Below are 144,179 nucleotides of genomic sequence, written 5' to 3'. Positions count from 1 at the left end.
AGCTGAAACTCCACTATGGCCTGCTGCTGCTCGCACAGTCTGTCCAGCATATGCAAGGTGGAGTTCCACCTGGTGGGCACGTCGCATATGAGGCGGTGAGCGGGAAGGCCGAAGTTACGCTGTAGCGCAGACAGGCGAGCAGCGGCAGGGTGTGAACGCCGGAAGCGCGAACAGACGGCCCGCACTTTATGCAGCAGCTCTGACATGTCGGGGTAGTTGCGAATGAACTTCTGCACCACCAAATTCAGCACATGCGACAGGCAAGGGATGTGCGTCAAACCGGCTAGTCCCAGAGCTGCAACGAGATTTCGCCCATTATCGCACACCACCAGGCCGGGCTTGAGGCTCACCGGCAGCAACCACTCGTCGGTCTGTTGTTCTATACCCCGCCACAACTCCTGTGCGGTGTGGGGCCTGTCCCCCAAACATATGAGTTTCAGAATGGCCTGCTGACGTTTACCCCGTGCTGTGCTGAAGTTGGTGGTGAAGGTGTGTGGCTGACTGGATGAGCAGGTGGAAGAAGAGGAGGAGGAAGCTGAGTAGGAGGAGGAGGAGACAGGAGGCAAAGAATGTTGCCCTGCGATCCTTGGCGGCGGAAGGACGTGCGCCAAATAGCTCTCCGCCTGGGGCCCAGCCGCCACTACATTTACCCAGTGTGCAGTTAGGGAGATATAGCGTCCCTGGCCGTGCTTACTGGTCCACGTATCTGTGGTTAGGTGGACCTCGCCACAGATGGCGTTGCGCAGTGCACACTTGATTTTATCGGACACTTGTTTGTACAGGGAAGGCACGGCTCTCTTAGAGAAGTAGTGGCGGCTGGGAACAACATACTGTGGGACAGCAAGTGACATGAGCTGTTTGAAGCTGTGTGTGTCCACCAGCCTAAATGACAGCATTTCATAGGCCAGTAGTTTAGAAATGCTGGCATTCAGGGCCAGGGATCGAGGGTGGCTAGGTGAGAATTTACGCTTTCTCTCAAATGTTTGTGAGATGGAGAGCTGAACGCTGCCGTGTGACATGGTTGAGATGCTTGGTGACGCAGGTGGTGGTGTTGGTGGTACATCCCATGTTTGCTGGGCGGCAGGTGCCAACGTTCCTCCAGAGGTGGAGGAAGAGGCCGAGGCGGCGGCAGCAGCAGCAGAAGAGGCCGAGGCGGCAGCAGCAGAAGATGTAGCAGGGGGAGCCTGAGTGACTTCCTTGTTTTTAAGGTGTTTACTCCACTGCAGTTCATGCTTTGCATGCAGGTGCCTGGTCATGCAGGTTGTGCTAAGGTTCAGAACGTTAATGCCTCGCTTCAGGCTCTGATGGCACAGCGTGCAAACCACTCGGGTCTTGTCGTCAGCACATTGTTTGAAGAAGTGCCATGCCAGGGAACTCCTTGAAGCTGCCTTTGGGGTGCTCGGTCCCAGATGGCGGCGGTCAGTAGCAGGCGGAGTCTCTTGGCGGCGGGTGTTCTGATTTTTCCCACTGCTCCCTCTTTTGCTACGCTGTTGGCTCGGTCTCACCACTGCCTCTTCCTCCGAACTGTGAAAGTCAGTGGCACGACCTTCATTCCATGTGGGGTCTAGGACCTCATCGTCCCCTGCATCGTCTTCCGCCCAGTCTTGATCCCTGACCTCCTGTTCAGTCTGCACACTGCAGAAAGACGCAGCAGTTGGCACCTGTGTTTCGTCATCATCAGAGACGTGCTGAGGTGGTATTCCCATGTCCTCATCATCAGGAAAAATAAGTGGTTGTGCGTTAGTGCATTCTATCTCTTCCACCCCTGGGGACGGGCTAGGTGGATGCCCTTGGGAAACCCTGGCAGCAGAGTCTTCAAACAGCATAAGAGACTGCTGCATAACTTGAGGCTCAGACAGTTTCCCTGATATGCATGGGGGTGATGTGACAGACCGATGGGCTTGGTTTTCATGCGCCATCTGTGCGCTTTCTGCAGAAGACTGGGTGGGAGATAATGTGAACGTGCTGGATCCACTGTCGGCCACCCAATTGACTAATGCCTGTACCTGCTCAGGCCTTACCATCCTTAGAACGGCATTGGGCCCCACCAAATATCGCTGTAAATTCTGCTGGCTACTGGGACCTGAGGTAGTTGGTTCACTAGGACGTGTGGCTGTGGCAGAACGGCCACGTCCTCTCCCAGCACCAGAGGGTCCACTAACACCACCACGACCATGTCCACGTCTGCGTCCCTTATTAGAAAACCACTGAGGAAGGGGTCATTCTTTAAATCCCCGAAACGCGTCTGGTGTTAATCCCCCCCATTGGGAAGAGAGACCCTGCAAGACCGAGGAAGCCTGGAAGATTGCTGTCCAAACCAACGAATTGCCGCAGTGATTTATTCGCTACTATACGATCGGCTCATACCTCGTGTAGCAAACACACTTCACTGGCGCCAAAATTCAAACTTGGACATCAGCTCTTGAGACCGGAGATACGACAGACACGCCGAGTCGAGAGCGCATTATCCAGCACAACCAAATCCTCGGGTAAGATCTTGCATACTTCTTCCAAGCGATCGCTTCTCATAGCAAATACAGCGGGACGCCGCTGTGCGTATGAACAGCCAGTTCACTGCTCAATAAAATATTCAGGCTGATTACGCTTGGGATATTGACTACTGTTAACAATTGTGATTAAGGACTGTCTTCAGGCTGCACACGCTTGGGATACTGACTATTGTTAACAATTGTGATCAAGGACTGTTTGCAGGAGAGGATTATCTGCATTACCGCAACAAAAATTTAAAAAATTTAAAAATTTATGGATTAATATACCAAATACGATCAGTGGATCATCTGCACGATCATTATTATTAACTGGTATGATCATCATTGAACAGTTCAATTTATTACAGATTGTATGAACTTCACAATATATTTATTGGGATCCATAGTTATATTTATTGTCCGATTATATATTTTTATTGTGTATCTATTTATTGTTTTTTTTTTAAACTTACTATCTTAATATTGGTGATAATATTTATCTGCTGCTCTTCTATTCTATAATTATATATGCTGATACCATATCGTATTGTGATAAATAGTGTTATATGTTAATAAAGATCCCTATACTTTTAGAGTGTGCCCCACCTCAATTATTTATACCTTTTACCTCTTTCAGACTGGGTGTTGTCTGTTAGTGGGAGCACCTCTGTTTGGATCTCCACCTTATTTTAGTGCGACATATCCATTCAATACGTCCCTTATTAGATGTTTTCCTCATTGTTCCCGTTCACCACAATTTTGAGAATGGCAAATTTGGGAATGCTTTTTCAACCCAGAACAAAAAGTCTGCTTTGACGGTCACTACAAATAACTTGACCAGCTAAAACTGTGCAGATTTGGTTGAATAGAGATGTGAGACCTGTTTTTTTTTGCGCTGTGTGACAGTTATAGGTTTAATCACAGAATGACACTTCTATCAGCACGCTAGCGTGTGTCTTAGGTTTTTCTGAATGATACTATCAATAACTTCAATGTAAGATTTTCTTTTTGGGATAGATTTCAAGTAGGCCTGAAATACCACAAACTAGTTATTTTCAGAATGGCAAATTTGGGAATGCTTTTTCAACCCAGAACAAAAAGTCTGCTTTGACGGTCACTACAAATAACTTGACCAGCTAAAACTGTGCAGATTTGGTTGAATAGAGATGTGAGACCTGTTTTTTTTTTGCGCTGTGTGACAGTTATAGGTTTAATCACAGAATGACACTTCTATCAGCACGCTAGCGTGTGTCTTAGGTTTTTCTGAATGATACTATCAATAACTTCAATGTAAGATTTTCTTTTTGGGATAGATTTCAAGTAGGCCTGAAATACCACAAACTAGTTATTTTCAGAATGGCAAATTTGGGAATGCTTTTTCAACCCAGAACAAAAAGTCTGCTTTGACGGTCACTACAAATAACTTGACCAGCTAAAACTGTGCAGATTTGGTTGAATAGAGATGTGAGACCTGTTTTTTTTTGCGCTGTGTGACAGTTATAGGTTTAATCACAGAATGACACTTCTATCAGCACGCTAGCGTGTGTCTTAGGTTTTTCTGAATGATACTATCAATAACTTCAATGTAAGATTTTCTTTTTGGGATAGATTTCAAGTAGGCCTGAAATACCACAAACTAGTTATTTTCAGAATGGCAAATTTGGGAATGCTTTTTCAACCCAGAACAAAAAGTCTGCTTTGACGGTCACTACAAATAACTTGACCAGCTAAAACTGTGCAGATTTGGTTGAATAGAGATGTGAGACCTGTTTTTTTTTGCGCTGTGTGACAGTTATAGGTTTAATCTCAGAATGACACTTCTATCAGCACGCTAGCGTGTGTCTTAGGTTTTTCTGAATGATACTATCAATAACTTCAATGTAAGATTTTCTTTTTGGGATAGATTTCAAGTAGGCCTGAAATACCACAAACTAGTTATTTTCAGAATGGCAAATTTGGGAATGCTTTTTCAACCCAGAACAAAAAGTCTGCTTTGACGGTCACTACAAATAACTTGACCAGCTAAAACTGTGCAGATTTGGTTGAATAAAGATGTGAGACCTGTTTTTTTTTGCGCTGTGTGACAGTTATAGGTTTAATCACAGAATGACACTTCTATCAGCACGCTAGCGTGTGTCTTAGGTTTTTCTGAATGATACTATCAATAACTTCAATGTAAGACTTTCTTTTTGGGATAGATTTCAAGTAGGCCTGAAATACCACAAACTAGTTATTTTCAGAATGGCAAATTTGGGAATGCTTTTTCAACCCAGAACAAAAAGTCTGCTTTGACGGTCACTACAAATAACTTGACCAGCTAAAACTGTGCAGATTTGGTTGAATAGAAATGTCAGGTCTATTTTTTAGGCGCTGGGTGACAGGCTCAACTTGCCCCTGATGTAATATATGGCCAAAAAATAACCAGACTGTTGATGGTTAAATGCACTTCGGTGACACAGGCTCAGCCTGCAGCTGATGTAGTATATGGCCAAAAAATAATCAGACTGTTGATGGTTAAATGCACTTGGGTGAAACAGGCTCAGCCTGCAGCTGATGTAGTATATGGCCAAAAAATAACCAGACTGTTGATGGTTAAATGCACTTCGGTGACACAGGCTCAGCCTGCAGCTGATGTAGGATATAGCACAAAATAACCGCACTATCGATGGTCAAATACACTTGGTGATAGCTCGTGCTGGCGCACCACAAGTCACAAAATGGCCGCCGATCACCCCAGAAAAAAAGTGATCTAAAAACGCTCTGGGCAGCCTCAAAAAAGTGAGCAAGTCAATAATAGCACTTCAATGATCCACAGCTGCAGATCGATCACAGAATGAAGTCTTTTGGAGGAGTTAATCTGCCTAATTTTGCCCTAACGTCGCAGCTGCAACCTCTCCCTATACTGATCATAGCAAAGTGACGTGCGGCGCTACGTGACTCCAGCTTAAATAGAGGCTGGGTCACATGGTGCACTGGCCAATCACAGCCATGCCAATAGTAGGCATGGCTGTGATGGCCTTTTGGGCCAAGTAGTATGATGCTTGTTGATTGGCTGCTTTGCAGCCTTTCAAAAAGCGCCAAGAATACGCCGAACACCGAACTCGAACCCGGACTTTTACGAAAATGTTCGGGTCCGTGTCACGGACACCCCAAAATTCGGTACGAACCCGAACTATACAGTTCGGGTTCGCTCATCCCTAATTATAGGTGCATAAGGGACTGTGAAATTTAGGCCACAAATACGGCTTTTGCTTACTGGGGTTAAAAAAAAACTCTGATATACTGCACATCTGGGATTAGAGGTGCATAAATTACTGTGAAATTTAGGCCCCAAATACGGCTTTTGCTTACTGGGGGTTAAAAAAAACTCTGATACACTGCACATCTGGGATTAGAGGTGCATAAGTTACTGTGAAATTTGGGCCACAAATACCGCTGTAATATAGAGTATACATTTTTTTTTTTGTGCAATACCCTACATCAGGGTTTTTATTGGCGGATAATTATTTTTAACAGACTCAACCACTTTTTACTTTGCTTGGTGAACGCTAACTATGAGGCAAACATCTAAGAAGGGACGGGGTCATGGTCATGGTGGTGGTGTTGGTGGAGCCTCTGGTGCAGGGAGAGGATGTGGCCGTTCTGCCACAGCTACACGTTCTATTGAACCTACTACCTCAGGTCCCAGTAGCCGCCAGAATCTACAGCGATATTTGGTCGGGCCTAATGCCGTTCTAAGGATGGTAAGGCTTGAGCAAGTACAGGCGCTAGTCGATTGGGTGGCTGACAGTGGATCCAGCAGGTTCACATTATCTCCCACCCAGTCTTCTGCAGAAAGCGCACAGGTGGCGCCTGAAACCCATGCCCATCAGTCTGTCACATCACCCCCGTGCATATCGGGGAACCTGTCTAATCCTCAAGTCATGCAGCAGTCTCTTATGCTGTTTGAAGACTCTGCTGGCAGGGTTTCCCAGAGGCATCCACCTAGCCCTTCCCCAGGGGTGGAAGACATAGAATGCACTGACGCACAACCACTTATGTTTCCTGATGAGGACATGGGAATACCACCTCAGCATGTCTCTGATGATGACGAAACACAGGTGCCAACTGCTGCGTCTTTCTGCAGTGTGCAGACCGAAAAGGATGTCAGGGAGGAAGACTGGGTGGAAGACGATGCAGGGGACGATGTAGTCCTAGACCCCACATGGAATGAAGGTCGTGCCACTGACTCTCAGAGTTCGGAGGAAGAGGCAGTGGTAAGACCGAGCCAACAGCGTAGCAAAAGCGGGAGCAGGGTGCAAAAGCAGAGCAGCCGTCGCCAAAACAGCTCTCCTGCTACTGGCCACTAGAGATGTCCCGAACTATTCGCCGGCGAACAGTTCCCGGTGAACATCGGTTGTTCGCGTTCACCGCGGCGGGCGAACATATGCGATGTTCGGTCCGCCCCCTATACGTCATCATTGAGCAAACTTTGACCCTGTACCTCACAGTCAACAGACACATTCCAGCCAATCAGCATACCCTCCCTCCCAGACCCTCCCACCTCCTATCAAAAAGCAAGGACAGCATCCATCTTAGATTCATTCTGAAGCTGCAGTGTTAGTTAGAGCAGGGAGAGTGCTGCTGCTGCTGAATTAATAGGGAAATTGTTAGCTAGGCCAGTGTTCTGTGTCCACTCCAGTCCTCAAAGACTCATCTGCTGTAAGGACAGCGTCCTGACAGCACCCCAAAAAGCCCTTTTTAGGGCTGGTACATCAGTCTGCTTTTATTTTTATATATACAGTGGGATGCGAAAGTTTGGGCAACATTGTTAATCGTCATGATTTTCCTGTGTAAATCGTTGGTTGTTACAATACAAAATGTCAGTTAAATATATCATATAGGAGACACACACAGTGATATTTGAGAAGTGAAATGAAGTTTATTGGATTTACAGAAAGTGTGCTATAATTGTTTAAACAAAATTAGGCAGGTGCATAAATTTGGGCACTGTTGTCATTTTATTGATTCCAAAACCTTTAGAACTAATTATTGGAACTCAAATTGGCTTGGTAAGCTCAGTGACCCCTGACCTACATACACAGGTGAATCCAATTATGAGAAAGAGTATTTAAGGGGGTCAATTGTAAGTTTCCCTCCTCTTTTAATTTTCTCTGAAGAGTAGCAACATGGGGGTCTCAAAACAACTCTCAAATGACCTGAAGGCAAAGATTGTTCCCATCATGGTTTAGGGGAAGGATACAGAAAGCTGTCTCAGAGATTTCAGCTGTTTGTTTCCACAGTTAGGAACATATTGAGGAAATGGAAGACCACAGGCTCAGTTCAAGTTAAGGCTCGAAGTGGCAGACCAAGAAAAATCTTGCATAGACAGAAGCGTTGAATGGTGAGAACAGTCAGAGTCAACCCACAGACCAGCACCAAAGACCTACAACATCATCTTGCTGCAGATGGAGTCACTGTGCATCGTTCAACCATTCAGCGCACTTTACACAAGGAGATGCTGTATGCGAGAGTGATGCAGAGGAAGCCTTTTCTCCGCCCACAGCACAAAAAGTGCCGCTTGAGGTGGGCTAAAGCACATTTGGACAAGCCAGCTTCATTTTGGAATAAGGTGCTGTGGACTGATGAAACTAAAATTGAGTTATTTGGCCATAACAAGGGGCATTATGCATGGAGGAAAAAGAACACAGCATTCCAAGAAAAGCACCTGCTACCTACAGTAAAATATGGTGGTGGTTCGATCATGCTGTGGGGCTGTGTAACCAGTGCAGGGACTGGGAATCTTGTCAAAGTTGAGGGACGCATGGATTCCACTCAGTATCAGAAGATTCTGGAGACCAATGTCCAGGAATCAGTGACAAAGCTGAAGCTGCGCTGGTGCTGGATCTTTCAACAAGACAACGACCCTAAACACTTCTCAAAATCCACTAAGGCATTTATGCAGAGGAACAAGTACAACGTTCTGGAATGGCCATCTCAGTCCCCAGACCTGAATATAATTAAAAATCTGTGGTGTGACTTAAAGAGAGATGTCCATGCTCAGAAGCCATCAAACCTGAATGAACTAAAGATGTTTTGTAAAGAGGAATGGTCCAAAATACCTTCAACCAGAATCCAGACTCTCATTGGAACCTACAGGAAGCGTTTAGAGGCTGTAATTTCTGAAAAAGGAGGATCTACTAAATATTGATTTCATTTATTTTTTGTGGTGCCCAAATTTATGCACCTGCCTATTTTTGTTTAAACAATTATAGCACACTTTCTGTAAATCCAATAAACTTAATTTCACTTCTCAAATATCTCTGTGTGTGTCTCCTATATGATATATTTAACTGACATTTTTTTATCGTAACAAACCAACGATTTATACAGGAAAATCATGACGATTAACAAGGTTGCCCAAACTTTCGCATCCCACTGTATATATATATACACTCACTAATATGGTGTTGGACCCCCTTTTGCCTTCAGAACTGCCTTAATTCTGGCATTGATTCAACAAGGTGCTGATAGCATTCTTTAGAAATGTTGGCCCATATTGATAGGATAGCATCTTGCAGTTGATGGAGATTTGAGGTATGCACATCCAGGGCACGAAGCTCCCATTCCACCACATCCCAAAGATGCTCTATTGGGTTGAGATCTGGTGACTGTGGGGGCCATTTTAGAACAGTGAACTCATTGTCATGTTCAAGAAACCAATTTGAAATGATTCGAGCTTTGTGACATGGTGCATTATCCTGCTGGAAGTAGCCATCAGAGGATGGGTACATGGTGGTCATGAAGGGATGGACATGGATAGAAACAATGCTCAGGTAACCCATGGCATTTAAACGATGCCCAATTGGCACTAAGGGGCCTAAAGTGTGCCCAGAAAACATCCCCCACACCATTACACCACCACCACCAGCCTGCACAGTGGTAACGAGGCATGATGGATACATGTTCTCATTCTGTTTACTCCAAATTCGGACTCTACCATTTGAATGTCTCAACAGAAATCGAGACTCATCAGACCAGGCAACATTTTTCCAGTCTTCAACAGTCCAATTTTGGTGAGCTCGTGCAAATTGTAGCCTCTTTTTCCTATTTGTAGTGGAGATGAGTGGTACCCGGTGGGGTCTTCTGCTGTTGTAGCCCATCCGCCTCAAGGTTGTGCGTGTTGGGGCTTCACAAATGCTTTGCTGCATACCTCGGTTGTAACGAGTGGTTATTTCAGTCAACATTGCTCTTCTATCAGCTTGAATCAGTTGGCCCATTCTCCTCTAACCTCTAGCATCAACAAGGCATTTTTGCCCACAGGACTGCCGCATACTGGATGTTTTTCCCTTTTCTCACCATTCTTTGTAAACCCTAGAAATGGTTGTGCGTGAAAATCCCAGTAACTGAGCAGATTGTGAAATACTCAGACCGGCCCGTCTGGCACCAACAACCATGCCACGCTCAAAATTGCTTAAATCACCTTTCTTTCCCATTCTGGCATTCAGTTTGGAGTTTAGGAGATTGTCTTGACCAGGACCACACCCCTAAATGCATTGAAGCAACTGCCATATGATTGGTTGACTACATAATTGCATTAATGAGAAATAGAACAGGTGTTCCTAATAATTCTTTAGGTGAGTGAATATATTGCAGTTGCCTGCCCGTGTGTGAGAGAGGCCACAAGGCCCACAGACTGTACTGTGTGCACACCACTCATATCGGGTGGCACAGTACCTTGCAGATAAAAAAGTCATTAAATTTTTTCTCTGTAATATAATTGCAGTTGCCTGCCAGCGTGTGTCAGGCCCACAGACTGTACTGTGCCCACTGCCAGTGCCCACCAATCATATCGGGTGGCACAGTACCTTGCAGATAAAAAAGTCATTTAATTTTTTCTCTGTAATATAGTTGCAGTTGCCTGCCAGTGTGTGTCCGGCCCACTGGCTGTACTGTGCCCACTGCCAGTGCCCACCACTCATATCGGGTGGCACAGTACCTTGCAGATAAAAAAGTCATAATTTTTTTTCTCTGTAATATAATTGCAGTTGCCTGCCAGTGTGTGTCAGGCCCATAGACTGTACTGTGCCCACTGCCCACCACTCATATAGGGTGGCACAGTACCTTGCATGCATAGTACCACTAATCTTAAAAAAAATGCCAGGCAGAGGCAGGCCACCCCGCAGGGGCCGTCGTGGTCGTGGGGCTGTGATTTCCTTTGGCCATAGAATAATGCCCAGTGTTCAGAGGCCACGTACCCTGAACTCGAAAAATTCTGAGGACATAGTTGACTGGCTTACACAGGACACCCAATCTTCTACAGCTTCCGCTCGGAAGCTTGACACACCATCCTCCTCCAGCTCAGCTTCGGGCACCTCTCAAGTTACCACTCGGCCGCCTGCCGCCACCACCAACACTAGCACCACAGTCGCTTCACTTGATCTGTTAGAGGAGTTATTTACACATCAGTTGGAAGAAATGAGTGATGCGCAACCATTATTGCCAGAGGATGTAGGTAACAGGGATATGTCTCAGTCAGGCAGCATTACACACATGGACGTACGGTGTGATGATGATGATGATGTTGTACCCGCTGCTGCTTCCTTTGCTGAGTTGTCAGATACAAGTGAAGCGGTTGATGATGACGATGTGTCCGTGGATGTCATGTGGGTGCCTGCTTGAAGAGAAGAAGAACAGGGGGAAAGTTCAGATGGGGAGACAGAGAGGAGGCGAGTTGGAAGCAGGGGGAGGTCGTCGCAAGGAGCTAGTGGCACAGTCAGACAGCATGTATCGGCACCCGGGGTCAGCCAGACAGCACGCCAATCAAAGCATGCTGTTGCCACCACCAGAATGCCGTCATTGCAAAGCTCAGCAGTGTGGCATTTTTTGTGTGTGTCTGCCTCTGATAACAGCGATGCCATCTGCAACCTGTGCCAAAAGAAACTGAGTTGGGGGAAGTCCAACACCCACCTAGGTACAACTGCTTTGCAAAGGCACATGATCTCACATCACAAACGCCTATGGGATCAACACATGATGAGTACAAGCAGCACAGAAACTTAAAGCCACCATCCTCCTCCTGGTCCAGCATCTTCAGCCACGTCAACCACTGCTGTCCTCCTTGCCCCCTCTCAACCATCCGCCACTCCGCCTCTCACCTTCAGCAGTTCCTGCTCATCTGCCCACAGTCAGGTGTCTGTCAAGGAAATGTTTGAGCGTAAGAAGCCAATGTCACAGAGTCACCCCCTTGCCTGGCATCTGACAGCTGGCTTGTCGGAACTCTAAGCCCGCCAGCTTTTACCATACAAGCTGGTGGAGTCTGAGGCCTTCAAAAAATTTGTAGCTATTGAGACACCGCAGTGGAAGGTACCCAGCCTAAAAATTTTTTCACAAAAGGCAATCCCCAACCTGTACTCTATTGTGGAAAAGGAAGCCATGGCATGTCTGGCACACAGTGTTGGGGCAAGGGTCCATCTGACCACTGATACCTGGTCTGCAAAGCACGGTCAGGGCAGGTATATCACGTACACTGCGCATTGGGTAAACCTGCTGACTGCTGCCAAGCATGGAATGCGTGGCTCTGCAGAGGAGTTGGTGACACCGCCACGACTTGCAGGCAGGCCTGCTGCCACCTCCTCTACTCCTCCTACTCCATCCTCTTTGCTAACCTCCTCGGCTGAGCCCTCTTCTGCTGCTGCATCTTGCTCCACATCAACTGCACCCCCCCCAGCTCCCCAGGAGCTACTCCACATCCTGGATACGACAGAGTCACGCCGTCTTGGGGTTGACTTGCCTGAAAGCAGAGAGTCACACCGGACCAGCTCTCCTGTCCGCCCTGAACGCACAGGTGGATCAATTGCTGACCCCGCACCAACTGGAGATCAGCAAAGTGGTGTGTGACAACGGAAGCAATTTGTTGGCGGCATTGAATTTGGTCAAGTTGACACATGTGCCGTGCATGGCACATGTGTTGAATCTGATCGCACAATGCTTTGTGCATAAGTACCCAGGCTTAAAGGACGTCCTCAAGCAGGCCAGGAAGGTGTGTGGCCATTTCAGGCGTTCCTACACGGCCATGGCGCACTTTTACGATATTCAGCGGCGAAACAACATGCCAGTGGGGCGCTTGATTTGCGACAGCCCGACACGTTGGAATTCAACACTCTCAATGTTCGACCGCCTGCTCCAACAAGAAAAAGCAGTCAACGAGTATTTGTATGACCGGGGTGCTAGGACAGCCTCTGCAGAGCTGGGTATTTTTTGCCACGTTACTGGACGCTCATGCGCAATGCCTGTAGGCTCATGCGTCCTTTTGAGGAGGTGACAAAGTCAGTCGCACAAAAGGCACCATCATTGACATCATCCCATTTGTTTTCTTCCTGGATTGTGCCCTGCGAAGAGTGCTGGATCAGGCCGTAGATGAGCGTGAAGAGGTAGAGGAAGAGTTGTGGTCACCATCACCACCAGAAACAGCCTTATCATCATTGCTTGCTGGACCTGCGGCAACGCTAGAAGAGGAGTCAGAGGAGGAATGTGGCTTTGAGGAGGAGGAAGACCAACCACAGCAGGCATCCCAGGGTGCTCGTTGTCTCCTATCTGGTACCCGTGGTGTTGTACGTGGCTGGGGGGAAGAACAGACCTTCAATAAGATCAGTGAGGATGAGGAACGGGACATGAGTAGCTCGGCATCCAACCTTGTACAAATGGGGTCTTTCATGCTGTCATGCCTGTTGAGGGACCCTTGTATAAAAAGGCTGAAGGAGAACGACCTGTACTGGGTGGCCACGCTACTAGACCCCCGGTATAAGCAGAAAGTGGCTGAAATGTTATCGAATTACCGGAAGTCGGAAAGGATGCAGCAGTTCCAAAACAAGTTAAAAAGTATGCTTTACACAGAGTATAAGGGAGATGTCACAGCACAATCGGAATCTAACAGGGGAAGAGGTGAAAGTAATCCTCCTCCTACCACGACCACGCCTGCAAGGACAGGACGCTTTACAGACGTGTTGTTGTTGGAGGACATGCAGAGCTTTTTAAGTCCTACGCATCGCCACAGCCCTTCGGGGTCCACCCTCAGAGAACGACTCGACCGACAGGTAGCAGACTACCTTGCCTTAACTGCAGATATCGACACTCTGAGGAGCGATGAACCCCTTGACTACTGGGTGTGTAGGCTTGACCTGTGGCCTGAGCTATCCCAATTTGCGATAGAACTTCTGGCCTGCCCCGCTTCAAGTGTCCTGTCAGAAAGGACCTTCAACGCAGCAGGAGGTATTGTCACTGAGAAGAGAAGTCGCCTAGGTCAAAAAAGTCTAGATTACCTCACCTTTATTAAGATGAATGAGGCATGGATCCCGAAGGGACTGACAGTAGGGGATGCATTAGACTAAAAAAGGTCTGATGAGATGCCTTGGGCTAAAAATAGTCCACACGCTGCTATATTTAATCTCTGCATGCCGGATGACTTGCGTGACTTCTCTGCCACCAACTAGGGTTCAAGCCGCAATGTTTTAGTGCACTTTCTGCCTGGCTGCAACAATACCAAATTTTTCAGGCATGTGTACATGCCTAATTTTTCTGGCCTCTGGTGCTGCACTGTGGCTGCAAAATCCAAAAAAAAAAAAAGGCACATACATGTGTCAGTTCCCCTTCGTGATCGTTACCTTGTTGTGGTGAAGGGGCTTGCGTATCACAATGAAGCGATCACCTCTATGAGTGTGTTGGCAATGTTGGCACACCCCAGATGATAAGGTCGTTGCTTCATTGTGAACAGACCAAAAGCGATCGGCTAGATAATTTTGCATAGAAAAAACATTAATTTTCTTTTTGATCATCTAAGGTGATCATTAAAGCCTACTAGGCCAACAATGGGCCTACACTGCAGAATCATTGTTTTCTGGGTCACTTAACTGTCACTGAACTACCTCAGCATGACCATAGGCTTTGAAAAACCGCCATCGCCTGCAATCTGCCAAACGTGCGCACGAGCACAGTCATCACTACACCAAGATTGACGCATAGAGGAATAAAATTTATGTCATGAGTGTGTCAACTATTGACAACTCTTTGCGGTTGTCTAAACTCTATTCCATACACGTCCCCTGATAGGGGATGTAACTGGGATTAGTACTACTTAACATACCACTCATATTGGGATTGCATAGTACATTGCACGGCGCACGCGCAGTGCCCCAAATTGGAAGTAAGAGGACCAACCAAGCATCTTTTTCCATTTCCCGGTTCCTAAAATCTATTCCATACACGTCCCCTGATAGGGGACGTAACAGGGAATAAACTGATAGGAATAGTAATACTTAACACACCACTCATATCTGGTAGCACAGTAAATTGCACGGCACACGCGCAGTGCCCCAAATTGGAAGTAAGAGGACCGACCAAGCATCTTTTTCCATCTCCCGGTTCCTAAAATCTATTCAATACACGTCCCCTGATAGGGGACGTAACAGGGATTAAACTGATATGAGTGGTATGTTAAGTAGTACTATTCCTATCAGTTTAATCCCTGTTACGTCCCCTATCAGGGGCCGGTGTATGGAATAGATTTTAGGAACCGGGAGATGGAAAAATATGCTTGGTCGGTCCTCTTACTTCTAATTTGGGGCACTGCACGTGCGCCGTGCAATTTACTGTGCTACCAGATATGAGTGGTATGTTAAGTAGTACTATTCCTATCTGGTAGCACAGTAAAGTGCACGGCGCACGCGCAGTGCCCCAAATTGGAAGTAAGAGGACCGACCAAGCATCTTTTTCCATCTCCCGGTTCCTAAAATCTATTCCATACACGTCCCCTGATAGGGTACGTAACAGGGATTAAACTGATAGGAATAGTACTACTTAACATACCACTCATATCTGGTAGCACAGTACATTGCACGGCGCACGCACAGTGCCCCAAATTGGAAGTAAGAGGACCGACCAAGCATCTTTTTCTATCTCCCGGTTCCTAAAATCTATTCCATACACGTCCCCTGATAGGGGACATAACAGGGATTAAACTGATAGGAATAGTACTACTTAACATACCCCTCATATCTGGTAGCACAGTAAATTGCACGGCGCACGCGCAGTGCCCCAAATTGGAAGTAAGAGGAACGACCAAGCATCTTTTTCCATCTCTCGGTTCCTAAAATCTATTCCATACACTGGCCCCTGATAGGGGACGTAACAGGGATTAAACTGATAGGAATAGTACTACTTAACATACCACTCATATTGGGATTGCACAGTACATTGCACGGCGCACGCGCAGTGCCCCAAATTGGAAGTAAGAGGACCGATCAAGCATCTTTTTCCATCTCCCGGTTCCTAAAATCTATTCCATACACCACACCGGCCCCTGATAGGGGACAAAACAGAGATTAAACTGGTAAGAACAGATTTTTTTAATAAAAAAAAAAAAGAGGACAGCCTCTGCGGAGCTGGGTATTTTTTGGCCGCGTTACTGAACACTCATGCACAATGGCTGTAGGCTCATGCATCCTTTTGCGGAGGTGACAAACCTGGTCAGTCAAACCCAAGGCAACATCATCGACCTCATCCCATATGCGTTTTTTCTGGAGCGTGCCCTGTAAAGAGTGCTGGATCAGGCCGTAGATGAGCATGAAGAGGAAGAGTTGTGGTCACCATCACCACCAGAAGCAGCCTTGTCGTCATTGATTGCTGGACCTGCGGCAACGCAGAGAGAGGAGTCTGAAGAAGAGGGGGAAGGTGGCTTTTAGGAGGTGGAAGACCAACCACAGCAGGCATTCCAGGGGGTTTGTCACCTTTCGGGGACCCTTGGTATTGTACGTGGCTGGGTGGACTACGTAATTTTCCATGGGAGTTTTGTCATGGATCCCCCTTCGGCATGCCACGGTCCAGGTGTTAGTCCCCTTGAAACAACTTTTCCATCACTATTGTGGCCAGAAAGAGTCCCTGTGGGTTTTAAAATTCGCCTGCCAATTGAAGTCTATGGCGGTTTGCCCGGTTCGCCCGTTCGCGAACATTTGCGAAAATTCGCGTTTGCGACATCTCTAGTTATCACCACCACATATAGAAAGGAACTAGCAGGTAACTCGATCTTGCATGCCTCTTTGTGTCACCCACCTCACACAATACAAAACATTCCCAAGGGTGAATTAATTTGAGCCCACCGCAACTGTTCAAACACTCATCTGTTCGCACAAGAAGCGAAAAATATTACAGATAGGTTGACTGGCAGGGCCTACTCTTATAAATGTATTGCCTCCTCTGTCACTGAAGTCTCAGCCATGGATAGGGTTTCCCTGTTTTTTCCAGAAGAAAAACCATTGTCCCGGATGGATGCCACATCCAAACGCAAACGCGGTTTCACCTCCTTTGTGACACAATACAGCTTGGAATATGATCGTATATGTAAAATCATCAAGAAATATCTTCCTCTATTATCATGCGATAATCAGTGGATGGATATTGTCAAGGGAGTGAAATGTGTAGCTAGAAGGACCCCAACTGGGTAATTTTTTGAGTCCCAGTTTGTTCTCTGAAAGAATTATGCAGAGATCAACCTGGCTCAATAATAAAGGCAGTTACAAATGTGGCCATACTAAATGTATTTGTTGCGATCACACCAGACCCACTAAGAATTTTAGATCTGCTGTTAACAATAAGGAATTCACTATACAGTCTTATCTAAATTGCAATACAAAGTTCGCAGTTTTTTTGTATAACATGCAAACTTTGTCAATTGCAATATGTGGGGGTGCACCACAAATGAAATTAAAACTCGAATTCGCAAGCATATTTCGTATGTTCCATACTACAAAAACCGTAACGTGTCTGCTGTCAGTACACACTTTGCGATTTTACATAGAGGCAATACTTTCAATCTAGTGGCTCAAGGAATTAAGAGAGTTTTCCTTCCCACTAGAGGGGGGGATCATAGGAGAAAATTACTTAATCTGGAGGCATACTGAATCTTCCAGCTGGGTTCTAGACAACCTCAAGGTCTTAACAAAAGGCATGATTTAATTTTAAGTAGCTCATAAGGTGCAGTTTCATTAGAAGTTCGATATGTCATGAGGAAGGACCGCTATTTATTTATGGTCTGAAACGCGTAACCGAACTATTCCTGTTTGTCGAAGATTTTATGCCGCAATAAAGCTACAATTTTTTCCACCATTTCTGAGCTGGATTTTTCCATTTTTCCTGATCTACTGCTACTCATCCAGGTACGTCATCCGTGCTCGGCTGGTAAAGGGGAAGGTGAGAGCTGCTGTGTGCTTTAATAGGAATAACATGTAACAAGGCTAGTACAATTAGGCTACTTTCACACTAGCGTTCGGAGCGGGTCCGTTCAGAACGGATCCGTCTGCATTATAACTTAGAAAAATTGAAAGTAGCCTGAAAAGTGTGAAAGTAGCCTGAACGGATTCGTCCAGACTTTACATTGAAAGTCAATGGGGGCGGATCCGTTTGAAGATTGAGCCATATAGTGTCATCTTCAAACGGATCCGTCGCCATTGACTTACATTGTAAGTCTGGACAGATCCGCTTGCCTCCGCACGGCCAGGCGGACACCCGAACGCTGCAAGCAGCGTTCAGGTGTCCGCTCGCTGAGTGGAGCGGAGGCTGAACGCTGGCAGACTGATGCATTCTCAGCGGATCCGCCTCCACTGAGAATGCATTAAGGCTGGACGGCTGTGAGCCCCTTCAAACGGAGTTCACGAGCGGACACCTGAACGCAGGTGTGAAAGTAGCCTTATATAGCACTCAAATATGATTATTGAGTGACCTCCTCGAACGTTCGTGGCGAGAGGGATGATTGTGGTGGCAGGAGGACTAGTAATGGCCATTCCTGAACTGACCACAAGCCAGCATCCAATAGAAATGGATATCGCAGTACTGCGAATAAGGCAGAAGCCTAGAACATGCTAAGATGTAACTGAAATTACCTAGATAAGAACCATGGCATTGGCAAGAGGGTGACTTTTGTCACTGGAAGGTGTCCCAGGGATCCACAGCGGTCATGTATTGTGTCTACTAAGAGACACTAGAAAGGGAGAGAGGCTGGTAAAGTCCTAAATAAAAGAAAATAAATAAATAAAAGAGAGCTAGAAGAGAATAGATAAGAGAAAGTCTTCGACGTCAGCATCATCTGTGAGAGTCAGTTCATCCTGCGACTTTCCTGGATCTCGGAGACGGCTTTGCGGACCAGGAATCCCAAGAACACCACTCTGGGCGGAGCCCCGACAGAGACACTGTGGGTGTGGCCTAATTAGGTACCTTTATTAACCCGGCCCCACTGCACCAGCGCAGCGGCTAATTGACTCCCCCCAGCGGGTGAGCGGGCAGTGGATCCCAGATCTGTTTGCACCTTGCACCAACTGAGAAGCACGAGCACTTTATCCAGATTGAACTTCCAGCACCTACCTCAAATATAAGAGACTTCCTCCTGCCAGAGCCTATCTCCCAGGAATCCCAAGAACACCACTCTGGGCGGAGCCCCGACAGAGACACTGTGGGTGTGGCCTAATTACGTACCCTTATTAACCCGGCCCCACTGCGGCGCGCCAAAGGCAAGCCTGTCTGTGCCTGTCCGGGCGCGGACGGGCACGGATGGATTATTAGACTAACTGACATTGCCGGTGCTCCCTTGGCCGTCACCAAGATTCCTCCACTATTGGGAAACGCTCGCCTGGTTTGATTGGAGAACTTGGGTAACACAAATGACATTTTAATCTCTTTGTGTGTTATAATGTACTAATTACTTTGTAATTACTTTTGTAGTTTTAATTTTTATTATGACTTTCACAGTATTTCTATTCCAAAAACAGATTTTAGGGGATGGTTATTGATATGATGATGTACACACGTAATGAGCTAATTGCTCTGGATGGGGCCACATTGTCACTATTGCCCACACAAACAACGAGGAAATTGACCACACATCATTTGTGGAAATCCACCATCTTGCAAAAAACCCATAGGCATTTAAGAAGAAGGAAAAGCTTCCCGAAAAAGATTACACCTTCGGGGCCGATTCCAACTCAGAACCAGCATTTGCTGAAAGGGGCACTTCTAAACTGTCGTTCTGCGGTTAAGAATGCAGCTAACGTTTACGATTAGATTTTATCTAATAACCTAGACTATTTAAGCCAAACTAAAACGTGGTTTTCGGAGGGGGTGGATCCTATGTTGGATGAATTGGTCCCCCCCTTGTACAAAATTCTTCACATAGACAGGGCTACTAGAGGTGGAGGTGTTGCAATGGTCTTTCGTGAACACCTAGCTATCAAATGCCAGAAGAGTCCAGAAGAGGCCTTCTCAATCTATATTGTCTACCACCCCCCAGATTTAAAAACAGGATTTGATGATGAACTGCTGGAATTGGCCACATCGGCCTTCCTAGATAAGCAGAAGAACATCATTGTGGGCGACATAAATTGCTAGGCTGATGATGTGTCCAACATCCAAACCCAGCTTCATGCAGGAAGTGACCTCCCCGACTCACAGGGGCGGCCACATCCTGGACTGGATTCTGACATCCGGGGTGGAGATACAGGTCCAATCCATACATGATCTGGTGTGGACTGATCACAAAAATATATTTTTTACTCAAACTATCCCCCCTTTAAAAAAAGCTCCCCATTTTCCAGGGAGAGATAAGACTCTCACCCAACAAAGAAATTAGAAAATTCTTAATTTGGAGGAATTTGGCAATAGCTTTAAGGAGAATCTGAATATAGATTTATTCCGCTCCATAGAATCCACGGAAGCAAAGCTAAAAGCTTTTAATGATTGTATAGAGGCTACACTAAACACCTTAGCACCTATGAAACATAAACAGCAACCTCGTCCCCCTAATAAAAACCCGCCTTGGTTCACTGCTGAATTAAGAGAAGATAAAAAGACTACCAGAGCCCTTGAAAAGGCCTAGAGAAAAAATCCCATAGAAGACACCAAAATTAAATACAAAATAAGTATGAGAAAGTACAGAGATAATATAAAAAATACTAAAAGAACATACTACTCAAATAAAATAGGCAATGCGGTTAACAACTCCAGAGAACTTTTCAAAGTGGCTAAAGAACTAGCCAACCCTAGATGTAAGATTGCAACGACGGAGCACTCTCAAGCACTGTGCCAGCAAATGGCCGACTACTTTGCTGAAAAAATCCAGAAACTTAGGGACAATATCCCAGCGGTTCATAGGACGGACAAGACACTTTCTTCTTCACTCTCAACCTTACCCTATTCCCTCACAGAATTTCAGCCCATCTCTGAGGAGAGAACGATTGAAATCATTGGAGCTCTCAGATCCTCCTCCTCGCCTCTAGACCCATGCCCAGCGGCCGTGGTGAAGTCCGCCGCGGTTGCAATGGCACCATACATTCAAGACATTATAAATAGTTCCTTTTCCAGCGGTCAGGTGCCGGCTATTCTGAAACAGGCAGTGGTAACACCCCTGCCTAAGAAACCGGCGCTACCTGTGACCGATCTGAATAACCTTAGACCGATTTCGGGACTGCCGTTCGCTGCAAAGATAGGCGAGAGGGGGGTTGTTGCACAATTACAGGGATATCTGGAGTCCAATCAAATTCTTGACGACTTCCAGTTGGGATTACGACCCGGAAGGGGTACTGAGACCGCTCTGGTCAATGTCCAGGACGATCTACTGACGGCATTAGACCAGAACGATTCTATGGTCCTAGTCCTTCTGGACCTATCATCCGCTTTTGACACTATTAACCATCAAGTGTTACTGAACCGGTTGAAAGTGGTAGGCGGACTAGATGGAAAGGCCTTGGCATGGATGGTCTCATTTCTCCAGGACAGGGTACAACGAGTGAAGCTGGGGGTATTTCACTCAGCCGATCTCCCACTGTCCTGTGGAGTACCACAAGGCTCGGCACTATCTCCAGTCTTGTTCAACATCTATCTGAGACCATTGGCCGTCATCATCAGGAGCCACAATCTTCAGTTTCATGTTTATGCGGATGATACACAACTGTACTTTAGGTTTACCAAAGGTACAGTTGATCAAGTCGATCTGGCCGGATGTCTCTTGGAGATCGATCACTGGATAAGTGCCAATTATCTAAAGCTTAATGGCACCAAAACTGAATGTATTACATTCAGTGACCAGAAAATTACACCCTCAGCACCCCAATGGCCATTGTCCTTTGGATCTGTCCCTGAGACAGCCATCCATGTCAGAGACTTGGGAGTGGTCTTGGACTCCAGATTAACCCTGGCTCCTCAGATAAATCAGGTGGTTAGTACATGCCACTACCAGCTGAAACTTCTGAGGAGGATCTTAAAATACATTGAATCCCCTCTCAGGAAAGCCTTGGTCGGAGCAGCGATCAGCAGTCGGTTGGACTATTGTAATGCCTTGTACATGGGACTCCCTAAGAAGAACTTGCATAGACTTCAACTTGTGCAAAATGCCACAGCAAGGCTACTAACGGGTGTTGCCCGCCGAGAGCATATCACTCCCTCTCTTAATGCCTTGCACTGGCTCCCCGTCCAACAACGGGTGATGTTCAAGATTGTATGCTTCATGCATAGGGTATTCCATGGTGTGGGGCCCTTGTACCTGCGACGTAAATTCACCAGGTATGCCCCATTGAGGACATTGAGGTCTAGTAACTCTGCAAATTTTAACATCCTGCAAGTTAATAAGATCAGACGTGGAGGTAGATCCTTTTCGGCTCAAGGGGAAAGATTTTGGAACCATCTACCTCTGGCCCTGAAAATGATTCTCAGTCTTCTCTCATTCAGAAGTGCACTGAAAACCTTACTTTTCAAACAGGCGTTTGATCTTCCTATATAACACTTATTTTTGGTTCATATAATTTTGGGGGTTTTCCTAAATCTTAGTCTACAAATTCACGGTTGGTAATGTCCCTTCTTTTTTAAAGATACTTTTCCTCACATTTATTAATTCATTTATTAATTTTGTTCTCTTCACACTCTCTATATCTCGCCCGAACCCTTTGAACCTTGAGATCCCTCTACCTTCCCTCCCTTTTTCTTGATTCTCTATTTGATAAGTGCTAGGAAATTGGTCTCTGGAATAGGTGCCTTATCCTCTAGGCCTTTGCGGCCCATGGTAAAGTGTCATGCCTTCTTCTTTTTCAGCCAGTTAAGTGCATCGAGGCCCTTAGGGTAAGACTGCGTGTACACAAGACTATACATTATCATCATCGCCACGGCCCATGGAGCTGTCTTCGGCAATTGAGGAAGCCGAGGAAGTTGCAGGGCCTGCGGCAGCCATGATGGAGTATCCATAGGATCAATATTAAGTAGTTGCCAAATAGAAGTTAAATCCTCCGGTGTTTTGATGGTGCATCGTTTGCCCTCTATAGAGAACTGCAATCCAAAAAAAAAGAACCAATGGTACATAATCTTCTGGGATCTCAGGTAGTCGCAGAGAGGCTTCAGTAAGCGCCGTTTCGCTAGCGTGGAAGGGGCGAGATCTTGATTTAATGCTATAGGGTGACCATCATGGTTCAGCTCCCCATGCTCTTTAGCTCCATTCAAAATTGCTGCAGTATCTACATAGCTGAGGAGCCCACAGACAACATCCCTTGGCGGCTCTCCTTCTTTCGGTGAGGTTCTCGGGGACCAGTGTACCCGTTCTATAACAATAAATCTTGCCTAAAATACCTAAAATATTTCCAAACATCTGCGTCATGGCCTCCCTCAGCACCTCATGAGTCAGAGTTTTTGGTAGGCACTTAACACGGACATTCTTGCGGCGGCTCCTATTTTCCTGATCTTCTATCAGCGTAAATGCTGTGGAGATAGCCTCATTCTGTGCGGCAATGTTAGCTGCTATGGTCTCACTATGTGCCACTTGCATGGCTTGATTAGTCTTCAACACTTACACTCTATGGCCAATTTGCTGCACATCAGTCTTAATGTCTGCTAATTCTTTCATGACAGGCGACAGGGCCACAGCCAGGGCTTTTTTGAAATATTTATTGGAGAAGAATAAGGTGCTGGGTGAGTTTACCTCGTCTCCTAGGTCCATGAAGCTCTCAGCGTCTGAGTCTGCATGTGCGTCTGAGTCATGTTGAGGGCCGTCTTGGGCTCGTGCGCCGGAGAAGCTGCAGGCTTCTTTTTCAGGTACTATTCTATTTCAGATTGATTCTTCTTGGACCTGCCGGGTTCCAGGTGGTACCTGATCCGGACTCTGGCGATTATGACCATGGTGGGGTTCTTTAGGCTGCAGGGTTAGGCTGGATGCTGGCTTGTGTGATGGGAGCTAAAGCTCAGGTGGCCGTCTTGCTGCTCAGTCAGGCTCTGCCCCCCAATTATTTGGTACAATTTGTATGTACTGTACATGCTTTGTACCACATTTATCAAGTATTTTAGACACATTTTAGCCTTTTCACCTCAACAAGAGGGCATGGCTTATAAGAAAGGGGTGTGTATTTGTACAACAGGGGCACGGCTTAATTGCTTCTTCATGTGCCAAAATGTGGGACTTTTTTGGGAGTAAAGCTAATCCCATTTATGGGTGGCAAACTAGACATGCTAAAGATGCTACAGATTTATCATCCAGCTTCAGCCACTATGATAAATCTGGCCCAGATTAAGGGCTCATTCAGACAGCCATATTTTTTTTTTTTTTTTAGGTCCACAAAGATGCAGATTTTTTCCAGTCAGTTCAGCATGTCCGACCCATAGACTTCAATGGGGCCATGTGGAACAGAAGAAAAAAGTGGGGCCCCAAAGAAGTGAATGGGTCCGCATCTAATCCACAAAATTGATGAGTATTTTGGGTGTGCAAAAAGCAACACACGGCCGTCTGAATGAGTCCTAAGGCTACTTTTACACTGGCGTTACTCCTTCCGGCAGGCTGTTCCGGTAGGGGAACAGCCTGCTGGATCCATAACTACAGTGTACATCTGTAAGACAATGTCATCTAGATAGTCTTAGGGCTGTTTCACACTGCCGTTACTCGTTCCAGCAGCCTGCCGGATCCGTAACTTCAGTCTACATCTGTGAGCTGGCAGAAGTCCGCCCGGCCCCATTCACTATAATGGGGAGCGACGTATATCCGGCCGCAGCACGGCAAATATGCCAAGAGGCGGCTGGACAAATCCTGCTGCACGCAAATTTGCCTTGCTGCGGCTGGATCGCTGGCGGTGCCCAATATAGTGAATGGGGCCGGGCGGACTTCCGCCTGCTCACGGATGTACACTGTAGTTACAGATCCGGCAGGCTGGCGGAATGAGTAACGGCAGTGTGAAGACTGTCCAGATGAAATTGTCTTACAGTATTAACAATCTGTTTTCCTACTGTCTCCTTAGAGGCAAAAATAAGGCAGTTCTGAAGCTTAGATAAAATTCTTGGTGCATGGATACATTTTTGTCACACGGACACATTTTTGGCACATGGACAGAATTGTGGCATAAATCTGGTGAGGGAGTTCCGATACTCTAAATTTACCCCTGTATTCCTGAATTGCAAATGTGTATAAAATGAAGACTGGGATTCGTATTCTTAAGCAGTGCAAAGTTCAACAGTAATAGTAAATCTTCACTGCTCCAAGCCGCCTATAAGAAGCCTTCTAATTTTGTGCCACCATTAAGTCATTAATATTTTTTATTTTCGTCTTAATTGCATTTGTCTACTAATTGCTTTCTTGAAATCCTGATTCTTTAAAGTGTATATTACTGGGTTCAACATTGGAGTGACAATACTGTATAACACTGAGATCACTTTGTCCTTATCCATTGAATAGGTGGAAACTGGTCTCACATAACTAAAAATTGCACTACCATAATACAATACCACCACTGCTAGATGAGAAATACAAGTTGAGAATGACTTCTGTCTTCCACGAGGGCTCTTGATTTTCAGTATAGTTACAATAATATACATGTATGATACAATAATGCAGAGAAAAGGTGTCCATCCTATGAAAACACCGATGGTGAGTAACAAGGTTTCATTGACAGACGTGTCATCACAAGATAAGACAAGAAGTGGAGGTATATCACAGAAATAATAACTAATTCTATTGGAACAACAAAAGCGTAGACGAAAAGTGAAGACAGTATGAACAACAGAATTAGTAAAGCCACAGAACCATGACAGGACAGCCAAAGCAGTGCAAACCTTCTTACTCATGAAAGTGGAATAACGGAGGGGATGACATACAGCTAGGAAACGGTCATAAGACATCATGCCAAGCAGGACACACTCAGTGCCCACAAAGGCCACAAAGAAATACATTTGGAATGCACAAGCTAAAAACGATAGCGCTTTACGGTCAACTAGGAGCATCTCTAGCATTTTAGGCATGGTTGTTGATGTATAGCAGATATCCAAGACTGCTAAGTTTTCTAAGAAGAAGTACATTGGTTTTTTCAGATTCTGGTCCAGCTGTACAATCAAAATAATGGCTGCATTTCCCATCAGAGTCAGCATATACATATGAAGAAGGGCTATAAACAGGAAAACTTTAAGGTTGGGTTTATCTGTCAATCCCAATATAAGAAAATCCAAAAATAGACTCTGGTTTGTAGGCTTGGCAGCTGAATCAAAAGTTCCTACAAAATAAAATCAATAAAAGATAAAAATTAATATTAAGGCCCCTTACAGACGAGCATTTGTCACGCTGCGAGTCCACAGCGCAGCTCCCATCCTGAACCCCCAGCGCTGATGGGGTCACATAGCATTATATTGATTTATGATGCTATGTAACCCTTACAGTTCTGGAATGTATTGGATAACACTGACATAATGCTGCCAATGTTATCCAATACATTCCAGAACTGTAAGAGTTACATAGCATCATAAATATAATGCTATGTGACCCCATTAGTGCTGGGAGGTCAGACCGGGAGCTGCGCTGCCTGTGGACTCGCAGCGTGACAAACGCTCATCTGCAAGGGGCTTAAGGGTATGTTCACATGTGCCCTAAACATTGTGGATTAGCACTTAGTTCCATAGCGTTGTACAGTTCTAGCAAGGTGGATGAGATTTTGGGAAATGCTGTGCAAAAAATCCACAAACGAAATTGACCTATGGTGGGGTCTGAAGAAAAAGATGTCGGAATGACATCTGAGATACAAGACCCTATAGAAAAAAAAAATAATAATTCCTGTCTGCAGAAGTGGGTAACATCACAAGACTGCAGCAAGAGGACCTGCATATTGACAACACATAGGAACATAAATCTGAAAGGTGCCACATCGATGTCCCACATTCTGTACCCCTTTCTATTCATTGAAGCAGATTAATGAGTCTAATGTACTTTAGGCCTCATTCACACGACTGTATGTATGTTGTGGTTCACAAATTTTTGCATCTGCATTTTTTGTGGACCTTTTGACTTCAATGAGTCCATGGTCTGCATTTTATAGCTAAGTAAAGAACAAAAAGATAGAATATGTCTGCAAAAGGCGGACCGGGGATCCACATTGTTTTTGCATACCCAATGATTTCAATGGATCTCGGGTCCACATTTTGCGGACATATTCTATCTTTTTGCGAGATGGACAATCAGATGTGGAAAGCACAAAAATAATCCATGTGCTTCCCTCATCCTTATGTCAGTCTGCAGGCTGCACAATGTACATGGTCGTATAAAAGGACATACTGTTATAGCAGAATAAATCAATAGTATACCCAACACTCCATCCTTTATGTAATAATGCTTTGTTGCTTAATGTGGGGAGCCACAGAAGCTGATTCTTCGCCTTTTAAAAGTCACGATTTTTGCAGCATGCCATTTTTACATGAAAATTACAGACTTTTTGTGATTTTACAATGCTCATGCCACTTTTAAAAAGTAGTTGGGGATGTGGACATGGTTAGCATAGCAAGTTAGTGTATTCCAGATATATAAAAAGTGACATCAGTTTTGCGCGAGTGTCGTCTCACAGGAGACAGGAGACCGCACGCACGCACGCATGGCATGTGTCTTCTCTTCATACAGCTGATCCTGGGGCTGCCGGGTGTCGGACCCCCGCCGATCTGATATTGATCATATATCCTGAGCATGGGTCATCAATATCAAAATCCTGGAAAAGCCCTTTAAAGGTGTTTTAATCTGAAATCCTGAACTACTTTTTGCTCCACCTCGAAAAGTGCTGAGGCTTACCAAATGTTGCAAAATTTGACCAAATGTCACCAAAAAATGCACTAAATGTCTCTCACAGGCATCACTTGCAACATTTTTATGCTGCAAAACTGGTATAGCAGATTTGATAAATGTCTATCAATGTTTTTGTTTTGAGATGTTACTCTGGTGTGCCCCAAAATCTGTGACCTTTAACAGCAGAAAACCCTCATATGGAGCTTGACAAGATGCCCCAAATTTACCATATATTTTATAAATTAGGCACAAATTACAGCAAAATGACCTGAAGCAAAACTGACTTCCCCTAATAATTTCTATCATTAGACATTGATAAATACCAGTCGCACACCATTTAAGTTCTTAAGCATACATGATCAAAACTGGTGTAAAGGAAAACTAGCTTAGCTGCCCAAAGGAACAAATCAGATTCCACTCGTTTTTTAAAGCTTTGGAAAATGAAAGGTGGAATGGTTGCTATGGGCAACTTACTTTACAGCAATTTTGATAAATATCCCCCACTGTGTGTTATAGGGTTTTGTATGGTTCACTATTAAGGACTAAACATCACAACATATACCCCATAAAGTCCCCATCACTTTATTTTTTGCTTTTTTTCATAGTAAAACAATGAATGGGTACTGGTTGAATCCTAATTTTGGCTAAAAAGTGGGAAGTGACAAGTGCTATGTGAATAAAGATAAATATAAAGCAGTGGATTACCTAAAAATAATTGGATTACATAGAAAGAATATCATACCTTCTATGGAAAACATTGCATCTTCTCTCTATGACACCATTTCCTTACTTACGACTTCAGATAATAATTATTTCATTATTATTTCAGTCTTAAATACACTTACTCTATTTGCATGGGGATTATAGAAATAATTTTTCCTCATAATTGTTACTTGTCTCATGAGAGCTAAGTTTTCTACTTTCAAAACTATCAAATTGCATGTAAATTCTCTGTCTCTCTCTCTCTATCTCTCTCTCTATACATATATATATATATATATATATATATACACTGCTCAAAAAAATAAAGGGAACACAAAAATAACACATCCTAGATCTGAATTAATTAAATATTCTTCTGAAATACTTTGTTCTTTACATAGTTGAATGTGCTGACAACAAAATCACACACAAAAAAAAAAATGGAAATCAAATTTTTTAACCCATGGAGGTCTGGATTTGGAGTCACCCTCAAAATTAAAGTGGAAAAACACACTACAGGCTGATCCAACTTTGATGTAATGTCCTTAAAACAAGTCAAAATGAGGCTCAGTAGTGTGTGTGGCCTCCACGTGCCTGTATCACCTCCCTACAACGCTTGTGCATGCTCCTGATGAGGTGGCGGACGGTCTCCTGAGGGATCTCCTCCCAGACCTTGACTAAAGCATCTGCCAACTCCTGAACAGTCTGTGGTGCAAGTGACGTTGGTGGATAGAGCGAGACGTGATGTCCCAGATGTGCTCAATTGGATTCAGGTCTGGGGAACGGGCGGGCCAGTCCATAGCATCAATGCCTTCGTCTTGCAGGAACTGCTGACACACTCCAGCCACATGAGGTATAGCATTGTCTTGCATTAGGAGGAACCCAGGGCCAACCGCACCAGCATATGGTCTCACAAGGGGTCTGAGGATCTCATCTCGGTACCTAATGGCAGTCAGGCTACCTCTGGCGAGCACATGGAGGGCTGTGCGGCCCTCCAAAGAAATGCCATCCCACACCATTACTGACCTAATGCCAAACCGGTCATGCTGGAGGATGTTGCAGGCAGCAGAACGTTCTCCACGGTGTCTCCAGACTCTGTCACGTCTGTCACGTGTGCTCAGTGTGAACCTGCTTTCATCTGTGAAGAGCACAGGGCGCCAGTGGCGAATTTGCCAATCTTGGTGTTTTCTGGCAAATGCCAAATGTCCTGCACGGTGTTGGGCTGTAAGCACAACCCCTACCTGTGGACGTCGGGCCCTCATATCACCCTCATGGAGTCTGTTTCTAACCGTTTGAGCAGACACATGCACATTTGTGGCCTGCTGGAGGTCATTTTGCAGGGCTCTGGCAGTGCTCCTCCTGTTCCTCCTTGCACAAAGACGGAGGTAGCGGTCCTGCTGCTGGGTTGTTGCCCTCCTACGGCCTCCTCCATGTCTCCTGATGTACTGGCCTGTCTCCTGGTAGCGCCTCCATGCTCTGGACACTACGCTGACAGACACAGCAAACCTTTTTGCCACAGCTCGCATTGATGTGCCATCCTGGATAAGCTGCACTACCTGAGCCACTTGTGTGGGTTGTAGACTCCGTCTCATGCTACCACTAGAGTGAAAGCACCGGCAGCATTCAAAAGTGACCAAAACATCAGCCAGAAAGCATAGAAAATGAGAATGGGTCAGGTCACCACCTGCAGAACCACTCCTTTATTGGGGGTGTCTTGCTAATTGCCTATAATTTCCACCTGTTGTCTATCCCATTTGCACAACAGCATGTGAAATTGATTGTCACTCAGTGTTGCTTCCTAAGTGGACAGTTTGATTTCACAGAAGTGTGATTGACTTGGAGTTACATTGTGTTGTTTAAGTGTTCCCTTTATTTTTTTGAGCAGTGTATATATATATATATTTATCCCAAATTCATGTTTTCTTCACCTTATCATTGCGGGAACATTTTTGGCAGAGTATAGTACTGACATTAAAATGCATTGCACTATAAGAATAGTGCAATGTATTTTAGAAGTGATCAAAAGATCGCCTATTATAGTCCCCTTGTGGCGTTTAAAAAAAAGTAAAAATAAATGTAAAAAATTCCACATGTTTTTTATTTAAAATAAAATAGAAGACAGGAGGACGCGCCTCGTGTGTGTAGCTGTATAACAGTTAAATCGCACTATACAGGGAGTGCAGAATTATTAGGCAAATGAGTATTTTGACCACATCATCCTCTTTATGCATGTTGTCTTACTCCAAGCTGTATAGGCTCGAAAGCCTACTACCAATTAAGCATATTAGGTGATGTGCATCTCTGTAATGAGAAGGGGTGTGGTCTAATGACATCAACACCCTATATCAGGTGTGCATAATTATTAGGCAACTTCCTTTCCTTTGGCAAAATGGGTCAAAAGAAGGACTTGACAGGCTCAGAAAAGTCAAAAATAGTGAGATATCTTGCAGAGGGATGCAGCACTCTTAAAATTGCAAAGCTTCTGAAGTGTGATCATCGAACAATCAAGCGTTTCATTCAAAATAGTCAACAGGGTCGCAAGAAGCGTGTGGAAAAACCAAGGCGCAAAATAACTGCCCATGAACTGAGAAAAGTCAAGCGTGCAGCTGCCAAGATGCCACTTGCCACCAGTTTGGCCATATTTCAGAGCTGCAACATCACTGGAGTGCCCAAAAGCACAAGGTGTGCAATACTCAGAGACATGGCCAAGGTAAGAAAGGCTGAAAGACGACCACCACTGAACAAGACACACAAGCTGAAACGGTTTTATGGACTGATGAAATGAGAGTGAGTCTTGATGGGCCAGATGAATGGGCCCGTGGCTTCATTGGTAAAGGGTAGAGAGCTCCAGTCCGACTCAGACGCCAGCAATGTGGAGGTGGAGTACTGGTTTGGGCTGGTATCATCAAAAATGAGCTTGTGGGGCCTTTTCGGGTTGAGGATGGAGTCAAGCTCAACTCCCAGTCCTACTGCCAGTTTCTGGAAGACACCTTCTTCAAGCAGTGGTACAGGAAGAAGTCTGCATCCTTCAAGAAAAACATGATTTTCATGCAGGACAATGCTCCATCACACGCGTCCAAGTACTCCACAGCGTGGCTGGCAAGAAAGGGTATAAAAGAAGAAAATCTAATGACATGGCCTCCTTGTTCACCTGATCTGAACCCCATTGAGAACCTGTGGTCCATCATCAAATGTGAGATTTACAAGGAGGGAAAACAGTACACCTCTCTGAACAGTGTCTGGGAGGCTGTGGTTGCTGCTGCACGCAATGTTGATGGTGAACAGATGGTGAACAGATCAAAACACTGACAGAATCCATGGATGGCAGGCTTTTGAGTGTCCTTGAAAAGAAAGGTGGCTATATTGGTCACTGATTTGTTTTTGTTTTGTTTTTGAATGTCAGAAATGTATATTTGTGAATGTTGAGATGTTATATTGGTTTCACTGGTAAAAATAAATAATTGAAATGGGTATATATTTGTTTTTTGTTAAGTTACCTAATAATTATGCACAGTAATAGTCACCTGCACACACAGATATCCCCCTAAAATAGCTAAAGCTAAAAACAAACTAAAAACTACTTCCAAAAATATTCAGCTTTGATATTAATGAGTTTTTTGGGTTCATTGAGAACATGGTTGTTGTTCAATAATAAAATTAATCCTCAAAAATACAACTTGCCTAATAATTCTGCACTCCCTGTATATAAGAAGCGCTTACCATTTGTTGTTGTGATGAGTCACAACAACTGTAGATAGCCTTGCTGGTATTTGTCCGTCCAGCGAGTGGGATCCTGTACTGCTGCCAAGGTCCTTTTCTCTGCCGCAGATGTGGCAATAGAAATAAAACTTAAAGCAATAAAAAGGGGGATTTTGGACCTTTTGTAGCGGCGCTGTAAACAGGAGACTACGTGCCAGATAATATTATTAAAAGAAGGATTTTTATTCTATGATCAACGCGTTTCGAGGACATACAGGAAAAATAATAGCGTTTACAGCGCCACAGATTCGATTCCCTGATTCGCCATTTTTCTTTTTTTACATTTGCTTCTATCCGAATTTATTCATGGCGAATCAAGTTAAAAATGGCTATTTCCTGGCTGCAGAGAGCCTTTATAGTGGTGTAGAACACTGTGCCTTGCAGTAACACGCATAGGGAGTCTGCGCTGTAGTAGTGAAATAATACTGTGCATCAGTATGACATGCAGATGACAGGCGTCGATCTTAGAATCAATGCATACTTCACTTATTTGGGCAGGCACAGGGCCAAAACTGACCAAATAACTCAAGTATGAACTCAGCCTTACAGGTCAATGTTAGCGGCAAGAAGAAGCGCACTCCTTTTACACCATCGTCTATTAAACGCTTATACAAGTAGAGCCCCCTGACAGAGAGGAGAGGGTGTCAGCAGTAAGTTTGTGTTGACGTCACTCATTATTTTGCCCTTCTTCTGATCCGTCAGAACAATAACCCGCAAAAAACGGGTCCTGTCTGTTGAGCATCTGCCTTCACTCAGTCAGCATTTGGTACATACATCAGTATTGCTAATGCGAAAAAAAAACCAGGAGTGGATCCAAAACAGAGATGACACGTGAATGGAATATTTGCATGTCTTTTGTGTTTTGTACCTACTCTTGCTTTTGGCTACCAAATCACAAGCCAATTCTAATGGGACCATACAGGCCTTACAGCTGCTACACAGACAGGATTCATTGTGCATCTCATTTTTCCTTCCCTCTGACAGATCCGAAGAAGAGTCAAATAAATGATGATGTCAGCCAGGGCAAAAAGCAAAATAGTGGCCCAGTCATGAAGTTAGGAGGGTGGGAACAGCATGAGGAGTCCACAGAGTGGCCATATGACATAGTGGTGAGGTGGAAGCAGCATGAGGAGGCCACAGAGTGGCAAGGTGACAAAGTTTATCGGTGGCAGAAGCATCAGGAGGACACAGAGTGTCAGGGTGACATAGTGTGGAGGTGGCAGCAGCATCAGGAGGCCACAGAGTGGCAAGGTGACATACTGTGTAGGTGGCAGCAGCATCAGGAGACCACAGAGTGGCAAGGTGACATAGTGGGGAGGTGGCAGCAGCATGAGGAGGCCACAGAGTGGCAAGGTGATATAGTGTCGAGATGGCAGCAGCATCAGGAGGCCACAGAGTGGCAAAGTTACATAGTGTGGAGGTGGGTGGCAATACCAGTACCCACTGAAGATGGTGGGTAAAAAAATAAGGAGCACTTGACATCAGATGTGTAGCATCAGACGGGTGACAGCATCAAAATAGTAGCTGAGGCAGGTAACCAAAAGAAACCGGTCTCTTTTGTCAAAGTGTGGGTGTGACACCAAGGATGATCTAGTCTGATGCATCAGCCGTTGGTGGGTGGAAATCCTGGCTGATCCACGCCTGATTCATCTTGACAAAGGTCAGTCTCTCTATTTTTTAGTTGGACAGGCAAGTTCTTCTTGGGGTAACTATGGCCCCCACTGCACTAAACACCCTCTCTGATGCCACACTACTGGCCGGGCAGGACAGCTTTTTCAGGGCAAACTCGGCCAGTTGCGGCCACATATCCAGTTTGGCTGCCCAGTAGTCCAGCGGATCTTCAAAGACGGCTGGCAGGGTGCACTCCAAGTATGCCACCACCTGCTGGTCCAGGTTCTTCTCTATGTCTAGTTGTTGGTAAGTAGTTTCTTCACTAGGCAGGTAAAGAAAGCTGCTCATCAGTGACTCTAGACTCAAGCTTCTGCTGATGGAGCTGGTACTGCTCTTGCCACTGCACCCCTCCCCAGCAGCCATGGCAGTGGAACATAGGTGCAGAGGGCCCCCCCGGTCAGACTTGCGAGAGGATAGACGATGTCGCAGATAGGCAGCGGCCAACTGACTACATAGGATGTCTCTATAGTAGTTCAGTTTGTCCTCCCTCTCAACGGGTGTAAAAAAGGCCCACATTTTGGACCGGTAGCAAGGGTCCAACAAGGTGAAGAGCCAGAAGTCATCCCTCTGCCTAATGGTGACAATTCGGCTGTCACTACGCAAGCAAGTGAGCATGCATTGGGCCATTTGTGCAAGTGACTAGGAGGGACTCCCTGCCTCCATTTCCACTGCATACTGCCACGGTGTGTCTGAGTCCTCTGCCTTGTTTTCCTCATCACCCTCTGGCTGCTCCTGCTCCTCCTCTCCTGTCACCTGTGTAGAAAAACCACCCATTTCTCTACACATTGCTTGTACTCCAATGTCCTCCTCCTCCTCCAGTTCAGCCCCCACAGGCAGGGGTGTAGCTATAGGGGGTGCAGAGGTAGAAGTCGCTACCGGGCCCAGGAGCCTGAGGGGGCCCAAAGACCATTGGGCCACATAAGAAGACACTGGTATTATAGAAAGTGTATGCAGGTCAAGTTACACCTCTGGCTGGAAGAAAGGGGTTAGGAAAATAATTTGGCATGAGGGTGGAGGGTGTCGTTAGGCAGCATAAAGGCTGAAGGGAAGGGGGTCCCAATCTGAACTCTTGCACCCGGGCCAATGAGCCCTTAGCTACGCCCTTGCCCACAGGGCTCATGTGGCCGAGAGATCTAGGTGCCACGTCTCCAGTCCCCTGACCAGCCAGTTTACCAGCATCTGTTCCAGGACATGAAGCAGTGGAATGACATTGTTCATCCCTTAGTCCTGGCGACTGACAAATAACGGCAGGTGTCAGACATGAGCTGCCACTGGCTGACATCGAAGTAACACAGGGGAGTACTCCTGTATGCTTGGATCATTAAGAAATCGTTTATGGCCTTTCTCTGTTTGTACAGTCGTTCCAACATATGGAGGGTGAACAGGGCCGGTGCAAGGATTTTTGCCGCCCTAGGCAAAGATCCATTTTGCCGCCCCCTCATGTCACTCACTCACAGACACACATACACTCACTGACAGACAGACAGACACACACTCAGACACTCACTGAATGACGTACACAGAAACTTACTGACAGACATACCCACTGACAGACACACATACACTCACTGACAAACAGACACACACTTACTCACTGACAGACACTCACTGACAGACACCCAGAAGCACACACACACACAGAAACTCACTGACAGAACATTCACTCACTGGCAGACAAACACACACATATACTCACTGACAAACACACAGACACTTACTGACCGACAGACATCCACACTCACTGACATACACACAGACACTCAATGACAGACAGACATACATACACTTACTCACTGACATAAAAACACAGGCAGAGGCTGGAGAGTCACCAGTTCTCCCCCACACAACCACCCCAAACTGCAGCAGCTGTGACTCAAGGCGCACTATGTGGAAGCTGACAAACTCAGGGGGAGACCTCTTGGGGCAGTGGGCAAATACCGGGTGAGAAGGAAATTCCCTTTGCCAAGAACCATATGGGGACGGTGAAGAAACAAGTTACTGCTTCAAGGAGAAGTCTAGAGGGGTACTGAGGGAATGGTATGCTCAAAACCCCTACCCCTATCCCAGGGAGAAGAGGGAGCTTTCAGAGGCCACTGGACTCACCACTACCCAGGTCAGCAACTGGTTCAAAAACAGGAGGCAAAGGGACAGAGCTGCTGAAGCCAAGGAAAGGTAAGGGGACATGTCAGACGCAGACTTCACGTTTCCTAGTAATGGTGTGCTAGCAGCAGATCGTGTGTGTGCAGCCTGAGCTCTGAAATACCAAACCCCCGCATCTGTCTGCTAAAAGTCCCAGACAAAGAATCCCTATCCTCTCCTGCTGGCCACACGTGGTTTGGAATAGAGTGCTGACCACTAGTCCATCAAGCACCCAAGGGGTTAAAGATGTGTTGTATGTGCAGGGTCATCCCTTAATAAAGCGTTACCCCCCCCCCCCCTCCTAGTAATGATTGCACAGCACCCCTGCTGCATGTAGTAGGGCACCCATAGACAGCGACCTAAATAAATAGAGCGGTGACTGTGGAGTCTGGTGTCCCCCGAGCTGACACATACTCTGTGACATGAAACTAGTATTATTACTCCACCTTATCTGTGGATGGGAACTCACTCACTGGCAGACAAACACACACATACTCACTGACAAACACACAGACACTTACTGACCAACAGACATCCACACTCACTGACATATACACAGACACTCAATGACAGACACACATACATTTACTGACAGAAAGACGGACATACACTCACTCACTCACTCACTGACATAAATACACAGGCAGACACTCACCTCCCTGGGGTCCAGTGTGGTGCAGCTCCTCAGACCTCCAGCGCGCAGTTTAGTATGCCGGGGCCGGAATGACATCATATTCCAGCTCCGGCATCACAGAGGGCGCACGAGGGAGGAGTGGGGAGCTGCTAGAACAGCCTCCCTTGCCGCCTGCCTCCTCTCCTCCGGTAATTTACTGGCAGAGCAGGCACCTGCCATCAGGGTAAAGCAGATGCCTGCTCTGCCATATCTAAGAAGGACCTCCACCTCCTGGCCCCCCTGTAACAGCGCTGGGGGTGGCTCAAGAGCCGCTCGCCCAGGGCTGCAGCCCCAGTGAGCTCCAGCAGGCCGGCACCCTAGGCGAACGCCTAGTTCGCCTATATGGTTGCGCCGGCCCTGAGGGTGAAATTCCAACAGGTGGAAACGTCGCATATCAGCCTATGTTGGGGGATGCTGTTCTGCCGCTGCAGCTCAAGGAGGGTGTGCTTCACGGTGTACGAGTGGCTGAAATGCATGCAAAGTTTCCTAGCCATTTTTATGATATCTTGCAGATGGGTGGAAGACTTCAGGAAACACTTGACAAACAGATTGAACACGTATGCCATGCAGGGTGCATGGCTCAGCCCTCCTTTACACAGCACCATCACAATGTTGTCGGTCACCATGGTTCCGATTTTGAGTTGTCACGAAGAAAGCCAAGATTCAATTTCTTGATGAAGGATATGGAGCAGTTCCTCCCCTGTGTGACTCAGTTCACCAAGGCACACAAGGTCAAAAACAGCGTGACACTGCCGTGCCCTGCACATGTGGTATGCTGGAGGTGCACTGTGAATTGTCCCTGCAGTGGAGGTTGAGGACACTGTGGCGGATGAGGAGACAGAGGCGGACATTGTCGCAGGACCAATGGTGTGACATGGTGGAGGCGGAAGCGGCGTCACCTGGCCAAGTTGCTGGTGTGGCTGTGCAGGAACCACATTCACCCAGTGGGCCGTAAAGGACAAGTATTGTCCCTGACTGTAGTTACAGCTCCACATGTCGGTGCTGTCGTGCACTTTCACAGACACAGACAGGCTCAAGGACTGACCCACCTTCCATTCTACATGTGTGTGCAGGGCTGGTACTTCCTTTTTGGCAAATAAATGTTGTCTTGGGACTCTCCACCTCGGCTCAGCACAAGCCATCAGTTTTCTGAAAGGTGCAGAGTCCATCACATTGAAAGGGAGGGACTGCAGCACCAGCAACTTGGACAGGAGCACGTTCAGCTTCTGCGCCGTTGGATGAGTGCACACATACTGTTGTCTCTTGCAATCACTTCGGTAATCAATTGCTGACGGAATGATTAATGAGGAGTAGGAAGAGCAGGAGCATCAGGACTGGTAGATGATGGGAAGGACAGACAGCTCCTTTCGGCTGAGGTGGTGTAGCCTTGACTGCCTGAAATCGGGTGAGTGCCACTGGGTGATGCAGCTGTTGCTGCGGCAGGCTGGACCACCACATCGGATCCACGGTTCTCCCTGGCCACTTTATGGCGACGCTTTATATGTTGATGCAGGGTCATAGTGCCAACATTGGCACCCTGGCCACGCTTCACCTTCTGCCCACAGATTCTACATATAGCCATGTTCACCTCCTCCGGCAGCCTAACAAAAAACGGCCACACCGTCGAGTAGGTAATTTTATCCCCAACATTACGCACTGACTGACTGCTACAGCCGCTGCCTCCGTGAACCCATGCACCGCTACCTCCCAGACCGGTAGGCTCCTATGAAGTGGGTGGTCTACCCCAGGCACGTTTGGCTCCCAACCTCCCACTGCTGCCACCCTGCTGACTCCCGGCCACGCTAGCGACTTGCTGGCTCCGCTGCTGCCTCACGGGCAAGCTGCTGACCTCTTCTTCCCATGATGATGAAGCCCTTTTGTCACCCGGCTTCCAAGTGCGATCAGCTAGATCATCATCATCCACTAACTGTCTGCACGTCACTTATGTCTTCCTCAACCGTCTCTGGGTCAGGAGCCTGACTGCTCGCAACACCAGCTCCCACGCCACTCACCTTATCACTACTTGCCCACATACCGGAGGAAGCGGCGGGTGTCTCCTCCACATCTTGGCTTGCCATTAGCTGCTGACCGTCTTCTAGTAGCTCGTCCTCACTGAAAAGTGGAGCTGAGCCTACGACATATAATACTTCTCACTGTGAGGGAACTGAAAATGACAGAGGAAGGTTCAGGACAGGTGGGGGCACAGGGCCTGCTCCCGGGCCATGCCAACTAAGCGTTGTCTCAGGGGAACCAACCGACTCTTGGATGGGGGTGTCTGATGTCAATTGGGGCGAAGTGGATGACCAAGTCAACCATTCAAGAACCGTTGGGTTGCTGGTCAAGACACGACCGCTAGATGACACCGGGAGCTCAGGCCTCTCACTGCGACCCCTGCTGCCATGCCCCCTTACTCTGCTGCGACCTCTGCCTGCGCCAGAAACATTTAGGCCTCTGCCACTCCCCTGTACAGGGCCTGGCACATCTCTGTCTGACATACTGTTAGATCAAATAAATAAATAAAAAGAAAATTAAAACACCCCAAAAAAACTCTGTAATTTTCTCACTTCACCACACATGGGCTAATAAGTCCTTTTTTTTTTCCACTAATACATGACAAAAAGGGCTGTCATTTTCTCAATTCACCACACAACGTCAAATAATATTTTTGTGCCACTAATACACGACAAAAAGGGCTTTAGAACAGATTACTACACCTTTTTTCTTTTTCCACTAATACACACCACAAAAGGATTAAGAACAGATAACTGCACCACGAAACAGCAAATATATATATTTTTTGCCTCTAATACACGCTACAAAAGGCTTTAGAACAGATAACTGCACCGCTGAACGGCAAATATATTTTTTATTTTTCCACTAATACACGCCACAAAAGGCTTTAAAACATACAGTATTACTGGACTACTGACCGGCAAATATATTTTTTCTTTTTCCACTAATACACGCCATAAAAGGCTTTAAAACTTATAACTGCATCGCTGACCGGCAAATATATTTTTTCTTTTTCCACTATTACACACCACAAAAGGCCTTTAAACTAGAGGTGGGACGAATCCAAATTTTTTCGAATCCAAATCCGAATCCGAATCCAAAAAGGTTCTCGAATATATCGAATCTTTCGAATCTCGAATCCTACGAATCCTGTACATAATTGTGTGAACGCACGGTGTAAGAAACAAAGTCAGACGGCGTCAGTTTGTCTGAACCTCCTCCTCCCAGTCACGGTCGCACCCTATATGACCGCGATGACCCCTGCTCCTATCACTACAAAACATACAGGGTAATACAGCCACATACCTCTTACATCCAGTGACGTCTCTTGTAGATGTTCTCTTTCCTCATCTTCTCCTTTCAGACCAGACACCAGTTTTCAGCCATTTTTCATCTCTGCAGCTTGACAAAAAAAATTAAATCTTAGTTTACTACTTTTCCATCATCCTCCCATCTTCTGGACAAATCATCCTAACACCCCCAATACTGTGCCGCTGTGCTCCCGAATACTATACTGCAGAAACTACCCCTGATAATACTAGTACCACACAGAGCCCCCCATATAAAATACCCCTTCTTTGTGGCCTCAGTAGATGCCCCCACAGTGCCACCCAATAATGTGCCAGTAAGTGTCCCCATAGATGCCCCCCTAATCATGTGCCAGTATCAAGTGCGGAGTGCCTCTCTCATCCCCCCATGTGCCGGTATGATAGTGCCATCTCCCCCCCAATGTGCCCGTATCATAGTGCCATCTCCCCCTATAATGTGCCCGTATCATAGTGCCACCTCCCCCCATAATGTGCCCGTATCATAGTGCCATCTCCCCCCATAATGTGCCCGTATCATAGTGCCATCTCCCCCCATAATGTGCCCGTATCATAGTGCCTCCCCCCAATGTGCCAGTAGTATTATAGTGCCTCTCACCTCTCCCCCTGGCATTCACAGACCCCCCCCCACCCCATAACGGTGCCATCCACAGACCCCCCCCCACCCCATAACAGTGCCATCCACAGACCCCCCCCCCCCCACCCCATAACAGTGCCATCCACAGACCCCCCCCACCCCATAACAGTGCCATCCACAGACCCCACACCCCATAACAGTGCCATCCACAGACCCCCCATCCTATAACAGTGCCATCCACACCCCATAACAGTGCCATCCACAGACCCCCCCACCCCATAAAAGTGCCATCCACAGACCCCCCCACCCCATAACAGTGCCATACACAGACCCCCCCCCCACCCCATAACAGTGCCATCCACAGACCCACCACCCACCCCTTAACAGTGTCATCCACAGACACCCCCCCATTGCCGCTCCAGTAGTTATATAATGTATAATTGTGATTAATAATCATGCTGCCCCCTCTGTGTGTAGTATTACATTGAATAAATCTTACTTACAGCCGGCTACTGCTATCATAACAGGCCGGCCGGGCAGACGAGCGGCAGCGTCACTGACTGACGTCACCTGCCTGAGCCGCCTGCTTTATGAATGAAGCGGCGCAAGCAGGTGACGTCAGTCAGTGACGCTGCCGCTCGTCTGCCCGGCCGGCCTCTTACGATAGCAGTAGCCGGCTGTAAGTAAGATTTATTCAATGTAATACTACACACAGAGGGGGCATTATTATTAATCACAATTATACATTATATAACTACTGGAGCGGAGGGGCCGGAGCACAGTGAACGCACCGGCCCCCAGCTCCGCCTCCCAGTCCCTCCCACCAGAGATTCGTCGGATTCGTTTCAGGCAAATTACGTCTGGATTCGAGTCCACGAATCCCACGAATCCAGCAAGATTCGAGGGATTCGTGGATTCGACGAATCCCCCGTCCCATCTCTACTTTAAACATATAACTGCACCACTGATTGGCAAATATATTTGCATTTAGCCACTAATACACGCAACAAAAGGCTTTTACTACAGATAACTGCACCACTGACCGGCAAATATATTTTTTCTTTTTCTTCTAATACACGCCACAAAAGGCTTTAGAACAGATAACTGCACCACTGACCGGCAAATATATTTTTTCCTTTTCCTCTAATACATGCCACAAAAATGCTTTAGAACAGATAACTGCACTGCTGAATGACAGATATAGCTTTTCTTTTTCCACTAATACATGCCACAAAAGGCTTTAGAAGAGATAACTGCACTGCTGAATGGAAAATATATATATTTTTTGCCATTAATACACGCTACAAAAGGCTTTAGAACAGATAACTACACCGCTGAACAGCAAATATATTTTTCCTTTTTCCGCTTATACACTCCACAAAAGGCTTTAAAAGAGATAACTGCACAGCTGAACGTCAAATATTTTTTTCTTTTTCCACTAATACACTCTACAAAAGGCTTTTTTTTTTTTTACTATTTGCTTCAGTTTTTATTTTAGCTGCATTGAAACAATACAGAAACAATAGCACACATGTACATAGCCTTTAAAGCTTTACATAACAGGCCTACAGCAGACAAATACTTTGCATAAATGTATTCTCTAATCAATAAATCTGTACTAATTTTCCAGTGAAATATGTTGCAGTTCTCCGGAAGCTGAAATGATGTTACCCAGAATTTAATATTAACCAAAATTCCTTTGATGCATCTGTTTTCTGTTACTTTGATTTAGGGAGAAGACAATGTACTGTTTGTTTGCTCCTGTCTCCATGTCATTTTGGTTTAAAGTTTATGGAATTCTTGACATATTTTATATTGTAAACAACATTTTAATAAAGTCTGTTGAATATGCAAAATTATCCCTGACTTAGTCATCATTTTCAAAAAAGGTATCTATCGTAAACTATCACAACTAGCCAGCGGGTGCTAGCATCTTGAACAGATTAAAACATGCCTCTGCAGACAAAAACAACTTCTGTTCTCTACAGCACTTCTAGCCATTACATACAGAAAATAAAACAATATAGCCAAATCTTTATGTATAATGTTTTTTTTTTTTGTTGTAATGATCCTGTCACGAGGGTGTCGAGGACCACGCCTGACTCTGTTATACCCGGGGTCAGGAAGTCGCAGCGGTTGGCTGCACGCTCTATTTAAGATAGGGCTGTTTTCCTTATGGTAGCTTTCTGGGTTTGCTTAGCAAACCCTTTTGGCTCACTCAGGGATCCGTAGCTCCTTCTCCTCAGCTGTTCCTTGTCCAGCACTCCCAGACCTCCTTATATTCCTCTCTCACACTTCTCTGGTTGCCAGAGATAGAGCTTCCTGCCTGGACATCTATTCTGACCTTCTGGAGCTGTGTTGCTGCGTTCGCTGGTAGTTGGTCCAGAACGCTACCCTCCGGATCCCTGTTGGACCTTTTTGGTTTATTGTGGTCGCCCACCTGGGTGTATGTGTTTGTATGTTTTGTCTGTCCTCTCCCTGGTGTTTCCCTCTTAGTGATAGTGGTGTGGACTAGCGATCCCACCGGCCTGTTCACTATCCAGGGCTCATATTAGGGAAAGCCAGGGTTTAGGCACGTGATCGCCGCACGGGTGAGGAACCCGTCTAGGGACGTCAGGGCAGTCAGGTGCCAGCCGCAAGGTGAGTTAGGGGTCACCACCTTTCCCTCTCCCTTGGGCAGGGCTTTCCCTGTTTTCCTCCCTGTGCGTGACGTCGGTCATTACATTATTTCTGGCCCTTATTTTGTGTAGGTAAAAAAAAAAAAAAAAAAATTTTTTACCTACTCAGAATCCAGTATGGATCAAATTGCTGCTCTGTCCAAACAATTTCATGGCCTGTCTTTGGAGGTGGTAGGATTGAAGGCGTCGGTCCTCCAGCAACAGCAGCAATTACAACTGACTGCAAGCCCAGCGGTTGCTACTGGTAACCAGGTTGTTGCGGAACCCAAGGTCCCTCTCCCTGACAGATTTTCTGGGGGAAGGGACAAGTTTTTGACATTCTGTGAGGCCTGTAAGTTATATTTTAAACTGCGCCCTTACTCCTCTGGTAATGAAGATCAGCGGGTGGGGGTTGTTATTTCCCTGCTGCAGGGGGTTCCGCAGTCCTGGGCGTTCTCTTTACCCACTGATTCCCAGGCTCTTCGGTCAGTGGATGAGTTTTTCGGGGCCTTGGGTCTCATATATGATGACCCTGACCGAGTCGCCCTGGCTGAATCAAGATTACGGAGACTCTTACAAGGAGAGCGGCCGGTAGAGGAGTATTGCTCTGAATTCCGTAGGTGGGCTACGGATACCCAATGGAACGACCCGGCTCTCAGGAGTCAGTTCTGCTCTGGGGTATCCGAAAGGGTTAAGGATGCGCTTGCATTATATGAGACCCCCTTTTCCCTTGATGCGGTTATGTCCCTTTCTATCCGAATAGATAGACGCCTTAGGGACAGGTTGAAAAAACCGGAGCAATTGGTAACCCCTCCCAAGCAGCAGTTAATCTGTACGGACTTAGACGAGCCTATGCAGCTAGGAGGAACTACTCGTCAGGTCCGTCCTCCTGAGGCTCGCCGTAGGCGTGGGGTTTGTTTTTTTTGTGGGGAGAGGGGTCATTTCATTAATGTCTGTCCTTCTTTCCTCAGAAACAAAAGACCGTCGGAAAAACTACTAACCCCAGGCTGTGTGGAGGATGTCAGCCGGGGGGTATACGTTTCCTCCATACGTACATCGCAATTTGTGTTGCCAGCGGTTATTATTTTTGGTGATAAGACGGAGACTATTTCTTTCTTTCTAGACAGTGGAGCAGGGGTAAATTTGATAGATGCCCATTTTGCCCGCACTTTGGGTTTGTCTCTCTGTACTTTACAGAGACCCATTCCCATATTCGCTATTGATTCTGCTCCCCTGTCTCAGAGAAACCTTACGCACATTGTTCATAATTTACACCTTCGGGTAGGGGACCACCATAACGAGATGCTTTCAGGTTATGTTCTGGAGGGGCTTCCCACTCCGGTAGTGCTGGGTCTTCCCTGGTTGGTAGCGCACAATCCAGTGGTGGATTGGCAGGCCAGGGAGATATCGGAGTGGAGTGAGCAGTGCAGAGAAAATTGCTTAAATAGCAATTGCTTAGTCGCCTCCATAACTACCCTACCTACATTTATTTTGGACTTTGAGGATGTTTTTTCTGAAAAGGGTTGTCAGAAGTTACCACCTCATGTCCTTGTCCTCGTCCTTATGATTGCCCGGTTAACCTTATTCCCGGCGCAAAATTACCCAAGACCAGGTTATATAATCTTTCGGGTCCAGAGAGACAAGCCATGAAAGATTATATCTCCGAGAGCTTGGCTAAGGGACACATCAGACCCTCTTCTTCACCCGTGGCTGCAGGGTTTTTCTTCGTTAAAAAGAAAGATGGGGGCCTGCGTCCTTGCTTAGATTTTCGCGAATTAAATCAGATAACCATCCGAGACCCATACCCTCTTCCTCTCATTCCTGACCTGTTTAATCAGATTGCGGGTGCTAGGTGGTTCTCCAAACTTGATCTTAGGGGTGCCTACAATCTGATTCGTATTAAGGAGGGGGATGAGTGGAAGACAGCGTTTAACACCCCTGAGGGGCATTATGAAAATCTAGTTATGCCTTTCGGTCTGACCAATGCTCCTGCCGTCTTTCAACATTTCGTTAATGACATTTTTAGTCATCTAATAGGCAGGTTTGTGGTAATATACCTAGATGATATTTTAATTTATTCGTCTGATCTGAAAACACATGAGGTGCATGTCAGACAAGTACTGCAGGTCCTACGGACGAATGAATTATATGCTAAAATTGAAAAATGTGTCTTCGCCGTTCAGGAGATACAATTCCTGGGTTATTTTTTATCTGCGTCAGGTTTCCGTATGGATCCTAGGAAGGTCCAGGCAATTTTAGATTGGGATCTTCCTGAGAACCTCAAAGCACTACAACGGTTCTTGGGCTTCGCGAATTTCTATAGGAAATTCATTAAAAATTATTCACTTATTGTAAAACCGCTTACTGACATGACTAGGAAGGGGACTGATTTTTCTAAATGGTCTGACGCCGCTAAAGTTGCTTTTTCCTCTCTAAAAGAGAGGTTTACCTCAGCACCTGTACTGGTCCAACCTGATGTCTCTCAGCCTTTTATTGTTGAAGTCGATGCGTCAGAGGTGGGAGTGGGGGCGGTGCTGTCTCAGGGTCCGTCTCCTGGCAAATGGCGTCCTTGTGCTTTCTTTTCTAAAAAACTATCTGCAGCAGAAAAGAACTACGATATTGGCAATAGGGAACTATTAGCTATTAAACTTGCGTTTGAGGAGTGGCGTCATTTCTTAGAGGGGGCAGTCCACCCCGTCACTGTGATTACGGACCACAAAAATCTTCTGTACCTCGAATCAGCTAAGCGTCTCACCCCTAGACAGGCTAGGTGGTCGCTATTTTTTTACCAGGTTTAACTTTGTGATTACCTATCGTCCTGGGGCAAAGAACACCAAGGCTGATGCACTATCTCGTTGTTTCCCTGGAGGGTGTAATGTGAGTGATCCGGTACCCATTCTTCAAAGAGGAGTGGTTGTTTCTGCGGTACACTCTGTTTTGGAGGGGAAGGTGTTAGAGGCCCAGGGGGACGCCCCGGTCTCTTGTCCCTCAGAGAAATTGTTTGTACCGTTGAACTTACGTTTCGAATTATTAAAGGAACATCATAATTTGGCACTTGCTGGGCACCCGGGTAGTAAAGCAACCTTGGAACTATTGTCTCGTCGTTTTTGGTGGCCAAGGTTGCGTCAGGATGTATTGGATTTTGTGTCTTCTTGTTCTACCTGTGCGCGCGCAAAAGTTTCACATACACGTCCTGCAGGGTCTCTATTACCACTCGTCATTCCCAATAGACCGTGGACACATCTGTCAATGGATTTTATCACTGACTTACCTTTGTCTGCGGGTAAAACAGTTATTTTGGTAGTAGTGGACAGGTTTAGCAAAATGGTACACTTCATTGCGTTACCCGCACTACCTAATGCTAAGACTCTTGCTCAGGTATTCGTCAGTGAAATCGTGAAGCTTCACGGGGTCCCCTCCGATGTTGTTTCGGATCGGGGTACCCAGTTTATTTCTAAATTTTGGAAAGCTTTTTGTTCCCGTTTGGGGGTACACTTGTCCTTTTCCTCAGCTTTCCATCCTCAGTCGAATGGACAGACTGAGCGTACCAACCAAAACCTTGAGACATATCTAAGATGTTTTGTGTCTGAAAACCAAGAGTTGTGGTCATCATATTTACCGTTAGCTGAGTTTGCCATAAATAATCGTCGTCAGGAATCCACTGGCAAGTCACCATTTCTTGGTGCATATGGTTTTCATCCCCAATTCTGTACTTTCAAAGAGGGGGGGTCTTCTGGGGTTCCCGAAGAGGAACGGTTTTCGTCATCTCTTTCATCGGTATGGCAGAAGGTGCAAGCTAACTTGAAAAATATGGGAGGTAAATACAAATGCATGGCTGATAAGAGACGGTCGCCAGGTCCGGACCTAGGAGTGAATGACTATGTGTGGTTGTCTACTAGAAATATTAAATTGAAGGTTCCCTCTTGGAAACTGGGTCCTAGGTTTATTGGCCCTTACAAAATTGTAGCCATCATCAACCCCGTGGCTTTTCGCCTGGAGTTACCTCAGACTTTTAAAATTCATAAGTCGTTACTCAAAAAATATGTTCCACCTCTAGAACCATCACCGCTGCCACCCCCTCCTGTTGTCATGGATGGTAACCTAGAATTTCAGATATCCAAAATTGTTAATTCTCGTCGGGTCCGCCGCTCTCTTCAATATCTGGTGCATTGGAGAGGTTACAGTCCCGAGGAAAGAATGTGGGTTCCTGCGTCTGAGGTAAACGCCGACAGGTTAGTTCGGGTTTTTCATGCCTCTCATCCTGAGAGACCTGGTCCTGAGTGTCCGGAGGCCCCTCGTAGAGAGGGGAGAACTGTCACGAGGGTGTCGAGGACCACGCCTGACTCTGTTATACCCGGGGTCAAGAAGTCGCAGCAGTTGGCTGCACGCTCTATTTAAGATAGGGCTGTTTTCCTTATGGTAGCTTTCTGGGTTTGCTTAGCAAACCCTTTTGGCTCACTCAGGGATCCGTAGCTCCTTCTCCTCAGCTGTTCCTTGTCCAGCACTCCCAGACCTCCTTATATTCCTCTCTCACACTTCTCTGGTTGCCAGAGATAGAGCTTCCTGCCTGGACATCTATTCTGACCTTCTGGAGCTGTGTTGCTGCGTTCGCTGGTAGTTGGTCCAGAACGCTACCCTCCGGATCCCTGTTGGACCTTTTTGGTTTATTGTGGTCGCCCACCTGGGTGTATGTGTTTGTATGTTTTGTCTGTCCTCTCCCTGGTGTTTCCCTCTTAGTGATAGTGGTGTGGACTAGCGATCCCACCGGCCTGTTCACTATCCAGGGCTCATATTAGGGAAAGCCAGGGTTTAGGCACGTGATCGCCGCACGGGTGAGGAACCCGTCTAGGGACGTCAGGGCAGTCAGGTGCCAGCCGCAAGGTGAGTTAGGGGTCACCACCTTTCCCTCTCCCTTGGGCAGGGCTTTCCCTGTTTTCCTCCCTGTGCGTGACGTCGGTCATTACAGATCCTTATTAGGGATGAGCGAACCCGAACTGTATAGTTCGGGTTCGTACCGAATTTTGGGGTGTCCGTGACACGGACCCGAACATTTTCGAAAAAGTCTGGGTTCGGGTTCGGTGTTTGGCGCTTTCTTGGCGCTTTTTGAAAGGCTGCAAAGCAGCCAATCAACAAACGTCATACTACTTGCCCCAAGAGGCCATCACAGCCATGCCTACTATTGGCATGGCTGTGATTGGCCAGTGCAGCATGTGACCCAGCCTCTATATAAGCTTGGGTCACGTAGCGCTGCACGTCACTCTGCTGTTACAAGTGTAGGGAGAGGTTGCAGCTGCGACGTTAGGGCGAGATTAGGCAGTGATTAACTCCTCCAAAACACTTAAGACAGTGATCGATCTACAGCTGTGGATCATTGAACTGCTGCTATTCAATTGCTTCCGGTTTTTAGGCTGCCCAGAGCGTTTTTCAGTCACTTTTTTCTGGGGTGATCGGCGGCCATTTTGTGGCTTGTGGTGCGCCAGCACAAGCTGCCACCAAGTCCATTTAACCATCATTAGTGTGGTTATTTTTTGCTATATCCTACATCAGGGGCAAGCTGTCACCAAGTCCATTTAACCATCAATAGTGTGGTTATTTTTTGGCTATATCCTACATCAGGGGCAAGCTGCCACCAAGTCCATTTAACCATCAATAGTGTGGTTATTTTTTGGTTATATCCTACATCAGGGGCAAGCTGCCACCAAGTCCATTTAACCATCAATAGTGTGGTTATTTTTTGGCTATATCCTACATCAGGGGCAAGCTGCCACCAAGTCCATTTAACCATCAATAGTGTGGTTATTTTTTTGCTATATCCTACATCAGGGGCAAGCTGCCACCAAGTCCATTTAACCATCAATAAATAGTGTGGTTATTTTTTGGCTATATCCTACATCAGGGGCAAGCTGCCACCAAGTCCATTTAACCATCAATAGTGTGGTTATTTTTTGGCTATATCCTACATCAGGGGCAAGCTGCCACCAAGTCCATTTAACCATCAATAGTGTGGTTATTTTTTTGCTATATCCTACATCAGGGGCAAGCTGCCACCAAGTCCATTTAACCATCAATAGTGTGGTTATTTAAATCTATCCATAAAAGGGTATATTAGATTCAAGGTGCTGATAGGGTCATTCTCAATAACTTCACACACACGCTACTGTGCATATCCAAGTCTAATTCTGTCCGTAAACGTATACCTGTCACCCAGCGCCTAAATAATAGGCCTCAAATTTATATTCAGCTAAATCTGTGGCTATTGCTGTAGCTGGTCAAGTTATTTTGTGTCCGTAAAAGCACAGTTTTTGTTCTGGGTTGAAATACAATTCCCAACCTAGCAATTTCCTAAATTAGTGTTTTCTGCTGTATCAGGCCTACTTTAAATCTATCCCTAAAAGGGTATATTAGATTCAAGGTGCTGATAGGGTCATTCTCAATAACTTCACACACACGCTACTGTGCATATCCAAGTCTAATTCTGTCCGTAAACGTATACCTGTCACCCAGCGCCTAAATAATAGGCCTCAAATTTATATTCAGCTAAATCTGTGGCTATTGCTGTAGCTGGTCAAGTTATTTTGTGTCCGTCAAAGCACAGTTTTTGTTCTGGGTTGAAATACAATTCCCAACCTAGCAATTTCCTAAATTAGTGGTTTCTGCTGTATCAGGCCTACTTTAAATCTATCCCTAAAAGGGTATATTAGATTCAAGGTGCTGATAGGGTCATTCTCAATAACTTCACACACACGCTACTGTGCATATCCAAGTCTAATTCTGTCCGTAAACGTATACCTGTCACCCAGCGCCTAAATAATAGGCCTCAAATTTATATTCAGCTAAATCTGTGGTTATTGCTGTAGCTGGTCAAGTTATATTGTGCCCGTCAAAGCACAGTTTTTGTTCTGGTTTGAAATACAATTCCCAACCTAGCAATTTCCTAAATTAGTGGTTTCTGCTGTATCAGGCCTACTTTAAATCTATCCCTAAAAGGGTATATTAGATTCAAGGTGCTGATAGGGTCATTCTCAATAACTTCACACACACGCTACTGTGCATATCCAAGTCTAATTCTGTCAGTAAACGTATACCTGTCACCCAGCGCCTAAATAATAGGCCTCAAATTTATATTCAGCTAAATCTGTCATTACTGCTGTGCCTGTATTAGTGTAATACGGTACCTAAATAGATAGCCAGATAGTGTTAGGTGTCTGTAAAAAAGGCCTGAATTTGAATTCAATACATTGGGCCAAATAATATTTTTCTTATTGTGGTAAACGGTAACAATGAGGAAAACATCTAGTAAGGGACGCGGACGTGGACATGGTCGTGGTGGTGTTAGTGGACCCTCTGGTGCTGGGAGAGGACGTGGCCGTTCTGCCACAGCCACACGTCCTAGTGTACCAACTACCTCAGGTTCCAGTAGCTGCCAGAATTTACAGGGATATTTGGTGGGGCCCAATGCCGTTCTAAGGATGGTAAGGCCTGAGCAGGTACAGGCATTAGTCAATTGGGTGGCCGACAGTGGATCCAGCACGTTCACATTATCTCCCACCCAGTCTTCTGCAGAAAGCGCACAGATGGCGCATGAAAACCAAGCCCATCAGTCTGTCACATCACCCCCATGCATACCAGGGAAACTGTCTGAGCCTCAAGTTATGCAGCAGTCTCTTATGCTGTTTGAAGACTCTGCTGGCAGGGTTTCCCAAGGGCATCCACCTAGCCCTTCCCCAGCGGTGGAAGACATAGAATGCACTAACGCACAACAACTTATGGTTCCTGATGATGAGGACATGGGAATACCACCTCAGCACGTCTCTGATGATGACGAAACACAGGTGCCAACTGCTGCGTCTTTCTGCAGTGTGCAGACTGAACAGGAGGTCAGGGATCAAGACGATGCAGGGGACGATGAGGTCCTAGACCCCACATGGAATGAAGGTCGTGCCACTGACTTTCACAATTCGGAGGAAGAGGCAGTGGTGAGACCGAGCCAACAGCGTAGCAAAAGACAAAGAGGGAGCAGTGGGCAAAAGCAGAACACACGTCGCCAAGAGACTCCGCCTGCTACTGACCGCCGCCATCTGGGACCGAGCACCCCAAAGGCAGCTTCAAGGAGTTCCCTGGCATGGCACTTCTTCAAACAATGTGCTGACGACAAAACCCGAGTGGTTTGCACGCTGTGCCATCAGAGCCTGAAGCGAGGCATTAACGTTCTGAACCTTAGCACAACCTGCATGACCAGGCACCTGCATGCAAAGCATGAACTGCAGTGGAGTAAACACCTTAAAAACAAGGAAGTCACTCAGGCTCCCCCTGCTACCTCTTCTGCTGCTGCCGCCTCGGCCTCTTCTGCTGCTGCCGCCTCGGCCTCTTCCTCCGCCTCTGGAGGAACGTTGGCACCTGCCGCCCAGCAAACATGGGATGTACCACCAACACCACCACCTGCGTCACCAAGCATCTCAACCATGTCACACGGCAGCGTTCAGCTCTCCATCTCACAAACATTTGAGAGAAAGCGTAAATTTCCCTGGCCCTGAATGCCAGCATTTCTAAACTACCGGCCTATGAAATGCTGTCATTTAGACTGGTGGACACAGACAGCTTCAAACAGCTCATGTCACTTGCTGTCCCACAGTATGTTGTTCCCAGCCGGCACTACTTCTCCAAGAGAGCCGTGCCTTCCCTGCACAACCAAGTATCCGATAAAATCAAGTGTGCACTGCGCAACGCCATCTGTGGCAAGGTCCACCTAACCACAGATACGTGGACCAGTAAGCACGGCCAGAGACGCTATATCTCCCTAACTGCACACTGGGTAAATGTAGTGGCGGCTGGGCCCCAGGCGGAGAGCTGTTTGGCGCATGTCCTTCCGCCGCCAAGGATCGCAGGGCAACATTCTTTGCCTCCTGTCTCCTCCTCCTCCTACTCAGCTTCCTCCTCCTCTTCTTCCACCTGCTCATCCAGTCAGCCACACACCTTCACCACCAACTTCAGCACAGCCCGGGGTAACCGTCAGCAGGCCATTCTGAAACTCATATGTTTGGGGGACAGGCCCCACACCGCACAGGAGTTGTGGCGGGGTATAGAACAACAGACAGACGAGTGGTTGCTGCCGGTGAGCCTCAAGCCCGGCCTGGTGGTGTGCGATAATGGGCGAAATCTCGTTGCAGCTCTGGGACTAGCCGGTTTGACGCACATCCCTTGCCTGTCGCATGTGCTGAATTTGGTGGTGCAGAAGTTCATTCACAACTACCCCGACATGTCAGAGCTGCTGCATAAAGTGCGGGCCGTCTGTTCGCGCTTCCGGCGTTCACATCCTGCCGCTGCTCGCCTGTCTGCAGTACAGCGTACTTCGGCCTTCCCGCTCACCGCCTCATATGCGACGTGCCCACCAGGTGGAACTCCACCTTGCACATGCTGGACAGACTGTGCGAGCAGCAGCAGGCCATAGTGGAGTTTCAGCTGCAGCACGCACGGGTCAGTCGCACTGCGGAACAGCACCACTTCACCACCAATGACTAGGCCTCTATGCGAGACCTGTGTGCCCTGTTGCGCTGTTTCGAGTACTCCACCAACATGGCCAGTGGCGATGACGCCGTTATCAGCGTTACAATACCACTTCTATGTCTCCTTGAGAAAACACTTAGGGCGATGATGGAAGAGGAGGTGGCCCAGGAGGAGGAGGAGGAGGAGGAAGAGGGGTCATTTTTAGCACTTTCAGGCCAGTCTCTTCGAAGTGACTCAGAGGGAGGTTTTTTGCAACACCAGAGGCCAGGTACAAATGTGGCCAGACAGGGCCCACTACTGGAGGACGAGGAGGACGAGGATGAGGAGGAGGTGGAGGAGGATGAGGATGAAGCATGTTCACAGCGGGGTGGCACCCAAAGCAGCTCGGGCCCATCACTGGTGCATGGCTGGGAGGAAACACAGGACGAAGACGATACGCCTCCCACAGAGGACAGCTTGTCCTTACCTCTGGGCAGCCTGGCACACATGAGCGACTACATGCTGCAGTGCCTGCGCAACGACAGCAGAGTTGCCCACATTTTAACGTGTGCGGACTACTGGTTTGCCACCCTGCTGGATCCCCGGTACAAAGACAATGTGCCCACCTTACTTCCTACACTGGAGCGTGATAGGAAGATGCGCGAGTACAAGCGCACGTTGGTAGACGCGCTACTGAGAGCATTCCCAAATGTCACAGGGGAACCAGTGGAAGCCCAAGGCGAAGGCAGAGGAGGAGCAAGAGGTCACCAACGCAGCTGTGTCACGGCCAGCTCCTCTGAGGGCAGGGTTAGCATGGCAGAGATGTGGAAAAGTTTTGTCACCACGCCACAACTAACTGCACCACCACCTGATACGGAACGTGTTAGCAGGAGGCAACATTTCACTAACATGGTGGAACAGTACCTGTGCACACCCCTCCACGTACTGACTGATGGTTCGGCCCCATTCAACTTCTGGGTCTCCAAATTGTCCACGTGGCCAGAGCTAGCCTTTTATGCCTTGGAGGTGCTGGCCTGCCCGGCGGCCAGCGTTTTGTCTGAACGTGTATTCAGCACGGCAGGGGGCGTCATTACAGACAAACGCAGCCGCCTGTCTACAGCCAATGTGGACAAGCTGACGTTCATAAAAATGAACCAGGCATGGATCCCACAGGACCTGTCCATCCCTTGTGCAGATTAGACATTAACTACCTCCCCTTAACCATATATTATTGTACTCCAGGGCACTTCCTTATTCAATCCTATTTTTATTTTCATTTTACCATTATATTGCGGGCAACCCAAAGTTGAATGAACCTCTCCTCTGTCTGGGTGCCGGGGCCTAAAAATATCTGACAGTGGCCTGTTCCAGTGGTGGGTGACATGAAGCCTAATTCTCTGCTATGACATGAAGACTGATTCTCTGCTGAGTCGCTGACATGAAGCCTGAATCTCTGTTAGGGGACCTCTCTCCTCTGTCTGGGTGCCGGGGCCTAAATTATATGACAATGGACTGTACCAATGTTGGGTGACGTGAAGCATGATTCTCTGCTATGACATGAAGACTGATTCTCTGCTGACATAAGGCCAGATTCTATGTTATGGGACCTCTCTCCTCTGTCTGGGTGCCGGGGCCTAAATTATATGACAATGGACTGTTCCAATGTTGGGTGACGTGAAGCATGATTCTCTGCTATGACATGAAGACTGATTCTCTGCTGACATAAGGCCAGATTCTATGTTATGGGACCTCTCTCCTCTGCCTGGGTGCCGGGGCCTAAATATCTGACAATGGACTGTTCCAGTGTTGGGTGACGTGAAGCCTGATTCTCTGCTATGACATGAAGACTGATTCTCTGCTGACATGAAGCCAGATTCTCTGCTATGGGACCTCTCTCCTCTGCCTGCTTGCCTGGGCCTAAATATCTGACAATGGACTGTTCCAGTGGTGGGTGACGTGAAGCATGATTCTCTGCTATGACATGAAGACTAATTCTCTGCTGACATGAAGCCAGATTCTATGTTATGGGACCTCTCTCCTCTGTCTGGGTGCCGGGGCCTAAATTATATGACAATGGACTGTTCCAATGTTGGGTGACGTGAAGCATGATTCTCTGCTATGACATGAAGACTGATTCTCTGCTGACATGAAGCCTGAATCTCTGTTATGGGACCTCTCTCCTCTGCCTGGGTGCCGGGGCCTAAATATCTGACAATGGACTGTTCCAGTGGTGGGTGACGTGAAGCCTGATTCTCTGCTATGACATGAAGACTGATTCTCTGCTGACATGAAGCCAGATTCTCTGCTATGGGACCTCTCTCCTCTGCCTGGGTGCCTGGGCCTAAATATCTGACAATGGACTGTTCCAGTGGTGGGTGACGTGAAGCATGATTCTCTGCTATGACATGAAGATTGATTCTCTGCTGACATGAAGCCAGATTCTATGTTATGGGATCTCTCTCCTCTGTCTGGGTGCCGGGGCCTAAATTATATGACAATGGACTGTTCCAATGTTGGGTGACGTGAAGCATGATTCTCTGCTATGACATGAAGACTGATTCTCTGCTGACATGAAGCCAGATTCTATGTTATGGGACCTCTCTCCTCTGCCTGGGTGCCGGGGCCTAAATATCTGACAATGGACTGTTACAGTGGTGGGTGACGTGAAGCCTGATTCTCTGCTATGACATGAAGACTGATTCTCTGCTGACATGAAGCCAGATTCTCTGCTATGGGACCTCTCTCCAATTGATATTGGTTAATTTTTATTTATTTTATTTTTATTTTTATTCATTTCCCTATCCACATTTGTTTGCAGGGGATTTAACTACATTTTGCTGTCTTTTGCAGCCCTCTAGCCCTTTCCTGGGCTGTTTTACAGCCTTTTTAGTGCCGAAAAGTTCGGGTCCCCATTGACTTCAATGGGGTTCGGGTTCGGGACGAAGTTCGGGTCGGGTTCGGATCCCGAACCCGAACATCCAGGTGTTCGCTCAACTCTAATCCTTATGGCTAGTTTTATAGTAGCATCTTTTTTTTTTTAAAGAAAAAGATGCAAACAAATTGAACATATACTGTACATCCATGTTATGGACTTCCACACTGACCAAGCGGTAAATTAATGCAGAAATTACCATACAGAATGCTTAAACTTCCAAATCATTAAAATATGACTATAAACTCACTTTTTCCATCCCACCCACCCCATCACGCTGTCTGGAGGGCCACGGGATCAACATATCTCCTGATCAGAGGAGGCAGACACACAGCAGCTACTGAACTTCTGGGTGCAAATCATCATCATCAAATTCTATATCCAATATACCCAAGTTTTTTCCCATTTTGTTTTGCCGAATTCCTTGGATGGCACATCTCTCATAGTTCTTAACCCTACTAATTAAATGTTTCCACTCTTCTACATCAGGGAGGTTATTGGACCCCCAATATCTGGCTATCATCACTCTAGCTAGTAATAGTGCTTATAACCAAAAAAAGTTCCTCACGACCTCGACTAACGAGTGAGGGAGGGGCACCTAAAACAGCTATAGAGATGTCAATTGATGGCATAGCGGTGGTCCGACAACTAAGCATGTCAAAGACCTTACACCAGAAGGTCTGTATTGTAGGGCAGGACCATATCAGTGTCACCGCCAGTTCTGTGAGAAGGTCTGTTAGACGTTTTTCTCTACCTCTTGCATGACGTTCTTTGTTTTGGTTTCACTTTGTCATCTCCTTTCCTTCTCCCAGCTGTCACCTTTTACACTAATTGTCTCTCTTTATATTTCCTCCCATACTGCCTCACTTTGCGGTTTATACTTATTCCGGGATGAGTTGTTCACTGCTGGAGACTGCTACTGCTGATTCCTCAGATAAGTCTTTTTCCTTTATTTGTGTTTCCTTGCTGGCTTGATTCTAGGTGACCCTGACTCTGTCCGTATTAAGTGCAGGGAGCCGGTGGTCGTGTCCCCTCACTATCATAGGGTTTTAAGGTGTCACACAGTATAAGGTACGTGGGCATGCAATCGTCTACCATAAAGACCTTTGCATGGGCATAGCAGTCAGGGAGAGCTCTAGGGGTTTTATAGGGCTCACCCATATGCTCCTTAGTTTGTGATCAAGCCAGTCGGATGTTTATTTAGAAGTTCCAGTTTTCTGAAACACCATCCGTGACATTATAAACCGCCATAACCGTCTTAAGCATGGATCCGGTTTCAGCTTTGATTGACCGCATGCAAGGTCTTTCGCTGGAGGTAGCAGATCTCTGTGAAACTGTGTTTCAGGTGACCGGTTCTTCTGGCGTTCATGGAGTTTGTTCCGAGCCTAAGATCTCGCTTCCGGATACGTTCTCCGGGGGTAGTGAGAATTTTGTTCGCTTTAGAGAGGCTTGCAAACTCCATTTTCGCCTACTTCCCCATTCCTCTGGTGATGAGAAGCAGAGGGTGGGGATCATCATCTCGCTGCTCAGGGATAACGCTCGGTGTTGGGCCATTTCGCTGCCAGTGGGGGCACGGCCCCTCCGATCGGTGGATTAATTTTTTGTAGGCCTGGGGCAGATATATGATGACCCGAATCGTATTGCTCTGGCTGAATCTAAACTGCGTCTTTTATGCCAGGCTAAACAGTTCGCAGAGATATATTGTTTAGAATTTCGGAGATGGGCAGCTGATACTGAATGGAATGATGCTGCACTCCGAAGTCAATTTTGCCATGGTCTTTTGGAAAGATTAAAAGATGCATTTGCTTTTCATGACAGACCAGCCTCGTTAGAATCTGCCATGTCTCTAGCTGTTCGTATTGACAGGCGTCTTAGAGAGAGAGAGGAGACTACTCCTTCCTGTCATATTCAGTCCAAGTACAGTGGGGCTGTCTCATTCAGTGCGCAGGGGTCTCAGTCTCTCTCAATCCCCTCTGAGGAGGAGGCCATGCAGCTGGGTTTGCTTGCCTCTGATAGTAGAGGATTCAGCTCTCAGAGGAGAGCTTGTTTCTGTTGTGGGGGTATAAATCATTTGGCTAATGTTTGCCCCTCTAGGAGATTCATGGAGTTTTCTGAGGGTAATAAAAGAAAAACAAAAAGAAAAAACCCTCTAAAAACTTTCCATTTGCTACTATTGGCAAGGTTGATGCGGAAATTGAAGGTTTGCCGTTTACTTGTAGTTCCCGTTTTCTCCTACCTGCCAGGGTGGCGCTAGACAGCAAGAACATTGTTTGTGAGATTTTTGAAGATAGTGGAGCAGCTGTCAATCTCATTGATAATCAAATTGCAATAACGCATGGTTTCCAGGTATGCACTTTGGAAAAGGATATACCTGTTTTTTCTATCGATTCCGCTCCACTTTCTCAAAGATCGTTAAAGGGCATAGTTCACAATATCCGTTTGACTGTGACGCTCATGTTGAGGATATGTCATGTTTCGTCCTAAGCAGTTTACCTACTCCTCTAGTGTTGGGGCTACCCTGGCTCACTAAACATAACCCCACCATTGATTGATTGGCAAGCAAGGCAAATAAATGGTTGGAGTTAGTTTTGCAGAGAGAATTGCCTCACGGCGTCTCTTTCAGAGGTTTCTACCAAGACTGTGCCATCTTTTCTCTCTGAATTTTCGGATGTGTTTTCCGAGAGTGGTGTCCAGGAGTTGCCCCCGCACCGGGAGTACGACTGCCCTATTAATCTCATCCCAGGCGCCAAACTGGCAAAATCACTTACTTATATCTCTGAGAGCCTGAGAAAGGGACACATCCGATCCTCGAAGTCACCTGTTGCCGCTGGTTTTTTTTTCAGGGAGCTGAACCGTATCACGATTCGTGACCCATATCCGCTTCCTCTGATCCCGGACCTGTTTAACCAGATTGTTAGGGCTAAAGTTTTTTCTAAGGCTACGTTCACACTAGCGTTCGGAGCGGATCCGTCTGATGTTTCATCAGACGGATCCGCTCCGATAATGCAGACGTTTGCATCCGTTCAGAACGGATCCGTCTGCATTATTACTTAGAAAATTTTCTAAGTCTGAAAGTAGCCTGAGCGGATCCGTTCAGACTTTACATTGAAAGTCATTGGGGAACGAATCCGCTTGAAGATTGAGCCATATAGTGTCATCTTCAAACGGATCCGTCCCCATTGACTTACATTGTAAGTGTGGACGGATCCGCTCGCCTCCGCACGGCCAGGCGGACACCCGAACGCTGCAAGCAGCGTTCAGGTGTCCGCTCACTGAGCGGAGGCTGAACGCTGGCAGGCGGATGCATTCTCAGTGGATCCGCCTCCACTGAGAATGCATTGGGGCCAGACGGATGCGTACGGGGCCGCTCGTGAGCCCCTTCAAACGGTGCGCACGAGCGGACACCCGAACGCTAGTGTGAAAGTAGCCTTAGTTGGATTTAAGAGGGGCATACAACCTAGTCAGGGTCAGGGAAGGGGACGAATGGAAGACGGCCTTCAATACTCCTGAGGGTCATTTCGAGAATTTGGTTATGCCCTTTGGTTTGATGAATGCTCCGGCCGTCTTCCAACATTTTGTGAACAGCATTTTTTATCATTTAATGGGGAAATTTGTACTGGTGTATCTAGATGACATTTTGATTTTTTTCTCCTGATTTCAAGACTCATCAAGACCACCTACGTCAGGTCTTGCTGATTCTGCGGGATAATAAATTGTACGCTAAACTGGAAAAATGTGTGTTTGCGGTTCCGGAGATTCAATTTCTTGTTTTTTTTTCTCTCCGCTTCTGGTTTTTGGATGGACCCTGAGAAGGTCAGCGCTGTGCTTGATTGGGAGCTTCCTGAGAATTAGAAGGCGCTGATTCGGTTTTTGGGTTTTGCCAATTATTACAGAAAGTGCATTTTGAATTATTCCTCTGTTTTTAAGCCACTCACTGATATGACTAAAAAGGGGGTAGATTTTTCTTCGTGGTCGGTAGATGCGCTTAAAACCTTTTCTAGTATCAAAGAGAGTTTTGCTTCCGCTCCCATTTTGGTACAACCTGATGTCTCTCTACCTTTTATTGTTGAGGTGGACGCTTCTGAGGTGGGTGTGGGTGCGGTCTTATCTCAGGGTCCCTCTCCTGCCAAATGGCGACCGTGTGCCCTTTTTCTCAAGGAAACTCTCCTCTGCAGAGAGAAATTACGATGTGGGAGATAGGGAGTTGTTGGCCATCAAATTAGCTTTTGAGGAATGGCGCCATTGGTTAGAGGGAGCCAGACACCCTATTACCGTGTTTACAGACCATAAGAATCTGGCCTACTTGGAATCGGCCAAGCGTCTGAACCCGAGACAGGCCAGATGGTCTTTGTTCTTTTCTAGGTTTAATTTTGTTGTTACGTTCCGCCCTGGGGTTAAAAATGTGAAGGCGGATGCCCTGTCACGTTGTTTTCCGGGAGGGGGGAACTTTGAAGACCCGGGTCCCATTTTGGCTGAAGGGGTGGTCGTCTCTGCTCTTTATCCTGATTTGGAGGCAGAGGCTCCTGATCTATGTCCTCCTGGGAGGTTGTTTGTGCCTCTCGCTTTACGACACAAGGTTTTGTAAGGAGCACCACGATACTGTCCTTGCTGGGCACCCGGGGAGTAGAGCCACAGTGGATCTCATTGCTCAGAGATTCTGGTGGCCGGCTCTTTGTAAGACGGTTGAGGGTTTTGTGGCAGCCTGCGAGACCTGCGCTCGTGCCAAGGTCCCTCATTCACGGCCATCAGGTTCTCTCCTCCCATTACCCATTCCTTCCCGTCCTTGGACGCATCTGTCCATGGACTTCATTACAGACCTGCCTCGTTCCTCGGGGAAGACTGTGATTCTGGTAGTAGTGGACCGTTTTAGCAAAATGGAGCATTTCATTCCCTTTCCTGGGTTACAAAATGCTAAGACGCTGGCGCAAGCGTTTGTTGATCACATTGTTAAATTGCATGGAATTCCTTCAGACATCCTTTCTGATAGGGGCATGCAATTTGTTTGCAAATTCTGGAAGGCCTTCTGTTCTCGCTTGGGGGTTCGGTTGTCGTTCTCTTCTGCTTTTCACCCGCAGTCGAATGGTCAGACCGAACGCGTCAATCAGAATCTGGAGACATATCTGCGCTGTTTTGTGGCAGAGAATCAGGAGGATTGGTGTTCTTTTTTGTCCCTTGCTGAGTTTGCTTTAAATAACCGTCGCCAGGAGTCCTCTGATAAGTCACCATTTTTTGGTGCATATGGGTTTCATCCGCAGTTTGGGACATTCTCTGGAGATGGGTCTTCTGGTTTACCTGATGAGGAGAGATTTTCCTTGTCTTTGTCATTTATTTGGCAAAAGATTCAGGGTAATCTGAAGAGGATGAGTGAGAGATATAAGCATGTGGCGGATAAGAGACGTGTGCCTGGTCCGGACCTGAATGTGGGTGATCTGGTGTGGTTGTCTACAAAGAATATCAAACTGAAGGTTCCCTCCTGGAAGTTGGGTCCTAAGTTTATTGGGCCTTACAAGATCTTGTCAGTCATCAATCCCGTTGCCTTCCGTCAGACTTGGAAGATCCATAATGTTTTTCACAAGTCCCTATTAAAACCTTATGTCCAACCCACTGTACCCTCCTCTTTGTCTCCTCCTCCGATTGTTGTTGATGGTAATCTTAAATTCCAGGTCTCTAGGATTGTGGATTCTCGCATTATCCGCGGTTCTCTCCAATACCTTGTTCATTGGGAGGGTTATGGTCCTGAGGAGAGGATGTGGGTCCCAGTGTTGGACTAGGGTTCCTTGGGCCCACCAGGGGAAATTATAATCAAAGAAATAGACCCTAGAGGCAAGTGATTAGCTCAAAAGGCAGCTTTAAATGGTATTTTTCTTCCTGGCCCTTTGGGCCCACTATACATAGTAACATAGTAACATAGTACATAAGGCCGAATAAAGACATTTGTCCATCCAGTTCGGCCTGTTATCCTGCAAGTTGATCCAGAGGAAGGCAAAAAAAAAATGAGTGGTATGTTAAGTAGTACTATTCCTATCAGTTTAATCCCTGTTATGTCCCCTATCAGGGGACGTGTATGGAATAGATTTTAGGAACCGGGAGATGGAAAAAGATGCTTGGTTGGTCCTGCTACTTACAATTTGGGGCACTGCACGTACGCCTTGCAATGTACTGTGCCACCAGATATGAGTGCTGTGTTAAGTAGTACTATTCCTATCAGTTTAATCCCTGTTACGTCCCCTATCAGGGGACGTGTATGGAATAGATTTTAGACAACCGCAAAGAGTTGTCAATAGTTGACATACTCATGACATAAATTTTATTCCTTTATGCGTCAATCTTGGTGTAGTAAGTGATGACTGTGCTCGTGCGCACGTTTGGGAGATTGTAGGCGATGGGGGTTTTTCAAAGCCTATGGTCGTGCTGAGGTAGTTCAGTGACAGTTAAGTGACCCAGAAAACAATGATTCTGCAGTGTGGGCCCATTGTTGGCCTAGTAGGCTTTAATGATCACCTTAGATGATCACAAAGAAAATTAATGTTTTTTCTATGCAAAATTATCCAGCCAATCGCTTTTGGTCTATTCACAATGAAGCAATGACCTTATCATCTTGGGTGTGCCAACATTGCCATTGCCAACACACTCATAGAGGTGGTCGCTTTATTGTGATACGCAAGCCCCTTCACCACAACAAGGTAACGATCACGAAGGGGAATTGACACATGTATGTGCCTTTTTTTTGTTTGGTTTTTGCAGCCACAGTGCAGCACCAGAGGCCAGAAAAATTAGGCATGTACACATACCTGAAAAATTGTTGCGGAAAAATTAATGTTTTCCAGGCAGAAAGTGCACTAAAACATTGCGGCTTGAACCCTAGTTGGTGGCGGATAAGTCACGCAAGTCATCCGGCATTCAGAGATAAAATACAGCAGCGTGTGGACCATTTTTAGCCCAAGGCAGCTCATCTCATCAGGCCTTTTTTAGTCAAATGTATCGCCCACCGTCAGTCCCTTCAGGATCCATGCCTCATTCATCTTAATAAAGGTGAGGTAATCTAGACTTTTTTAACCTAGGCGACTTCTCTTCTCAGTGACAATACCTCCTGCTGCACTGAAGGTCCTTTCTGACAGGACACTTGAAGAGGTGCAAGCCAGAAGTTCTATCGCAAATTGGGATAGCTCAGGCCACAGGTCAAGCCTGCACACCCAGTAGTCAAGGGGTTCATCGCTCCTCAGAGTGTCGATATCTGCAGTTAAGGCGAGGTAGTCTGCTACCTGTCGGTCGAGTCGTTCTCTGAGGGTGGACCCCGAAGGGCTGTGGCGATGCGTAGGACTTAAAAAGCTCTGCATGTCCTCCATCAACCACACGTCTGTAAAGCGTCATGTCCTTGCCGGCATGGTCATGTTAGGAGGAGGACTACTTTCACCTCTTCCCCTGTTGGATTCCCGTTGTGCTGTGACATCACTCTTATACGCTGTGTAAAGCATACTTTTTAACATGTTTTGAAACTGCTGCATCCGTTCTGACTTCCGATAATTCGGTAACATTTCAGCCACTTTCTGCTTATAACGGGGGTCTAGTAGCGTGGCCACCCAGTACAGGTCGTACTCCTTCAGCCTTTTTATATGAGGCATGACAGCATGAAAGACCCCATTTGCACAAGGTTGGATGCCGAGCTACTCATGTCCCGTTCCTCTTCCTCACTGATCTCACTGATGGTCTGTTCTTCCCCCCAGCCACGTACAACACCATGGGTACCAGATAGGTGACAACGAGCACCCTGGGATGCCTTCTGTGGTTGGTCTTCCTCCTCCTCCTCAAAGCCACATTCCTCCTCTGACTCCTCTTCCTCAGACTCCTCTTCCAGCGTTGCCGCAGGTCCAGCAAGCGATGCTGATAAGGCTGTTTCTGGTGGTGATGGTGACCACAACTCTTCCTCTTTCTCTTCACGCTCATCTACAGCCTGATCCAGCACTCTTCGCAGGGCACGCTCCAGTAAGAAAACAAATGGGATGATGTCGCTGATGGTGCCTTCAGTGCGACTGACTAGGTTTGTCACCTCATCAAAAGGACGCATGAGCCTACAGGCATTGCGCATGAGCGTCCAATAACGTGGCAAAAAATTTCCCAGCTCCGCAGAGGCTGTCCTAGCAGCCCGGTCATACAAATACTCATTGAAGTTTTTTTCTTGTTGGAGCAGGCGGTCGAACATTAGGAGTGTTGAATTCCAACGTGTTGGGCTGTCGCAAATCAAGTGCCTCACTGGCATGCTGTTTCGCCGCTGGATATCTGAAAAGTGCGCCATGGCCGTGTAAGAACGCCTGAAATGACCACACACCTTCCTGGCCTGCTTGAGGACGTCCTTTAAGCCTGGATACTTATGCATAAAATGTTGTACAATCGGATTCAACACATATGCCATGCACGGCACATGTGTCAACTTGCCCAAATTCAATGCCGCCAACAAATTGCTTCCGTTGTCACACACCACTTTGCTGATCTCCAGTTGGTGCGGAGTCAGCCACTGATCTACCTGTGCGTTCAGGGCGGACAGGAGTGCTGGTCCGGTGTGACTCTCTGCTTTCAGGCAAGTCAACCCCAAGACGGCGTGACACTGTCGTATCCGGGATACTGGGGGAAGGGGGGTGCAGTTGATGTGGAGCAAGATGCAGCAGCCGAAGAGGACTCACCTGAGGAGGTTATCGAAGAGGATAGAGTAGGAGGAGTAGAGGAGGTCGCAGCAGGCCTGCCTGCAAGTCGTGGCTGTGTCACCAACTCCTCTGCAGAGCCACGCATTACATGCTTGGCAGCTGTCAGCAGGTTTACCCAATGCGCAGTGTAGGTGATACACCTGCCCTGACCGTGCTTTACAGACCAGGTATCAGTGGTCAGATGGACCCTTGCCCAAACACTGTGTGCCAGACATGCCATGACTTCCTTTTGCATAATAGAGTACAGGTTGGGGACTGCCTTTTGTGAAAAGAAATTTTGGCCGGGAACCTTCCACTGCGGTGCTCCAATAGGTAATTTTTTTTTGAAGGCCTCAGACTCCACCAGCTTGTATAGTAAAAGCTGGCGGGCTAAGAGTTCCGACAAGCCAGCTGTCAGATGCCGGGCAAGGGGGTGACTCTGTGACATTGGCTTCTTACTCTCAAACATTTCCTTGACAGACACCTAACTGTGGGCAGAGGAGCAGGAACTGCTCAAGTCGAGAGACGGAGTGGCAGATGGTTGAGAGGGGGCAAGGAGGACAGCAGTGGTTGACGTGGCTGAAGATACTGGACCAGGAGGAGGATGGTGGCTTTGAGTTTGTGTGCTGCTTGTACTCGTCATCATGTGTTGATCCCATAGGCGTTTGTGACGTGCGATCATGTGCCTTCGCAAAGCAGTTGTACCTAGGTGGGTGTTGGATTTCCCACGACTCAGTTTCTTTTGGCACAGGTTGCAAATGGCATCGCTGTTATCAGAGGCAGACACACAAAAAAAATGCCACACTGCTGAGCTTTGCAATGACGGCATTCTGGTGGTGGCAACAGCATGCGTTGATTGGCGTGCTGTCTGGCTGACCCCGGGTGCCGATACATGCTGTCTGACTGTGCCACTAGCTCCTTGCGACGACCTCACCCTGCTTCCAACTCATCTCCTCCTCCTCTCTGTCTCCCCATCTGAACTTTCCCCCTGTTCTTCTTCTCTTCGAGTGGGCACCCACGTGACATCCACGGACACATCGTCATCATCAACGGCTTCACTTGTATCTGACAACTCAGCAAAGGAAGCAGCAGCGGGTACAACATCATCATCATCACACCGTACGTCTATGTGTGTAATGCTGCCTGACTGAGACATATCCCTTTTATCTACATCCTCTGGCAATAATGGTTGCGCATCACTCATTTCTTCCAACTGATTTGTAAATAACTCCTCTGACAGATCAAGAGAAGCAGCTGTGGTGCTAGTGTTGTTGGTGGCGGCAGGCGGGCAAGTGGTAACTTGAGAGGTGCCCGAAGCTGAGCTGGAGGAGGATGGTGCGTCACGGTTCCGAGCGGAAGCTGTAGAAGATTGGGTGTCCTGTGTTAGCCAGTCAACTATGTCCTCTGAACTTTTCGAGTTCAGGGTACGTGGCCTCCGAACACTGGGGATTATTCTAGGGCCAAAGGGAATCACAGCACCATGACCAAGACGGCTTCTGCGGGGTGGCCTGCCTCTGCCTGTCATTTTTTTTTGATTAGTTGTACTATGCGTGCAAGCTACTGTGACACCAGATATGAGTGGCACTGTGCACTGGCCGTAGTTGGCACAGTACGCGCTGTAGGCCTGACACACACGCTTGCAGGCTACTAACTGCTATTATATTACAGTCAAAATTGTTGTTATTTTTTTTTATGTAATCTACTGTGACACCAGATATGAGTGGCAACGGTGACACTGTGCACTTGCAGGGCCTGAAACACACACGCTTGCAGGCAACTGACTGCTATTATATTACAGTCAAAATTGTTGCTTTTTTTAAAAATGTAATCTACTGTGACACCAGATATGGTTGCACTGGTGACACTTTGCACTTGCAGGGCCTGAAACACACACGCTTGCAGGCAACTGACTGCTATTATTTTACAGTCAAAATTGTTTTTGTTTTTTTAAATGTAATCTACTGTGACACCAGATATGAGTGGCACTGGTGACACTGTGCACTTGCAGGGCCTGAAACACACATGCTTGCAGGCAACTGACTGCTATTATATTACAGTCAAAATTGTTGTTATTTTTTTTTATGTAATCTACTGTGACACCAGATATGAGTGGCACTGGTGACACTGTGCACTTGCAGGGCCTGAAACACACACGCTTGCAGGCAACTGACTGCTATTATATTACAGTCAAAATTGTTGCTTTTTTTAAAAATGTAATCTACTGTGACACCAGATATGGTTGCACTGGTGACACTGTGCAGTGGCAGGGCCTGAAACACACACGCTTGCGGGCAACTGAATGCTATTATATTACAGTCAAAATTGATGTTGTTTTTTTAACCCCTTAGGGACGCATGACGTACCGTAACGGCATGTTTCCAGAGTCCTTAAGGACCCATGACGTACCGGTACGTCATGGGTTTAAATCGCGATTCCGGCGGCGCGGGGGTTAATCGGAACAGGATGCCGGCTGAAATCATTAGTGTCTCCAAAGTCTGAGAGCCATACATATTGGGCATCATCGCGTCCGTAAAAATCGTCTCTATAAAAATAACATTTAACCCAACCCCCCCCGGATGAACAGCATTAAAAAAAAAAAAAAAACGTGTAAAAAAAAGCAATTTTTTTGTCACCTAACATCAGAAAAAGTGTAATAGCGAGCGATCAAAATGTGATATGCACCCCCAATTAGTGCCCTATAAAACCGCCATCTCATCCCGCAAAAAATGAGCCCCTACATTAGATAGTCGTCCAAAAAAAGAAAAAAACTGTAGCTCCCAGGCTAAAGAGATACTAAAATATTTTTTGGGGTTCCTAAAATGATAATATAGTGTAAAATCTAAATAACTTTTAAAATGTAGACATATTAGGTATCGCCACGTCCGTAAGAATCTACCCTATAAAAATAACATATGACCAAACCCCTCGGATGAATAGCGTTAAAAATATAAAATAAAAACTGTGCCAAAACACCCATTTTTGGGCTAAATTTCCATTTGAATCCTTTTTTCCGGTAATAAAGCAAGGGTTAACAGCCAAACAAAACTAAATATTTATTGCCCTGATTCTGTAGTTTGCAGAAACACCCCATATGTGGTGGTAAATGGCTATATAGCCACACGGCAGGGCATAGAACAAAGGGAACTCCATATGGTTTCTGGAAGGCAGATTTTGATGGACTGGTTTATTTACACCATGTCCCATTAGAAGCCCCCCCCCTGATGTAGCCTAGACTAGAAACTCCAAAAAAGTGATCCCATCTAAGAAACTACACCCCTCAAGGTATTCAAAAGTTACTTTACAAACTTTTTTAACCCTTTAGGTGTTCCACAAAACTAAATAGCGAATGTAGAAACAATTTTAGAATTTAAATTTTTTGTTACCTTGCCTCAAAAAAGTGTAATAAAGAGCAACCAAAAATCATATTTACCCTAAAATAGTCCCAAAACAACAACCACCGTATCCCGTAGTTTCCTAGATGGGGTCACTTTTATGGAGTTTCTACTCTAGGGGTGCATCAGGGGGCTTGAAAGGGTACATGGTGTAAATAAACCAGTTCAGCAAAATCTGCCTTCCAAAAACCATATGGCGTTCCCCTTCTTCTATGTCCTGCCGTTTAGCCAAATAGTAGTTTACGACCACATGTGGGGTGTTTCTGCAAACTACAGAATCAGGGCAACCCATTTTGAGTTTTGTTTGGCTGTTAACCCATTTTCTCTAGTAATAAAGTAAGGGTTAAAATGGAAAATTTTCCAAAAAATTTTAATTTATAAATTGTTTCTCCATCTGCCATTAACTCTTGTGGAACACCTAAACGGTTAACAAAATTTGTAAACCCAGTTTTGAATACCTTGAGGGGTGTACTTTCTTAGATGGAGACACAAATGCAATGGCACTCTGCAACCAGCATTCTGCCCTGCCTCTATGCTGGATGAGGCATTGGTGTACATTTTGGCCAAAGCGTAATGAGCCACTCACCACTTCAAGGTCGCCTCTATGGAGTGGTCCCTAACACTAGTTCCTACCTGTTTGTGGGCCATGACAGCCACACAAAGTCCAGGGAATGCAGGCTGGTTTTAAAGTCAGTATAAAACTGAGTCTGCATATATAGCACCTACCAGTAGCCATTTGGCTCCAGGAGAAGTATATAGTGGGCTCAGCATGCATGTTGGTACTTGCATCCCTGGATCCGATGAAAGCTGTAATGGCACCGGACGGGGTTAAAAGCAGAGTGTGCTTGGCGTGCATGCTGCACCTGCATTCCCTGGACTTTGTGTGGCTGTCATGGCCCACAAACAGGTAGGAACTAGTGTTAGGGACCACTCCATAGAGGCGACCTTGACGTGGTGAGTGGCTTATTACGCTTTGGCCAAAATGTACACCAATGCCTCATCCAGCATAGAGGCAGGGCAGAATGCTGGTTGCAGAGTGCCATTGCATTTGTGTCTTTTTCTTTGTATATGTATTTCGCCATAGCAATGTGCACCTACATATAGGGTTGTGCTGATTGAATCCCCCACATCTTTTCTTTGTAGTATATATTGGAGGCGTGGCGATCTCCATGCAGTTATGCACACCTGACCAGTCAATCTGTCCTGGAGGCTGGTTTTAAAGTCAGTATAAAACTGAGTCTGCATATATAGCACCTACCAGTAGCCATTTGGCTCCAGGAGAAGTATATAGTGGGCTCAGCATGCATGTTGGTACTTGCATCCCTGGATCCGATGAAAGCTGTAATGGCACCGGACGGGGTTAAAAGCAGAGTGTGCTTGGCGTGCATGCTGCACCTGCATTCCCTGGACTTTGTGTGGCTGTCATGGCCCACAAACAGGTAGGAACTAGTGTTAGGGACCACTCCATAGAGGCGACCTTGACGTGGTGAGTGGCTTATTACGCTTTGGCCAAAATGTACACCAATGCCTCATCCAGCATAGAGGCAGGGCAGAATGCTGGTTGCAGAGTGCCATTGCATTTGTGTCTTTTTCTTTGTATATGTATTTCGCCATAGCAATGTGCACCTACATATAGGGTTGTGCTGATTGAATCCCCCACATACTTTCTTAGATGGAGTCACTTTTTTGAAATTTAGGGGTGCAACGGGGGGCTTCAAATGGGACATGGTATAAGCAAAACCAGTCCTGCAAAATCTGCCTTGCAAAACCCATATGGTGTTCCCCTCCTTCTATGTCCTCCTGTTTGGCCAAACAGTAGTTTAGGGGGTGTTTCTTCAAACTATAGAATCAGGGCAACCCATATTGAGTTTTGTTTGGCAGTTAACCCTTGTTTTTTTCCTGGAAAAAATTGATTATATTGGAAAATTTTCCAAAAATGTTATGTCCATTTGCCATGAAGTCTTGTGGAAGACCTAAAGGGTTAACAAAGTTTGTAAAAACAGTTTTGAATACCTTGAGGGGTGTAGTTTCTATAATGGGGTCATTTTTGGATGGTTTCTATTATGTAAGCCTCACAAAGGGACTTCAAACCTGAACTGGTCCATAAAAAGTGGCATTTGGAAAATTTCTAAAAAATTTGTAAATTTGCTTCTAAACTTCAAAGCTATGTAACATCCCCAAAAAATTAAATATCATTCCTAAAATTCTACAAACATGAAGTAGACATATGGGGAATGTAAAGTCATCACAATTTTTCGGGGTATTACTATGTATTACAGAAGTAGAGAAACTGAAACTTTGAAATTTGCAAATTTTTCCAAGTTTTTGGTAAATTTGGTATTTTTTTATACAAAAAAATTTACTTTTTTGACCCAATTTTAGCAGTGTCATGAAGTACAATATGTGACCAAAAAACAATCTCAGAACGGCCTAGGTAAGTCAAAGCGTTTTAAAGTTATCAGCACTTAAAGTGACACTGGTCAGATTTGCAAAATATGGCCAAGTCCTTAACCCTTTCCCGACTGCAATCTGTATATATACGTGATAGCTGCACATGCCCCGTGCAGCTATCACGTCTATAAACGTCAAGACAGTTCTTTAATCCAAGCGCTGCAAAGCGCTTGGATTAAAGCTTCTGCCCCCGCACTGCTGCTGTCACGGACAGCATACAGTTCAGTAATGCCGGCAAGGGACCAATCAGAGTGGCCCCTTGCCGACAATCGATCCGATTGGTTAGTCTGTGCAGACTAACCAATCGGATCGCGGCAGTGGAAAAAATGCCGGTTTCAGGCTCTGATCTGCGCTCTGCAGATCACAGCCTGAAATCAGGTAGTGTCTCTGTGGCCCCCAATCTGTGCCCCCTTCCTGTGCCCCCCGATCTGTGCTCCTCCAACACCCCCCTGTGCGCGCCTGCCCCTGATGAAGTAGTTTCCCCGCCCGATCCATATTTATGTAGTAGATCCATATTTATGTAGATCCATACTGATGCGGTCCGCCCCATGTCTCCCCGCCCCTCCTGCCCCAGCCTCCCTCACCCTCAAGGTTAGCCGTACCCCAATACAACCCCCCCCCCATTCCAGCGCTGCCCCCGATCCTGTGCCCCCGATCCTGTGCCCCCGCTGTGTGTGATGGCGGCGGCTCCATTCCTGAGCCGCTGCCATCAGCAGCGAGTGTCAGCTCTATGCTGACACTCTGCTGTAACCCCATAGATGCTGCGGTTGCAGCATCCATGGGGTTAATAGAGGGAGGGAGCTCCCTCTCTGAACCATCGGGGCTGCAGCGCTGATAGCAGCGCCCGATGGTTGCCATGGCAACCGGACGCTTTGCAAAGGCGTCCGGTTGCCATGGCAAAGGCATCTGGTGCTGCCACCTACAGGGCATCTAATAGTATTATACTTTGCAATGCAAGAGCATTGCAAAGTATAGTACAGCCATCAGCCCCATTGGATCTTCATGATCCAAGAGGGACTTGATAAAAAAAGGAAAGTGAAAATAATAAAAATGAAAAATAAATAAAAATGTAAATTAAAAAAAGAAATTGCCTTTTCCTATAAAAAAAATAAAAAAATAAAATACACATATTAGGTGTCACCGCGTCCGTAACGACCGTCTCTATAAATATATCACATGATAGACCCAGTCCGATAAACACTATTAAAAAAAAATAAAAAAAACTGTGCCAAAAAAAGCTATTTTTGTCACCTTACATCACAAATAGTGCAACAGCAAGCGATAAAAAAGGCTTATGACCCCCAAAATAGTACCAATTAAACCGTCACCTCATCCCGCAAAACATGATACCCTATTTAAGACAATCGCCCAAAAAATATAAAAGCTATGGCTCTCAGACTATGGAGACACTAAAACATAATTTTTTTGGTTTCAGAAATGCTATTATTGTGTAAAACTTAAATAAATAAGAAAAAGTATACATATTAGGTATTGCCACGTCCGTAACGATCTTCTCTATAAAACTATCACATGACCTAACTCCTCAGATGAACGCTGTAAAAATAAATAAATGAAAACTGTTCCAAAACAGCCAATTTTTTGGTCACCTTGCCATATAAAGTGTAATAATGAATGATCAAAAAATCCTATGTACCCAAAAATGGTACCAATTAAAACCTCAACACTTTCTGCAAAAAACGAGCCCTTGCACAAGACGATCGGCAGAAAAATAAAAAACATATGGCGTTCAGAAAACCAATCCAGCAAAATCTGCCTTCCAAAAACCGTATGGCATTCCTTTCCTATTGCGCCCTGCCGTGTGCCCGTACAGCAGTTTACGACCACATGTGGGGTGTTTCTGTAAACCGCGGAATCAGGGTAATAAATATTGAGTTTTGTTTGGCTGTTAACCCTCAATGTGTTAAATAAAAAAATGCAATAAAATGGAAAATCTGCCAAAAATGTGAAATTTAGAAATTTCATCTCCATTTTCCTTTAATTCTTGTGGAACACCTAAAGGGTTAAAAAAGTTTGTAAAATCAGTTTTGAGTAACTTGAGGGGTGTAGTTTTTGCAATGGGGTCATTTATGGGGGTATCCACTATGTAGGCCCCACAAAGTGACTTCAGACCTGAACTGGTCCTTATAAAGTGGGTTTTGGAAATTTTCTTAAAAATTTTAAGAATAGCTTCTAAACTTCTAAGCCTTCTAACGTCCTAAAAAAATAAAATGACATTTCCAAAATGATGCCAACATAAAGTAGACATATGGGAAATGTTAAGTAATAAATATTTTATTAGATATGACTTTCTGTTTTAGAAGCAGAGAAATTGAAATTTGTAAAATTGTGAATTTTTCAAAATTTTGGGTACATTTTGGATTTTTTCATAAATAAAGGTGAAATATATTGACTCAAATATATGACTATCATGAAGTACAATATGTCACGAGAAAACAATCTCAGAATGGTTTGGATAAGTAAAAGTGTTCCAAAGCTATTACCACATAAAGTGACGCATGTCAGATTTGTAAATTTTGACCTGGACATTAGGGCATCAATGACCCTTGGTCATGAAAGGGTTAAGGTGAAATAGGGCTGAGTCCTTAAGGGGTTAAATGTAATCTACTGTGACACCAGATATGAGTTGCACTGGTGACACTATGCACTTGCAGGGCCTGAAACACACACGCTTGCAGGCAACTGACTGCTATTATATTACAGTCAAAATTGTTGCTTTTTTTAAATGTAATCTACTGTGACACCAAATATTTTTGCACTGGTGGCACTGTGCACTTGCAGGGCCTGAAACACACACGCTTGAGGCAACTGACTGCTATTATATTACAGTCAATTTTAATTTTTTTTTATGTAATCTACTGTGACACCAGATATGAGTTGCACTGGTGACACTGTGCACTTGCAGGGCCTGAAACACACACGCTTGCAGGCAACTGACTGCTATTATATTACAGTCAAAATTGTTGCTGTTTTTTTAAATGTAATCTACTGTGACACCAGATATGAGTGGCACTGGTGACACTGTGCACTTGCAGGGCCTGAAACACACACGCTTGCAGGCAACTGACTGCTATTATATTACAGTCAAAATTGTTGTTTTTATTTTAAATGTAATCTACTGTGACACCAGATATGAGTTGCACTGGTGACACTGTGCACTTGCAGGGCCTGAAACACACACACTTGCAGGCAACTGACTGCTATTATTTTACAGTCAAAATTGTTGTTGTTTTTTTAAATGTAATCTACTTTGACACCAGATATGAGTTGCACTGGTGACACTGTGCACTTGCAGGGCCTGAAACACACACGCTTGTAGGCAACTGACTGCTATTATATTACAGTCAAAATTGTTTTTGTTTTTTTTAAATGTAATCTACTGTGACAGCAGATATGAGTTTCGCTGGTGACACTGTACACTTGCAGGGCCTGAAACACACATGCTTGCAGGCAACTGACTGCTATTATATTACAGTCAAAATTGTTATAAAAAAAAAAAAAAGAAACGCAGACTGATGTACTAGCCCTAAAAAGGGCTTTTTGGGGTGCTGTCAGGATGCTGTCCTTACAGCAGAGATCAGATGATTCTTTCAGGACTGGAGTGGACACTGAATACACTGGCCTAGCTATCGATTTCCCTATTAAATTAGCAGCAGCTACACTGTCCCTCCTCTCACTAAGACTGCAGCTTCCGAATGAATCTAAAATGGATGTTGTCCAGGAGGTGGGAGGGTCTGGGAGGAAGGGTATGCTGCTGCTTGGCTGGAATGTGTCTGCTGACTGTGAGGTACAGGGTCAAAGTTTGCTCAATAATGACGAATAGGGGGCGGACCGAACATCGCATATGTTCTCCCTGCCGCGGTCAACGCGAACAAGCAATGTTCACCGGGAACTATTCGCCCGCGAATAGTTCAGGACATCTCTAAGTCACAGTCCTGGGGATAAATAGATGATGGGATAGATCTCTGTACTGACCCCTGATATATTTATACATATTAATTAGATCTCCCCTCAGTCGTCTTTTTTCTAAAGTGAATAACCCTAATTTTGATAATCTTTCAGGGTACTGTAGTTGCTCCATTCCAGTTATTACTTTAGTTGCCCTCCTCTGGACCTTCTCCAGCTCTGCTATGTCTGGCTTGTTTACAGGAGCCCAGAACTGTACACAGTACTCCATGTGTGGTCTGACTAGCGATTTGTAAAGTGGTAGGACTATGTTCTTATCACGGGCATCTATGCCCCTTCTGATGCAACCCATTATCTTATTGGCCTTGGCAGCAGCTGCCTGACATTGGTTTTTGCAGCTTAGTTTGCTGTTTATTAAAATTACTAGATCCTTTTCCATGTCAGTGTTACCGAGTGTTTTACCATTTAGTATGTACGGGTGACTTGCATTATTCCTTCCCATGTGCATAACTTTACATTTGTTAGTGTTAAACCTCATCTGCCACTTATCTGCCCAAGCCTCCAATCTATCCAGATCCCTCTGTAGTAGTATACTGTCCTCTTCAGTGTAAATTACTTTACACAGTTTAGTGTGATCTGCGAAAATGGATACTTTACTATGCAAGCCTTCTACAAGATCATTAATAAATATATTGAAGAGAATAGGGCCCAATACTGACCCCTGAGGTACCCCACTAGTGACAGTGACCTAATCTGAGTGTGTACCGTTAATAACATTCTCATTTTATATACTAACCTTTTATGTGGTACAGTGTCAAATGCTTTGGAGAAGTCCAGATATACGACATCCATTGATTCGCCGCTGTCAAGTCTAGAACTTACCTCCTCATAGAAACTGATTAAATTAGTTTAGCATGACCGATCCCTCATGAAGCCATGCTGATATGGCGTTATTTGCTTATTTCCGTTGAAATGCTCTAAGATAGCTTTAGAGATTGGGCACACTAAAATATCCTCTGGTACTCTGGTGGGCCAATCTTGCCCATCTTGCCCTTGCAAATATCACAGTATGACATACAAGGATATCCAGAAAGTAGATAGTAAAATGTAATTGGCTATTTTTTTGATTTTCCAAATTTGTATACATTTTATTCACAGGAGATACCAACACAGGAGTTAAAGGAGGTATTTCCATCTTAAGCATTTATGGAGTATTCACAGGATATGCCATAAATATCTGCATAATGTGTGAATCACATCTCTAGACTGGTCCCTGCTGACCACTTTTAGCTTGCATATGACAATTGCGACACCACCATTTTTGTTTTTCATTTTTGCATGTTATAATATCAATGCCATTAGTTAATTGTTTTGCATTTGAGATTGAGGTTGGGGCCTAATTGCATAAATGTATACCTTTGATAAAAATATGTTTAAATATAATGATTCATAAGTAGGTCATTTGTGTATGCTTAGGCTTTATATTCCCCAGTTACGATCCTCAAAGGTAAATGTATATGTAGCACTGTTATGTTGCTTTGCACTGTCATCGATTCAACTGTTAAGTGAACACACAAGGTACTGTTAGAGAAACTCATTATTGACATTAGTGTATTGCATTCATTGGAAAGTTTATTGGATACATTTATCTTTTGTACTTATTTAACTGTTCATTGATTGTACTCTTTTCATTGTCTATGGAAAGAATCACAAAAGTAAAAAAGAATATCAATTTCTAAGCATCATGCAAGAAAAGAAAGAATCTATATTTTCTAGTATAATCTGTGATGTACTAAACCATCATAACAGAGGAGAAAGCTTGTAAAATGCTCTCTGCGTGTTGTTGTTTGACTAGACCTGCTCTTTTTTAGCTGTTTTTTTTTTTTTTTTCAATTTAAGATGCCATAAAACACTGTGTCAAGGGTCTTAATAGCAGTAATGCTTGATGCCAAATATCACAGCAGCAGATGTATTGTCTTTTACAAGCTAGCAATTTTTAGTCGAACTATAGATACATGCATATACAGTAATTAACACTGTATATGTAATAGGACTAAACAATATAGGTACTTGTAAATATAGTAATAAGGGCTATACAGTCCTCAGACATTTGGTCTTAAACAGGGAAGTACTCATGCATTTCATGCGCTACAAGCACCACAGGTATGATCACTGGAAAAGTCCCCTAAAACATAAATTTTTATACATTATTCAAAACATAAAATAGCTTATATTCATTGGTCAGATGAATGACATAACACCTTCAAAATAGGAGACAGGTATAAATGGCATCACTCACCCAAGGTATAAGGCGTTTTCACAGGATTTACTACATCATATCATCAATTACTGAAATAGTGAGATGTTAGTTCATTATGTTCAATACCCAGACTTTCCCTTAGACACTAATCCCATGTAGGATCGATTAACTAGTGCCTCAGTGTTTGACTTCAAATAAACCCCTTTAAGTGTTGATAAACTTTAGCCTTTTAATTACAGCCATCATTTTAGGTCAATGCAGGTGAAACTAAAAAAAATTAGAATATCGTGCAAATATTCATTTATTTCAGTAATGCAACTTAAAAGGAGTTGCATTAATGCAACCTAAAATTAGAATATTGTGAAAAGGTTCAATATTCTAGGCTCAAAGTGTCACACTCTAATCAGCTAATTAATCCATACCTCCTGAGCAAAGGGTTTCTGAGATTGCGACTTTGGAGTTTTCATAAGCTAGAATCCATAATCATCCAGATTATACCAAATAAAGGCTTGAAATATCTCGCTTTGCATGTAATGAGTCTATCTCATATGTTAGTTTCACCTTTTAAGTTGCATTACTGAAATAAATGAACTTTGCACAATATAAACATTTTTAGAGTTTCACCGGTATTGACCCAAAATGATGGCTACAAATTTAAGCCAAAAATGGCTGTAATTAAACGACTAAAGTTCATCAGCAGTTAAAGGGGTTTATTTTAAGTCAAACAGAGTTTCACCCTGTATATGGTAGCCTTTAACCCCTTAAGGACACAGCTATATTTCACCTTAAGGACCAGGCCATTTTTTGCAATAGTCTGAGAGCCATAGTTTTTTCAGTTTTTGGGTGATTATCTTGGGTAGGGTATGATTTTTGCAAGATGAGATGATGGTTTGATTGGCACTATTTTGGGGTGCGTATGACTTTTTGATCGCTTGCTATTGCACTTTTTGTGATGTAAGGTGACAAAAAATGTCTTTTAAAATTATTATTATTATTTTTTTTTACGGTGTTCACCTGAGGGGTTAGGGTTAGGTCATGTGATATTTTTATAGAGCAGGTTCTTACTGATGCAGCGATACCTAATATGTATACTTTTTTTTATTTACTTACTTTTACACAATACCAGCATTTTTTAAACAAAAAAAATGTTTTAGTGTCTCTATATTCTGAGCCATAGTTATTTTTTATTTTTGGGGCGATTGGCTTAGGTAGGGGCTCATTTTTTGCGGGATGAGGTGACGGTTAGATTGGTACTATTTTGGGGGGCATACGCCTTTTTGATCACTTGGTGTTTGAGAAGGCACCTTGCTCCGATCACCGCCGCACGGCGGTAATCGGAAATACACAGGGCGTACAGGTACGCCTTGTTTCCTTATGTACCAGGACATCAGAGCGTACCTGTACGCCCTGTGTACTTAAGAGGTTAATTTCCATGATTTTTTTTTCATTTGTACAAATGTGTAAAAACCATTCTGTCATCATTTATTTGTTTATTTATTTATTTTCATTTCATCATGGGATTTAACATAAAATTTATCAAAGAGCATTGTTTTCCGCATTTTTTCACTTACACACACACATAGATGCATTTTATGTGATAGCCCAACACAAAGTAGCAAATATGTGTTAAGTGAAAAGAAAATAATACATGATTTTCAATACATTGTAGGATCATCGTTCACTACAATTACATTGTAATGTCTCTACCAGCTTTACACATCTAGAGGCTGACTTTTTGCCCATTCTTTTTTTTTTAAATAGTTCAAGCTCAGTCAGATTGGATGGAGAGTGTCTGTGAACAGCAATATTCAAGTCTTGCCACAGATTCTCATTGGGATATGGGTCTGGACTTTGACTGGGCCATTCCAACACATGAATATGCTTTGATCAAAACTAAGGATCAGCAACCTCCGGCACTACAGCTGTTCAGAAATTACAACTTCCAGAATGCTTCATTTACTTCTATGGGAGTTAGATGTTTGTATTCTGGGAGTTGAAGTTTCACAGCAGCTGGATTGCCAAAAGTTGCTGATCCCTGATCTAAACTATTCTATTTTAGCTCTGGCTGTATGTTTAGGGTTGTTGTCCTGCTGGAACCTCCACCCCAGTGTCAAGTCTTTTGCAGCCTCTAACAGATTTTCCTCCAAGGCTGCCTTATATTTAGCTCCATCCATCTTCCCATCAACTCTGAACAGCTTCCCTGTCCCTGCAGACGAAAGGCTACTACCACCATGTTTCATGGTGGGGATGGAATGTTCAGGGTAATGTGCAGTATTCGTTTTCAACCACAAATAGCGTTTCTGCATTTAGCCCAAAAAGTTTAACTTTGGTCTCATCTGACTAGAACACCTTCTCCGCATGTTTGCATTGTCCACTACATGGCTTGTGGCAAACTGCAAATGAGACATCTCATGACTTGCTTTCAAAAATGCCTTTCTTGTTGCCACTCTTCTATAAAGGCCAGATTTATGGAGTACAGTACACAACTAATAGTTGTCCTGTTGACAGATTCTCACACCTGAAATGTGGATCTATGCAGCTTCTCCAGAATAGCCTCCTGACGAAGCTATTTTGGCAAAATTAGCGTCAAGGGTGTTAGCTTTAGGCTACTTTTACACTAGCGTTGTTTGAATCCGGCGTTCAATTCCGTCACCGGAACTGCCCGCCGGATCCGGAAAAACGTGTGAAAACTGATTACATTTGAATCAGGATTTTGATCATAATGAAAAAATGCATTGTAAAAAACGGATCCGCCATTTATGGATTTTAACTTTTTTTTTCACATTTTTCGGGTTTAACATGCAAAAGTCAGATCCGGTTTGATGTAACACACGGCGTTCAGTCAAAGTGTTCCGGATTTTTGGCCGGAGGTAAAAATACAACATGCTACGGTTTTCTGAAAAGCCTGATCAGTCAAAAAGACTGAACTGAAGACATCCTGATGCATCCTGAACGGATTGCTCTCCATTCAGAATGCATGGGGATAAAACTGATCAGTTCTTTTCCGGATTTGAGCCCCTAGGACGGAACTCACCGCCGGAAAAGAAAAACGCTAGTGTGAAAGTAGCCTTACATTGGACCACCACCATTATGGGTATTTATAAGTATTTTTGATTTATTATACTTTCTATGGTATCCCACAGCTGATTTGTCTAACTGCTATAATTTCTCCTATGAGTGTTGTTTTGAGATACATCACTACACAGTTTATGGCTATTTAGCCTTTGTACAGCCGGTCGAATTTTAGCTCATTTAAATGATATATATTTTTGTCCCCAATAAGGGCAGTGTAGTGTATTGTGTACATATCGACACTCATAGAGGCATTATATGGGACACTGGGATTCTATATATATATTAATTAACTATATGTACTGATTTTGTGAAGATGCTGGCTTAGTCCATTTACCCTGTATCGGCTCTGTCTCTGCAGCATTTTCCTTTTGGCCCTTTATTTCTACATTATGTGCTGTTGTATGTGGGATTTAATAAATTAGACATTTTACCATATCGTATTTTATGGGGTTTTTGGCATTTCTGTATGGGTTGTTAGTTTAGTTGGGCTAGACCCCTCTATCCTCATATATTATTTATCATTGAGGTATGATCGGTAAGCTTCTCCAGAATGATCATAGGTCTCTTGGCTGCTTTTCTAACTAGTGCTCTCCTTGCCTGGCCATGTCTTGGTAGGTTTGTAGTTGTGCCATACTCATTCCATCTATGTATGATGGATTGAACAGTGCTCTGTGAGATATTCAGAGCCAGGGATATTTTTGTTTAACCTAACTCTGATTTACACCTCTCCACAACTTTATCCCTGACCTGTCTGGTGTGTATCCTGGTTTTTATGATGTTGTTTCATCACTAATGTTCATCAATAAACGTCTGAGGCCTTCACAGAACAGCTGTACATACAGAGGAAAAAATACACATAAGTGGACTCTATTTACTAATTAGGTAACTTCTAAAGGCAATTGGTCACACTGGATTTTATTTAGGGGTATCTAAGTACAGGGGGCTTAATACAAATGCATGCCAAACTTTTCAGATTTTTATTTCCTATAATTTTGGAAAACCATGTATCATTTTCTTTTCACTTCACACATACAGTACTTGCTACTTTGTGTTGGTCTGTCACATAAAATCTAAAAAATATACATATAAGTTTGTGGGTGTAATGTGAAAGAAACATTCAAGGGGTATGAATACTTTTTCAAGGCACTGTAGCTTAACTTTTAACTTAAATTTCTGATTTGGAGAAAACTCATAAACAAATTAATCTCTAAGACTTAATTTTTTTAACTCGTAGGATACCAGCTCTGTATATGTACGACGCTGGGAACTGGGTCTGAAATCCCAGCACCGTACAGCTATGGTGTGCTGATCAGGGCGGGCGCAGGAGCTGCGCCCGCCCTATCAGCTGCAGGGCTCCGGCAGTCATTGATAGCCGGACCCCTGCTGTATGTTTTCACCGTTGCTGGCGCATTAACCCTCACACTGTCTATTGGGTCCCCGTCACAGCAGCACGATGGCTGGGATGGCAGCCCGATGCCTTCCTTAAGCATTGTGGCTGACTTCCTGTAAGCCTATAAGATCCAGCCCCATGGATCTCACAGGAAGCAGTCTGTAAGTGTATTACACTCAGTATAGGGGATCAGACCCCAAAAGTTGAAGTCCCAGAGTGGGACAAAAAATAAATTAAAAAAAGCAAAGAAATTAAATTTTACAAAAAAAACTTAAACGTTTTAAGTAAAAAAAAAAAATGCATCTTTTTCCCAAAATAAAGTTAAAAAAATAGTAAAAAAAATAGGTAAAAAAAGAAAGGTGTACATATTAGGTATTAGGTATGACCCACCCCGTCCAGTGAATGCCGTAAAATAAAATAAAAAACCGTGCCAAAACAGTCATTTTCTGGTCAAATTGCCTCACAAAAAAAGTAATACCAAGTTATCAAAAAGATATATTTTGCCCAAAATGGTGCCAATCAAACCGTCATCTCATCGTGCAAAAAATGAGACCCTACATAAGATAATCGCCTAAAAAAATAAAATATGGCTCTCAGAAAATTGCAACACAAAAACAAGATTTTATTCTGTTCAAAAATGCTTTTACTGTGTAAAACTTAAAATAAAAATAATAGACACATTGGGTATCACCGCATGCGTAACAACATGCTCTATAAAAATATCGCATGATATGCCCCCTCGGTTGAATACTGTAAAAAAATATATAAAAAAAAAAATACAGCAATTGTTTTTACCTTGACTCACAAAAGGTGTAATACCAAGCGATCAAAAAGTCTTATGTACCCCAAAATGGTATCAATGAAAACATCACCTCATCCCACAAAAAATTAGCCCCCACATAAGACATTCACTTAAGAAATATAAACCAATCCATCAAAATCTGTGCTGCAAAGCCATATGGCGCTCCTTCCGTTCTTAAAGGGTTTCTGTCACCTGAAAAATGGGTTTTAAGCTAGCTGACATTAGCGATGTGCGATGTGCTAATGTCAGCTGAATATAACTATATTAGTGCCATCTCACTGCCTGCTGCCATTATTGAGGCTCCGTTCTCGCACCTCTGGCCACACCCTGCAACACTAGATTGACAAGGGCAGGCATCGTTGGTCTCCTACATCCGGCTCTGTCTGCAGTGTAAATCTCACGCCTGCGCCGCCCCGTTCAGTATACAGCGCAGGCACAGTGAGTGAAGGGCGCTCGCCGGCTGCCAGCTTCCTCACTGCGCCTGCGCCGAATACTGAACGACGCAATATTTACACTGCAGGCAGGCCCGGAGGTAGGAGACCAACAATTCCTGCCCCTGTCTATCTAGTGTAGCAGGGGGCGTGGCCAGAGGTGGAAGAACGGAGCCTCTAGGAGCAGGGGCAACGCCCCCCTGCTCCTAGGGGCTAATTAGCATATTATAAAAGTTTGTTTTTCTCAATAACGGCGGCAGGCAGTGAGATAGCACTAATACAGTTATATTCAGCTGACATTAGCACATCGCTAATGTCAGCCAGCTTAATACCCATTTTTCAAGTGACAGAAACCCTTTAATCCTGCCATGTGCCCCCCCGGCAGTTTACCACGACAGATAGGGTGTTGCCATATTCAGGAGAAAATGGGTAACAAATTATGGGGTGCTTTTTCTCCTGTTACCCCTTGTGAAAATGAAAAATTTGGGGCTAAAGCAACATTTCATTGGAAGAAATAAAACTTTTCGTAAAATTCCGTAAAACACTTAGGAGGTCAAAGTGCTTAGTACCCCCCTTAATATATTCTTTACAGGGTTTAGTTTCCAAAATGGGGTCACTTTTTGAGGGTTTCCACTTTAAAATTTCAAAATGTCCCTTTTTTTGTAGATTTTTTTGTTAATCAATTTTTTCTTGCAACACATCAAGGGTTAACAACGAAATAAACCTCAATATGCATTACTCTGATTCTACAGTTTACAGAAATACCCCATATGTGGTGGTACTGCTCTATGGGCACGTGGCTGTGGTCAAAAGGAGCTCCATGTGGATTTTGGAGTCAGATTTTGCTAGAATGGTTTTTAGGCACCATTTTGTATTTGAAGAGACCCTGACTTACCCCTAAAGTAGAAACCCTCAAAAAGTGACCCCATTTTGGAAACTACACCCCGTAAAGAATATATTAAGGAGGATACTGAGTACTTTGACCTCCTAAGTGTTTAACAGAATTTTACGAAAAGTTTCATTTCTTCCAATGAAATGTTGCTTTAGCCCCAAATTTTTCATTTTCACAAGGGGTAACAGGATAAAAAGCACTACAAGAGAATTTAGACTAGAACCTTCAGAATCACAGATTTACACTGCAGACAGGGCCGGAGGTAGGAGATAGAGTTGAGCGAACACCTGGATGTTCGGGTTCGAGAAGTTCGGCCGAACTTCCCGGAAATGTTCGGGTTCGGGATCCGAACCCGAACCGAACTTCGTCCCGAACCCGAACCCCATTGAAGTCAATGTGGACCCGAACTTTTGGGCACTAAAAAAGCTGTAAAACAGCCCAGGAAAGAGCTAGAGGGCTGCAAAAGGCAGCAACATGTAGGTAAATCCCCTGCAAACAAATGTGGATAGGGAAATGAATTAAAATAAAAATTAAAAAAATAAAAATGACCCAATATCAATTGGACAGAGGTCCATTGCAGAGAATCTGGCTTCACGTCAGCAGAGAATCAGTCTCTTCATGCCATAGCAAAGAATCTGGCTTCATGTCAGCAGAGAATCAGTCTCTTCATGCCATAGCAGAGAATCTGGCTTCATGTCACCCACCACTGAAACAGGCCACTGTCACACATTTAGGCCCAGGCACCCAGGCAGAGGAGAGAGGTCCCGTAACAGAGAATCTGGCCTTATGTCAGCACAGAATCTGTCTTCATGTCATAGCAGAGAATCAGGCTTCACGTCACCCACCACTGGAACAGGCCACTGTCACACATTTAGGCCCAGGCACCCAGGCAGAGGAGAGAGGTCCCGTAACAGAGAATCTGGCCTTATGTCAGCACAGAATCAGTCTTCATGTCATAGCAGAGAATCAGGCTTCACGTCACCCACCACTGGAACAGGCCACTGTCACACATTTAGGCCCAGGCACCCAGGCAGAGGAGAGAGGTCCCGTAACAGAGAATCTGGCCTTATGTCAGCGCAGAATCAGTCTTCATGTCATAGCAGAGAATCAGGCTTCACGTCACCCACCACTGGAACAGGCCACTGTCACATATTTAGGCCCCGGCACCCAGACAGAGGAGAGAGGTCCCGTAACAGAGAATCTGGCCTTATGTCAGCACAGAATCTGTCTTCATGTCATAGCAGAGAATCAGGCTTCACGTCACCCACCACTGGAACAGGCCACTGTCACACATTTAGGCCCAGGCACCCAGGCAGAGGAGAGAGGTCCCGTAACAGAGAATCTGGCCTTATGTCAGCACAGAATATGTCTTCATGTCATAGCAGAGAATCATGTTTCACGTCACCCACCACTGGAACAGGCCACTGTCACACATTTAGGCCCAGGCACCCAGGCAGAGGAGAGAGGTCCCGTAACAGAGAATCTGGCCTTATGTCAGCGCAGAATCAGTCTTCATGTCATAGCAGAGAATCAGGCTTCACGTCACCCACCACTGGAACAGGCCACTGTCACACATTTAGGCCCAGGCACCCAGGCAGAGGAGAGAGGTCCCGTAACAGAGAATCTGGCCTTATGTCAGCGCAGAATCAGTCTTCATGTCATAGCAGAGAATCAGGCTTCACGTCACCCACCACTGGAACAGGCCACTGTCACATATTTAGGCCCAGGCACCCAGGCAGAGGAGAGAGGTCCCGTAACAAAGAATCTGGCCTTATGTCAGCGCAGAATCAGTCTTCATGTCATAGCAGAGAATCAGGCTTCACGTCACCCACCACTGGAAAAGGCCACTGTCACACATTTAGGCCCAGGCACCCAGGCAGAGGAGAGAGGTCCCGTAACAGAGAATCTGGCCTTATGTCAGCACAGAATCTGTCTTCATGTCATAGCAGAGAATCAGGCTTCACGTCACCCACCACTGGAACAGGCCACTGTCACACATTTAGGCCCAGGCACCCAGGCAGAGGAGAGAGGTCCCGTAACAGAGAATCTGGCCTTATGTCAGCGCAGAATCAGTCTTCATGTCATAGCAGAGAATCAGGCTTCACGTCACCCACCACTGGAACAGGCCACTGTCACACATTTAGGCCCAGGCACCCAGGCAGAGGAGAGAGGTCTCGTAACAGAGAATCTGGCCTTATGTCAGCGCAGAATCAGTCTTCATGTCATAGCAGAGAATCAGGCTTCACGTCACCCACCACTGGAACAGGCCACTGTCACATATTTAGGCCCCGGCACCCAGACAGAGGAGAGAGGTCCCGTAACAGAGAATCTGGCCTTATGTCAGCACAGAATCTGTCTTCATGTCATAGCAGAGAATCAGGCTTCACGTCACCCACCACTGGAACAGGCCACTGTCACACATTTAGGCCCAGGCACCCAGGCAGAGGAGAGAGGTCCCGTAACAGAGAATCTGGCCTTATGTCAGCACAGAATATGTCTTCATGTCATAGCAGAGAATCAGGCTTCACGTCACCCACCACTGGAACAGGCCACTGTCACACATTTAGGCCCAGGCACCCAGGCAGAGGAGAGAGGTCCCGTAACAGAGAATCTGGCCTTATGTCAGCGCAGAATCAGTCTTCATGTCATAGCAGAGAATCAGGCTTCACGTCACCCACCACTGGAACAGGCCACTGTCACACATTTAGGCCCAGGCACCCAGGCAGAGGAGAGAGGTCCCGTAACAGAGAATCTGGCCTTATGTCAGCGCAGAATCAGTCTTCATGTCATAGCAGAGAATCAGGCTTCACGTCACCCACCACTGGAACAGGCCACTGTCACATATTTAGGCCCAGGCACCCAGGCAGAGGAGAGAGGTCCCGTAACAAAGAATCTGGCCTTATGTCAGCGCAGAATCAGTCTTCATGTCATAGCAGAGAATCAGGCTTCACGTCACCCACCACTGGAAAAGGCCACTGTCACACATTTAGGCCCAGGCACCCAGGCAGAGGAGAGAGGTCCCGTAACAGAGAATCTGGCCTTATGTCAGCACAGAATCTGTCTTCATGTCATAGCAGAGAATCAGGCTTCACGTCACCCACCACTGGAAAAGGCCACTGTCACACATTTAGGCCCAGGCACCCAGGCAGAGGAGAGAGGTCCCGTAACAGAGAATCTGGCCTTATGTCAGCGCAGAATCAGTCTTCATGTCATAGCAGAGAATCAGGCTTCACGTCACCCACCACTGGAACAGGCCACTGTCACACATTTAGGCCCAGGCACCCAGGCAGAGGAGAGAGGTCTCGTAACAGAGAATCTGGCCTTATGTCAGCGCAGAATCAGTCTTCATGTCATAGCAGAGAATCAATTAATAAGAATTTGAGGCACTCAGTCCGTAGGTTATGCAATTCAAATAATTTTTTTATTTTTATTATTATTCATGTTTTCTGCACCATCCATATGCCCGTGAAAAATAAGGAATGACAGATTATTTCTGACCAGACGTTTCGGTCACGGTGGACCTTCATCAGTGGTCATGTTATCTGGAATATACATATTGAAGTGTTTTACATATACATGGAATGCAGAGCATGAAGTCACAAAATAAATAAAGTAACATAGAACAAAAAATAAATAAATTTAAATTACAAGCAAAATTTCATAGTGTTGTCGCAGCAGAGTGAATACTGTCCAGGGGTTGGTAAAAACATCTGAGTGTGCGTAATCGTGAAAAATTCATATATTTATAACAATCAAATGGTTAGTAAAACATGATTATCTACGCTGGAGGAAGTATAGGGGGGGCAATAGATAGAGGGGGGAGGTGTCCAGGGAGTACATAAGTAAATAAATAAAGCCTATGGGAGATATTGGGCATATTGATATCCCGCAAATGTCAGGTAAAGCAACCTGTAGTATATCCCATGGGATCTGTCGTATGGTCCCATGGATATTCACAGATGCATGGATTCTCAGAAACACAAACTTATGGCATACACAGTTGTGGCATTGTATTAATGAGATTATAAAGTTTCATGAGGAGCGTCATCAAAGCATTTACAGATCCATGGATTTACATAATAGACACATGGCTGTGGCATAGCATAAGTATGTGGTTTCATGGGAAGCGTCACCCAGATATAAAGCTATGTAGGAGCAAATATAGATGCACATAAATCACATAGACATAGATGCACAAAAATCACAGAGATCACATGGTGGCAGCATAGTGGACCCAAGAAATCGGTGAATCGAATTTCACAAAGGTAACCTGTGGAGAAAGCATTGCAAATGGTTATCTACCTGTATGCTGGGTAAAGGTATGCTTGGGCGCTGGATGCAGGAGTGTGTAGGCTTTGAGCTGCTGTTTAAATAGCACACTGTCCGGCGATAGCGATCACCTGACAGGAAGTCATGTGTCATCTGGAACGCATGTATGCGTTCCAAAGGGCGGAAGTCTCAGCTAGGGCTGTGGATTATGGTAATTCCGGTCACATGACCGGCTGTAGTGAACTGTGGAGTTGTTCATGCGTTCCACACTGTGTAAAAGGGGCGGAGTTAATATGTTAATGCGTTCCACTGCATGGCCAGACATTATATCTTACTGTGTGTAATAAGGTTGGAAGAGAGATGGGATGCGATCTACATGTGCAACAATATGGTTGGAATGGGAGATGGGATCTAATCTATATACACAATATTGTTGATCTGAAAGAAGGGGATATAGGATAATGGTGTATAATGTGGATAGATCATCCGGGAGGTAGTTGGGGGAGGTGACAAAAAGACTGGGGGAGGAGCTAGGGGTGGAGAAGTGGCCTCATGGATATGACAGGTCATGAGCTTAATATTTGGAGTATTATGTGAGTTGGATCCACACTCTCTATGGTATCTATAATGATCTGAGGATAACTAAGTACTAAAATCATCCTATTGTGACCTATGGGGAACAGTCAATAGCGTAAAGCAAATTATGTTGTGGCATATTCCATACGTGTGTGCCTGTATGGCTGTTAGGTCCAAAGGATATGTAGATAACATAAGGGTATAGATATAGTCAAGGTAGGGGACGGAGAGGGGTTAAGGGGGAAAGGAAAGGGCAGGGGGAGAAAAAGGGAAGAGGAACAAGGGGAACCGAGGCCAATACATCACCCTCACCCGCTTGTGGACAATTTCAGTGCGTCTGTAGGAAAAATGAGAGACATAAATGTTAACATACATCAATATTTTTACAAGTTTATAAAGAAATCACATTCGCGGTTTAAGCCGTGTGGTGTTAATGTCCCCAGTTTATGGATCCAGAAAGCTTCCCTTTGCCTAAGGAGGAGCGTCCGGTTTCCTCCCCTTCTCGGTTGGTCAATTTGCTCCAGGATTTGGAAACGTAATTGGGAAATTTGGTGTTTCTTTTCAATGAAATGATGAGGTATCGGTAGGAAAGTATGGCCTAGTCTGATCGTGGATTTATGTTTGCTTATCCGGTCCCTGATGTGTTGCGTGGTTTCGCCGACGTATCCGAGGCCACATGGGCATTTTATTAAGTAAACAACAAAGCTGGATTCGCAGGTGTAGAATCCTCTGATTGCTATGGCTTTTCCGGTGCGTGGGTGTGTGGCGTATTCGCCTTTAATGACACTGGAGCAATGGGCACAGTGTAAGCACGGGTATGTCCCTTGTCGTTTACTGCGTAAAAAAGTTTGTTTTAAAGGTCTCGTGAAGCTACCTACATCTGCTTTAATTAATTTGTCCTTGATATTAGGTGGTCTCTTATAACAAGTCAGCGGATATTGTTGGAACTCTTTGATGTCCGGATAAGCCTTGGATAGTAGTGACCAATTCTTTTTGAGGGCCTGCTGAATTTTGGGCATAAGGGGATGGTAAGTAGTTACGCATGCAATCCTATTGGAGTTGTCCCGTTTTGTTTCCGGTAACGTGGGTGGGTTTTTGAGTTCCAGGAGAGTTTCATTTAGAATTCCCTGCGGGTAGCCTCTTTGTACAAACCTGTCGGTCATGTTCTCGAATCTAGTATTTTTTGTTGTGGTATCTGTAACGATCCGATCTACCCGTGTGTACTGGGACCGTGGTAATGATTTTTTTGTGGCTCTAGGGTGACAACTGTTGTAGAGAAGAAGGCTATTGCGGTCCGTGGGTTTATGGTATAAATCTATGCTGAGAGATCCGGATTGATCAATTTTGATTAGGGTATCGAGGAAACTGATTTCCTCTTGGCTGATGTGTGAGGTAAATCCTAGTTCATTATGAATGTGATTGAGGTCATGGATAAAGCTGTCTATGGTGGAAGTGGGTCCCTTCCAAATGCAAAAAATGTCGTCTATGAAACGTAGCCATATGTGAGCGTGTTGTTGGAACAGGGGATGTGTATAGACGTGTTCTTCTTCGAAGTTAATCATGTACGCATTTGCGTACGGAGGGGCCACGTTGGACCCCATAGCGGTGCCACGCCTCTGGCCATAGTAAGTATCCCCAAATAGAAAAAAGTTTTTTGTCAACACAATTTCAAGTAATTTTAGGCAACATTCCTGTTGTGGGTTACTCAGGGTGGAATGTTTATTGAGGAGAATAGCTGTGGCCAGTATGCCTTTCTCATGTGTGATTGAAGTATAGAGGCTGTTCACATCTAATGTAAGTAAGTGACAATCTATTGGGACATCAGTATTTTTTAATTTTTGTAAAAAAACAGAAGTGTCTAGAATGAAGGATTTCGATGTTTTTATCAGGGGGGTCAGAATTTTCTCTAAATAAATTGCTAGGGGAGAGAGGATGGACTCGGTGGAGGCTACGATAGGGCGCCCTGGGGGTTTAGTCAGATCTTTATGTATTTTCGGTAGAGTATAAAATACTGGAGTGATGGGATCTTGTTTGGTTAGGAAGCTTGCAGTCTTGGGGTCTAGGATACCTGATACTGAATAAGAATCAATAGTAAAGGCAATTAATTCCCGTACCTGTGGTGTGGGATCTCTTGATAGTATCTCGTATGTCTCAGTATCGGATAACTGTCTATTAATTTCTGCAAGGTAATCCCTCTTGTCCATGACAACGAGAGCCCCACCTTTGTCCGCGGGTTTAATGGTTATGTCTTTATTAGTTTGTAACGAGTTCAATGCTATTTTCTCCTCCTGAGATAAGTTATTGGAATGTCTAAAGTGGCCCTCTGTGTTAGCCATAAGGATGTCACCTACCAATTTTTGGGAAAGAGAAATATACGTCTCAATGGGATGCTTATTTTTAGGGGGCATAAAGGAACTTTTGTTCCTGAGTCCCAGGTTTTGGATGGAGAGGGGTCCCGGTGAAATAGTACTCGTCGGTCGTTCTGGTATTAGCTCCTGGAAATGGGCTTTAAGTCTCACAGTTCGATAGAATTTTTGTAATTCCTGTTCTAGCGAGAACGTATTAAACGTAGGTGTGGGACAGAAGGATAAACCTTTCTGTAGAACTGTGATTTGTATTGGTGATAGATTAGAGGATGAAATGTTAACGACTAGATTGTCCTCCTTACCTGGGAACGAGTCTGGATGCGTCCTTCTTGATTTCCTCCCGCCCCTCCTGGTCCTCCTCTTCTTTTGCCCCTCCTTGGGGCGTTGCCTAAAAAACGCGGTTCGTAGTGTCCGGATCTGTCGCTGTCCGAAGAGCCGGAGTAGTGTTGATGTCTGTATCCACGATAGAACTGTTGTTGCTGGTTTCCCTTCCAACGATAGACTAAACCGCGAATGTGATTTCTTTATAAACTTGTAAAAATATTGATGTATGTTAACATTTATGTCTCTCATTTTTCCTACAGACGCACTGAAATTGTCCACAAGCGGGTGAGGGTGATGTATTGGCCTCGGTTCCCCTTGTTCCTCTTCCCTTTTTCTCCCCCTGCCCTTTCCTTTCCCCCTTAACCCCTCTCCGTCCCCTACCTTGACTATATCTATACCCTTATGTTATCTACATATCCTTTGGACCTAACAGCCATACAGGCACACACGTATGGAATATGCCACAACATAATTTGCTTTACGCTATTGACTGTTCCCCATAGGTCACAATAGGATGATTTTAGTACTTAGTTATCCTCAGATCATTATAGATACCATAGAGAGTGTGGATCCAACTCACATAATACTCCAAATATTAAGCTCATGACCTGTCATATCCATGAGGCCACTTCTCCACCCCTAGCTCCTCCCCCAGTCTTTTTGTCACCTCCCCCAACTACCTCCCGGATGATCTATCCACATTATACACCATTATCCTATATCCCCTTCTTTCAGATCAACAATATTGTGTATATAGATTAGATCCCATCTCCCATTCCAACCATATTGTTGCACATGTAGATCGCATCCCATCTCTCTTCCAACCTTATTACACACAGTAAGATATAATGTCTGGCCATGCAGTGGAACGCATTAACATATTAACTCCGCCCCTTTTACACAGTGTGGAACGCATGAACAACTCCACAGTTCACTACAGCCGGTCATGTGACCGGAATTACCATAATCCACAGCCCTAGCTGAGACTTCCGCCCTTTGGAACGCATACATGCGTTCCAGATGACACATGACTTCCTGTCAGGTGATCGCTATCGCCGGACAGTGTGCTATTTAAACAGCAGCTCAAAGCCTACACACTCCTGCATCCAGCGCCCAAGCATACCTTTACCCAGCATACAGGTAGATAACCATTTGCAATGCTTTCTCCACAGGTTACCTTTGTGAAATTCGATTCACCGATTTCTTGGGTCCACTATGCTGCCACCATGTGATCTCTGTGATTTTTGTGCATCTATGTCTATGTGATTTATGTGCATCTATATTTGCTCCTACATAGCTTTATATCTGGGTGACGCTTCCCATGAAACCACATACTTATGCTATGCCACAGCCATGTGTCTATTATGTAAATCCATGGATCTGTAAATGCTTTGATGACGCTCCTCATGAAACTTTATAATCTCATTAATACAATGCCACAACTGTGTATGCCATAAGTTTGTGTTTCTGAGAATCCATGCATCTGTGAATATCCATGGGACCATACGACAGATCCCATGGGATATACTACAGGTTGCTTTACCTGACATTTGCGGGATATCAATATGCCCAATATCTCCCATAGGCTTTATTTATTTACTTATGTACTCCCTGGACACCTCCCCCCTCTATCTATTGCCCCCCCTATACTTCCTCCAGCGTAGATAATCATGTTTTACTAACCATTTGATTGTTATAAATATATGAATTTTTCACGATTACGCACACTCAGATGTTTTTACCAACCCCTGGACAGTATTCACTCTGCTGCGACAACACTATGAAATTTTGCTTGTAATTTAAATTTATTTATTTTTTGTTCTATGTTACTTTATTTATTTTGTGACTTCATGCTCTGCATTCCATGTATATGTAAAACACTTCAATATGTATATTCCAGATAACATGACCACTGATGAAGGTCCACCGTGACCGAAACGTCTGGTCAGAAATAATCTGTCATTCCTTATTTTTCACGGGCATATGGATGGTGCAGAAAACATGAATAATAATAAAAATAAAAAAATTATTTGAATTGCATAACCTACGGACTGAGTGCCTCAAATTCTTATTAATTGGATACGGCTTAAGTAGCCCTTGATCGGCACCGGTGATACCACCCCTAAAACGGAGTGCGGTTCCCCATTTTTCTATAGATTACGTATGTACTGTGGGATACCGGCACCTTCATACAAGCATGACGAATATCTTCTCGTATGACACCACTACAGCAGAGAGTATAGTGTCCAGAGTAAACCTACCCAATGAGTTCCTGCACATCCCAAACCACGAGATGAAGATCCGTGAGTATGAACGTGACCGAAAGCGACTCATTGGCTGGGAACTACACTGCAGCACACTTACTGAATACTATAAAAACAAACGGATCCCTAGAGGCCTGAGATCTCATCTCCGACCAACACTCTTCGCGGAGAAGAAAGAGTTTTGCGAGCGCTTTGAGAGCATCCTAAATAAATGCTCCCTCGACCTCATTCTACTGACCATAGAGGAGCTTCAGACCTCAACCACCGAATTATCCTCACAGATCAAGACCACTGAATCCCAATTGACCTCGACTACACCTGAAGAAGAGCTAGTTACAACCAAAGAAAGGATCGATAAACAGCTACTGGAATACAGAAAATACGCAGAACAAGGAAAGAGACAGAAATTTATACGGGACGCCGAGGACTATAGACTAGACAGAGTCTATCGTTGGAAGGGAAACCAGCAACAACAGTTCTATCGTGGATACAGACATCAACACTACTCCGGCTCTTCGGACAGCGACAGATCCGGACACTACGAACCGCGTTTTTTAGGCAACGCCCCAAGGAGGGGCAAAAGAAGAGGAGGACCAGGAGGGGCGGGAGGAAATCAAGAAGGACGCATCCAGACTCGTTCCCAGGTAAGGAGGACAATCTAGTCGTTAACATTTCATCCTCTAATCTATCACCAATACAAATCACAGTTCTACAGAAAGGTTTATCCTTCTGTCCCACACCTACGTTTAATACGTTCTCGCTAGAACAGGAATTACAAAAATTCTATCGAACTGTGAGACTTAAAGCCCATTTCCAGGAGCTAATACCAGAACGACCGACGAGTACTATTTCACCGGGACCCCTCTCCATCCAAAACCTGGGACTCAGGAACAAAAGTTCCTTTATGCCCCCTAAAAATAAGCATCCCATTGAGACGTATATTTCTCTTTCCCAAAAATTGGTAGGTGACATCCTTATGGCTAACACAGAGGGCCACTTTAGACATTCCAATAACTTATCTCAGGAGGAGAAAATAGCATTGAACTCGTTACAAACTAATAAAGACATAACCATTAAACCCGCGGACAAAGGTGGGGCTCTCGTTGTCATGGACAAGAGGGATTACCTTGCAGAAATTAATAGACAGTTATCCGATACTGAGACATACGAGATACTATCAAGAGATCCCACACCACAGGTACGGGAATTAATTGCCTTTACTATTGATTCTTATTCAGTATCAGGTATCCTAGACCCCAAGACTGCAAGCTTCCTAACCAAACAAGATCCCATCACTCCAGTATTTTATACTCTACCGAAAATACATAAAGATCTGACTAAACCCCCAGGGCGCCCTATCGTAGCCTCCACCGAGTCCATCCTCTCTCCCCTAGCAATTTATTTAGAGAAAATTCTGACCCCCCTGATAAAAACATCGAAATCCTTCATTCTAGACACTTCTGTTTTTTTACAAAAATTAAAAAATACTGATGTCCCAATAGATTGTCACTTACTTACATTAGATGTGAACAGCCTCTATACTTCAATCACACATGAGAAAGGCATACTGGCCACAGCTATTCTCCTCAATAAACATTCCACCCTGAGTAACCCACAACAGGAATGTTGCCTAAAATTACTTGAAATTGTGTTGACAAAAAACTTTTTTCTATTTGGGGATACTTACTATGGCCAGAGGCGTGGCACCGCTATGGGGTCCAACGTGGCCCCTCCGTACGCAAATGCGTACATGATTAACTTCGAAGAAGAACACGTCTATACACATCCCCTGTTCCAACAACACGCTCACATATGGCTACGTTTCATAGACGACATTTTTTGCATTTGGAAGGGACCCACTTCCACCATAGACAGCTTTATCCATGACCTCAATCACATTCATAATGAACTAGGATTTACCTCACACATCAGCCAAGAGGAAATCAGTTTCCTCGATACCCTAATCAAAATTGATCAATCCGGATCTCTCAGCATAGATTTATACCATAAACCCACGGACCGCAATAGCCTTCTTCTCTACAACAGTTGTCACCCTAGAGCCACAAAAAAATCATTACCACGGTCCCAGTACACACGGGTAGATCGGATCGTTACAGATACCACAACAAAAAATACTAGATTCGAGAACATGACCGACAGGTTTGTACAAAGAGGCTACCCGCAGGGAATTCTAAATGAAACTCTCCTGGAACTCAAAAACCCACCCACGTTACCGGAAACAAAACGGGACAACTCCAATAGGATTGCATGCGTAACTACTTACCATCCCCTTATGCCCAAAATTCAGCAGGCCCTCAAAAAGAATTGGTCACTACTATCCAAGGCTTATCCGGACATCAAAGAGTTCCAACAATATCCGCTGACTTGTTATAAGAGACCACCTAATATCAAGGACAAATTAATTAAAGCAGATGTAGGTAGCTTCACGAGACCTTTAAAACAAACTTTTTTACGCAGTAAACGACAAGGGACATACCCGTGCTTACACTGTGCCCATTGCTCCAGTGTCATTAAAGGCGAATACGCCACACACCCACGCACCGGAAAAGCCATAGCAATCAGAGGATTCTACACCTGCGAATCCAGCTTTGTTGTTTACTTAATAAAATGCCCATGTGGCCTCGGATACGTCGGCGAAACCACGCAACACATCAGGGACCGGATAAGCAAACATAAATCCACGATCAGACTAGGCCATACTTTCCTACCGATACCTCATCATTTCATTGAAAAGAAACACCAAATTTCCCAATTACGTTTCCAAATCCTGGAGCAAATTGACCAACCGAGAAGGGGAGGAAACCGGACGCTCCTCCTTAGGCAAAGGGAAGCTTTCTGGATCCATAAACTGGGGACATTAACACCACACGGCTTAAACCGCGAATGTGATTTCTTTATAAACTTGTAAAAATATTGATGTATGTTAACATTTATGTCTCTCATTTTTCCTACAGACGCACTGAAATTGTCCACAAGCGGGTGAGGGTGATGTATTGGCCTCGGTTCCCCTTGTTCCTCTTCCCTTTTTCTCCCCCTGCCCTTTCCTTTCCCCCTTAACCCCTCTCCGTCCCCTACCTTGACTATATCTATACCCTTATGTTATCTACATATCCTTTGGACCTAACAGCCATACAGGCACACACGTATGGAATATGCCACAACATAATTTGCTTTACGCTATTGACTGTTCCCCATAGGTCACAATAGGATGATTTTAGTACTTAGTTATCCTCAGATCATTATAGATACCATAGAGAGTGTGGATCCAACTCACATAATACTCCAAATATTAAGCTCATGACCTGTCATATCCATGAGGCCACTTCTCCACCCCTAGCTCCTCCCCCAGTCTTTTTGTCACCTCCCCCAACTACCTCCCGGATGATCTATCCACATTATACACCATTATCCTATATCCCCTTCTTTCAGATCAACAATATTGTGTATATAGATTAGATCCCATCTCCCATTCCAACCATATTGTTGCACATGTAGATCGCATCCCATCTCTCTTCCAACCTTATTACACACAGTAAGATATAATGTCTGGCCATGCAGTGGAACGCATTAACATATTAACTCCGCCCCTTTTACACAGTGTGGAACGCATGAACAACTCCACAGTTCACTACAGCCGGTCATGTGACCGGAATTACCATAATCCACAGCCCTAGCTGAGACTTCCGCCCTCTGGAACGCATGTATGCGTTCCAGATGACACATGACTTCCTGTCAGGTGATCGCTATCGCCGGACAGTGTGCTATTTAAACAGCAGCTCAAAGCCTACACACTCCTGCATCCAGCGCCCAAGCATACCTTTACCCAGCATACAGGTAGATAACCATTTGCAATGCTTTCTCCACAGGTTACCTTTGTGAAATTCGATTCACCGATTTCTTGGGTCCACTATGCTGCCACCATGTGATCTCTGTGATTTTTGTGCATCTATGTCTATGTGATTTATGTGCATCTATATTTGCTCCTACATAGCTTTATATCTGGGTGACGCTTCCCATGAAACCACATACTTATGCTATGCCACAGCCATGTGTCTATTATGTAAATCCATGGATCTGTAAATGCTTTGATGACGCTCCTCATGAAACTTTATAATCTCATTAATACAATGCCACAACTGTGTATGCCATAAGTTTGTGTTTCTGAGAATCCATGCATCTGTGAATATCCATGGGACCATACGACAGATCCCATGGGATATACTACAGGTTGCTTTACCTGACATTTGCGGGATATCAATATGCCCAATATCTCCCATAGGCTTTATTTATTTACTTATGTACTCCCTGGACACCTCCCCCCTCTATCTATTGCCCCCCCTATACTTCCTCCAGCGTAGATAATCATGTTTTACTAACCATTTGATTGTTATAAATATATGAATTTTTCACGATTACGCACACTCAGATGTTTTTACCAACCCCTGGACAGTATTCACTCTGCTGCGACAACACTATGAAATTTTGCTTGTAATTTAAATTTATTTATTTTTTGTTCTATGTTACTTTATTTATTTTGTGACTTCATGCTCTGCATTCCATGTATATGTAAAACACTTCAATATGTATATTCCAGATAACATGACCACTGATGAAGGTCCACCGTGACCGAAACGTCTGGTCAGAAATAATCTGTCATTCCTTATTTTTCACGGGCATATGGATGGTGCAGAAAACATGAATAATAATAAAAATAAAAAAATTATTTGAATTGCATAACCTACGGACTGAGTGCCTCAAATTCTTATTAATTGGATACGGCTTAAGTAGCCCTTGATCGGCACCGGTGATACCACCCCTAAAACGGAGTGCGGTTCCCCATTTTTCTATAGATAGCAGAGAATCAGGCTTCACGTCACCCACCACTGGAACAGGCCACTGTCACATATTTAGGCCCCGGCACCCAGACAGAGGAGAGAGGTCCCGTAACAGAGAATCTGGACTTATGTCAGCACAGAATCTGTCTTCATGTCATAGCAGAGAATCAGGCTTCACGTCACCCACCACTGGAACAGGCCACTGTCACACATTTAGGCCCAGGCACCCAGGCAGAGGAGAGAGGTCCCGTAACAGAGAATCTGGCCTTATGTCAGCACAGAATCTGTCTTCATGTCATAGCAGAGAATCAGGCTTCACGTCACCTACCACTGGAACAGGCCAATGTCACACATTTAGGCCCAGGCAGAGGAGAGAGGTCCCGTAACAGAGAATCTGGCCTTATGTCAGCGCAGAATCAGTCTTCATGTCATAGCAGAGAATCAGGCTTCACGTCACCCACCACTGGAACAGGCCACTGTCACATATTTAGGCCCCGGCACCCAGACAGAGGAGAGAGGTCCCGTAACAGAGAATCTGGCCTTAGGTCAGCACAAAATCTGTCTTCATGTCATAGCAGAGAATCAGGCTTCACGTCACCCACCACTGGAACAGGCCACTGTCACACATTTAAGCCCAGGCACCCAGGCAGAGGAGAGAGGTCCCGTAACAGAGAATCTGGCTTTATGTCAGCACAGAATCTGTCTTCATGTCATAGCAGAGAATCAGGCTTCACGTCACCCACCACTGGAACAGGCCACTGTCACACATTTAGGCCCAGGCACCCAGGCAGAGGAGAGAGGTCCCGTAACAGAGAATCTGGCCTTATGTCAGCGCAGAATCTGTCTTCATGTCATAGCAGAGAATCAGGCTTCACGTCACCCACCACTGGAACAGGCCACTGTGACACATTTAGGCCCAGGCACCCAGGCAGAGGAGAGAGGTCCCGTAACAGAGAATCTGGCCTTATGTCAGCACAGAATCTGTCTTCATGTCATAGCAGAGAATCAGGCTTCATGTCAGCCACCACTGGAACAGGCCACTGTCACACATTTAGGCCCAGGCACCCAGGCAGAGGAGAGAGGTCCCGTAACAGAGAATCTGGCCTTATGTCAGCGCAGAATCAGTCTTCATGTCATAGCAGAGAATCAGGCTTCATGTCACCCACCACTGGAACAGGCCACTGTCACACATTGAGGCCCAGGCACCCACGCAGAGGAGAGAGGTCCTGTAACAGAGAATCTGGCCTTATGTCAGCGCAGAATCAGTCTTCATGTCATAGCAGAGAATCAGGCTTCACGTCACCCACCACTGGAACAGGCCACTGTCACACATTTAGGCCCAGGCACCCAGGCAGAGGAGAGAGGTCCCGTAACAGAGAATCTGGCCTTATGTCAGCGCAGAATCGGTCTTCATGTCATAGCAGAGAATCAGGCTTCACGTCACCCACCACTGGAACAGGCCACTGTCACATATTTAGGCCCAGGCACCCAGGCAGAGGAGAGAGGTCCCGTAACAAAGAATCTGGCCTTATGTCAGCGCAGAATCAGTCTTCATGTCATAGCAGAGAATCAGGCTTCACGTCACCCACCACTGGAAAAGGCCACTGTCACACATTTAGGCCCAGGCACCCAGGCAGAGGAGAGAGGTCCAGTAACAGAGAATCTGGCCTTATGTCAGCACAGAATCTGTCTTCATGTCATAGCAGAGAATCAGGCTTCACGTCACCCACCCCTGGAAAAGGCCACTGTCACACATTTAGGCCCAGGCACCCAGGCAGAGGAGAGAGGTCCCGTAACAGAGAATCTGGCCTTATGTCAGCGCAGAATCAGTCTTCATGTCATAGCAGAGAATCAGGCTTCACGTCACCCACCACTGGAACAGGCCACTGTCACACATTTAGGCCCAGGCACCCAGGCAGAGGAGAGAGGTCCCGTAACAGAGAATCTGGCCTTATGTCAGCGCAGAATCAGTCTTCATGTCATAGCAGAGAATCAGGCTTCAAGTCACCCACCACTGGAACAGGCCACTGTCACACATTTAGGCCCAGGCACCCAGGCAGAGGAGAGAGGTCCCGTAACAGAGAATCTGGCCTTATGTCAGCGCAGAATCAGTCTTCATGTCATAGCAGAGAATCAGGCTTCACGTCACCCACCACTGGAACAGGCTACTGTCACACATTTAGGCCCAGGCACCCAGGCAGAGGAGAAATGGTCCAGTAACAGAGAATCTGGCCTTATGTCAGCACAGAATCTGTCTTCATGTCATAGCAGAGAATCAGGCTTCACGTCACCCACCACTGGAACAGGCCACTGTCACATATTTAGGCCCCGGAACCCAGACTGAGAAGAGAGGTCCCGTAACAGAGAATCTGGCCTTATGTCAGCACAGAATCTGTCTTCATGTCATAGCAGAGAATCAGGCTTCACGTCACCCACCACTGGAACAGGCCACTGTCACACATTTAGGCCCAGGCACCCAGGCAGAGGAGAGAGGTCCCGTAACAGAGAATCTGGCCTTATGTCAGCACAGAATCTGTCTTCATGTCATAGCAGAGAATCAGGCTTCATGTCACCCACCACTGGAACAGGCCACTGTCACACATTTAGGCCCAGGCACCCAGGCAGAGGAGAGAGGTCCCGTAACAGAGAATCTGGCCTTATGTCAGCGCAGAATCTGTCTTCATGTCATAGCAGAGAATCAGGCTTCACGTCACCCACCACTGGAACAGGCCACTGTCACACATTTAGGCCCAGGCACCCAGGCAGAGGAGAGAGGTCCCGTAACAGAGAATCTGGCCTTATGTCAGCGCAGAATCAGTCTTCATGTCATAGCAGAGAATCAGGCTTCACGTCAACCACCACTGGAACAGGCCACTGTCACATATTTAGGCCCAGGCACCCAGGCAGAGGAGAGAGGTCCCGTAACAGAGAATCTGGCCTTATGTCAGCGCAGAATCAGTCTTCATGTCATAGCAGAGAATCAGGCTTCACGTCACCCACCACTGGAACAGGCCACTGTCACACATTTAGGCCCAGGCACCCAGGCAGTGGAGAGAGGTCCCGTAACAGAGAATCTGGCCTTATGTCAGCGCAGAATCAGTCTTCATGTCATAGCAGAGAATCAGGCTTCACGTCACCCACCACTGGAACAGGCCACTGTCACACATTTAGGCCCAGGCACCCAGGCAGAGGAGAGAAGTCCCATAACAGAGAATCTGGCCTTATGTCAGCACAGAATCTGTCTTCATGTCATAGCAGAGAATCAGGCTTCACAACACCCACCACTGGAAGAGGCCACTGTCACACATTTTGGCCCAGGCACCCAGGCAGAGGAGAGAGGTCCCGTAATAGAGAATCTGGCCTTATGTCAGCGCAGAATCAGTCTTCATGTCATAGCAGAGAATCAGGCTTCATGTCACCCACCACTGGAACAGGCCACTGTCACACATTTAGGCCCAGGCACCCAGGCAGAGGAGAGAGGTCCCGTAACAGAGAATCTGGCCTTATGTCAGCACAGAATCTGTCTTCATGTCATAGCAGAGAACCAGGCTTCACGTCACCCACCACTGGAACAGGCCACTGTCACATATTTAGGCCCCGTCACCCAGACAGAGGAGAGAGGTCCCGTAACAGAGAATCTGGCCTTATGTCAGCACAGAATCTGTCTTCATGTCATAGCAGAGAATCAGGCTTCACGTCACCCACCACTGGAACAGGCCACTGTCACACATTTAGGCCCAGGCACCCAGGCAGAGGAGAGAGGTCCCGTAACAGAGAATCTGGCCTTATGTCAGCGCAGAATCAGTCTTCATGTCATAGCAGAGAATCAGGCTTCAAGTCACCCACCACTGGAACAGGCCACTGTCACACATTTAGGCCCAGGCACCCAGGCAGAGGAGAGAGGTCCCGTAACAGAGAATCTGGCCTTATGTCAGCGCAGAATCAGTCTTCATGTCATAGCAGAGAATCAGGCTTCACGTCACCCACCACTGGAACAGGCCACTGTCACATATTTAGGCCCACGCACCCAGGCAGAGGAGAGAGGTCCCGTAACAAAGAATCTGGCCTTATCTCAGCGCAGAATCAGTCTTCATGTCATAGCAGAGAATCAGGCTTCAGGTCACCCACCACTGGAAAAGGCCACTGTCACACATTTAGGCCCAGGCACCCAGGCAGAGGAGAAATGGTCCTGTAACAGAGAATCTGGCCTTATGTCAGCACAGAATCTGTCTTCATGTCATAGCAGAGAATCAGGCTTCACGTCACCCACCACTGGAACAGGCCACTGTCACACATTTAGGCCCAGGCACCCAGGCAGAGGAGAAATGGTCCCGTAACAGAGAATCTGGCCTTATGTCAGCACAGAATCTGTCTTCATGTCATAGCAGAGAATCAGGCTTCACGTCACCCACCACTGGAACAGGCCACTGTCACACATTTAGGCCCAGGCACCTAGGCAGAGGAGAGAGGTCTCGTAACAGAGAATCTGGCCTTATGTCGGCGCAGAATCTGTCTTCATGTCATAGCAGAGAATCAGGCTTTACGTCACCCACCACTGGAACAGGCCACTGTCACACATTTAGGCCCAGGCACCCAGGCAGAGGAGAGAGGTCTCGTAACAGAGAATCTGGCCTTATGTCAGCGCAGAATCAGTCTTCAGGTCATAGCAGAGAATCAGGCTTCACGTCACCCACCACTGGAACAGGCCACTGTCACATATTTAGGCCCCGGCACTCAGACAGAGGAGAGAGGTCCCGTAACAGAGAATCTGGCCTTATGTCAGCACAGAATCTGTCTTCATGTCATAGCAGAGAATCAGGCTTCACGTCACCCACCACTGGAACAGGCCACTGTCACATATTTAGGCCCCGGCACCCAGACAGAGGAGAGAGGTCCCGTAACAGAGAATCTGGCCTTATGTCAGCACAGAATCTGTCTTCATGTCATAGCAGAGAATCAGGCTTCACGTCACCCACCACTGGCACAGGCCACTGTCACACATTTAGGCCCAGGCACCCAGGCAGAGGAGAGAGGTCCCGTAACAGAGAATCTGGCCTTATGTCAGCACAGAATCTGTCTTCATGTCATAGCAGAGAATCAGGCTTCACGTCACCCAACACTGGAACAGGCCACTGTCACACATTTAGGCCCAGGCACCCAGGCAGAGGAGAGAGGTCCCGTAACAGAGAATCTGGCCTTATGTCAGCGCAGTATCAGTCTTCATGTCATAGCAGAGAATCAGGCTTCACGTCACCCACCACTGGAACAGTCCACTGTCACATATTTAGGCCCAGGCACCCAGACAGAGGAGAGAGGTCCCGTAACAGAGAATCTGGCCTTAGGTCAGCACAGAATCTGTCTTCATGTCATAGCAGAGAATCAGGCTTCATGTCACCCACCACTGGAACAGGCCACTGTCACACATTTAAGCCCAGGCACCCAGGCAGAGGAGAGAGGTCCCGTAACAGAGAATCTGGCCTTATGTCAGCACAGAATCTGTCTTCATGTCATAGCAGAGAATCAGGCTTCACGTCACCCACCACTGGAACAGGCCACTGTCACACATTTAGGCCCAGGCACCCAGGCAGAGGAGAGAGGTCCCGTAACAGAGAATCTGGCCTTATGTCAGCGCAGAATCAGTCTTCATGTCATAGCAGAGAATCAGGCTTCATGTCACCCAACACTGGAACAGGCCACTGTCACACATTTAGGCCCAGGCACCCAGGCAGAGGAGAGAGGTCCCGTAACAGAGAATCTGGCCTTATGTCAGCACAGAATCTGTCTTCATGTCATAGCAGAGAATCAGGCTTCACGTCACCCACCACTGGAACAGGCCACTGTCACACATTTAGGCCCAGGCACCCAGGCAGAGGAGAGAGGTCCCGTAACAGAGACTCTGGCCTTATGTCAGCGCAGAATCAGTCTTCATGTCATAGCAGAGAATCAGGCTTCACGTCACCCACCACTGGAACAGGCCACTGTCACACATTTAGGCCCAGGCACCCAGGCAGAGGAGAGAGGTCCCGTAACAGAGAATCTGGCCTTATGTCAGCGCAGAATCAGTCTTCATGTCATAGCAGAGAATCAGGCTTCACGTCACCCACCACTGGAACAGGCCACTGTCACATATTTAGGCCCAGGCACCCAGGCAGAGGAGAGAGGACCCGTAACAAAGAATCTGGCCTTATGTCAGCGCAGAATCAGTCTAAATGTCATAGCAGAGAATCAGGCTTCACGTCACCCACCACTGGAAAAGGCCACTGTCACACATTTAGGCCCAGGCACCCAGGCAGAGGAGAGAGGTCCCGTAACAGAGAATCTGGCCTTATGTCAGCGCAGAATCAGTCTTCATGTCATAGCAGAGAATCAGGCTTCACGTCACCCACCACTGGAACAGGCCACTGTCACACATTTAGGCCCAGGCACCCAGGCAGAGGAGAAATGGTCCCGTAACAGAGAATCTGGCCTTATGTCAGCACAGAATCTGTCTTCATGTCATAGCAGAGAATCAGGCTTCACGTCACCCACCACTGGAACAGGCCACTGTCACACATTTAGGCCCAGGCACCCAGGCAGAGGAGAGAGGTCTCGTAACAGAGAATCTGGCCTTATGTAAGCGCAGAATCAGTCTTCATGTCATAGCAGAGAATCAGGCTTCACGTCACCCACCACTGGAACAGGCCACTGTCACATATTTAGGCCCCGGCACCCAGACAGAGGAGAGAGGTCCCGTAACAGAGAATCTGGCCTTATGTCAGCACAGAATCTGTCTTCATGTCATAGCAGAGAATCAGGCTTCACGTCACCCACCACTGGAACAGGCCACTGTCACACATTTAGGCCCAGGCACCCAGGCAGAGGAGAGAGGTCTCGTAACAGAGAATCTGGCCTTATGTCAGCGCAGAATCAGTCTTCATGTCATAGCAGAGAATCAGGCTTCACGTCACCCACCACTGGAACAGGCCACTGTCACATATTTAGGCCCTGGCACCCAGACAGAGGAGAGAGGTCCCGTAACAGAGAATCTGGCCTTATGTCAGCACAGAATCTGTCTTCATGTCATAGCAGAGAATCAGGCTTCACGTCACCCACCACTGGAACAGGCCACTGTCACACATTTAGGCCCAGGCACCCAGGCAGAGGAGAGAGGTCCCGTAACAGAGAATCTGGCCTTATGTGAGCGCAGAATCAGTCTTCATGTCATAGCAGAGAATCAGGCTTCACGTCACCCACCACTGGAACAGGCCACTGTCACATATTTAGGCCCCGGCACCCAGACAGAGGAGAGAGGTCCCGTAACAGAGAATCTGGCCTTAGGTCAGCACAGAATCTGTCTTCATGTCATAGCAGAGAATCAGGCTTCACGTCACCCACCACTGGAACAGGCCACTGTCACACATTTAAGCCCAGGCACCCAGGCAGAGGAGAGAGGTCCCGTAACAGAGAATCTGGCTTTATGTCAGCACAGAATCTGTCTTCATGTCATAGCAGAGAATCAGGCTTCATGTCACCCACCACTGGAACAGGCCACTGTCACACATTTAGGCCCAGGCACCCAGGCAGAGGAGAGAGGTCCCGTAACAGAGAATCTGGCCTTATGTCAGCGCAGAATCAGTCTTCATGTCATAGCAGAGAATCAGGCTTCACGTCACCCACCACTGGAACAGGCCACTGTCACACATTTAGGCCCAGGCACACAGGCAGAGGAGAGAGGTCCCGTAACAGAGAATCTGGCCTTATGTCAGCGCAGAATCAGTCTTCATGTCATAGCAGAGAATCAGGCTTCACGTCACCCACCACTGGAACAGGCCACTGTCACATATTTAGGCCCAGGCACCCAGGCAGAGGAGAGAGGTCCCGTAACAAAGAATCTGGCCTTATGTCAGCGCAGAATCAGTCTTCATGTCATAGCAGAGAATCAGGCTTTACGTCACCCACCACTGGAAAAGGCCACTGTCACACATTTAGGCCCAGGCACCCAGGCAGAGGAGAGAGGTCCCGTAACAGAGAATCTGGCCTTATGTCAGCACAGAATCTGTCTTCATGTCATAGCAGAGAATCAGGCTTCACGTCACCCACCACTGGAACAGGCCACTGTCACACATTTAGGCCCAGGCACCCAGGCAGAGGAGAGAGGTCCCGTAACAGAGAATCTGGCCTTATGTCAGCACAGAATCTGTCTTCATGTCATAGCAGAGAATCAGGCTTCACGTCACCCACCACTAGAACAGGCCACTGTCACACATTTAGGCCCTGGCACCCAGACAGAGGAGGAGGTTCATTCAACTTTGGGTTGCCCCGCAATATAATGGTAAAATGAAATTAAAAATAGTATTGAATGAGGAAGTGCCCTGGAGTAGAATAATATATTGTTAAGGGGAGGTAGTTAATATCTAATCTGCTCAAGGGATGGACAGGTCCTGTGGGATCCATGCCTGGTTCATTTTTATGAACGTCAGCTTGTCCACATTGGCTGTAGACAGGCGGCTGCGTTTGTCTGTAATGACGCCCCCTGCCGTGCTGAATACACGTTCAGACAAAACGCTGGCCGCTGGGCAGGGCAGCACCTCCAAGGCATAAAAGGCTAGCTCTGGCCACGTGGACAATTTGGAGACCCAGAAGTTGAATGGGGCCGAACCATCAGTCAGTACGTGGAGGGGTGTGCACAGGTACTGTTCCACCATGTTAGTGAAATGTTGCCTCCTGCTAACACGTTCCGTATCAGGTGGTGGTGCAGTTAGTTGTGGCGTGGTGACAAAACTTTTCCACATCTCTGCCATGCTAACCCTGCCCTCAGAGGAGCTGGCCGTGACACAGCTGCGTTGGCGACCTCTTGCTCCTCCTCTGTCTTCGCCTTGGGCTTCCACTGGTTCCCCTGTGACATTTGGGAATGCTCTCAGTAGCGCGTCTACCAACGTGCGCTTGTACTCGCGCATCTTCCTATCACGCTCCAGTGTAGGAAGTAAGGTGGGCACATTGTCTTTGAACCGGGGATCCAGCAGGGTGGCAACCCAGTAGTCCGCACACGTTAAAATGTGGGCAACTCTGCTGTCGTTGCGCAGGCACTGCAGCATGTAGTCGCTCATGTGTGCCAGGCTGCCCAGAGGTAAGGACAAGCTGTCCTCTGTGGGAGGCGTATCGTCATCGTCCTGTGTTTCCCCCCAGCCACGCACCAGTGATGGGCCCGAGCTGCTTTGGGTGCCACCCCGCTGTGAACATGCTTCATCCTTATCCTCCTCCACCTCCTCCTCATCCTCGTCCTCCTCGTCCTCCAGTAGTGGGCCCTGTCTGGCCACATTTGTACCTGGCCTCTGCTGTTGCAAAAAACCTCCCTCTGAGTCACTTCGAAGAGACTGGCCTGAAAGTGCTAAAAATGACCCCTCTTCCTCCTCTTCCTCCTGGGCCACCTCCTCTTCCATCATCGCCCTAAGTGTTTTCTCAAGGAGACATAGAAGTGGTATTGTAACTCTGATAACGGCGTCATCGCCACTGGCCATGTTGGTGGAGTACTCGAAACAGCGCATCAGGGCACACAGATCTCGCATGGAGGCCCAGTCATTGGTGGTGAAGTGGGTCTGATCCGCAGTGCGACTGACCCGTGCGTGCTGCAGCTGAAACTCCACTATGGCCTGCTGCTGCTCGCACAGTCTGTCCAGCATATGCAAGGTGGAGATCCACCTGTTGGGCACGTTGCATATGAGGCGGTGAGCGGGAAGGCCGAAGTTACGCTGTAGTGCAGACAGGCGAGCAGCGGCAGGGTGTGAACGCCGGGAGCGCGAACAGACGGCCCGCACTTTATGCAGCAGCTCTGACATATCGGGGTAGTTGCGAATGAACTTCTGCACCACCAAATTCAGCACATGCGCCAGGCAAGGGATGTACGTCAAACTGGCTAGTCCCAGAGCTGCAACGAGATTTCGCCCATTATCGCACACCACCAGGCCGGGCTTGAGGCTCACCGGCAGCAACCACTCGTCGGTCTGTTGTTCTATACCCCCCCACAACTCCTGTGCGGTGTGGGGCCTGTCCCCCAAACATATGAGTTTCAGAACGGCCTGCTGACGTTTACCCCGGGCTGTGCTGAAGTTGGTGGTGAAGGTGTGTGGCTGACTGGATGAGCAGGTGGAAGAAGAGGAGGAGGAAGCTGAGTAGGAGGAGGAGGAGACAGGAGGCAAAGAATGTTGCCCTGCGATCCTTGGCGGCGGAAGGACATGCGCCAAACAGCTCTCCGCCTGGGGCCCAGCCGCCACTACATTTACCCAGTGTGCAGTTAGGGAGATATAGCGTCCCTGGCCGTGCTTACTGGTCCACGTATCTGTGGTTAGGTGGACCTTGCCACAGATGGCGTTGCGCAGTGCACACTTGATTTTATCGGACACTTGTTTGTGCAGGGAAGGCACGGCTCTCTTGGAGAAGTAGTGGCGGCTGGGAACAACATACTGTGGGACAGCAAGTGACATGAGCTGTTTGAAGCTGTGTGTGTCCACCAGCCTAAATGACAGCATTTCATAGGCCAGTAGTTTAGAAATGCTGGCATTCAGGGCCAGGGATCGAGGGTGGGTAGGTGGGAATTTACGCTTTCTCTCAAATGTTTGTGAGATGGAGAGCTGAACGCTGCCGTGTGACATGGTTGAGATGCTTGGTGACGCAGGTGGTGGTGTTGGTGGTACATCCCATGTTTGCTGGGCGGCAGGTGCCAACGTTCCTCCAGAGGCGGAGGAAGAGGCCGAGGCGGCGGCAGCAGCAGCAGAAGAGGTCGAGGCGGCGGCAGCAGCAGAAGAGGCCGAGGCGGCAGCAGCAGAAGAGGTAGCAGGGGGAGCCTGAGTGACTTCCTTGTTTTTAAGGTGTTTACTCCACTGCAGTTCATGCTTTGCATGCAGGTGCCTGGTCATGCAGGTTGTGCTAAGGTTCAGAACGTTAATGCCTCGCTTCAGGCTCTGATGGCACAGCGTGCAAACCACTCGGGTCTTGTCGTCGGCACATTGTTTGAAGAAGTGCCATGCCAGGGAACTCCTTGAAGCTGCCTTTGGGGTGCTCGGTCCCAGATGGCGGCGGTCAGTAGCAGGCGGAGTCTCTTGGCGGCGGGTGTTCTGATTTTGCCCACTGCTCCCTCTTTTGCTACGCTGTTGGCTCGGTCTCACCACTACCTCTTCCTCCGAACTGTGAAAGTCAGTGGCACGACCTTCATTCCATGTGGGGTCTAGGACTTCATCGTCCCCTGCATCGTATTTCACCCAGTCTTGATCCCTGACCTCCTGTTCAGTCTGCACACTGCAGAAAGACGCAGCAGTTGGCACCTGTGTTTCGTCATCATCAGAGACGTGCTGAGGTGGTATTCCCATGTCCTCATCATCAGAAAACATAAGTGGTTGTGCGTTAGTGCATTCTATCTCTTCCACCCCTGGGGACGGGCTAGGTGGATGCCCTTGGGAAACCCTGGCAGCAGAGTCTTCAAACAGCATAAGAGACTGCTGCATAACTTGAGGCTCAGACAGTTTCCCTGATATGCATGGGGGTGATGTGACAGACTGATGGGCTTGGTTTTCATGCGCCATCTGTGCGCTTTCTGCAGAAGACTGGGTGGGAGATAATGTGAACCTGCTGGATGCACTGTCGGCCACCCAATTGACTAATGCCTGTACCTGCTCAGGCCTTACCATCCTTAGAACGGCATTGGGCCCCACCAAATATCCCTGTAAATTCTGGCAGCTACTGGGACCTGAGGTAGTTGGTACACTAGGACGTGTGGCTGTGGCAGAACGGCCACGTCCTCTCCCAGCACCAGAGGGTCCACTAACACCACCACGACCATGTCCACGTCCGCGTCCCTTATAAGATGTTTTCCTCATTGTTCCCGTTCACCACAATTTTGAGAATGGCAAATTTGGGAATAGTTTTTCAACCCAGAACAAAAAGTGTGCTTTTACGGTCACTACAAATAACTTGACCAGCTAAAACAGTACAGATTTGGTTGAATAGAAATGTCAGGCCTGTTTTTTTTTTGCGCTGTGTGACAGGTATAGGTTTAATCACAGAATTAGACTTCTATCTGCACGGTAGCGTGTGTCTTAGGTTTTTCTGAATGACACTATCAGCACCTTCAATGTAAGATATCCTTTTTGGGATAGATTTCAAGTAGGCCTCATATACCAGAAACTAGTTATTTTGAGAATGGCAAATTTGGAAATAGTTTTTCAACCCAGAACAAAAAGTGTGCTTTTATGGTCACTACAAATAACTTGACCAGCTAAAACAGTACAGATTTGGTTGAATAGAAATGTCAGGCCTGTTTTTTTTTTGCGCTGTGTGACAGGTATAGGTTTAATCACAGAATCAGACTTCTATCTGCACGGTAGCGTGTGTCTTAGGTTTTTCTGAATGACACTATCAGCACCTTCAATGTAAGATATCCTTTTTGGGATAGATTTCAAGTAGGCCTCACATACCAGAAACTAGTTATTTTGAGAATGGCAAATTTGGGAATAGTTTTTCAACCCAGAACAAAAAGTGTGCTTTTACGGTCACTACAAATAACTTGACCAGCTAAAACAGTACAGATTTGGTTGAATAGAAATGTCAGGCCTGTTTTTATTTGCGCTGTGTGACAGGTATAGGTTTAATCACAGAATCAGACTTCTATCTGCACGGTAGCGTGTGTCTTAGGTTTTTCTGAATGACACTATCAGCACCTTCAATGTAAGATATCCTTTTTGGGATAGATTTTAAGTAGGCCTCATATACCAGAAACTAGTTATTTTGAGAATGGCAAATTTGGCAATAGTTTTTCAACCCAGAACAAAAAGTGTGCTTTTACGGTCACTACAAATAACTTGACCAGCTAAAACAGTACAGATTTGGTTGAATAGAAATGTCAGGCCTGTTTTTTTTTGCGCTGTGTGACAGGTATAGGTTTAATCACAGAATTAGACTTCTATCTGCACGGTAGCGTGTGTCTTAGGTTTTTCTGAATGACACTATCAGCACCTTCAATGTAAGATATCCTTTTTGGGATAGATTTCAAGTAGGCCTCATATACCAGAAACTAGTTATTTTGAGAATGGCAAATTTGGGAATAGTTTTTCAACCCAGAACAAAAAGGGTGCTTTTACGGTCACTACAAATAACTTGACCAGCTAAAACACTACAGATTTGGTTGAATAGAAATGTCAGGCCTGTTTTTTTTTGCGCTGTGTGACAGGTATAGGTTTAATCACAGAATCAGACTTCTATCTGCACGGTAGCGTGTGTCTTAGGTTTTTCTGAATGACACTATCAGCACCTTCAATGTAAGATATCCTTTTTGGGATAGATTTCAAGTAGGCCTCATATACCAGAAACTAGTTATTTTGAGAATGGCAAATTTGGGAATAGTTTTTCAACCCAGAACAAAAAGTGTGCTTTTACGGTCACTACAAATAACTTGACCAGCTAAAACAGTACAGATTTGGTTGAATAGAAATGTCAGGCCTGGTTTTTTTTTGTGCTGTGTGACAGGTATAGGTTTAATCACAGAATTAGACTTCTATCTGCACGGTAGCGTGTGTCTTAGGTTTTTCTGAATGACACTATCAGCACCTTCAATGTAAGATATCCTTTTTGGGATAGATTTCAAGTAGGCCTCATATACCAGAAACTAGTTATTTTGAGAATGGCAAATTTGGGAATAGTTTTTCAACCCAGAACAAAAAGTGTGCTTTTACGGTCACTACAAATAACTTGACCAGCTAAAACAGTACAGATTTGGTTGAATAGAAATGTCAGGCCTGTTTTTTTTTTGCGCTGTGTGACAGGTATAGGTTTAATCACAGAATCAGACTTCTATCTGCACGGTAGCGTGTGTCTTAGGTTTTTCTGAATGACACTATCAGCACCTTCAATGTAAGATATCCTTTTTGGGATAGATTTCAAGTAGGCCTCATATACCAGAAACTAGTTATTTTGAGAATGGCAAATTTGGGAATAGTTTTTCAACCCAGAACAAAAAATGTGCTTTTACGGTCACTACAAATAACTTGACCAGCTAAAACAGTACAGATTTGGTTGAATAGAAATGTCAGGTCTATTTTTTAGGCGCTGGGTAACAGGCTCAACTTGCCTCTGATGTAGTATATGGCCAAAAAATAACCACATTATTGATGGTTAAATGCACTTGGGTGACACAGGCTCAGCCTGCACCAGATGTAGTATATGGCCAAAAAATAACCAGACTGTTGATGGTTAAATGCACTTCGGTGACACAGGCTCAGCCTGCAGCTGATGTAGTATATGGCCAAAAAATAACCAGACTGTTGATGGTTAAATGCACTTCGGTGACACAGGCTCAGCCTGCAGCTGATGTAGGATATAGCACAAAATAACCACACTATTGATGGTTAAATACACTTGGTGATAGCTTGTGCTGGCGCACCACAAGTCACAAAATGGCCGCCGATCACCCCAGAAAAAAGTGATCTAAAAACGCTCTGGACAGCCTCAAAAAAGTGAGCAAGTCGATATTAGCACTTCAATGATCCACAGCTGCAGATCGATCACAGAATGAAGTCTTTTCGAGGAGTTAATCTGCCTAATCTCGCCCTAACGTCGCAGCTGCAACCTCTCCCTATGCTTGAATCAGCAGAGTGACGTGCAGCGCTACGTGACCCAAGCTTATATAGAGGCTGGGTCACATGCTGCACTGGCCAATCACAGCTATGCCAATAGTAGGCAAGGCTGTGATGGCCTCTTGGGGCAAGTAGTATGACGCTTGTTGATTGGCTGCTTTGCAGCCTTTCAAAAAGCGCCAAGAAAGCGCCGAACACCGAACCCGAACCCGGACTTTTACGAAAATGTTCGGGTTCGGGTCCGTGTCACGGACACCCCAAAATTCGGTACGAACCCGAACTATACAGTTCGGGTTCGCTCATCCCTAGTAGGAGACCAACAATGCCTGCCCTTGTCAATCTAGTGTAGCAGGGCGTGGCCAGAGGTGGAAGAACGGAGTCTCTAGGAGCAGGGGCAACGCCCCCCTGCTACTAGAGGCTAATTAGCATATTATAAAAGTTTGCTTTTCTCAATAACCGCGGCAGGCAGTGAGATGGCACTAATATAGTTATATTTAGCTGACAATAGCACATCGCTAATGTCAGCCAGCTTAATACCCATTTTCAGGTGACAGAAACCCTTTAATCCTGCCATGTGCCCCCCCAGCAGTTTACCACCACAGATAGGGTGTTGCCATATTTAGGAGAAAATGGGTAACAAATTATGGGGTGCTTTTTCTCCTTTTAAACTTAACACGCCCATCTACCTGGGACTTCTGAGCAGAGTACGTATGTAGCTAGACTCTACACTGCCCTGAATATTGTAGGCTTAAGTAAGTCCAAAGAGAGGCAGTATATTTAGTGTTAGGGACCCATCTGCGGAAGCCACCTTGACACCTGGTAGATGGGCCCGACACATGTTTGAGCAAATCTATGCGCTAAGAGCTTCCATTAACTCATTTATAGTCGGCATTGTACCACTTTTATTTAGAATGACCCCCATTTCTTAGCTCTATCGTTTGTATGTATAATGGTGTGCAGTCATTTTGTTTTTTATAATTATGTTTGCTTCATGGATATGCACCTGTGATTCTGAAGGTTCTAGTCTAAATTCTCTTGTAGTGCTTTTTCTCCTGTTACCCCTTGTGAAAATGAAAAATTTGGGGCTAAAGCAGCATTTCATTGGAAGAAATGAAACTTTTCGTAAAATTCCGTTAAACACTTAGGAGGTCAAAGTGCTTAGTACCCCCCTTAATATATTCTTTACGGGGTGTAGTTTCCAAAATGGGGTAACTTTTTGAGGGCTTCCACTTAAGGGGTAAGTCAGGGTCTCATCAAATACAAAATGGTGCCTGAAAACCATTCTAGCAAAATCTGACTCCAAAATCCATATGGAGCTCCTTCTGATCACTGCCACATGCCCATAGAGCAGTTTACCCCCACATATGAGGTATTTCTGTAAACTGTAGAATCATAGTAATGTATATTGAGGTTTATTTTTGCTGTTAACTAGAGTTGAGCGAACACCTGGATGTTCGGGTTCGAGAAGTTCGGCCGAACTTCCCGTAAATGTTCGGGTTCGGGATCCGAACCCGAACCGAACTTCCTCCCGAACCCGAACCCCATTGAAGTCAATGGGGACCCGAACTTTTGGGAACTAAAAAGGCTGTAAAACAGCCCAGGAAAGAGCTAGAGGGCTGCAAAAGGCAGCAACATGTAGGTAAATCCCCTGCAAACAAATGTGGATAGGGAAATGAATTAAAATTAAAATTAAAAAAATAAAAATGAACCAATATCAATTGGACAGAGGTCCCATAGCAGAGAATCTTGCTTCACGTCAGCAGAGAATCAGTCTCTTCATGCCATAGCAAAGAATCTGGCTTCATGTCAGCAGAGAATCAGTCTCTTCATGCCATAGCAGAGAATCTGGCTTCATGTCAGCGCAGAATCAGTCTTCATGTCATAGCAGAGAATCAGGCTTCACGTCACCCACCACTGGAACAGGCCACTGTCACACATTTAGGCCCCGGCACCCAGACAGAGAAGAGCGGTCCCGTAACAGAGAATCTGGCCTTATATCAGCGCAGAATCTGTATTCATGTCATAGCAGAGAATCAGGCTTCACGTCACCCACCACTGAAACAGGCCACTGTCACACATTTAGGCCCCGGCACCCAGACAGAGGAGAGCGGTTCCGTAACAGAGAATCTGGCCTTATGTCAGCGCAGAATCTGTATTCATGTCATAGCAGAGAATCAGGCTTCACGTCACCCACCACTGGAACAGGCCACTGTCACACATTTAGGCCCAGGCACCCAGGCAGAGGAGAGAGGTCCCGTAACAGAGAATCTGGCCTTATGTCAGCGCAGAATCTGTATTTATGTCATAGCAGAGAATCAGGCTTCACGTCACCCACCACTGGAACAGGCCACTGTCACACATTTAGGCCCAGGCACCCAGGCAGAGGAGAGAGGTCCCGTAACAGAGAATCTGGCCTTATGTCAGCGCAGAATCTGTATTCATGTCATAGCAGAGAATCAGGCTTCACGTCACCCACCACTGGAACAGGCCACTGTCACACATTTAGGCCCAGGCACCCAGGCAGAGGAGAGAGGTCCGGTAACAGAGAATCTGGCCTTATGTCAGCGCAGAATCTGTATTCATGTCATAGCAGAGAATCAGGCTTCACGTCACCCACCACTGGAACAGGCCACTGTCACACATTTAGGCCCCGGCACCCAGACAGAGGAGAGCGGTCTTGTAACAGAGAATCTGGCCTTATGTCAGCGCAGAATCTGTATTCATGTCATAGCAGAGAATCAGGCTTCACGTCAGCCACCACTGGAACAGGCCACTGTCACACATTTAGGCCCAGGCGCCCAGGCAGAGGAGAGCGGTCTTGTAACAGAGAATCTGGCCTTATGTCAGCGCAGAATCTGTATTCATGTCATAGCAGAGAATCAGGCTTCACGTCACCCACCACTGGAACAGGCCACTGTCACACATTTAGGCCCCGGCACCCAGACAGTGGAGAGGTTCATTCAACTTTGGGTTGCCCCGCAATATAATGGTAAAATGAAATTAAAAATAGTATTGAATGAGGAAGTGCCCTGGAGTAGAATAATATATTGTTAAGGGGAGGTAGTTAATATCTAATCTGCACAAGGGATGGACAGGTCCTGTGGGATCCATGCCTGGTTCATTTTTATGAACGTCAGCTTGTCCACATTGGCTGTAGACAGGCGGCTGCGTTTGTCTGTAATGACGCCCCCTGCCGTGCTGAATACACGTTCAGACAAAACGCTGGCCGCCGGGCAGGTCAGCACCTCCAAGGCATAAAAGGCTAGCTCTGGCCACGTGGACAATTTGGAGACCCAGAAGTTAAATGTGGCCGAACCATCAGTCAGTACGTGGAGGGGTGTGCACAGGTACTGTTCCACCATGTTAGTGAAATGTTGCCTCCTGCTAACACGTTCCGTATCAGGTGGTGGTGCACTTAGCTGTGGCGTGTTGACAAAACTTTTCCACATCTCTGCCATGCTAACCCTGCCCTCAGAGGAGCTGGGCGTGACACAGCTGCGTGGGCGACCTCTTGCTCCTCCTCTGCCTTCGCCTTGGGCTTCCACTGGTTCCCCTGTGACATTTGGGAATGCTCTCAGTAGCGCGTCTACCAACGTGCGCATGTACTCGCGCATCTTCCTATCACGCTCCAGTGTAGGAAGTAAGGTGGGCACATTGTCTTTGTACCGGGGATCCAGCAGGGTGGCAACCCAGTAGTCTGCACACGTTAAAATGTGGGCAACTCTGCTGTCATTGCGCAGGCACTGCAGCATGTAGTCGCTCATGTGTGCCAGGCTGCCCAGAGGTAAGGACAAGCTGTCCTCTGTGGGAGGCGTATCGTCATCGTCCTGTGTTTCCCCCCAGCCACGCACCAGTGATGGGCCCGAGCTGCTTTGGGTGCCACCCTGCTGTGAACATGCTTCATCCTCATCCTCCTCCACCTCCTCCTCATCCTCGTCCTCCAGTAGTGGGCCCTGTCTGGCCACATTTGTACCTGGCCTCTGGTGTTGCAAAAAACCTCCCTCTGAGTCACTTCGAAGAGACTGGCCTGAAAGTGCTAAAAATGACCCCTCTTCCTCCTCTTCCTCCTGGGCCACCTCCTCTTCCATCATCGCCCTAAGTGTTTTCTCAAGGAGACATAGAAGTGGTATTGTAACGCTGATAACGGCGTCATCGCCACTGGCCATGTTGGTGGAGTACTCGTAACAGCGCAACAGGGCACACAGGTCTCGCATGGAGGCCCAGTCATTGGTGGTGAAGTGGGTCTGATCCGCAGTGCGACTGAGCGGGAAGGCCGAAGTTACGCTGTAGCGCAGACAGGCGAGCAGCGGCAGGGTGTGAACGCCGGAAGCGCGAACAGACGGCCCGCACTTTATGCAGCAGCTCTGACATGTCGGGGTAGTTGCGAATGAACTTCTGCACCACCAAATTCAGCACATGCGCCAGGTAAGGGATGTGCGTCAAACCGGCTAGTCCCAGAGCTGCAACAAGATTTCGCCCATTATCGCACACCACCAGGCCGGGCTTGAGGCTCACCGGCAGCAACCACTCGTCGGTCTGTTGTTCTATACCCCGCCACAACTCCTGTGCGGTGTGGGGCCTGTCCCCCAAACATATGAGTTTCAGAATGGCCTGCTGACGTTTACCCTGTGCTGTGCTGAGGTTGGTGGTGAAGGTGTGTGGCTGACTGGATGAGCAGGTGGAAGAAGAGGAGGAGGAAGCTGAGTAGGAGGAGGAGGAGACAGGAGGCAAAGAATGTTGCCCTGCGATCCTTGGCGGCGGAAGGACGTGCGCCAAACAGCTCTCCGCCTGGGGCCCAGCCGCCACTACATTTACCCAGTGTGCAGTTAGGGAGATATAGCGTCCCTGGCCGTGCTTACTGGTCCACGTATCTGTGGTTAGGTGGACCTTGCCACAGATGGCGTTGCGCAGTGCACACTTGATTTTATCGGACACTTGTTTGTGCAGGGAAGGCATGGCTCTCTTGGAGAAGTAGTGGCGGCTGGGAACAACATACTGTGGGACAGCAAGTGACATGAGCTGTTTGAAGCTGTCCGTCTCCACCAGCCTAAATGACAGCATTTCATAGGCCAGTAGTTTAGAAATGCTGGCATTCAGGGCCAGGGATCGAGGGTGGCTAGGTGAGAATTTACGCTTTCTCTCAAATGTTTGTGAGATGGAGAGCTGAACGCTGCCGTGTGACATGGTTGAGATGCTTGGTGACGCAGGTGGTGGTGTTGGTGGTACATCCCATGTTTGCTGGGCGGCAGGTGCCAACGTTCCTCCAGAGGCGGAGGAAGAGGCCGAGGCGGCGGCAGCAGCAGCAGAAGAGGCCGAGGCGGCAGCAGCAGAAGAGGTAGCAGGGGGAGCCTGAGTGACTTCCTTGTTTTTAAGGTGTTTACTCCACTGCAGTTCATGCTTTGCATGCAGGTGCCTGGTCATGCAGGTTGTGCTAAGGTTCAGAACGTTAATGCCTCGCTTCAGGCTCTGATGGCACAGCGTGCAAACCACTCGGGTCTTGTCGTCAGCACATTGTTTGAAGACGTGCCATGCCAGGGAACTCCTTGAAGCTGCCTTTGGGGTGCTCGGTCCCAGATGGCGGCGGTCAGTAGCAGGCGGAGTCTCTTGGCGGCGGGTGTTCTGATTTTGCCCACTGCTCCCTCTTTTGCTACGCTGTTGGCTCGGTCTCACCACTGCCTCTTCCTCCGAACTGTGAAAGTCAGTGGCAGGACCTTCATTCCATGTGGGGTCTAGGACCTCATCGTCCCCTGCATCGTCTTCCACCCAGTCTTGATCCCTGACCTCCTGTTCAGTCTGCACACTGCAGAAAGACGCAGCAGTTGGCACCTGTGTTTCGTCATCATCAGAGACGTGCTGAGGTGGTATTCCCATGTCCTCATCATCAGGAAAAATAAGTGGTTGTGCGTTAGTGCATTCTATCTCTTCCACCCCTGGGGAAGGGCTAGGTGGATGCCCTTGGGAAACCCTGGCAGCAGAGTCTTCAAACAGCATAAGAGACTGCTGCATAACTTGAGGCTCAGACAGTTTCCCTGATATGCATGGGGGTGATGTGACAGACCGATGGGCTTGGTTTTCATGCACCATCTGTGCACTTTCTGCAGAAGACTGGGTGGGAGATAATGTGAACGTGCTGGATCCACTGTCGGCCACCCAATTGACTAATGCCTGTACCTGCTCAGGCCTTACCATCCTTAGAACGGCATTGGGCCCCACCAAATATCGCTGTAAATTCTGCTGGCTACTGGGACCTGAGGTAGTTGGTTCACTAGGACGTGTGGCTGTGGCAGAACGGCCACGTCCTCTCCCAGCACCAGAGGGTCCACTAACACCACCACGACCATGTTTTCCTCATTGTTCCCGTTCACCACAATTTTGAGAATGGCAAATTTGGGAATGCTTTTTCAACCCAGAACAAAAAGTCTGCTTTTACGGTCACTACAAATAACTTGACCAGCTAAAACTGTGCAGATTTGGTTGAATAGAGATGTGAGACCTGTTTTTTTTTGCGCTATGTGACAGTTATAGGTTTAATCACAGAATGACACTTCTATCAGCACGCTAGCGTGTGTCTTAGGTTTTTCTGAATGACACTATCAATACCTTCAATGTAAGATTTTCTTTTTGGGATAGATTTCAAGTAGGCCTCAAATACCACAAACTAGTTATTTTGAGAATGGCAAACTTGGGAATGCTTTTTCAACCCAGAACAAAAAGTCTGCTTTTACGGTCACTACAAATAACTTGACCAGCTAAAACTGTGCAGATTTGGTTGAATAGAGATGTGAGACCTGTTTTTTTTTGCGCTGTGTGACAGTTATAGGTTTAATCACAGAATGACACTTCTATCAGCACGCTAGCGTGTGTCTTAGGTTTTTCTGAATGACACTATCAATACCTTCAATGTAAGATTTTCTTTTTGGGATAGATTTCAAGTAGGCCTCAAATACCACAAACTAGTTATTTTGAGAATGGCAAATTTGGGAATGCTTTTTCAACCCAGAACAAAAAGTCTGCTTTTACGGTCACTACAAATAACTTGACCAGCTAAAACTGTGCAGATTTGGTTGAATAGAAATGTCAGGTCTATTTTTTAGGCGCTGGGTGACAGGCTCAACTTGCCCCTGATGTAATATATGGCCAAAAAATAACCACACTGTTGATGGTTAAATGCACTTGGGTGACACAGGCTCAGCCTGCAGCTGATGTAGTATATGGCCAAAAAATAATCAGACTGTTGATGGTTAAATGCACTTGGGTGACACAGGCTTAGCCTGCAGCTGATGTAGTATATGGCCAAAAAATAACCAGACTGTTGATGGTTAAATGCACTTCGGTGACACAGGCTCAGCCTGCAGCTGATGTAGGATATAGCACAAAATAACCACACTATCGATGGTTAAATACACTTGGTGATAGCTCGTGCTGGCGCACCACAAGTCACAAAATGGCCACCGATCACCCCAGAAAAAAAGTGATCTAAAAACGCTCTGGGCAGCCTCAAAAAAGTGAGCAAGTCAATAATAGCACTTCAATGATCCACAGCTGCAGATCGATCACAGAATGAAGTCTTTTGGAGGAGTTAATCTGCCTAATCTCGCCCTAACGTCGCAGCTGCAACCTCTCCCTATACTGATCATAGCAGAGTGACGTGCGGCGCTACGTGACTCCAGCTTAAATAGAGGCTGGGTCACATGGTGCACTGGCCAATCACAGCCATGCCAATAGTAGGCATGGCTGTGATGGCCTCTTGGGCCAAGTAGTATGACGCTTGTTGATTGGCTGCTTTGCAGCCTTTCAAAAAGCGCCAAGAAAGCGCCGAACACCGAACCCGAACCCGGACTTTTACGAAAATGTTCGGTTTCGGGTCCGTGTCACGGACACCCCCCAAAATTCGGTACGAACCCGAACTATACAGTTCGGGTTCGCTCATCCCTACTGTTAACCCTTGCTGTGTTGCAAGAAAAAATTAAATTTTCCTTTAATTCTTGTGGAACACCTCAAGGGTTAATAAAGTTTGTAACATCAATTTTAAATAATTTGAGAGGTGTAGTTTCTAAAATGGGGTTATTTTTGGGTGGTTTCCATTATGTAAGCCCCTCAAAATCACTTTATAACTGAATTGGTGTTTAAAAAAATGGTTTTGGAAATTTTGTTGACAATTTAAAAAATCGCTTCTAAAATTCAAAGCCTTCTTAACATCCTAAAAAAATAAAATGGCATTTACAAAATTACGCCAACATAAAGCAGACATATGGGGAATGTTGATTGCTAACTATTTTATGAGGTATACTATCTGTCTTAAAAGTAGAAAAATTCAAATTTAGAAAATTCTTAATTTTTTAAAATTTTTGGAGAATTTTGGATTATTTTATAAATAAAGGTGAAATATATCGACTCAAATTTACCACTGTTATGAAGTGCAATATGTCACGAGAAAACAGTCTCAGAATGGCTTGGATAAGTAAAAGCATTCCGAAGTTATTACCACATAAAGTGATACATGTCAGATTTGCAAAAATTGGATTAGGATTTAAGGTGAAAAGTGGCTCGGTAGTGAAAGGGTTAATGGAGGCTAGAAGGCAAATATGAGACCTTATAAAGCATACAGAAAGAGAACAGGCCTACCAATATAAGTGTTACTATCTACATTCATTACACAAATGTGGTCCTTTATTAGTTGACTTTCTCCACCCCAAATTACATTACACATACATTCATTTAATTAAAGGGATTCTGTCACCTCGTTTTCGGTTATAGAGCTGCAGACATGCACGGCTAGATCGCCGCTAGCATGTCCGCAATATACCTGTCCTATAGGGCTGTGTCCTTTTATTTTGTTGAAATTATTTTAGAGATATGTAAATGAGCCTTGTAAGGTGCCCAAGGGGCTGTACGAACCTTCCTGGTGCCCAGCCACGCCCCCCTGTGAAGGAGCCGAGCACCGCCTATGTCCTCCTAATCTCCTCCTTTAGTCACAGTTAGATTGCCGTAATCTCGCGATGCGCGAGCTCGCGCATGCGCAGTGCCGGTATAGTGTTCCTTCCCTGTGCTGGCATCAGCCTCAGAGAAAGAACTGCGCATGCGCGAACTCGCGCATCGCGAGATTACGGCAATCTAACTGTGACGAAAGGAAGAGATTCGGAGGACATAGGCGTGCTCGGCTCCTTCACGGGGGGCGTGGCTGTGCACCAGGAAGGTTCGTACAGCCCCTTGGGCACCTTACAAGGCTTATTTACATATCTCAAAAATAATTTTTTTAACAAAATAAAAGGACACAGCTCTATAGGACAGGTATATTGCGGACATGCTAGCGGCTATCTAGCCATGCATGTCCGCAGCTCTATAACCGAAAACGATGTGACAGAATCCCTTTAAGAATCCAGATGTGTAAGCATATTCACTCCGAAATTGCTACCATGTTTAGAGACTATTATCAACCCCTCTACAATTTGAGGGGACCCATGTGCAGCGAGACCTTGAGGAGCTGGTGCAGAGGATGGGAGTGGTAGTGGTCCTGATGAGGTGTTATATCATGGAATGCTCCCTCAGGCCATTGTTCCCTGGGGATTGGTGCAGTGGAAAGATAGTGTCAAAAGCGCTTTCCTTGTATTGCTGTGCAGAGTCAGTCTGGGAAGGTTGCTATGCCAACCAGACAAGCCTTAGCTGCTGGACCTGTTAGTATGACTGGAAACCGAGCCAGTCAGGGTTCAGTCTCTATGTCCAATCAGCTGGTCCCAATCATCAGTGCCCGGTATATTGTTTGTCTAGGGCAGGCTCTGTACCGTGTAAACACTATTGCTTTCTCTGGTTTTGACCCATGGCTTTCTTTTGGATTATCCCTTGCCGCTGATTCTGCTCACATTGACTCTCCTGGCATTAACTCTGGCTTGTACCTGGATTTTCTTTTGTTTGCTGCAATCATCGTGTTTTTCTCTCCTGGTACTCTGACCCTGTCTGCTGACATTTCTTTTACTTTTCTGGTAATCCTGATAAATTGGTACTAGTGTGCCTGCACCATGAATCTGTTATCTGTATCAGCAGACGTACTGTATCCTGGGTAGGGTTGAGTGAACACGAACTTCAAATTTCGGGTTTGTACTGAACTTTGCGAGTTCGGGTACCCGAACCCAGACTTTTTCACTGAAGTTCGGGTTCGGTGTTCGGGTGATTTTATTATTTTCAGTTATAACATGGTTATAATGGAAAATAATAAAGTGAAGTTCGGGTCCCCATTAACTTTGATGGGGTCCGGGTTCGGATTCAAGTTCGGGTCAAGTTCAGGTCCCGAACCCGAACTTTGACCTGCATTTCGTCCAAACCCGGCGAACCCGAACTTCCACGGGTTCTCTCATCCCTAATCCTGGGTCCTTAGCAGCCAAGTCCACCTTGCCTTGTGACAGTGTCATGGATGAGATTTGCAGATAGCTGGAACTTCTAAATAAACGAGCGACTGGCTTGATCCCAAACTAAGGAGCTATTAGGTGAGTCCTATAAAACCCTAAGAGCTCTCCCTGACTGCTATGCACATACAAGGGTCTCAATGGTAGACGATTGCATGCCCACGTACCTAAGCCTGTGTGATACCTGAAAACCCTATAATAGTGAGGGGACACGACCACCGGCTCCCTGCACTTAATACGGAGGGAGTCAGGGTCACCTAGAATCAAGCCAGCAAGCAAACACAATAAAGTAAAGGACTTATCTGAGCAAACAGCAGACGCAGCCTCCAGCAGTGAACACTTCATCCAGCAAGTAGTATAAACCGCAAAGTGAGGCAGTATGGGAGGGAATATAAAGGAAGACGATTATGTCTAAATAAGTGACACCTGGCAGAAGGAAAGGAGATGAGAAAGTGAAACTAAAACAAAGAACATCATACAAGAGGTAGAGAAGAACGTCTGCCAGACCTTCTCACAGAAGTGGCGGTGACAGGCGGGCTCTGGTGAACACCTAATGGTAGCCTTAGTTTCCTACTACCTGAGATCAGGTTTCAGAATGCTAGTAGCAGGTTTTAGGCACACTAGCGGTGGTCTGGACGGTGACGGTTTTGAAGAACCAGGTCAGAAGTAAACATATAAAAGTCTCACTTTACTTTGTGCAAAATATAACTTGTGGCATATCCAGTAGTAGTAGTAAGTACAAAGTGCAGTTTCTGACACCAGATGAGGAAGTATGGATGTGTTGCAATTTAATGTCACTTGCAGGCACTTGTGAATATAGGTGTCCAGTGTGATTTAGGCTTGATGTTTGCTAGGTAATTGTTAGCTAGGTTATGTTGTCTCAGCTGTAGTCCATTACCTGATGCAGTGTCTGTAAAGCTGTAATTTCACTGTTCACTCTGCTGTCATGGCACACTGATGTTTTCTGGAAGCAGTGTTCTGGTTTCTTAAGAGATCTCTCTGGAGTTTTGAACTAATACACTCTGGAGTTTTGGTCTGACAGAAGAATTGAATATGGTTCCTAGGAGTAGGAGCTCTGACATGTGCTAGTCCTTCTTTCACTCTCTGAAATGGAACTCAGCCTCTTGGCAGGAAGTAGGACCAGCTTACTCCTACCAAGAGTAGAGGAACAGGGTGGTTAGCCCTGTTCCTGCCAACCATACACCTTCTTGTTTGTTCCTCTTCTGGAACAAATGGACAAAATATGAAAATACATTACACAACAATATACAATAAAGCATTTGCAGATACTTCCAGGTTTGGAGTACTGCACGCTTGATAGGCTTCCTGAGGATTTTTCTGGCATGCTAGATACCTACATAGCCTCAACGGCCCTTCCCACTCTGGACTTTTTTAGTGTAGAGTTCTTACAAAACCCTTTATAGAGCTTGAGATGGAACATAAGATTGCGGTTACTCTGAAAATGGCTCCTACTGGCAAGAGCCCTGACCGTATTCACTATACTACACAGTTCTACAAGCTAATTTCTAATCTACAATTGCTGTTCCTCACCAAAATATTCAACACTGTTTCTCACATGTGCACTGTTGCTAACCTGGTTGCTTTACTCTTATGCCCGCAGAAGAGCTAACCCTACTTGCATAGTCTCTGTTTTACACTTTGTGTTTTTGACATGTGTCATGTCTAAGAGATGCTACTATTTTGAAATGAGAAAGAACCATATCCAAAAGCAGACTTAAAAACCGATGAACACTGTGTCATGGTCTTACCTTCTTGCTGTTCTCCTTCGTTTGACATGTGCTGGCGGCCATCTTGGTTTCTGGGTTTCTTGTAGCCTCCCACCCTGCGGCTCCTCCTTCCCACTGGGAGGAGCTGGATGCCTAGCTCATATATATAGGAGGTCTGTGGCTTTAGTTCCTTGCTTGGTCCTCCTGTGTTCACATGCTTCTAGACTGCTGCTGCTTCTGGTTCCTGATCCTGGTTTCGTCCGACTACCCTGCTGGTTCCTGATCCTGGTTTCGTCCGACTACCCTGCTGGTTCCTGATCCTGGCTTCGTCTGACTACCCTGCTGGTTCCTGATCCTGGCTTCGTCTGACTACCCTTCTGGTTCCTGACCTCTGGCTTCGCAAAGACTCTGCTTCGGTTTCGCCATCCGTTTGGACTTTTGCTTTACAGCTTTATTTTCAATAAAGCCTTCTTATTTTCACTTATCTCTTGTTGTACGTCTGGTTCATGGTTCCGTGACATTAGGACCAAGCCATGAATTCTGACGGTACAGGACCATCCTCGCTACCCACGCTGGTTGCCAGACTTGATCAGCAGGATCACCTGTTGGGTCGGTTCGCTGTGGCGTTGCAAACCTTGCTTGAACGCACGGCTCATTTCGCTCCCGTTGCCGATGGGTCGGTTGTCGCTCCTGGGCCCGCTCCTACTGCCGCTCCGGTTGTTGCGCCAGAGTCTACCCCGACACCTGTTGTTGCACCTGCGGTGTTTCGGGGTATGACCGGTTCTGCCCCTCTTCCACATCGCTTTGGGGGAGAGCCAACTCAGTGCCGAGGTTTCCTTAACCAGGTGGGCATTTATTTCGAGTTGCTGCCACATGCCTTTCCTACTGAGAGATCAAAGGTGGGCTTCTTGATCTCGCTGCTCTCGGACAAGGCCTTGGCCTGGGCCAGCCCTTTATGGGAGAACAACAATCCGGTGGTTGCCGAGTTTTCCGGTTTTGTTGCTTCTCTTCGGAAGGTATTCGATGTGCCGGCTCGTGCTGCCTCTGCTGCGAAGCTCCTTATGTCCATCAGACAGGGTTCACGATCCGTAGCTGAATACGCCATTGAGTTTCGTACCCTGGCAGCAGAGGTAGCCTGGAATAATGAGGCTCTGGTCGCTGCTTTCTCTCATGGTCTCTCGGATGCCTTGAAGGATGAGGTTGCAGCTAAGGACCTACCAGTGGAGCTCGAGTCTCTTATTTCTTTCCTGATTTTGATTGACACCAGACTCAGGGAGAGACCTTCCTTTAAGGAGAGCCTGCGGAGGTTTTCTAACAGATTGGCGCCCACGTTTGCTGTCCCACCCGTGCCTCCCTCTCCTCCCACGCCTCCTGGGGATGACTTGTCTGGGGGTGAACCCATGCAGCTGGGGTTTGCTCGCCTGTCCGAGGGGGAGAGGGTACTCCGGAGACGCGAGGGCCGATGCATGTACTGTGGTCTCGGTGGGCATTTTCGGTTGGCATGTCCGAACCGTCCGGGAAACGCTCGCACCTGAGATCCTGTCGGGGGCAGATCTTGGGTGGAGTCTCCTCGTCCCCGGTTTCCCGTGTTGACAAACCACTGATCACTGTTGTCCTCTCCTGGGTCGGGGGCTCGGTGACGACCCAGGCGTTGGTGGACTCTGGTGCTGGTGGTTTGTTCATTGATAATGTGTTCGCTGCCGCCAATTCCATTCCTCTGCAGGCTCGAGGTTCCCCACTGGCTCTTGAGGCGATAGACGGCAGACCCCTTCTGCCGCCACACGTGACTCATGAGACCCTTCCAGTGGGGATAGCCATTGGTGCTGTTCACAGAGAGTCGGTCTGCCTCCAGGTTATTTCGTCTCCACACTACTCGGTGGTCTTGGGGTACCCCTGGCTCCGGAAGCATAATCCGACTTTCGATTGGAGATCGGCCGAGATCCTCTCGTGGTCACCGCAGTGTAGGGCTAGTTGCATCCATGGGTCTGTCAAGTTGCTGTGTACTTCCTCGGACTCTCTGTTGCCTCCTGAATACGAGGAGTACCGGGATGTATTCGATAAGGTGCGAGCGGTTGCCCTACCTCCGCACCGCCCATACGATTGTGCCATAGAGTTACAATCTGGTGCCGTTCCTCCTCATGGCAAAGTCTATCCACTGTCGGTAGCGGAGAATGAGGCCATGGAGGAGTACGTGAGGGAGGCGCTTTCACGCGGACACATTCGCAAATCCTCGTCCCCGGCAGGGGCTGGATTTTTCTTTGTGAAAAAGAAGGGCGGTGAGTTGAGGCCTTGCATCGATTACAGGGGTCTCAATCGCATCACGATCAAGAACGCTTACCCGATACCCTTGATTTCCGAGCTGTTCGATCGCCTTAAAGGGGCCACGGTCTTTACCAAACTCGACCTGAGGGCGGCATATAACCTGGTAAGGATCAAGGCGGGCGATGAGTGGAAGACCGCGTTTAACACCAGGACCGGTCATTATGAATCCTTGGTTATGCCCTTTGGGTTGTGCAATGCGCCCGCAGTCTTTCAGGAATTCATCAACGATGTTTTCCGTGACCTGTTGCAGCAGTGTGTGGTGGTCTATTTGGATGACATCTTGGTATATTCTGAATCCATGGAGGCCCACATTCTGGATGTCAGACGAGTGTTGCAACGGTTACGAGAGAACAAGCTGTTCGGTAAGCTTGAGAAATGCGAATTTCACCGATCCCAGGTAACCTTCTTATGTTACATCATTTCCGCTGAGGGGTTCTCCATGGATCCTGAGAAGGTTTCGGCTGTCTTACAGTGGCCCCAGCCCAGTGGCCTTCGTTCCCTGCAGCGCTTTTTGGGCTTCGCCAATTATTATCGGAAGTTCATCAGGGACTTTTCCATGCTAGCCAAGCCTCTCACGGATCTGACCAGGAAGGGCAGTAATTCCCAGGTCTGGCCGCTCGAGGCCATCCGAGCTTTTGAGGCTCTAAAGTCCGCCTTTGTGTCGGCTCCCATTCTGTCGCATCCCAAACCTGGGTTGCCCTTTGTCCTCGAGGTGGACGCGTCTGAGACGGGAGTAGGCGCCCTTCTGTCTCAGCGTAGAACACCAGAGGGTCCTCTGCTTCCTTGTGGGTTTTACTCCCGGAAACTGTCTTCCGCGGAGTGCAACTATCAGATTGGTGACAGGGAGTTATTGGCCATCGTGCAGGCCCTTAAAGAATGGAGGCACTTGCTCGAGGGTTCGGTGGTTCCGGTCCTCATCCTGACGGACCACAAGAATCTGACCTACCTTTCTGAGGCCAAGAGATTGACACCACGTCAGGCCAGATGGGCTCTGTTCTTGTCACGTTTTAATTACGTGGTCTCCTACCTACCCGGTTCCAAGAACATCAGGGCGGATGCCTTATCACGGCAGTACTCCGAGCTGTCCAGGGAGGAGTCGATTCCGACTTCGGTCATACCTCCGAATCAGATCTTGGCCGCCATTCGCACCAGCCTGACCTCTCCCCTGGGTGAGCAGATTTTGGCGGCTCAATCTGGTGCTCCCTCTGGGAGACCCAACGGCAGATGTTTTGTGCCTGAGGAGTTGCGCTCTCGGTTGTTGCGAACCTACCATAACTCCAAGACCGCGGGGCATCCTGGAAAGAATCAGCTGTCCTGGGCTGTTTCACGTCTGTTCTGGTGGCCTTCCCTACGTTCCGACATCGCCGCATATGTAGCGGCATGCTCCGTTTGTGCCCAGAGTAAGTCCCCTCGGCACCTTCCGTTGGGCCTTCTGCAACCCATAGCCACCGGGGAGCGCCCATGGTCACACCTGGGGATGGATTTCATTGTGGACCTCCCTGCATCCCGAGGCCATACGGTCATTCTCATGATTGTGGATCGGTTTTCCAAAATGTGCCACTGTGTTCCTCTCAAGAAGTTACCCTCTGCACAAGAGTTGGCCACGATTTTTGCCAGGGAGGTCTTCCGGTTGCACGGTTTGCCCAAGGAGATTGTGTCGGATCGGGGGAGTCAGTTTGTGTCCAGGTTCTGGCGCGCCTTTTGCTCCCAGTTGGGGATTCATCTCTCCTTCTCCTCGGCCTACCACCCTCAGTCCAATGGGGCCGCAGAACGATCCAATCAGGCCTTGGAGCAATTCCTTCGTTGCTATGTCTCCGATCACCAAGACAATTGGGTTGACCTCCTGCCTTGGGCTGAGTTTGCCAGGAACACGGCGGTGAACTCTTCCTCTGGGACGTCTCCCTTCATGGCCAATTATGGGTTCCAACCTGCCGTGTTACCGGAGGTATTCTCTCCCCAGGATATTCCGGCTGTGGAGGATCACCTTTCCGTCCTACGTGCTTCTTGGGTACTGATCCAGAAGTCCCTTGAGGTCTCTGCGCAGCGCCAGAGACTCCAGGCTGATCGCAGACGAGCGCCTGCTCCTTCCTACCAGGTCGGAGACCGTGTATGGTTGTCCACCCGCAACCTCAACCTTCGAGTGCCCACTCCCAAGCTGGCGCCTCGCTTTGTTGGTCCCTTCCGAGTGCTTCGCAGGGTAAACCCGGTAGCCTATGCCCTTGCGCTTCCTCCTGGCATGCGGATCTCCAACGTGTTTCATGTCTCCCTGTTGAAGCCACTGGTGTGTAATCGTTTCACTTCCTCGGTTCCTCGGCCTCGTCCGGTCCAAGTGGGTAATCGTCAGGAGTATGAGGTGAGCAATATCCTGGACTCACGCCTGGTCCGCGGTCGGGTGCAGTTTTTGGTCCATTGGCGTGGTTATGGTCCAGAGGAGCGTTCCTGGGTTCCCTCCGCAGATGTCCATGCTCCTGCCTTGCTCCGAGCCTTCCACGCACGCTTCCCTCAGAAACCGTTCTTTACTCCGCGGAGTTCTCGGTTCTTCAAAGTAGCCACCTTTTGCTTTGATTACTGCTTTGCACACTCTTGGCATTCTCTTGATGAGCTTCAAGAGGTAGTCCCCTGAAATGGTTTTCACTTCACAGGTGTGCCCTGTCAGGTTTAATAAGTGGGATTTCTTGCCTTATAAATGGAGTTGGGACCATCAGTTGCGTTGAGGAGAAGTCAGGTGGATACACAGCTGATAGTCCTACTGAATAGACTGTTAGAATTTGCATTATGGCAAGAAAAAAGCAGCTAAGTAAAGAAAAACGAGTGGCCATCATTACTTTAAGAAATGAAGGTCAGTCGGTCAGCCGAAAAATTGGGAAAACTTTGAAAGTAAGGGCTATTTGACCATGAAGGAGAGTGATGGGGTGCTGCGCCAGATGACCTGGCCTCCACAGTCACCGGACCTGAACCCAATCGAGATGGTTTGGGGTGAGCTGGACCGCAGAGTGAAGGCAAAAGGGCCAACAAGTGCTAAGCATCTCTGGGAACTCCTTCAAGACTGTTGGAAGACCATTTCAGGGGACTACCTCTTGAAGCTCATCAAGAGAATGCCAAGAGTGTGCAAAGCAGTAATCAAAGCAAAAGGTGGCTACTTTGAAGAACCTAGAATATGACATATTTTCAGTTGTTTTACACTTTTTTGTTATGCATATAATTCCACATGTGTTAATTCATAGTTTTGATGCCTTCAAAGTCATGAAAATGAAGAAAACTCTTTGAATGAGAAGGTGTGTCCAAACTTTTGGTCTGTACTGTATATAAATATATATATATATATATATATATATATATATATAAAAGCAACAAGGTCAGCAGCACTCTGTAGGTATGCCGGGTGCAAATCCACAAACGTTATGTCACACTGATGAGATTTTCCTATTTAAATATGTTGAGAGTACTATGTTCACTAGCATGACAAAGGCTCCATTGAGAGAGCTGAAATGCTGCATTGCTTTGGGGTTTAAATAAACATCACTGAAATTTCACCACAAGACCGGAGTGCTGCCCATTTTTTGTTACTTCTACCTTACTGCTCCTGGTCCAGGAACGTTTGTGGATTTGCACCCGGCATACCTACAGAGTGCTGCTGACCTTGTTGCTTTTTTGTATTTGGACTAACCAGCAAAGCACCTTTATCCTCATTCCAAACATGGATCAAGCCACAGGATGTATACACCCGGACATCTTCTCGTATACACAGGAGGATGAGGCACGTATCCTGCAAGGTACTGTGAGAGATGTCACCTTTTTGTCAACTCCATCCATACTGGACCTTAAGAAATGGTACGAACTTTATTGCAAAAGATTGATTAATTTGAATCTACATGTAATTACCCTCAGTGAATATCACCATGCACACCGGATCCCAAGGGGTATGCGCTCGATTCTGAGACCTGATTTCTTTCCTAACAACACGGATTTCTGCGCACGTTTTGCGCAGATCTTAAATAAATATTCTTTAGATATTATCCTGCTAAATGTGGAATACCTACAAAAAGAAATCCATAATTTGAGATCAAGTTTGGAACAAACAGAGGGGGAACTGAGGTCAGCATTAACCCCAGAAGATCTAGAGAAATATCTCAGCAATTGCAACATACATTTGGAGAAACTAAAGCAAGATCTGCAGTCCACAAAGAGGAAAAAGTGGCAGAGGGATATGGAGGACTATACCACTGGATTTGTATACAGCTGGCAGGGAGGACAGAGAACTGTCAAAAAGGGTTTTAAGAAGATGGAACGACCTTCCCCCAGGAACAAAGGAATGGGACTCTCTAGTGAAAGGGACAATCTAATAGTTCCAGAAATGGACAGCCCCTTGGATGTAGCCACAACATCCAACACTAATGTATCTACCACGACTGCTTCTTTTTTAGGTCTGAGTCCGGATCCCACCGGACCAGACTAGGTGGTAGGAGACAACGGAAGTGGCGAAAAAGGAAGGCAGATAAAACCACAAAGAACCATGTGGAAGAGACAACAGTGGTAAATATATCATCTACTGGATTAACCCCTATACAAATGTCTGTTTTGGAAAAGGGATTGTCTTTTTACCCATTCAGCAATATTGATTGGTTCCAATTAGAGCTCGATCTTCATAGATTTTTTTAGAGCCATAAAGCTAAAAATTTGGTTTGATAAGCAATCTACTGAAGCCGTGGCGGCTGGGCCTGTTAGTGGTTCAGAACTCACGCTTAGTAATGTTCAGTTACATCTAAAAAGTGACTTTACACCAGTTGTCAATCATGTTGCCCTTGACACTTTTGTGAATGCGGTCAGAATTGACTTGGAGGCCTTAAAAATGTCAGGCCATGATGGAATGTGTGTAAAAAGAAATATGACATTGGATGAAACCAATGCCCTGAAAGAACTCTCCAATAACCCTTGTCTAACCATTAACCACCTCAGGACCGCCGTACGCAGGATTGTGTTCACCCACGCCCGCCCTGCCGCAGTGACAGTTTTGATATTTTTTATCAATCGCAGCGGCTTCGGGTACTTCGCTAGCCTCCCATTTGTAAGACAGGCTTGCTTTTTTTCTTGGGTAGTCTCAGGGGATACCCCCTAAATTTAGTTGACCAAATGGCAAATAAGGGGTATTCTTCTGAAAAGACCTACAGGATTCTGACCTAGTCGGATGAGGAATGGGAACCCTCATCTGATGAATCCAGCGGGTCAGAATACGAACCTGTAGAAAGCAGTGGCAGTCTGACCCAAAGTTCGGACGAGGAGGTTGAGGTCCCTGATACCACCAGGCGTACCCGGCCCCGTGTTGCTAGACCACAGGTTGCACAGGATCCGCTTCAAGGGCAGCAGAGTGGGGCTGGCGCTGTCTGTTTACGTGGTGAGGCATACACCAGCAGCGCTGCCCATCCTGGACCTAGTACCAGCACTGCCGTACAACATGGTGAAGTGGCGAGCACCAGAAGAGCAGTTGAAGCTGGTACGGTGGCACATGCATTAGTTCCCCCGTCGCAGCCACCGCACAGACAGGCCCGTAGAGCCCCTAGAGTCCCTGAGGTGCTGGCAAACCCCGATTGGCAGCCCCGAACTTCAGCCGCACCAGTAGTTCCCCCTTTCACCGCCCAGTCTGGAGTTCGGGTTGAGACAGCTCGGATCGGCACTGGGTTTTTTTGAGCTGTTCTTGACTGCGAAGCTCTTGGACTTAGTCGTGGCAGAAACAAACCGATATGCCACAGAATTTATAGCTGCCAACCCGGGAAGCTTTTATGCCCAGTCTTTCGGTGGAAACCCGTCCAAGTTTCTGAATTTAAAACTTTTCTGGGCCTTCTCCTCAACATGGGTCTGACAAAAAAAGCATGAATTGCAGTCATATTGGTCCACGAACCCAATTCATCACATGCCCATGTTCTCTGCTGCCATGTCCAGGACACGATTTAAGACCATCCTGCGTTTCCTGCACTTTAGCGACAACAGCACCTCTCGTCCCAGAGGCCACCCAGCTTTTGACCGGCTCCACAAAATTCGGCCCCTCATAGACCACCTTAACACCAAATTTGCAGATTTGTATACCCCTGAGCAAAACATCTTCATAGACGAGTCCCTTATACATTTTACCGGGCGCTTCAAACAATACATCCCAAGCAAGCGCGCCCGGTATGGGGTCTAATTGTATAAGCTCTGTGAAAGGGCCACAGGCTATACGCACAAATTTCGAGTCTATGAGGATAACGATCAGACCCTGGAGCCGGTCGACTGCCCTGACTACCTGGGGAGCAGTGGGAAGACAGTCTGGGACTTGGTGTCACCCTTATTTGGCAAGGGGTACCATCTTTATGTGGACAATTTTTACACAAGTGTGCCCCTCTTCAGGCATTTGTTTTTAGAACAGATTGGCTGCTGTGGCACCGCGCGACCTAGTCGCCGGGGCTTCCCCCAACGGCTCGTTACCACCCATCTTGCAAGGGGGGAGAGGGCTGCCTTGTGTAACGAAGAACTGCTCGCGGTGAAATGGAGAGACAAGAGTGACGTTTACATGCTCTCCTCCATTCACACAGGCACGACAATCGAAATTGAACGAGCAACCAGTGTCATTGAAAAGCCCCTCTCGGTCCACGACTATAATTTGCTCATGGGAGGGGTGGACTTCAATGACCAGATGTTGGCTCCTTATTTACTTTCCCGCAGGACCAGACGCTGGTATAAGAAGGTGTCTGTATATTTAATTCAATTGGCGATGTACAACAGTTTTGTTCTCTACAGTAAGGCTGGGAGAACAGGATCCTTCCTCAAATTTCAGGAAGAGATCATCGAGAACCTCCTGTATCCAAGAGGTTCTGTGGCCCCAACCACCAGTGTAGTGAGCCGTCTACACGAGCGACATTTCCCCAGTGTCGTTGCTGGTACCTCAAACCGACCGCCACCCCGAAAAAAATGTTGTGTCTGTAGCAGGAGTGGAATAAGTCGTGACACCCGCTATTTCTGTCCTGACTGCCCTGACCACCCTGCCCTATGCTTAGGGGTGTGTTTCTGGAAGTACCACACACAGGTACACTTAGCATAGGGATTGCGTTACACAGGACAGGGCACACAGGGCTGTTAGGGCCCTTTCACTCACAGCTGCTGCAAACCTCTCCTTTCACCTGGGACAAAGTGCATAATATACTTCGCCACATCTCTGGGCGATTTGCGCTTTGCACATTGTCCCATGGGGAAGGAGAGGTTTGTCCTATAAAGGTAAAAAAATAAATAAAAAAAAATAAAAAAAAGTTAATGTTCTGTTCAAAAAGTTAAATAAAGTTTATAAAAGTTAATGTTCCGTTCAAATGTTATATAAACTTAATGTTAATAAATTTATTGCGTTGCGGCCTGGTTTTTTCTTTTTTGTTTTGTTTTTTTTACCTTCTACGTGGACCAACCGATGAACGACCTGCAGCACTGATGTGCATTCTGACAGAAGCATTGCGCTGCTGTCAGATTACACAAAAGTCGGTGTATGCGGCACTGCAAGACGAGATTTCTCCTCTGCAGTAAAAAAGATACGTTTGCCGAGGCATATGAGCTGAGGGGCGGTGTTTATATGCTTTGGCAAACACTTTGTATATATATATAAAAAAAAAAATCCCGGCAATGATTTATTCATCCACATTGATTGATGTGAATGGGCATACGAGCTAAGTGGGTTTGGATGTTGGGCGGAGCTCCTATGTCCTGGCAGACGCCTTTCCCCTCCTTTTTTTTTTTGGCAGAGAGTTTTTCATCCATATTGATTGATGCGAATGAAGAAATCTGTGCCGTTCATTTTTTCTTTCAGCCTAGAGGCTGAACGAAAAAAAAAAATCTCATTACCCGTATGCTCAATATAAGGAGAATAGCAGAAACTCCTAATGCTGGCCATACATGTAATGATTGCGGAGACCCTCAAATGCCAGGGCAGTATAAACACCCCACAAATGACCCCATTTTGGAAAGAAGACACCCCAAAGTATTCGCTATGGGGCATATTGAGTCCATGAAAGATTGAAATTTTTGTCCCAAGTTAGCAGAAAGGGAGACTTTGTGAGAAAAAACAAAAAAAAATCAATTTCGGCTAACTTGTGCAAAAAAAAAAAATCTTCTATGAACTCACCATGCCCCTCATTGAATACCTTGGGGTGTCTTCTTTCCAAAATGGGGTTACATATGGGGTATTTATACTGCCCTGGCATTTTAGGGGCCCTAAAGCGTGAGAAGAAGTCTGGAATCCAAATGTCTAAAAATGCCCTCCTAAAAGGAATTTGGGCCCCTTTGCCCACCTAGGCTGCAAAAAAGTGTCACACATGTGGTATCGCCGTACTCAGGAGAAGTAAGGCAATGTGTTTTGGGGTGTCTTTTTACATATACCTATGCTGGGTGAGAGAAATAGCTCTCTAAAATGACAACTTTGTTTAAAAAAATTGGAAAAGTATTTTGTGATGGGCATAGTGAGTTCATTGAAGTTCTTATTTTTTGTCACAAGTTAGTGGAATATGAGACTTTGTAAGAAAAAAAAGAAAAAAGAAAAAATCATCATTTTCCGCTAACTTGTGCCAAAAAAAAAATATTCTATGAACTCGCCATGCCCCTCACCCCAAAATGGGGTCACTTGTGGGGTATTTATACTGCCTGGCATTTTAGGGGCCCTAATGCGTGAGAAGTAGTTTGAAATCCAAATGTGTTAAAAATGTGTTAAAAATGCCCTGTTAAAATCCAAAAGGTGCTCTTTAGAATTTGGGCCCCTTTGCCCACCTAGGCTGCAAAAAAGTGTCACACATGTGGTATTGCCGTACTCAGGAGAAGTAGGGCAATGTGTTTTGGGGTGTCTTTACATATACCCATGCTGGGTGAGAGAAATATCTCTCTAAAAGACAACTTTTTCCATTTTTTTTTATACAAAGTTGTCATTTGACAGAGATATTTATCTCACCCAGCATGGATATATGTAAAAATACACCCCAAAACACATTGCCCTACTTCTCCTGAGTACGGCAATACCACATGTGTGACACTTTTTTGCAGCCTAGTTGGGCAAAGGGTCCAAATTCTAAAGAGCACCTTTAGGATTTCACAGGGCATTTTTAACACATTTGGATTTCAAACTACTTCTCACGCATTAGGGCTTCTAAAATGCCAGGGCAGTATAACTACCCCACAAGTGACCCCATTTTGGAAAGAAGACACCCCAAGGTATTTCGTGAGGGGCATAGTGAGTTCATAGAAGTTTTTATTTTTTGTCACAAGTTAGTGGAATATGAGACTTTATAAGAAAAAAATTAAAAAAATAAAAATCATCATTTTCCGCTAACTTGTGACAAAAAATAAAAAGTTCTATGAACTCACTATGCACATCAGAGAATACCTTAGGGTGTCTACTTTCCGAAATGGGGTCATTTGTTGGGTGTTTCTACTGTCTGGCCATTGTAGAACCTCAGGAAACATGACAGGTGCTCAGAAAGTCAGAGCTGCTTCAAAATGCGGAAATTCACATTTTTGTACCATAGTTTGTAAACGCTATAACTTTTGCGCAAACCAATAAATATACACTTATTGCATTTTTTTTAATCAAAGACATGTAGAACAATAAATTTAGAGAAAAATTTATATATAAATGTAGTTTTATTTGAAAAATTTTACAACTGAAAGTGAAAGTCATTTTTTTGCAAAAAATTCTGTAAATTTTGATTAATAACAAAAAAAGTAAAAATGTCAGAAGCAATGAAATACCACCAAATGAAAGCTCTATTAGTGAGAAGAAAAGGAGGTAAAATTAATTTTGGTGGTAAGTTGTATGACCGAGCAATTAACCGTGAAAGTAGTGTAGTGCAGAATTGTAAAAAGTGGTCTGGTCATTAAGGGTGTTTAAGCTAGGGGAGCTGAGGTGGTTAAACCGGCAGACAAGGGTGGAGCGGTAGTTGTTATGGATACAACTGACTATGTGGATAAAGTCTATCGTCAATTGAACGTCGAAAATGTATATCGTAGACTATCAGGTGATCCCAAGTTTGAATTTTGGAAGAAAATCCGTAAGGTCCTGGATTCCGCTAGAGAGGAGAGTGTAATTGATGATAGGTTGCACTCCTTTCTCTATGTGGAACGGCCAAGAACTCCAGTGATATACATGTTACCAAAAATCCACAAGTCACTTGTCTCCCCACCAGGCCGCCCCATAGTATCGGGCATTGGTTCTCCCTTCTCTCAGATTGCCATTTTTTTGGATAGAATTTTATCACCATATGTCCTGAGAGCCAAATCGTACATAAGAGATACCACACATTTCCTAAATGAGGTCAGTAAGGTACAACTCCCGACACATGTCATTTTAGCATCATTTGATGTAGTCAGCTTATACACATCTATTTCACATGCTAGGGGGTTGAGTGCAGTTAGAGAATGTCTGGCTGACTCACCCTACTCTGTGAAATGTAGAGAGTTTCTGATCACGCTCTTGGAAATTGTGCTCACCTGCAATTATTTTTTATTTCAGGATGAGTACTTTATCCAATTACGCGGGACCGCAATGGGCTCAAATGTAGCTCCAAATTACGCTAATATTTTCATGACACACCTAGAGGAGATGTACGTCTATGTTAGCCACCACTTCAGACAAGTTCTGGGGTGGTGGCGTTACATAGACGACATCTTCCTGCTGTGGACGGGCTCCATTGAGGAGTTGCACCAATTTGGTGATTTCCTCAATGAAATTGATCCAGAGGTCAAGTTCACACTTGTTGCCTCTGAAACAAAAATTTAATTCCTGGATGTGACAGTGAGTAGATCGGGTGATCAATTACACACTGATCTATTCACCAAGAGGACGGATAAAAATACACTACTCAGATATGATAGCTGCCCTAGGAACATGGTTAGGTCACTACCTTACAGCCAGTTACTTAGAGTTAGGAGAATAGTGCAAGGGGAGGAGAAAACTGTGGATAGGCTTATAACAATGGGCCAAAAGTTTATCAAGAGAGGGTATCACAAGAAACTGGTACAACAACATACGGTGAGGGCTATGCAACAATCCAGAAAAACCCTATTGGAAAAAGAGACAAATAAGACAAGGGACATCAAACGTATCCCCTTTGTCACACGGTTCTCACCCCTGAGTGACAAGATCGGTGGTATCCTGAAGGGACATTGGCCCATTTTGGGCAGTAACTTCAGACATATCCCCGAATTTGCCAATCCACCAATGATGTCATATAGACGCACACGTAATATCAAAGACCAACTTGTGTGGGCGGACATTGGTACTAATAAGGTTTTGTTTAGTACATACTTTGGTGCATCCAAAAAAGGTTGCTTTCCCTGCCATGGATGTGTGAATTGCCCACTGATGTTAATGGGGGCTACTTTCACGCATCCACTGACAGGAGAAGAGTACATGATCAAACACCATATGACTTGTGATTCCTCCTATGTAGTTTACTTGTTAGAATGCCCCTGTCATCTTCTCTATGTAGGGGAAACCACATGGGACGTCAAAACAAGACTGAATCATCATAGATATACCATCAGGAAAAAGAGATTAGACTTACCAGTATCTAAGCACTTCACAGAAGCAAAACACACTAAGAGGGACTTACGCTTCAGGGTCATTAACCAAGTCGCCATGCCACGACGGGGGTGGGGGGGGTGGGGGGGGGGGTCAGGTCGATGATCCTGAAGCAACGGGAATTATATTGGATCTTCCAATTGCGAACCTTAAAACCCAGTGGATTAAATGTTGACTTTAGAGTAACATCATCATGGACCAGTGGGGTCCTTGCCTCGTATCTGAGAATGTATATGTTAAGATAGTGCCCTCCATTTATTGTTTTTTTTCTCCCTTCTTTTCAGATTGTCTTGATGGAGAATATTGTCTTGATTGAGAGGACATCGCCCGACATGAAATCTCCATGTGATCGATATATATGCTTTTTTATTATTTTTTCATGTTTCTCCCTATATCCATACCCATAGAGGAATATGATCAGGATATCAGGGGATCTGAGACTAATATGTCTATTAATTTTCACTTTAACACATGGGGCAGAGGGGGCGAGGTGTGGGTGATGGGTGGGGGAGCAGGGGACATGTGACACATAGGTGCCCCGGTCCTCTGTTCCGCACAGGTCCTTGCACCCAGAGATGGTTGCATGTGCCAGTGTGAAACACCCGCGACCACACACTGTCCCCATTAATTGTCACATGAGACCGGGGTGTAGTGACTGGGAACCTGGACGATGACTCGCCTGAGTTTCCCTATCACAATGGAGATCATACGCTGGGCTAATCCCCAGTGTGTGTATATCACTGTAGACATTATCCGGCTTTGTGTGACTTCTGTTCCCTCTGGACCGCGTATGAGTGTAGTTACCATGGTTACGGCGTGACAATAATATTAGATCTCGACCTTCTGGGCATGCACAGTGGCTAATAGCCACTGAAATGGATACACTCGTTGCGGACGCCTAGTGTGCGTGCGCGGGATATGGGGAGATCTCGTGGGCCCGGGATACATCCCGGCACTTGCGCAGAAACACTTGAAGCGGACGTTCCGTGCGCATGCGCAAGAGTTTGTTGGCTCTCGCGGCTTGAGGATGCATACCGGCGCCTGCGCAGTACCGGATAGGGGACGCCAATATCGGATCACATGCATAGGATTTCATGACGTGGGTTTGTCCTCTTTTTTAACTTTTCTAATTGATTCATATTCTAGCACAGCTGCACTTTATGTGATAATTAGTGTTAATTATGTATGTAACATTCAAATGTGGATGTGGGATCTATTTTTTCTGTAAACATGTACACTATGTAAAAACTATAGTGGCCTATATGTATTGATACACTGTAATGAATTTATAATCATGTTTTATACTTGTATTTGTAAACTTTTTTGTTAATGAGCAATTATGTCACACTGATGAGATTTGCCTATTTAAATATGTTGAGAGCACTATGTTCACTAGCTTGACAAAGGCTCCATTGAGAGAGCTGAAATGCTGCATTGCTTTGGGGTGTAAATAAACATCACTGAAATTTCACCACAAGACCGGAGTGCTGCCCATTTTTTGTTACTATATATATACACTGCTCAAAAAAATAAAGGGAACACAAAAATAACACATCCTAGATTTGAATTAATTAAATATTCTTCTGAAATACTTTGTTCTTTACATAGTTAAATGTGCTGACAACAAAATCACACAAAAATTAAAAAGTGGAAATCAAATTTTTCAACCCATAGAGTTCTGGATTTGGAGTCACACTCAAAATTAAAGTGGAAAAGCACACTACAGGCTGATCCTACTTTGATGTAATGTCCTTAAAACAAGTCAAAATGAGGCTCAGTAGTGTGTGTGGCCTCCACGTGCCTGTATGACCTCCCTACAACGCCTGTGCATGCTCCTGATGAGGTGGCAGACGGTCTCCTGAGGGATCTCCTCCCAGACCTGGACTAAAGCATCTGCCAACTCCTGGACAGTCTGTGGTGCAACGTGACGTTGGTGGATAGAGCGAGACATGATGTCTCAGATGTGCTCAATTGGATTCAGGTCTGGGGAACGGGCGGGCCAATCCATAGCATCAATGCCTTCGTCTTGCAGGAACTGCTGACACACTCCAGCCACATGAGGTCTAGCATTGTCTTGCATTAGGAGGAACCCAGGGCCAACCGCACCAGCATATGGTCTCAATAGGGGTCTGAGGATCTCATCTCGGTACCTAATGGCAGTCAGGCTACCTCTGGCGAGCACATGGAGGGCTGTGCGGCCCTCCAAAGAAATGCCACCCCACACCATTACTGACCCAATGCCAAACCGGTCATGATGGAGGATGTTGCAGGCAGCAGAACGTTCTCCACGGCGTCTCCAGACTCTGTCACGTCTGTCACATGTGCTCAGTGTGAACCTGCTTTCATCTGTGAAGAGCACAGGGTGCCAGTGGCGAATTTGCCAATCTTGGTGTTCTCTGGCAAATGCCAAACGTCCTGCACGGTGTTGGGCTGTAAGCACAACCCCCACCTGTGGACGTCGGGCCCTCATATCACCCTCATGGAGTCTGTTTCTGACCGTTTGAGCAGACACATGTACATTTGTGGCCCGCTGGAGGTCATTTTGCAGGGCTCTGGCAGTGCTCCTCCTGTTCCTCCATGCACAAAGGCGGAGGTAGCGGTCCTGCTGCTGGGTTGTTGCCCTCCTACGGCCTCCTCCACGTCTCCTGATGTACTGGCCTGTCTCCCGGTAGCGCCTCCATGCTCTGGACACTACGCTGACAGACACAGCAAACCTTCTTGCCACAGCTCGCATTGATGTGCCATCCTGGATAAGCTGCACTACCTGAGCCACTTGTGTGGGTTGTAGACTCCGTCTCATGCTACCACTAGAGTGAAAGCACCGCCAGCATTCAAAAGTGACCAAAACATCAGCCAGGAAGCATAGGAACTGAGAAGTGGTCTGTGGTCACCACCTGCAGAACCACTCCTTTATTGGGGGTGTCTTGCTAATTGCCTATAATTTCCACCTGTTGTCTATCCCATTTGCACAACAGCATGTGAAATTGATTGTCACTCAGTGTTGCTTCCTAAGTGGACAGTTTGATTTCACAGAAGTGTGATTGACTTGGAGTTACATTGTGTTGTTTAAGTGTTCCCTTTATTTTTTTGAGCAGTGTATATATATATATATATATATATATATATATTTATTTATTTTTTTAAACAAATATACAAAATATATATATTAAAAAAACAGGATATGGGGTGCTGCCACTAAAACAGTAACTGTATGCCCTTGCCTTACATATAAACACGTTACTACATTTAATTTTAAAGGGGCTTTCTGAGATATAATTTGTCTTAACCTTTTAATGGCTGCTTACTGTCTTACTGTATGTCAGTACAGGTCCCCAGATCACTACAATGCCTTTTAGATCTTTGTAATGTTGAGGAGGTTGAAAGCACCTGGAGAATTTCTGCTTTAAGAACAAGCTGTAACTAACTGCTCAAGTTCGTAAAGTATCCTCATGCACCACAGCCAGGATTAGAGGAAGCTCCAATACAGTTTGTTAACCCTTAGATGACTGCAACAAAATCAAAGTGGACTTTTGCTCAGAGTTCTTGGTGGCCCAAGGGTAGGCATCTAAAGTCAGACCTACAAAGTACCCCAGGGCTGTCTGTTCAGTAAGCCTGGTGTAAGAGTACCCTGAGGGTTGCCCTAACATCAGTCTGTGTCATAAAGAAACAGAACATAATGTATGAACATATAGAAGTATGCTAATACATTATAAGTTAAAAATAATTATGTTAAATACTATTCCATTTAAAACAAGGTTTAAGACGCTGGTCTTAATAAGCCCTATACCTGCAGGTGGACTCGCCTGAGTTATAAAGAGGCACGCTTCCTAGCTGTCTAACATTTAGATGCCTAAAATAGGCATAGAAATTGGTAAATGAGACGGGCCTGCTGGCCCGTCCTCTTTCCTGCCCGCCCTACGCCTACTATTTTAGATCTAGTGTGAGCAGGGAGAAGTTGCAGATTGCGGTGCAAAGGACCTTTGCCCCGCAACCTGCACCAGAAATAACCCTCATTTAGGCCTCATGCACACGACCGTAGTTCGGGTCTGCATCCGAGCCGCAGTTTTTGCGGCTCGGGTGCGGACCCATTCACTTTAATGGGGCCGCAAAAGATGCGGACAGCACTCCGTGTGCTGTCCGCATCCGTTGCTCCGTTCCATAGCCCCGCAAAAAAAATTGAACATGTCCCATTCGTGTCCGTTTTGCGGACAAGAATAGGCATTTCTACAGTGCGCCGCCCGTTCCGTTCCGCAAATTGCGCAAGGCACAAGGACGGCTTCCGTTTTTTTGCAGATCCGCGGTTTGCGGACCGCAAAAAAACGGAACAGTCGTGTGCATGAGGCCTTAGGCGTATTTCTGTTTAATAGATGACCCCCAAAATGTATTACTAAGTATAAAATATATTTTCTTCTGCACAAATTACATAAAAACAAAAAATGTACACATATATCAAAACAAATGTATAACCTTAGGAATTAATTAAATAGGTTGTCAGTGCAATGCATGAGAGGTATAACATTTTTATTTCATTTTTTTTTCTAAATTCATATAAAAAATATAGAAAAATTACACAGTAATATATCCAACAAAAAAGCACCAAAAATGAATACAATTTCTGCCACATAAAACATGGCCTCATACAGTCAAATAATTGAAAAATGATAAAAGTTATGGTTCCTTCCTTATTGCCTTCCTTTCTTCTTTCTTTCATAAATCTAACCCTTATTAAATGGATTTTATATACCAATATTCACATTAATATATTCACTCTTCTGTGTAGCTTATTATATTTATCTAATTCAATTATACAGTGTATTTTATATTAGTTAAATTAATGAAGTAAACACAGAATTGTATTACTTTTATTACAGAGATAAAAGCAATAGAAAATTATGATCAATAGTTCTCTAGTGTCTGAATTTATAATTTTAGGCTTGTCCACTCGTCCAGAATTGGAAGCAACATTTTTTATTGTTTTCTTGATAATTTACACTGTGGCTTTAATTGGTAATTTCATCATCTTTATACTCTCCATTATTGACTCTGGTCTTAATACGCCCATGTACTTTTTCTTAGGATTTCTGTCATTTCTTGATATCTGCTGTACGTCAGCTACTCTTCCCAAAATGCTAACAGGCTATGTTACAAAATCTAAGGCCATTTCATATTATGGATGTGTTGCTCAATTATTCTTCTTCACTTGGCTCATGGGTACTGAGCTTTTGTTGCTTACTGTTATGGCTTATGACCGATACATTGCAATTGGAAATCCATTGCATTACGCAAACATAATGAATCGTAAAGTCTGCATTCAGGTAGCAATCATTATCACAATTATTGGTTCTCTGAATTCAATGACACATACATACTGCACCTTTCGACTTCCATACTGTGATGATAACAAGATCAATCATTTTTTCTGTGAGATAATGCCTTTGCTGAAACTTGCATGTGGAGACACCTACATAAACGAGATTGTGGTATTTACTGCTGATTTTATTCTTGGCATTTGCTGTTTTTGCCTAACCTGTATTTCTTATGTCTTTATAATTAACACAATACTGAAGATACGTTCTGCTGCAGGGAAACGCAAAGCCTTCTCTACTTGTGCCTCACATATAATAATTGTATCCATGTACTATGGGGCAGTTATTTTCACCTACATCCGACCTCGGTCTAGTCTGTCTTTAGAGAAAGATAAAATAGTTTCTGCTTTATATGCTGTAATAACACCAACTCTGAACCCTATAATATATAGCCTCAGGAATAAAGAGGTGAAGGAAGCATTCAAAAGGACTATTAAGAGACTGTTGCAACATAAGTTTACAAATAGGACATAGAAAATGATAATAATAATAATAAATCATAAGTAAAAACATATCTAGAAATTATCTTCTTATTACCTCTTTAGTAGGAAATTACCAGTCAGTGTATTAAAGTGTTTATACTAAGTGAAGTAAGAGTCAAATTCCACCATGTAGTCAAAATGACATGATGAATATCACAAATACATAAGTAGAAATACGTAGTAGTATTACATAAATTCTAACACTAAGAAGGGTTCATTTTTTTTAATTTGTCAACAGTATCATGATCTGCCC

The 144,179-nt window shown here is 46.0% G+C and overlaps 2 protein-coding genes across 2 annotated transcripts; one reads left to right on the top strand and one right to left on the bottom strand.

The window, feature by feature from the left end:
* Positions 1 to 25,067: 25,067 nt before the first annotated feature.
* On the bottom strand, positions 25,068 to 81,827 carry LOC120990802 (olfactory receptor 5V1-like). Its single transcript, XM_040419705.1, has 2 exons — positions 81,785 to 81,827; positions 25,068 to 26,017 (listed from the first exon to the last, which is right to left on the bottom strand). Exons 1-2 carry the CDS (start codon positions 81,825 to 81,827, stop codon positions 25,068 to 25,070), a joined length of 993 nt encoding a protein of 330 aa, XP_040275639.1.
* Positions 81,828 to 142,970: 61,143 nt separating this feature from the next.
* LOC120990801 (olfactory receptor 13G1-like) lies at positions 142,971 to 143,918 on the top strand. Its single transcript, XM_040419704.1, has one exon. It carries the CDS (start codon positions 142,971 to 142,973, stop codon positions 143,916 to 143,918), a length of 948 nt encoding a protein of 315 aa, XP_040275638.1.
* Positions 143,919 to 144,179: the final 261 nt, after the last annotated feature.

Source organism: Bufo bufo, chromosome 2 (assembly GCF_905171765.1).
Source record: "Bufo bufo chromosome 2, aBufBuf1.1, whole genome shotgun sequence".
Lineage (NCBI taxonomy): Eukaryota > Metazoa > Chordata > Amphibia > Anura > Bufonidae > Bufo > Bufo bufo.
This window is presented reverse-complemented; position numbering and strand designations above follow the sequence as displayed.

Excerpts from the sequence above, each read along its gene's own strand:
- LOC120990802 (XM_040419705.1), bottom strand. The coding sequence starts at position 81,827 with ATGCCTGCCCTTGTCAATCTAGTGTTGCAGGGTGTGGCCAGAG. Across the intron at positions 26,018-81,784 it reads GTTGCAGGGTGTGGCCAGAG|GAACTTTTGATTCAGCTGCC; the intron begins GTGCGAGAACGG and ends TTTATTTTGTAG.
- LOC120990801 (XM_040419704.1), top strand. The coding sequence starts at position 142,971 with ATGATCAATAGTTCTCTAGTGTCTGAATTTATAATTTTAGGCTTGTCC.